General features: G+C 40.8%; 1 protein-coding gene across 1 annotated transcript; it reads left to right on the top strand.

Moving 5' to 3' along the window:
- The first annotated feature begins 24,669 nt into the window (after positions 1-24,669).
- On the top strand, positions 24,670-117,432 carry ADGRG4 (adhesion G protein-coupled receptor G4). Its single transcript, XM_004441654.2, is given in 25 exon segments — positions 24,670-24,739; positions 35,620-36,234; positions 50,797-56,847; positions 57,845-57,939; positions 59,557-59,629; positions 61,449-61,480; positions 62,955-63,034; positions 64,562-64,725; positions 66,135-66,267; positions 68,080-68,198; positions 76,765-76,981; positions 78,206-78,368; positions 87,541-87,675; positions 92,441-92,560; positions 93,669-93,714; positions 95,451-95,554; positions 97,950-98,071; positions 99,964-100,232; positions 103,577-103,655; positions 106,224-106,504; positions 111,795-111,896; positions 112,831-112,995; positions 115,327-115,388; positions 116,237-116,300; positions 117,392-117,432. Coding segments are annotated over 25 exon segments (9,402 nt in total).
- Positions 117,433-144,179: the final 26,747 nt, after the last annotated feature.

Raw genomic sequence — 144,179 nt, 5'->3', positions numbered from 1 at the left:
TTAGGTAGGTCAGCTATGTCTCCTGCTCTTGGATAGGTGACCTTATATAAGTGATGCCTTATGAAGGCCTGACAGTGTGCTTCCCTCAGTTCCGAATGTTCCAGGAGTGACCCCTACGTGGGCTACGTATGTCCTTCTGTTGTGGCTTGGTTGCTCTCCCTGTAGGTGCCCAGGGAGGCTGAGCTATGCCCCCGGCCAGCTGTTGTAATGCTCAGCTTCTTGTAGTTGTTGTGGGCCCCTCAGTCTCTTTATCGGGTGTGGGGACCCCCAGCACTGTTGACTGCAAGTTCTAATAGCACATTTGTGTTGCAGTATTTCTTTTAAGTAAGTAGGCCCCCAGTGTGGCAGGTTGTTAGGCTCAGGGGCTTACAATTGCTGTAAGCCTCCAGCTTTTAGGTCTCTTGTCAGCTCTCTGTTGATTACAGCTGGGTGGAGCTGGCCTCAGGCATGGGAGCACCGAATTGTTTCAGGCTTTGGAAGGTGGGGCAAACCCCCTATGTGGGTCTTTGAGAAGTACAAGTCTTCTGCAGCTGGCAAGCCCCACTGCCCACAGCGCCACACACACAGTCAAGACAGTCCCACCCTGTGCGCACACCCCGACCTCCTGAAGTGGACCCAGTCTTTCCAAGGCGGGAGCTCCACACACTCAACCACCACCCCACACTCTCCACCTGCTCCTTGTGCACACCCTGCCCCACAGAGAGTTGGACCCAGTCACCAGGCTGCAGAGAATCCATTCACCAATCTATGCAGGCCTTCAAGTTGCCTGAGGGCTTGTTGTTGGGTGGGGCCAGTCCCTAGGGTGGGCTGCTTACCCTGGCTGAGCTGGATTAAATTGGTGCTCTAGTGGATGGGGCAGACCCTGGGCTAGCAGGCCCCAGGGAGAACTCCAATGGCGTCTGCCAGCGTCTGTGTCAGCAAGCCCACACCAGGCCACAACAATGGCTGCCGCCAATGTCCCAGAACCTGGAGAGGTCTCACTTCTCACCCTTAAGCACTCAGAGCCTATCAGGTGAGTCTCTTTTCACCAAAGGGCTCTGCACCTTTCTTTCTGACGATTTTAGGTTGCTTTGTGCTATGGGTGAGTTTGTGCATGGGCCCTTTAAGAGCCAGTTTTAGTTTGTTTATGAACCAGCTTTTCGGGGGGTACTCCCCAATGTTTTAGTAGCAAGCAAATTCAGATATTATGCCACTCATCTCGATTGTGCTGGATCCAAAAAATGCCTACAGCGGGGGCACTCCCCGGCTCAGGGCCCCGCTCCTCCAGGGAGGGCTGCGTAACTTTGGGCTGCTCCTGGGTGGCTGTGAAGTGCTGCGGCTTGTGAAGGTGGCATTTTTTTCTCTCCAGAAGGGAGTTTCTGCCTCTTCCACCTCAATTAGGATTGTTGTTTGTTGCAGGGGTTCCACTTTTCCAGTTTTCTGTTCTGTCTCATGGGTAATTTTTCCAAGAGTAGTTGTAAATTGGCTGTGTCCGCAGGAGGAGGTGAGTTCAGAGTCTGCCTATGCTGCCATCTTGACTGCTCTCTCCGCAAATAGCATGCTTAGGCCAGCCTAGATTCGACTAGACTGACCTAGACTGGGAAGCCAGTGGTGTTAGTGAGTGGGGTTGGACCTGTCACATTTTAGTCCTTACCATTACCCCTATGAGCCTCAAGGTGGGTGTGCACACCAGCAAATAGAAGGGAAAAGGAGCAGGGAACCAGAAAGCAGTCAGTGAGCATCATTAGAATGAGTTAGTCATAATCATAATAACTGCTATTTACTGTTTCAGGCCCCATGCTTGATACTTTCCCATAAATTATCTCATGTCTTCCTCATAATGAGTCTGTGAGAGAGAGATTATCTCCATTTCATGCTGTGAAAACTAGGACTCAAGTTGGGCCAGAACTTGGCAGTGTTCCCACAGAAGTCCAGGGTACTCTAGCCCTGATCTTTCTGAGTTCAGAGCCAGAACTCCCTTTTAACCACTATGCTATTAGCTGAAAGAAGAGTCTAGAAACAAGCAGAGCCTCCTGTGAGTGGAGGTCAAAGTGGCTTCCAGTGTGCACTTCGGTCAGTTGCTAGACATCCAGACAGAAGAGATTTCTTGCCCATTGGGCAGGGGACGCACGGGAACAGGATTTGGCTTGAACCATGACTCGGGCTGGAAGCAGGGTGGGACCAGGGAAAGACAAGGCCAATCGTAATTAAAGGGAAATATCCAGCACCTAGGAGAGCTCCCGATTTGCTGCTCCTCAGTGTGGCAAAGCTGGACTTGGCAATGCTATTGGCCCTCTCATTTGCCCAAAGAGCTTCCCCATGTCAAGCCTATGTGACTGGGTGGCATGTGCTGCTGCTGTGGACAGCTCACAAGTGGGAGCTGTGTGTTAAGGAGATGAGATGTCTAAGTTAGACTTCTAAGTTGTAGCCCAGCTAAGCCCCTGAAGCTGGCTCCTTCCCTGAATTCATGCACAGTGGAAACAGCAGTGACAGCTGTGAAAACAAGCAGCCTTGCTCACCTTGGCATTGAGTTATACATCATCATTGTGGAGGGAATCAGTAACATCTGTCTTTCCTGGCCCTTATTTAACTTATGCTAGTTATGAAGCTTCTCCATGTTCCCACTCTGAACTACTGTAAATGATGCAAAAAAGGAGTGGGAGACAGAGGCAGAAATAGCGAAGGAGAATTAATTCACCACTGGGTGAAATGAAAATGTACCGAAGTGTAATGGAATTTCATTAACTTTGGAAATGGTGATGAATGCTGTCCAAATAATTCTTACTAATGCATAATTCACAGCTGAAAATAGAGCCAAACTCTCCTAAAAAGCACATCCATTTATGCCCCAAAATTAATTTGGTGTGTTATTCAGGATGGTTGACAGGATAAAAGATCTACTATGAAATGTAATCATCTATTAAGATTAGGAATCTATGAGTCTTTCTAGTTTAGTAGATGATGGTAGCTGATAACAAGTGGCATCTTGAGAAGCAGACACCCACAGTCCTCATTCTCATAATTTGAATCTCCCCAAAGACATTATTTCAGACATAACCACAGAGAAGTTAGGATGAGCTTTGAGATCTCCATAGCAACCATGGCCCAATTCATATATGTATATTCCAAAAGCAAACTAAAATCAGTTTCAGAAGATTCAAATGGGGTCAGGAAAAGGCCCATACCTTTTCTGACTGGCAATGTTTTTACATTATATGTTTATATAGTATATAAATTATATAGATCATATATTATATACATTTACATAGAATTACGCAGAAAGATTTAAAAATTCCTTTCCCACTTTGTGTAATACTGTCTATCTTATTCCACAAGCCCTCAGCGACATTTATCACTTAATGTCGCAAGACATAATAATCCCTTCATTAAAACTCGCTTATGCTTTTTGTATACTCAGGAGAGTGGTAATGGGGGAGAGACCTTTTCACCTTTAGATCTAACACTAACCTCCACCATGGTTGGCAGAGAGAGACTATTATTAAGTAGGAGGGTAGCTACTGGCTCAGCTTCCACCAATGGGAATATGTAGCTTCCGAGGCCTGTCAATACCTCACAATGGAGGCATCATGGCTCTTCCCTCCATGGGTCCCTTCAGCCAGTTAGAGAGAACCTTGGTCAGACATGTGAATAGTAATGTAAGGGATGACTTCTGGAACACTCTGAACTTCTTCCCAAGGGTGGATTGCACAGTGTGGAGGTGGAGGTGTCATGTGGGGTGCACTACCTTCTAAGGCACCCCTATTTGTCTTAATGGCCAGACCTTATGATTTGGGGTGCTGGGGTGGTAAACAAGAATGTTGGTTGCTTGGGCCAGCCCCGTGGCTTAGCGGTTAAGCGCGCACACTCCACTGCTGGCGGCCTGGGTTTGGATCCCAGGCGCGCAGTGATGCACCACTTCTCCAGCCATGCTGAGGCCGTGTCCCACATACAGCAACTAGAAGGATGTGCAGCTATGACATACAACTATCTACTGGGGCTTTGGGGGGAAAAATAAATAAATAAAATAAAAAAAAAAAGAATATTGGTTGCCAATACAAAGTATGTGATTAGGTAGCAGGAAGCCATTGGGCCAGCATCAACCAATGGGGAACCCTAGTTTGCAGGACCATTAACACCTCACAATGGAGGTATCATGGCTCCTCCCATGGGTCCCTCAGAGAGCACCCTGAGCTGACGTATGAACAGTGATGTCCTCTACTCCTTCACCTAGGACTGGGTGCGGTGTGTGAAGATGGAAGTGTTATGAGGGGAGCACTAACTTCTAGGGCCATCCCTATTTCTCCTAATGGCCCTCACCAATGATATGGGTCTGAGGTGGGAATAAGGCACACTGATTGCTGATATTGAGGATGTGATTAAGTAGGAGACAGACATTGGACCAGCTTCTACCAATGAGACACCTTAGTTTGAGAGACCATCAATGCCTCACAATGGAGGCATCATTCCTCCTCCCTCACATGGGTCCCTTAGCCAATCAGAGAGCACCTTGCACTGACATGTGAATAGAGATGTCAGGGGTGATTTCTGCCACCCTCTCAAGTCCTTTTCCTAGGAAGAGGTCTGGCAAGTGGAAGTAGATGTGTCATGGGGGACTACTACCTTCCAAGGCCACTCTATTGCTCCTAATGGCCTGACTATCATATGGGGTGCTGCAATTAGAATCAAGCACATTGGCTGCTGATATAGAGGCCTTGGTTAAGTAGGAGGCAGCAATTGGTCCAGCTTCCACCAATGGGAGACCTTAGCTCAAGAGGCCACCAACCCCCCACCCCCCCAGCCCCCTGTGGGTCCCTGATCCACTCAGAGTGTGCATGTGAATAGTGATGTCATGGATAACTTCTGCCACTCTCTATTCCTTCCCCTAGGGCAAGGTGCAATGTGTGAAGATGGAAGTGTTAGGGGGGAGCACTACCTTCCAGGGCTATCTCTGTTTCTCTTAACAACCCTACCTTATGATGGTCATTGAGGGGGGAATGAAGCAAATTGGGTGTTGATATAGAGGCTATGATTAAGTAGGAGGCAGCCATTGGCCAACTTCTACCAATAGGGACCCTAGTTTGGGAGGCCATCAACGCCTCACAATGGAGGCATCATGCCTCCTACCCCCCCAGCTTAGCCACTCAGAGTGTGCATATGAATAATGATGTCAAGGATGACTAATACTACCCTCTATTCCTTCCCCTAGGGCAGGGTGCAGTGTGTGAAGATGGAAGTGTTGGGGGGAGCACTATCTTCTATGGCTATCCCTATTCCTCTTAATGGCCCTACCCTATGATGTATGTGCTGAAGTGGCACATGGCCTGCTGATACTGAGGATGTGATTAAGTAGGAGACAGTCATTGGCCAGCTTCCACCAATGGGAATCCTTAGTTTGTAGGACCATCAGCCCCTCACAATGGAGGCATCATGGCTTCCTCCCCTATGGATCCCTCAGCCACTCAGAAAGCACCTTGTGCTGACATGTGAATAGTGATGTCAGGGATGACTAATGCTACCCTCTCAAGACCTTCTCCTAAACGAGTTCTAGTGAGTGGAGGTAGATGTGTCTTGGGGGACTACTACTTCCCAAGGCCACCCCTATTCCTCCTAATGGCCTGACTATCATATGGGGTGCTGTGACTGGAATAAAACATATTGGTTGCTGACACAGAGACCTTAAATATAAGGCAGCCATTGGGCCAGCTTGCACATATGGGAGACCTCGGCTCAAAAGGCCATCATTTCCTCACAATGGAGGCATCATGGCTCCACCCCTCCCTCCATCCTCACTGCACCCCCCCTCCTGTGGGTCCCTGATCTGCTCAGAGTGTGCATATGAATAGTGATGTCAGGGATGACTAATGCTACCCTCTATTCCTTCCCCTAGGGCAGGGTGCAGTGTGTAAAGATGGAAATATTATGGGGGAAGCACTACCTTCTAGGGCCATCTCTATTACTCTAAACATCCCTACCCTACGATGGGGGTATTGAGGTGGGAATCAAGCACATTGGCTGCTAATACAGAAGCTGTGATTAAGTAGGAGGCAACCACTGGCCAGCTTCCACCAATGGGACACCCTAGGTCAAGAAACCATCAACACCTCACAGTGGAGGCATCATGGCTCCTCCCCCACCATGGGTCCTTCAACCACTCAGAGAGCTCTTTGTGCTGACATGTGAATAGTGATGTCAGAGATGACTTCTGCCACCCTCTATTTTTTCCCCTAGGGCAGGGTGCAGTGTGTGAAGATGAAAGTGTTAGGGAGGAGCACTACCTTCTAGGGCCATCTCTATTTCTCTTAACAACCCTACCCTATTATATGGTTACTGAGGTGGGAATCAAGCACATTGGGTGTTGATATAGAGGCTATGATTAAGTAGGAGGCAGCCATTGGCCAGCTTCCACCAACGGGAGACCCTAGTTTAGGAGGCCATCAATGCCTCACAATGGAGGCATCATGGCTCCTCCCCCCACCCCTCATGAGTCCCTCAGCCACTCAGAGAGTACTTTGTGCTAACATGTGACTAGTGATGTCATGGATGACTTCTGCCACCCTCTATTCCTTCCTCTAGGGAATGGTGCAGTGTGTGAGGTGGAAATGTTACAGGGGGAGCACTATTTTCTAGGGCTATCCCTATTCATCTTAATGACTCTATCCTATGTTATGGGTGTTGAGGTGGGAATCAAGCTCATTGGCTGCTGATACTGAGGATGTGATTAAGTAGGAGGCAGCCATTGGCCAGCTTCCACCAATGGGAAACCTAGTTTTCAGGACCATCAATGCCTCACAATGGACGCATCATGGCTCCTCCCTGCCCACCCTCCATGGGTCCTTCAACCACTCAGAGAGCACCTTGAGCTGACGTGTGAATAGTGATGTCATGGATAACTTCTGCCACTCTCTATTCCTTCCCCTAGGGCAGGGTACAGTGTGTGAAGATGGAAGTATTATGGAGGAACCACTACCTTCTAGGGTCATCCCTATTTCTCTGAATAGCCCTACCCTATGATTGAGGTATTGAGTTGGGAATCAAGCACATTGGGTGCTGATACTAAGGATGTAATTAAGTAGGAGGCAGCCATTGGCCAGATTCCGCCAATGGGACACCTTAGCTTGAGAGACCATCAACACCTCACAATGGAGGCATCATGGCTCCTCCCGCCCATGGGTCCCCCAGCCACTCAGAGAGCACCTTGAGCTGACATGTGAATAGTGATGTCATGGATGACTTCTGCCACCCTCTATTTCTTCCCCAAGGGCCAGGTGCAGTGTGTGAAGATGGAAGTGTTAGGGAGGATCACAACCTTCTAGGGCTATCCTTATTCCTCTTAACAGCCCTACCATATGATAGGGGTGCTGAGGTGGTAATCAAGCACATTGGCTGATGATACTAAGGATGTGATTAAGTAGGAGGCAGCCATTGGCCAGCTTCCACCAATGGGAAACCTAGTTTTCAGGACCATCAATGTCTCACAATGGAGGCATCATGCCTCCTCCCCACACCACCCCCCGCCTATGGGTCCTCTGACCACTCAGAAAGCACCCTGCTGCTGACACACATGAAGGTTATGTCAGGAAATGTATCTCTCCCTCTAAGCAAAGCTGGGGGCAAAAGGGCAAATACAGAAGGCCAGCACTAACTAGGAGGTTCCTGAAGTCTCTCTATCCCATTTCCTCTCCCTGGTCCCCTGTATCCCCATCCAGTCTCCCTGCTGCTATTCTGTGTTGTCATAGACTCCTTACATCACAGTAACCAGGTGACTCTTGTTAAAGACACTTGTCCCTGTCCATTCCCATCCCTAAGGATTTACATGCAGTTACATTGAGACACATCACTTACCTTATCATCCAACAGATCTTCTAAGGCATATCTCTAAGTTTTCCACACTTCAGAACCTTTGAAAACTGCTGAGTAATTGCAGAGGAGCCCAGTCCTCCTCCTCAGCAGGCATTCGGGACCCTGTATGATTTGTTGCTTGTTCTGCCTCCAGCCCGGTTCATCTCCCAAGGCTTCTCCCCACCACCTCTGCCCTAGGACCCAGCTGTAGCGTAGGTATTAGTGCTTGCCCTCACCTAAAATGCTTTTTACTTCACCTCCACCCACACGAATGCCACTTATCTTTCAAAGTCTACGTCCATTATCTCCTTTGAAACCTTCTACCTCCAGTTTAAATGCTCCTCTTGGCTGCTAGTTTGATTTGAGACCTGGCATCAGAACTGGATCTTTACCTTGCTCCTGGCTTTATCTTTATTTCTTTCTCCTTTATTTCTTACTTTATTTAAAATTTGTTTAGATTTCTATATTGAATGAATCCTTGTAAGCAGTCTCCAATTATTTTTGGAGCAAATAGAATAAATAAATAAATAGTAAATAAATAGTCTCTCTTGGAGAGTTTCACCTCTAAACCTTAGCTTGGTGACCACTCTGCTACTTGTTCGATGTACCCATCCACCGCACCTCCCATTACCTTGCTCTTTTTCTCTTTTGGGCCAAGTCTGCTTCTTCTGATGGGACTTGATTGATGTCAAGTGTAGCTGCTCGCCCGGCGGGTGGGTGGGTGTTGGCAATTGTCTGGATGTGAGCCTTGCCACGAAGGTGGGTTTCTGATGTCTTCACCTAGGCTCTTCTCCAGTGTCTGAGCTGTCCCAGTGAGTGAGGCTGTATTTATACCCTGACCTCACCCAGGCTGCACTATTGTGTGTAATCAACCTACTATGACTTGGCCTGAACTCTGACATAAGTGGACCGGGACTAGGTTATACATGAATATATTTCAATCATTGAATACTTTTCAAGGTAGAAGAAACATCTATGTATAAGCACAAAGACTGATACAATAACTGTTTATCACAAAATGTTTGCAGAATTCTAGATTCACAAGCCCACTTCACCTTTTGTTCATAAATAGTCTGAAACAGGCACTAGCAATACTGCCTTAGTTACATGGGACTCATCAGAGGCCTGTTGCTTATTTCAGTCTTTCATTAGACCCAGTAGTCAAGGCACATTCCTCTTGTTTAAGAGCTATAACAGCAACAGCAAAACCTGTGAAAACTTCATTTAGAAGTACACTGCACTTCTAACTAAACTTAATGGTTCTCCATGCTGAAAACTTCTTCTATTAAAAAAACAGCGCTCACCGCTTTTTAGCTTGTTCCTGCCTCCTATAATGTGTTGCTTCTTTCTTCTTCAAACATGACTATCCATAGATGCAACACTATAAACTCAGCCTCTTTCCTTTGCCTGAAAAGGGAAACCCCCTAATTGCTTACCTCTGTTAAAAAAAATATCCATACACTGCACAGACCTTCTAGAGACTTCCTTGAGTAACACTAATTTGTGTTTGTTAATTGTTCACACATAAAAAGTAAAAACGAAAATTGAGAAACAGGGTATGCCATCACGGACTTAAATTGACTCAAACTATAAACTTCTCACAGAAATTAAATCAGTTCAGATGGCCTAATTGATTGCCCTCGCCTAGACTTACCAACTGACAAAAGATGAAAGAATGAATATTTATATTGATAGGAAGTATATGGCTTTAGGTTAATCTGACTTCAAAATGCTTTGAAACAAAGAAGTTTTCTTCTTTTTTTTTTTTTGTGAGGAAGATCAGCCCTGAGCTCACATCCATGCCAATCCTCCTCTTTTTGGAGAAGAAGACCGGCCATGGGCTAACATCTGTGCCCATCTTCCTCTACTTTATGTGGGACACCGCCACTGCATGGCCTGGCAAGCAGTGCATTGGTGCGCGCCCAGGATCCAAACCCGCGCCGCCAGCAGTGGAGCGCGTGCGCTTAACCGCTACACCACAGGGCCGGCCCCACGAGACAAAGAAGTTTTCTGACCTCAAGAGAAACATTCATAAAAATGGACAAGTTAAAGAACTTTTAGAAGCTATTAACTTAAGGAAATAGCTATAATAAAGGTGGAACATCATTCAAAGCCCAGGGATCCAGAATCTCATGATAAAACTTCAGCTGACCGCTATGCTAACAAGCAGCTTTCACCAAGATAACTGCTCCTGTAATCATTCAGAAAGGAGAGGCCTTAGAGGAATTAATAGATTCCTCTAAGACTGTTGTTAACTTTCAGAGATTGTTGTTAACTGCTGTTAATTGTCAGAGATAAGCCCCTAATTTGAAAAAAAGATACCTGGGAAAAATTTGAAGGCTCATTGCATAAAGATGATATTTGGCATTCTCAGGATGTCTAACTGGTAGCGCCAAATCGTTTCAAATGAATTTTAGCAAGAATTCTTCATATTATCCACAACAGCAGAGATAAATTGGCCATTATATTACACTAACATTGGTGGGGTAATTTTAGAGGGATTGTCAAAGATGTTTCCCAAACGTGTCCTACCTGCTAACAGCCCAACCCTGGTTAAACTGTAAGGGGGTGTCGTGGACAGGAGCCAAAGCCTGGAGGGCCCTTTGAACACCTCCAAATGGACTTTATACAACTGTCTCCTGAATAGGCTATAAGTATGTCTGGTTATTATTTATTTTCAGGATGGAAAAAGCTTTTCCTGTCAGAGGGCTACAGCCTTGTATTACTTTGCCAGGGCTCCTGTAATAACGTACCACAAACTGGTGGCTTAAACAACGGAAATTGATTGTCTCACGGTTCTGGAGGTTATTAGTCTGAAATCAACATGTGGGCAGGGTTGGTTTCTTCTGAGGGCTGTGAGGGAAGGATGTGTTCCAGGCCTCTCTCCTTGGCTTGTAGATGGCTGTCTTCTCCCTACGTTTCTTCACATCAATTTCCCTTTCTGTTTCCAAATTTCCAAGTTTCTCCTTTTTATAAGGACACGAGTCATATATATATATTTTAAAGATTTTATTTATTTATTTTTCCCCCCAAAGCCCCAGTAGATAGTTGTGTGTCATAGCTGCACATCCTTCTAGTTGCTGTATGTGGGACGCGGCCTCAGCATGGCTGGAGAAGCGGTGCGTCAGTGCGCGCCCGGGATCCGAACCCGGGTTGCCAGCAGTGGAGCGCGCACACTTAACCTCTAAGCCACGGGGCCGGCCCAACGAGTCATGTTGAATTAGGGCTTACCCTTATGATCTCATTTTAATTTGACTAATTACATCCGCAAAGACCCTATTTCCAAATAAGATCACATTCTGAGATACTGAGGTTTAGTACTTCAACATATGAATTTTTGAGGTACACAGTTCAACACATAATAGGCCCTAACTGTAGCAAAAATAAAATATTGATTTTTTTTCCCAACCTGAGGAGTTACAACTTAACTCTCTAGAGACAGAGGAACTCATTTTGCCAACACTGTTTTTAAGGAGATCTATAATATTCTCCCTTCTACCCAGAAACTCCACTGTCCTTATCATTCACAGTCCTCATAAAAATTAGAGAGAATTCATTAAATTCTAAAACTAGAAAAGCTCTCAGAAACCCAAAAACTTCCATGGCTTAAAGTATTGCCAATAGCTTTACTGTCTATAAGATCAACGGCTCTGGGACCCACGAGTTATCTTATGAATTAATAACAGGCCACCTGATGTGTTTGGGAATTTCACCCTCAGTTTTAGATTCTACCTTATTACAAGCAGGTGTGATTAGTTAATGCAAGGGACTCATACAATACCTCCAGCTTTATCACCAGCAGGTACGAGCTGCATTTCCAAAGCATTTACCTAAACAACCTCTGTACGCGTGGCAACATGGAGATTTCATCTTCTGGAAAAGACACTGGAGAAAAACTGCTCTTGAGCCTCAGTGGAAAGGGTCTCATGATGTGCTGTTAACAACTGTCACAGCAGTACAGCTCCAAGGTATCGATCCTTGGATTCATGGTTCCCAACTCAAAAGATATACATCACTTCATCCTGATTACCGGACACTCATTCCACTTGGAGACCTTAAATTTTGGATTCTTAGGAATCTTCTAGAGGCTGTTGACTTCAGAGGTAGACAGCTTTCACCTAAGATGACAGAACAAGCTGGTGACCTCAAAAGCGAACGGCTTCTGCCCAAGACAACAGAACAAGATCAATTTTCTGATTCTTCAACACCCTTTTCTCTTCCTTTACTCTTCTGCTAATCTTGCCTACTATTCCACTTTGTCGCCCTCTAGAACACTAATGTGACATCCCTTATTTCCATCCTATTATTTTTGCCTCCCTATATCTCCTTCTACCACTTAAGAAAAAACAAAGCTCTCCTATGTGTTTTTCCCATAACCACTGCTCTGAATTTAACTGAGTGCTGGATCTGTTACCCCTACCTAACCCTGCTGGCTAAAATTTAATAGCTGTTCCTTTAAACCCTCAGGAGATGGATTCTCTTTTTACAGGTCCCTTTTGATACTTGTTTCCCTCACAGCATTAACGCCAAACTTTAGTCTTGTAAAAATTGGACCTCGACCTCACATCAACAAAATGCTTCTGCTGAAGTCATTATAATCCAATCAGCAAGGCCTGATCAATCAGGAGTAGACACTAATATTGGGGATATCCTGGTTGCAATGGTCTATTTCTTCTCTTCAACCTGCTTTGCAGGAACTGTTTAACTCCACTAAAGGGATTTGTCCATCTTGAGAGACACAAATTGGTTCACTCCTATTGTGGTAAATGATAGTTACACTCCTAATATACTCCTAATCTATGCTCCACTAGGGTACTACTTCTTATGTGGATATCAGCCTTATACCTTGAGAAGGACACCCAGAGGCCTCCAAAATGAGGCAAACACAGGTTATTGAAGAGAACTTCCAATCGGGCCGGCCCTGTGGCTTGGTGGTTAAGTGCGCACGCTGCAATGCTGGTGGCCCGGGTTCGGATCCCGGGTGCTGGCATCGAGGCACCGCTTCTCCGTTCATCCTGAGGCCGAGTCCCACATACAGCAACTAGAAGGATGTGCAGCTACGACATACAACTATCCACTGGGGCTTTGGGGGGAAAAAATAAAATAAATAAAATCTTTAAAAAAAAAAAAGAGAACTTCCAAGAGGGATAATTGAGTCCCTCTTTATGCCTACACTATGCATTGCAATTCGCATAATGGGGATAATATAACTAGAAAAGTGGTCCGAAACTTGTCTCTGCCCCTAATAGAAGTCATAAATGACACACTTCTGCTCTGGAAGCCCAACAAACTTGTCTAAATTCATTAGCTAGAGTTGTCGTGGACAATAACATAGCCCTTGATTTCCTCTTAGCCAGCCAAGGGGGAGTTTGGGCTATAGCAAATATTGCTTATTACACTAATGTAAGTACTACAGGGCAAGCACAAGAGTTTGTGACTAGGCTAAAAGGAAAAGCCACCTGCTTGTCTAAAACAGACCTGATTGGAATCTGGGACATGTTTTTATTGCGTAGGTTTCATAATCTAGGCCCCTGACTTCAGGATCTGTTACTGAAGTATGTTTCTGATAATTGCTTGTGTTATAGTTGGCTGATGCAACCTTCCCAGAGTCTTTATATTGACTTCTTACTGTGCAGTCATTTTTACATCAGAGAATGCAACAACTCATCCTGCAGCAAGCAGGAGAGACTAACCCTAGTCCAAGTACAGACTACGTTTTCTAAACACACTCCTGATCAGCAATGAGGAAATCTGGATATTATGGAGTAATGTCCTGCAACCTGACTTCTTCTACCCTTGGCCAAAAGAGAAAGAAAAGAAGCAGCCTCTGACATCCAGGAAGTGGTCTGATGCTCACAGGTAGGCCTCAGTGTTGGTATAAGTTGGCCTGGTACTCACAGCTAGACAATGTTATTCTCCTGTTAGATGTAAACAATCTTACAGAACACCAGTGTCAGACATGGTTACTCTAAGACCATGATAAAGTAAGACAAAACTAGCTCACTTCATATTTTTGTCTAAGCACAGATAAAAACAAGGTCACTGTGCAGTCCGCAAAATGCCAAACATCCCCCTCTCCGGGCTAATATGAGTGATTTCTGCTTCTTTACCAATTATATCATATTTATATTTATCCTTGCTCTAACCTGCCTTCCCTATAGGTAAAATTTACTGAGATACCCAATGATAGCATTGTCCCTGCTTTCTGACAGCACCCAATTTAAAGCGAACCCTTACTTCCTTAAACCCTCCTCGAATTACACAACCAAAGTCCAAATACTATAATAAGTCTTTTTTAACTCCCTCTTACTGAAATGCCTCATGGTTCCCCTGTGGTGTGCATTCTCCCTTGTTGCCATAAATAATAAATCCAACTCGTTCAACTACAGATGTGTTGCTGATGGTCTTTGACTGGAGGGCGTTGACACTAGAGAACTTTGGTGGGACCCAAGAGCTGCTAATAAGACCCATCTCCAAGACTCTGAAGGAAATGCTTCAGAAAGCTAGACCTTTTCCAGAGGGCTAACTTAAGATATTTTACACAGTTTTCCGACTGGTTTAAAAGATGTCACCTACTTGGATGACCTTAGCTCACTGTCAGATAACAAGAGGAAGAAGGTTATTGTTGGGCTCTGATAAGATTTGAAGGGCACTAAGGGAAGGGACATGTTCTCATAGAAGGCTTAAAACTCAACCGAGGGGCCAGCCGGTGGTGTAGCGGTTAAGTTTGCACGCTCCTCTTCAGCAGCCTGGAGTTCACAGGTTCAGATCCCAGGCGCGGACCAACACACCGCTTGTCAAGGCATGCTGTGGCAGCGTCCCATATAAAGTAGAGGAAGATGGGCACAGATGTTAGCCCAGGGCCAATCTTCCTCAGCAAAAAGGGGAGGATTGGCAACAGATGTTAGCTCAGGGCTACTCTCCCTCAAAAAAAAAACTCAATTGAGTTATGTCTTCTACTTAGCCAAGCCTACTTCCCTCTTCCCTGTGCCCCAGGTTCCTTCGAATTCTGGCCTACCCATATCCCCAGAGTTGTCTGGGCAGGCTTCTGCTCTCCTGGAAGTCCTGCTCCCCCTGTTTAGTCTCAAGGAGTCTACCATTCAAGCCTTAGGACTTCACTTATATTATGGGGCCAGGCTCTAGTGAACCTTAGCTTCCTAGGGCCTCATACCAATAGAGTCGTCATTGTTGTTGATACATTAGGACAAAAGAAACCCAAAAAAGGTGATTTTTATCTCTCCTAGGAGTCCAGAAAGGTGACTGAAGGAGAGGCACTATGTTCCCACAATGGCCTGAATGGTAATTTATACCTCTGATGGGATGCAAGTGGAGGGAATTGCTCAGAGAAGGCTTCACAGAGGAAAAAAATAGCAGTGTTGAGTTTTGAAGGCTGAGTAGAAAATTGTCAGATGGTCAAGGTCAAGGGGCGCATGCTGGGGAAAGAATATTCTGTGCAAAGGGAAGAGCATTTGCAAAAGCACGGAAGAATGAAACAGAATGGTGCAGTTTGGGCACTCTAAATGGTTCACTATAGGCAAAGTATAGGATCTGAGGAAGGGGAGCAGTGGGGTATGAAGGGGGAGAGGTTTCTCTCTAGCCCCCTTAGAGTAAATTTTTAGCACAGCAGCCTGAGTGATCCTTTTACAACATGTCAGATCACGTTACTCTTCTGCTCAAAACTCTGTAATGACCCAGATCTTGGTTTCTAGACACAATTATCCACTAAATGGAACCAGAAAGTCCTAAGAGAAATGGTGGATTTTAGGTCTGAGGCAGGGAAAATGCAAGGTAAACCTGGAATATCTTGTGCAAGAAAGTAAGGTGGTGCTCAAAGAATCATGGGGCTATGTCAAAAGGACACACGATCCAGCTTGAAAGGGCTCCTGATGGACAATTTGTCCCATCTAGGACAATTTGAGCATCAAAATAATAATAGTAATAGATTGTAAACCACCAAATAAAATAATGGAATCCGTGAGTCCATATTGATAAAAATGAATGAATACGGGAGAAGGGAAAATTCTTCCTTTCTGTAGAAAGCTGACTAATAAATGTAGGAAAATGATGGAAATAGAAAATCACCATTTAGCAACTGTCATGCAAAAATTAGCAATGAATGCTAAAACTATTGGTTGAAGGTTTGAGGAGTGCTATAGGTTGAATGTTTGTGTCCTGCCAAAATTCATATGCTGAAACCTAACCCCTAACATGAGGGTATTAGGAGGTGGGTCTTTTGGGAGGTGATTAGATCATGAGGGCAGGGCCCTCATGAATGGGATTAGTGCCCTTGTAAAAGAGACCCTGGAGAGCTTGCCCCTTCTGCCATGTAAGGGCACAGCGAAAAGATGGCCATCTTTGAACCACGAGGTGGGCTCTCCCTAGACACTGATGTTGGACTTCCCAGCATCCTCTAGAACTGTGAGAAATAAATATCTGTTGTTTATAAGTCACCTGAATGAACTAAGACAAGGAGGAAGAGGATATTTACACAGACTCAAAGTATTTTACCAACAGACCACTTATGAATTACAAGTGGAAAAATTATAACTTTACAGTGGTTAAGGTGGACATCACCTTAGGACACATCACTTCTGTGCTATTCTTGCCAAAAATACATAACCTGAACTATGAGGAAAGGTTATAGAGACCCAAATTGAGGGACATTCTATGAAATAGCTGGCCTGTACACTTGAAAAATGTCAATGTCGTGAAAGTTGAAGAAAGGCTGCGGAATATTTCCAGATTAAAAGAGAGTAAAAAATAATGACAGCTAAAAGCAGTGTGTCGTCCTAGATTGGATCCTGGATCAGAGGGGAAAACTGTAATAAAGGCCATTAGTGAGAGAGTTGGCTAAATGTGAATATGGACTGTATAGGAGATAGTGTTACATCAAGGTAAGTTTCCTGATTTTGACGACTGTACTGTGGTTATGCAAGAAACTATTCTTGTTCTTAGGAAAATGCCAGCTGAGGTATTTGGGGTAAAGGGGCATAATATCTCCAATTTACTCTCAAATGCTTCAAAAATATAGGTAAAGAGAGATAAAGCAAATGTGGCAAAATGTTAACAATTGGCGAATCTGGATGAAGGATACATGAGAGTTCTTTGTACTTTTCTTCTGTAAGTTTGATGTTATTTCAGAATAAAACGTTTTGGAAAACCCTGCACTAGCTCCCCCATTTCTCCAGAGTAAACTAAAGTTCTTTTTTTTCCAATCTTCCTCTATGTTTTAGTATGTGGGCCGCCAGCACAGCATGGCTGCTAACAGAGCAGTGTAGGTCTGCACCTGGGAACTGAACCCAGGCCACCGAAGCAGAGTGCGCTGAACTGGGGCTGGCCCCAAAGTTCTCAAAATGGCCCAGCCAGAACCTGTGTGATTTGGCCCTCCATTACGTCTCTTACCTCTTCTCTCATTGTTTTCCCCTTACCTTGCTCTGCTCCAGCACACTGACCTCAGTGCCACTTCTAGAAAGGCTTCAAGTGCCCTGCAGTGTTTAGGGTATTTCCTTCTGTCCAGAACGCTCTTTCCTCGGGTGTCCCCGTGGCTCACTCCCTCATTTCCTTCAGGTCTCTGTTCAAGTATCATTTTATCAGTGAGGATATCCCTGATCACTTTATTTAAAATTGCATTCCCCACTCTTCCCCCAGAAATCCTTTCCCACTTTAGTTTTCTCTATAACATTTATCAACTTCTAATATATGTTTTACCTATTTTCCTTGCTTATTGTCTGTCTACTCCCACTAGAACATAAATTTCATGAGGAGAGAGAGAGTTACCTGTTTTGTTCACTGCTGAATCCCCAGCATCTTAGAATTATTAAATGTTCTTGACTAAATGAACACTGTTGAGCTTGAAAAATAAGTTGCAGAAGAATAGCTAATAATAGCTAATACTTATAAATTTATTATGTACCATGCAATGTTCTAAGTGCTTTATACATATTGTCTCATTTATACCATAAAAACACTAGAGGTGAATACCATCATCAATATCATCATCCCCATTTTGCAGATGAAGAAGCTGAGACAGTGAGACATGAGGGAACCCAAGAAGTCTGGGTTCAGAATCTGTTTTATTAACTATTGTGCTGTGCTGCCTCTCTTGTGGCCTGATACCTTTTATATCATGTTGAAAAGCATGCACATTTATGTGATGTTTACAAACATATGGTATTATTATACAAAATAATACTACATGTTGTTAAGGGATACCCACATATGTAGTAAAAGTATGAAGGTATGCATGGGAAGGACAACCAGTAGGGAATCAGTTGGATGGTGGTATTTAAGGTGGCAATCAAATATGATGAAAATTGTCTTTGAAAATCTCTTAGGAAGTCACCCACACAGATGAGTTTTCCTCGAGCATCAGGTCCTTTCACTGTTTTTATGGTTGAACCTTGAATTCAACAGCGGGCTCGTGGCTGGGGGCCATGTTGTATGGAAATTGCCAGACTCCCAGTTGGCCTAGTGGGATGCTCACACCAGGAAAGGGAAGAGGGAACAATGACGGCTTGGACCTTCACCAGATTAAGGGTCTCTTTTAGTGTCAGAAATGGGGACAGAGTCTCAACAAGATCAGCTCTCGTCTCTGTAGGAGGACATGTAAATCAGCAGAGCCATATGGCTATCTAGACCTTCGAGCTTCCAGGGATGGATAGCTCATAACATCCCGTGATAGCCTTTTTATCAACTCCTATCGTCAATAATGACTTATTTACGTTTAACTCACATCTCCCCCTGCAATTTCAGTCCATTTCCTATTACTCTGTAGATACAGAGACCAGATGGTCAGCATTCTCCTTATAATCTTCCAGAGAGTGGAGGATGCCCATTGAAGCCCTCCCTCGTCAGGTGACATTTTTTTTTTCCTGACCAAAAAGTTCTAACCTCTTGATTTTTATGCACAAATTTCATTTTCTAGTCAATTATTTCATTTGCACTACACTGGTTTTCTTAGAAAATAAACACAGTGTTTTTTTTTTTTAAAGTAACACATGAGGATGATCAAAATTCTTTTTTTTTTTTTTGAGGAAGATCAGCCCTGAGCTAACATCTATTGCCAATCCTCCTCCTTATTTTTTTTTCCCCAAAGCCCCAGTAGGTAGTTGTATGTCATAGATGCACACCCTTCTAGTTGCTGTATGTGGGACGCGGCCACTGCATGGCCGGAGAAGTGGTGCCACGCCCAGGATCCAAACTCGGGCCGCCAGTAGTGGAGTGCCAGGTAGTGGCGCACTTAACCACCAAGCCATGGTGCCGGCCCCATATGATCAAAATTCTAACAGTACAAAAGCATGTGTTGAGAAAAGTAAGTTTCCTTCCCATCCAAGACCTCTCAGTCTCCTTTTCTAGAATCAGCTATTCTCACCAAGGTCTCCTTCCTGAGAATTTTTTAAAACACATCCAGGTATATATGAATATAGTGTCCTCTAAATTCTTTTTCAATTTAACAAATATTCATTAAGCATCACCACATGCCAGATGCTGTGCTAACTCCTGGGACAGGGCACGAGGAGAACAGAGCTGTGTTTCCCTGTGCTCAGTAGGTGCGTGCTTTAGTAGGGGAGAAAGGCATAGTCATTCATTTATCAAATATTGATTGCGCGCTTTCTATGTGCCAGGCAGTGGGTGAACCACTGAATAGCATGGAGCTCCTGCCTTTCCAGAGCTCATAGTGTTATGGGGTGGGGGAAGGCAGGCCAATGAGCAGGCATGGTATGAAATATAAACCAACGCCAAGGAAAGGCCATGCTGATGATCCTTGGCAATTGCCCCATATCCCCTTGTAATCTGGGTGGCCCCACGTGGGGAGCAGGCCGCAAAAGCTGAACCTCGTGCCAAGTGGAAAGGGGAAGCAATGGAGTCCAAGGCAGGAGCAGTGGCACTGAAACCCTGTGCCAGGCCCTGGGCTAAGCCCTTTACACATACTGTCTCCTGTAATCTTCACAGCGATGTGAGGTGAGTGCCATTATCCAGGTTTTACAAATGAAGACACCGGGGGCTCCACAGATGTTAGGGAACTGGCCCTAAATCACACAACTGAGATTCAAATTCAAGTCTATCTTTCTGCAAAACCTGGGCTCTCATCCACCATACTGATCAGTTTCTGGGCTTGGGGGTGAGCGATGGGTGATTCTGATACATCCCCTCCTTCCTCCTTCCCCCCGTGGAGAACCACTGGCCTACAGATAACAGGTTGACTCAGCCTCTAATTAGACTATATTTTTCCATTTAGGATGTGAGACGGAGAGGAAAACACATTGGTCTGGGAGTCAGGAGCCCTAGCTCCTAGTTTGCCTCTCATAAGCTCTATGACCTTGAGCAAGTCATTCTACCCTCTGGACCTCAGGGTCTTGGAAATGTGGAGGCTGGCAGGGATCATCTCTGCTTGATGGGATTTGATATTTCCATCATCTCAAAAGGCTGTAATGACACCTTCTGGGGCAAAAACTACATCCTCCTCTTGAGAATGACACAAAACCAGTTTAGTAAGTCTGTTTATTTTCAAGGCAATTTGTAGAACAGATCTACAGTGAGGGTAAACAGCTGGCTTCACCTAACTGACAGTGTGAGCTGTGAACACATTAATACTTCTTTGGCCTCTGCTTTCTCCTCATAATTCTGAACACTACCCCCCTCCCTATTTTCTCAATAAAGTTAAATAATTCTTACTTAAGTGAGCAAGTACCCGTTTAATATATCCAATTTAATTAAAGTGATAATCAACTAGCAACTGAAGATAATCCTTAGTGAAAACTGGGCAAGAGCCCTCAAATTAATGGGTTATTGCAGGTATGTGATAACCTGAGAACTTTGCTCAAGCTGATTTCATGCTCGGGAGAGCAGCCCCATGACGTGCTGCAAGCCACAAAAAGAGGATCTGCTCTGGTCAATAAGCCCCATAAAGCTAAGAGCAGAGAGACTGGTTTGATCCAAAAAAGAAGGTGACCGAGGCATGGCCAGCAGATAATGAGCCTCCTGCTTTTTGCTCATTCCATTTCACATCAAACGTAGGGATTTAGAGACCAGATCTAGTCATTCATAAAGCAAACTCTTCTGGACCCCACGGTGACACGAGGGTGGGAAGTTAAAGGAGTCCAGTTCCCAGGTATGTGTCTTTCTTCCTCTTTCCTCCCTCCCTCCCTTCCTTCCTTCTTCCCTACCTCCCTCTTCCTTTCCTTCCTTCTTTTCTTCCTTCCTTTAATTTTTTTAATTATAAAAGTAACAGATATTCATCATAAAAGAACCAAATTGCATATAATTATATGGGGTATAAAATAAGAGTTCTTAATCTCTACCCTTTATTTCTCTTCTTTTCCTTCTTCCCTTCCTTTCATTTTTTTAAAAAAAATTATGTGATCTCAATAAAATAATTAAATAAAAAAATAAAAAATCATAAAAGTAATTCGTACTCATTGTAAAAGAATTAAACAGTACAGAATGGTATGAAATATAAAGGAAACCTATTTAATTCTTATTCTTACTTCCTGTCTTCCCTCCTTTCCTATCTCCCTCCCTTCCTTCCTTTCACCTTTCTTTCAATTTTTAAAATTACATAGGTGACGTATAATAATTATAAAAGAGTCAAGCAGTACAGAATTGTATGGTATATAAAGGAAAAGTCCTCAGTCCCCACCCCCCTCCTTCCCCAACTCACCTTTTCATGCGTGACAGATATATAGACTTACCTCATTCCTTTTAATGGCTGCATAGTATTCTGTAGTATGAATGTCCCATGATTTATTTATTGGGTGCCAGGTAAGTTTCTGAAACACACCTTGGAATTGTCATAAAAGTTTAGAGGAAATGCAAGAAAGATATAAATTGGATTGTTTGCTGCTGAAAATTCCATTTTGTTGATAGCCATCATATCCATTTCTATAGCACTTTATACTTTGAAAATTGCCTCCGAAATATCACCTCATTTGATCCTCTTCTATAGCAGCTCTGGGAAATAGGCAGATTATTATCTCCATTTTTACAGATAAAGAAACTGAGGCTCAGGGAAATGAAGAAACAGCAGTGCTGTCTCATAGCTAGTTACGATTCTCAGTCTGGTCATCTTACCACACTGTAAATTTAAGCTGCATTTCATCTTGCAAGTCATAAAATATTTAGGCAGCCCCTTACTTCTAAGCTTGTAGTTTAGGAAATCCATCCAAGTCATACAAATTCCCTTATTATTGTAATGAGAATGGCAGTAGAATACTTGGTAAATATGAGGAGCCTTATTAATGGCCGGCGCTCCTAGCAAGTCCAAGATTCATTTGGTTTCCTAATTGCCTTCTGTTACTTTAAATGTAAAGTGAGTCTCTTCACTCCAAATCCCACTTAGAAGTGGAAAGAAATACAATATGTTGCATTATCGTATAGGAAAAGAAATGTTTAAATCAGTAGTAAATCATTCTGAGATGTATTTTATTTAAAATCAGAAAATGCCATCAGCACCCTACTGCCAAGCTTCTGCAATATGTTTCCGTAGGATTTGTAGTTTTAACACCATTTGGTTGGAGAAAGGGGGATTTCTAGTGTGTTTTCCAAATAAGCAGCTTAAGGCACAATTCTTTAAGGAGAGAAGCTGGGTGAATGTAATGGAATGGTCAGGTTTCTCTAAACAGATCTGCTTTAAAAATGGAAATGATTTGATGAGTTACTTTTGCCGTTAAGATCTTCTTGCACAGAGCTTCCTTCAAAAAGTTTAGGATCATTAAAACTGCAAGTTGTTGGGCTGAAGTTGTGTACATTAAGGTTGAATGCAAGACATTTTATAATTATGCATTTAATGTCTGTCTTCCTCTCTGGGCTAACAGCCCCATGAGGACAGGTATCTCTGTCTTGTCTTCCCAACACTGTATTCCCAGTGTGTAACGTGGTATTGGCACATAGTAGGCACTTGATAAAATTTGTTGAACAGATATGCAAATAAATCAATCAGTGAGGTTTCAGCCAGGCTGCCTAACTCAGGCAAGCATCTATGTTGTGGCTGGCTGACATGGCTTTAAGCAATAGGACAAAGCCTTGCATGGGACACGAAGAAGTGTTGTCAAACATACCTAGAAATTGTTTGTTTTGAATCTAAGCTGAGCATATGTCTGACTTTTTAAAAAAAATTTTTTTATTGATGTCAATAGTTTATAACATTGTGAAATTTTGGTTGTACATTATTGTTTGTCAGTCACCATATAAATGCTTCCCTTCACCCCTTGTGCCCACCCCCCAACCCCCTTGCCCCTGGTAACCACCATACAGTTCTCTCTGTCCATGTGTTGGTTCATATTCCACATACGAGTGAAATCATGCAGTGTTTGTCTTTCTCTTTCTGGCTTATTTCACTTAACATAATACCCTCAAGGTCCATCCATGTTGTTGCAAATGGGAAGATTTTGTCTTTTTTTATGGCTGAGTAGTATTCCGTTGTATATATATACCTCATCTTCTTGATCCAATCATCAGTCGAGGGACACTTGGGTTGCTCCCACTTCTTAGCTATAGTGAATAATGCTGCAGTGAACATAGGGGTGCATAAGCTTCTTTGGATTGTTGATTTCAGGTTCGTTGGCTAGATACCCAGTAGTGGGATAGCTGACTCATAGAGTATCTCTATTTTTAGTTTTTTGAGGAATCTCCATACTGTTTTCCATAGAGGCTACACCAGTTTGCATTCCTACCAGCAGTGAATGAGGGTTCTCGTGTCTCCGCAACCTCTCCAACATTTGTTGTTTTTTTGTCTTGGTGATTATAACGATTCTAACAGGTGTAAGGTGATATCTTAGTGTACTTTTGATTTGCATTTCCCTGATGATTAGTGATGTTGAGATCTTTTCATGTGCCTATTGGCCATCTGTATATCTCCTTTGGAGAAGTGTCTGTTCATTTCCTCTGCCCATTTTTTTGATCAGGTTGTTTGTTTTTTTGGTGTTCAGTTGTGTGAGTTCTTTATATATTATGGAGATTAACCCCTTGTTGGATATATGATTTGCAAATATTTTCTCCCAGCTGGTGGGTTGCCTATTCATTTTGATCCTGGTTTCTTTTGCCTTGTAGAAGCTCTTTAATCTGATGAAGTCCCACTTGTTTATTTTTTCTTTAGTTTCCCTTATCCGAGTAGACATGCTATCTGAAAAGATTCCTTTATGACCACTGCCAAGTAGTGTATTGCCTATATTTTCTTCTAGGAGTTTTATAATTTCAGGTCTCACACTCAGGTCTTTGATCCACTTTGAGTTAATTTTTGTGAATGGCGATAGCAGATGGTCCACTTTCATTCTTTTGCATGTGGCTGTCCAGTTTTCCCAGCACCATTTATTGAAGAGACTTTCCTTTCTCCATTGTATGTTCTTAGCTCCTTTGTTGAAGATTAGCTGTCCATATATGTGTGGCTTTATTTCTGGGCTTTCAATTCTGTTCCATTGATCTGTATTTCTGTTTTTGTACCAGTACCATGTTGTTTTGATTACTATTGACTTGTAGTATGTTTTGAAGTCAGGGATTGTGATGCCTCCAGCTTTGTTCTTTTTTCTCAGGATTGCTTTAGATATTTGGGGTCTTTTGTTGCCCCACATGAATTTTAGTATTCTTTGTTCTATTTCCATGAAAAATGTCATTGGGATTGCATTGAATCTGTAGATTGCTTCAGGTAATATAGACATTTTAACTATGTTTATTCTTCCAATCCATGTGCATGGAATATCTTTCCATTTCTTTATGTCATCATCAATTTCTTTCAATAATGTCTTATAATTTTCATTGTATAGGTCTTTCACTTCCTTGGTTAGATTTATTCCTAGATATTTTATTCTTTTTGCTGCAATTGTAATATTTCTGACTTTTTGAACACAGGTTTAGACAATGAAAGAACACATCATATATCAGAGGCTTTATGGATTGATTCTCTTGTGGAGTTTTATCTTCCTCTCAGGTAAGAAAATGTATTCTTATTATCTTTTTCAATGTCTCATGTACAGTAGGTTACAGAAATAAACTATCTGAAAAATTTCTAGGCTGCCTCTCAATGGCTTCCTTTTGGTCAATATGGCTGTAGGACAAGCTGGAGCTTCAGTAAATGAATCCCTTTGGCCAGGATTATGCACGACTGATGAAGAACTGGCCTCAAGTAGACAGTAGCTTGGACTACTGTCCTTGACATTTCCTAATGCAACTCTGAAATGCCATTTGGTGGCAAATGCACACCTAACAGAAGCTTTGTGGTTTCTTTTGGCCATTGTCTCTCATGCATAATGCTTTATTTAAAGCTCTCTGGAGCATTATGATATCATCTTTCTGTCTCCATTATACATATATGGCAACAATCATAGAATATAGATGGGGAAATTGAGGTATGCCAAAGCTGGTCACTGATTCACAGTGACAAACAGGCCTCTGTTCTGAGGAGGCCTAGACCTTGCCTAGACTCTATCACAGGAATGGAGATAGATTCTGTCTTTGTTTCTGTTCTGCAGCAAATAGATGATTAAGACAGTTCAACTGAAGTAGCTGGTAATTTGAAGAATTAAGGAAAAATGTTGTCTTGGAAAACTGCAATCTCGTCCATATTAAGTAAATTCAGTTGATAATGTTGCTCATTTAGCACATCAGTCTTTAGCTAAAAGGTCATACATGACAGTGAGTGACAATTCCTGATGAAATAGGCCTGGGGTTTAATTTGAACAGCCCTCAGATTTGAGAGCTAATCTTCTGGAAAAATGGCAAATCATCATCACCATCAACAACAAATGCTGACTGACTTCCTGCTGTGTTCAGGGCCTGATGGGAAACCATGTTTCTTATAATAAAGCTTGAAATGGGACCTATGGGGCACACTGGCAACTCTGTCACCTGGCCTTGACTACCTGCTAAGATGTTGATTTATCTTTTCCTTGCCTGGTTCCTCAAAGGCAAGAAACTGTGTTTTCTCCATTTCTTTACCCAAAACATCCAGCACAGGTTTTGACACACAGGTTAAGCACTGAGTACGTATTTGCTGACTCAATAAATTAATGCAATTTGAAATTATGGAACTTTGAACACCTGTATGGTTGTAGTGTGTGTGACGCAAACTCAGTGGTTTTTTTTGGTAAGGGTTCACAGAGCATGGAATAGAGGGATCTGGGAGTCTTTAGTGTAGACATGGAAGAGAGTGTGGTACTGGAAAGTTAGAATGGGTTTTGTGAGGAATACCATTGGTCAATGGAAATTATAATAGATGTGCAGATTTTAAACCTGCAGAGGTCACTTTAAAGCAATCACAGGGTTTTCCAGACTAAGTCACAAATCCATGAATCAGTGCAATGATTCCTTTAGGTTATCAAACAATTAGGTCTAATTGCCCTTCAATTGGTGAGAAATTCATCATTTTCTTCCTGGAAAAAAAAATCCGTCTTTGAAACAATGGTATAGCTAAGGTTCAGTCCCTTTCAGGCTCCAGACGAGTCACCAGCCTCTCAACTGTGAGGGTCATTGTGGGTGAGAGGGCTGGGGTCAAGCCTAGATCAGGCAGAGGGTGACTCAGATGCTCTAACTGGATGAAGCCAGAGTGTGGAGCAAAATCATGTCCATGGAAGAACATCACGGATCAAGAAGAAGAAACCAAATCTGTCATAAGGTCTAAAGTTGAGAGCAGAGCCAGCAAGAAGGGATGAAGACTGAGGTCAGGAACTGAATAGTTGCAGAATGGGGCAAGAGGTAAGGAAGGAGGCGGAAATAGCTTCCTAACTGGTCTCCGTGCTTCCACTTTTGTTCTGCTGTAGCCTATTCTCAACACAGCAGCCAGAGCGATCCTTTAATGTATCAAGTCAGATCATGTCACTCTTTCACTCAAAACTTGTCAATACATTTCCCTCACAATTAGAATACAATCCAAACTCTTTAATCAGACCTAAAAAGCACTGCATGATCTGCTCTCCCACTGCCTCTTGGGCCTCATTTCCTACCATGCTTCCTTTCTCTCACTCCACTCCAGACAAACTGGGGCTCAAAGTTGAATGCTTCTATATATGGCAGATCTGGTTTATCTGAAGATTAGTTACTCACAAGACCAGGGGAAGTGTGGGCAGTGAGTGGCAGATAGTAACTCTGATTCTCTGTGGTTGTCCACATTATGGCCATGATGATGTGGGTAATGGAGCTCCCCAGTATTGAGCACCTATCTATTATATCTACTCAAACAGCCGGGGGTCTGCTAGACCAGAACCTGGTCTACAAAGTTTTTCAATGCTCCTGAACATTCATTTGCAAGGACATGTAATACTAAGAACCGGAAGACCCCTTACTCAGAAAAAGGTTTCATATACTATGGAAATGAATGTCTCCCCACTCCCCTTTTATGAGTGAGTAGTGACATTTCCCAGTTGAGGCAGGCAAGGTACACCCTTGGCAGAATGCTCACCCTCAGAGTGGCCAGATTCTCCACAGTATAAACACAGCCAATGCCTCTGGTGGGCCCCTGCCTCCAAATCTGCTCGGCCTCCTCTCCCTCCTCTGATAATAGGTATTGCCAGGTGGTTAGCTCCCTAAGCCTTACATAGTATTATGAGTTGAATTGTGTCCCCTTAAAATTCATATGTTGAAGTCCTAATCCTCGGCATCTCAGAATGAGATCATATTTGGAAATAGGTTCATTAGAAATGTAATTAGATAAGTAAAGATGAAGTCATACTGGAGGAGGGTGGGCCTCTAATCCAATATGACTGGTGTCCTTATAAAAAGGGGGAATTTGGACACAGACACACACACAGGGAGAAGGCCATGTGAATATAAAAGTGGAGATTGGGTTGATTCAGCCGAAGCCACGGAACACCAAATATTGCCAGTAAACCACCAGAAACTAGGAAAGAGGCATGGAATAGGTTTTCCCCTCACAGCCCTCGGAAGGAAATAACCCTGCTGACACTTTGATCTTGGACTTCTAGCCTCCAGAACTGTGAGACACTGAATTTCTGTTGTTTAAGCCACTCAATTTGTGGTACTTTGTTATAGCACCCTAGCAACTGATACACTCAGACACTGATGCTTGATCAGGCTCACTGGATCAGAAATTTTGGGTAAAGTAGAGGAAAGCAGGTCACCTCAGGGGGAAGAAACAGCGATCAAGTCATGCCCATAGTGTTTGACCATGGATGAACCTGATTTGTCCACTCTTCTTAAGGTGGTGCAGGGAAGTGCATGTAGAATCTCAGTCCGCCAACCTTTGAAACACTAACATTTCAAGGAGAAACTTTACCAAGAGAGAACAGAAAAACAAGTGCAGACTACATCTAATGATTATTTAATGGTGTCTTCAGAAAATAAAGAAACTTTGTTGAAAATAGTCATTCAGATTGTCTATCTCTTAGCATTCTAAACCTTTTACTCACTGACTTTTAGAATGAATGTATTTATTACTTTTGGGGTCTGATAGGGAGAGGGAACTCTCCCCTGATCTGTTGCCAGAAGTTCTCTTAAATAAAGGGCAGGGCACCAGTTCCGTTTGCGTTCAGAACTTCTCATTCTATACCAGATGCTTTTCCCACATCCCTGATACTTTTGCACAAGGGACAGCCCTCCATCTGCCCACCCGTCAGCCTCAACTCAGTGCCCTAATACAGGGCACAACCATTTATTCAGTAAATAGCTATAAAGGACCTACTATGTGCCAATCATGCTGGGCACTGGAAACTGGCAGTAGAGGCCAAGACTCTGGTTATGCCACTTCCCTGAAAAATCAGATAATACAAAAGTTGGAGCATTCTGGGAAAAAGTGGCATTGTTTAATGCTCAATGAATTCAATTCTGCTTAAAAATTGCTTAAACATGACATCACCAGACAAAGCAGCTTTGGAATTTTGCAAAAAGCAAAATAAAATTACATATTGAGTAACCATTTATGGCAAGAGTTTTATTTCCCCCCAGGCTCTGCCAGAGAATGACCTGGGGCACAATCTCTTGCTATATCAATCTGTTAGAGAGTTAAAAAACCGTAGCTGGCAGACAAAGACATCACGAGAAAAGAAAACTCCAGACCGATATTATCTTTTATGAATATAGATGCAAAAACTCTTAACAAAATACTAGTAGACTGAATCCAGCAGCATATTAAGAGGATTGGATACTGTGACCAAGTAGAATTTATCCCAGGAATGCAAAGGTGGTTCAACATATAAAAATTGGTCAATCAATGTAATATACCACATTAATAGATTGAAGGGAAATAAACACATGATCATCTCAAATGATGCAGAAAAAGCATTGATAAAATCCAACGACCTTTTCATGATAAAAACACTCAATATATTAGAAACAGAAGAGAACTTCCTCAAGCTGATAAACGGCATCTACAAAAAATACACAGTGACTGTCCCACATCCCACTGCGAAACACCCACAGTGAGTAATGGTGAAAAACTAAAAGCTTCCCTCTAAGATCAGGAAAAAGACCAGAATGCCCACTTTCACCACTTCTATTCAACATTATACTGGCAGTTCCAGGCAGAGCAACTGGTCAAGAAAAAGAAACAAAAGGCATCCAAACTGGAAAGAAAAAGTAAAACTATCTCTATTTGCAGATGATATGATCTTACATATAGAACATCCTAAAGAATCCCAAAAAAGATATTTAAGTTAATAAACAAATTCAGCAAAGTTGCAAGTTACAAGATTGACACACAAAAATTAGTGATATTTCTATGCACTAGCAATGAACAATCCTAAATGAAGTTAAGAAAACAATTTCATTTACAGTAGTATCTTAAAGAATAAAATACCTAGGAATAAATTTAACCAAGTTGGTGAAAAAGACTTCTACACTCAAACTACAAACATTGCTGAAAGAAATTAAAGAAGACCTAAATAAATGGAAAAGATCTCATGTTCGTGGATTTAATATTAAGATGGCAAGATTCCCCAAAGAGATCTACAGATTCGGTACAAACTGTATCAAAATCCCATTGGCTTTTCTTTTTTTTCCAAATATGAAAAAGCTGATCTTGCAATTCATATGGAATTGCAAGGAACCCTAAATAGCTAAAACAATCTTGAAAAACGACAAAGTTAGAGGTCTCACCCATCCCAATTTCAACACTTACTACAAAGCTACAGTAATCAAAACAGTGTGTTCTTGGCACAAAGATAGACATAGATTAATGGAACAAAATTGAGACTCCAGAAAGAAACCCATACACGTATGGCCAATTAATTTTCCACAAGGGTGTCAAGACCATTCAATGGGGAAAAATAATCTCTTCAACAACTGGTGCTGGGACAACTGGATATGTAAACACATATCCATATATACATGTATTCGTACATATGTATGTAAACGCATGCACAAGAATGAAGTTGGGCCCCCCACACTTCACACCATATACAAAAATTAATTCAAAATGGATGAAAGACATAAATGTAAGAACTACAATTATAAAACTCTTAAATCTTCAAGACTTTGGATTTGGAAATGGATTCTTAGAAAAGACACAAAAAGAACAAACAACAAAAGAAAAAACAGATAAACTGGACTTCATCAAAATTAAAAACTTTTGTGTATCAAAGGACACTGTCAAGAAAGTGAAAAGACAGCCCATAAAATGGGAGAAAATATTTGCAGGTCATATATCTCATAAGATCCTAATGTCCAGAATATATAAAGAGTGCTTACAACTCAACAGCAAAAAGACAAGCAAACCAATTAAAAAATGGGCAAAAGACTTGAACAGACATTTCTCCAAAGAAGATATGCAAATGGCCAACACTCACATGAAAAGATGCTTAGTGCCATTAGTCATTAGGGAAATGCAAATCAAAACCACAATCAGATACCACTCCACACCCTCTATGATGGTTATAATACTAATTTAGAAAAACCAGAAAACAACAAGTGTTGGCAAGGAGGTAGAGAAATTGGAGCCCTCATACATTGCTGGTGAAAATGTAAAATGGAGCAGCCACTGTGGAAAACAGTTTGGCCGTTACTCAATAAGTTAAGCATAGAATTACTATATGACCCACTCCCAGGTGTATACCCAAAAGAAAGGAAAACAAAACACATGGCATGAATGTTCATAGCAGCAGTGTTCATAATAGCCATAAGGTAGAAACAACTGAAATATCCATTATAACAGATGAATCAATAAAAAAAAATGTGATATATCCTTAGAATGGAGTATTATTCAACCATAGAAAGGAATGAATTTCTGATACATGCTGTAACTTGTATGAACCTTGAAAATATTATACTAAGTGAAAGAAGCCAGATACAAAAAGCCACATATTGTTGTATGAATTCATTTATCTGAAATGCTCAGAATAGGCAAATCCACAGAGACAAATCAGACTAGTGGTTGCCAGGGGCTGGGAGGAGGGGCAAATGGGGAACGACTGCTTAATGGGTACAGAGTTTTTCAGGGTGATGAAAACCTTCTGGAACTAGACAACGGTGATGGTTGTACACCATCGTGAATGTACTAAATGCCACTGAATTGTACACTTTAAAATGATTAAAATGGTGAATTTTATGTTATGTGAATTTTCTCAATACAAATAAAATGGTGCTTGGCACTCCTGGGGCTGTAGCATAGCCATTTAAATGAGGTTTATGATAAATTTTTCCTAACATGGAAAACACTTATGTCATAATGTTAAGTGAGAAAAGTAGGGTACCAAATTTTCCATATGATATGATCTCAGTCACATAGAAACAAGCAAAATCTATGCACACACACACACGAAAAGCCAAAGAAAATATACCAAAATGTAAATGATGGCTGTCTCTGGATGGTGGGACTCTGGCTGACTTTGTTCTCATCTTTTTACTTTCTAATACTTTCCATTTTTTTCTTTTAAAAAGCATGTACAGTATCACTTTTATAATGGAAAAAACATCTTTTATTTTTTTTAAAGTGGGGAAAACAGTAAATGTAATTTAAAATAAAAGAAAAAAGAGAATAGAGGCAAAGAGACATAGAGGAGCCAAATTGAGAAAGAACACGCTTCAGGGGAGTAATCATGCAATTTGGACTTGAAAATCGCCAGGGAACAGATGGCAGCGTCCAAGTAGACATCTGCAATGGATAGTTAAATCGTACGCAAAGACACCAGTGGCCTTTGAGGCAGGCCTCGGAAAGACCCGGCAGAGAATGCTGCTTGCCTGGCCAAACAGAAGGGCAAAGCTGGTGTCCTGCCTCGTCATTGTCCGGCCTCCTCCGAGCCCCGCGGGGGGCCTGCAGGCTGCAGCAATGCTCAGCGCGGGTGTGCTTCCATGTGTGAAGGTGCAAGAGAGGTCGTGAGAGAAGAAAGGCTTCTAATAATGACAATGGCAAACATGGCAGCTGACATTTACATGGGACTTCACAGTTTATAAACATTCTCGTACATAAGTTAAACGTTAGTATTGCCTCACCTTTCATAACGGCCCTTGGAGGTAGGTAATTATTATTCCCATCTTACCCTGGAGGAACGAGGCACAGGGAAGTGACGTGATTTTATTTATTTGACGTTCATGTGGTGCTCACTCTATGCCAGACGCCGTCCTAAAAGATTTCGCATGCATTAATTGCCCATGTTCATGGAACTAGTAAGGGGCAGAACTGATTCTCAAATCTGGCTTTTGGGACTCCATGACACCACACTTCTGTTCATGTCTAAGCAGAACTTACCTCTGCCTGCAGAATCTCAAGTATGGCCACAAGTGGTTCTGTCTGTCTAGCTATTATGTATCTATCATGTATCTATCTATCTATCTATCTATCTATCTATCTATCTATCTATCTATCTATCTATCTATCGTCTATTTATCTGTCTACCTATCCATCCACCCATCTATCTTTATTTTTATGATTATAAATGTAACACATGATTGTATAAAAATGCAAATATTACTGAGATAAGTAACATAGAAAGTAAAAATCCTCCTAAATCTCTCGCCTAAAGATACTCATTCTTAACTGTTTGATATGTGTTTGTCCAGATTTTTTCTATGTGTATGCAGACACACATATTTTTCTTTTATTTTTTTAATAGGATGATACTATACCTACACTTATGTAACTCCAATTTCATGTAATATTAATCCTTGGAATCTCTTCATGATTATATAGATCTACCTTGGTTTTTTTTTTTTTTTTATTTTTTTGGTGAGGAATATTCACCCTGAGCTAACAACCATGCCAATCTTCCTCTATTTTGTATGTGGGTCGCCACCACAGCATGGCTGACGAGTGGTGTATGTCTGCGCCAGGGAACCGAACCTGGGCGTCTGAAGCGGAGCACGCTGAACTTAACCAATAGGCCATGGGGTAGGCCCCTATATTGTTTGTTTTAATATTGCATTGTATAGAGGTAACGATTGCTTAACTAGTCACTCATAGACATACATATTTTCCTATTTTTTTCTCAAACAATGCTGCAATAAATATCTTGTACTTGCATCTTTGTATATATGTATATTTGTCTGGAATAAATTGATAGAAATGGAATTGTTGCGTCCAAAGTATATACACAGGGCCAGCCCTGTGGCTTGGTGGTTAAGTGCACGTGCTCTGTTGCCGGCGTCCCGGGTTCGGATCCCGGGCTCGCACCGACGCACCGCTTCTCTGGCCATGCTGAGGCCGTGCCCCACATACAGCAACTGGAAGGATGTGCAACTATGGCATACAACTATCTACTGGGGCTTTGGGGGAAAAATAAATTAATTAATTAATAAAAAAAAGTATATACACAATTAAAATCTTCATGGATATTGGCAAATTGCCCTTAAAAAAAAGAGATTGTACTAATTGGTACTCCCACCAGCAGTGTATAAAAGTGACTTGTTTCCCCACAGGTTCGTCAGTACTGGATATTCTCAGTCTAAAATGTTATCCTTCTTATAGGCAAAAATGGTATCTCATTGTTGTTCTAACTTGTGTTTTAAAAATAGTGAGAGGCCATCTTTTTATACTTCTGATTTTGTAAGTTGCTTGTTCATGTCCTTTGGCAACTGGTTTTATATTAGTATATTGCAGAGAGGAGAGGCCCTTGTAGACCATATGAGATTATGATACATTCTCTTTTAAAGGACAAGTAAGCCATGGAGATTTATGCTCACCATAAAACCCATTCTTAAATGTTATATTTAACATCATTTTGGAGGGTTGAACAGAAGAGCAATGTTAACCAATCATAATCGAGACTTGGGTTTCATAGCGATTATCACTTTGAGGGATTAATTCTTGATTTATTAGCAACATGAAAGATGATAAGATAATATAATCACATAAACCAGGGACAAAAATAAGCATTTGCTCATCCACCACGGACAGTTCAGAAATAGGTCCCTGGCAGGTGGATGGTATAAATTCTGGCACATAGGTCTACGTATGTATGCGTGTGTGTGCAGGTGAGTGCGTGTGTGCACTTGTGTGGACAGGCATGTAGTGGTTTGCTTTTGGAAGGTGTTCAGTGGAGGAATGGAGGGAGAGAATACTGTAGGGTTAGAGACAATCTGGAAGCCTTTATTTGGAGACATCTCCCAGGAGCAGGAAAGTGGTCATTTCCTGCCAGTCTCTGTAGTGTGCTGTTATGGCTGTCAGTTTTAGAGTGGCGGTCTCAACATTACACCCCTAATTCAGAGAGAGGTTGGAATTCCATTCTGCCATAAAGGTTTTTTTGGTTTGTCTTTGGCTGTGCTGGGAGTGGAATTAGGTTGTTGTTCGGCAATCCTCAGATATCTGCCTAGTGGCCTGGGGCATGAGGTTTGTAATGGTGACAGTATCATGCTTCACCAGTAGCTTCCTATGAAACAAAGGGCATGTTCAATTTAAATTTTCACAGATATTGCCAAATTTCCCGCCAAAAGACTATACCAATGGGCATGTCCTTCAGCAATGTTTGAAAGGGCTCTGCATACATCATCTCACTTATTCTTCAGACAATTTTATAAGGGCAGTAGGTAGGGGTATTATCTGGCATAGACTATAATGTGAATGATGGCCCCTAGAGATGTGCATACATACAATGCTGTGGCCCTGGATCCCCATTTTACTGAAGGAAATGTTGAGGTATTGGAAGGTTAAGTTCCTTGCTCAAAGCTACACAGCTGATGAGTGTCAGAGCTGGGATTCCAACCCAGGCTGTCTGACTTGAGAGCCAATAATAACTGCGTCCATAGCCATCCAGAGCCTCTTAAAGCTGCTGCAGCCCCCTCGGTGAGATGGAAGGAGGGAATCAGGATACCCTCAGGGCAGCGTCATTTCTCCCATTCCTCAGCGCAAACAGAAGCCTGGAGCTTCGGTATTGTCCAGCTTGTCATCCTTCAGGCCTCTGTCAGTGCCTTCAGTGAGAAGCAGTCTCCAGAGACAGAATAAATCAGGTAATTTGGCTCAGGAAAAGGCATTGGAGACATGAATTGCTGTTGCACCATGAATATAATAAGGCAGTTAGGTAGAAGGAAATAGTGATCTTTTGATTCTACGAGTGAGGATTATGTGCAACAAATTTTAACTCCAAGCTGCCTTTTCCTTGGCCTCCTCACCCCCACTAGCCACACACTTCTAACTGCCTCCCCAAACTGTCCAGTTGGTGTGTGCTCTGGGGACACTAATCTTACGTTTCATATTAGCCCAGACAAAATATAATTAGGAAGAAACTCTTCTGCTAGAAAACGTCACATGCCAATGTCAAATAGAGATGATTTTTGTATATCTACTATTTCGGCTTCTTTGCACCAGTATTGACTCATAATAGTACTGTATAATCTGGATTTGACTGTATGGCTAAAGAAAATGATAAAATTGATTTTTTTGTTACTGAAATTTCATTGGTTTTCTCTTTCCTTTTCCCAACATTTGGACAGATGAACTTTCACTAAAAGGAAAAAGGCTGGATTTTTATGGAAGAGCTGACACATATGCAAGCCTGACCAACACCATTCCTGAACTCAGTCGATTCACAGCATGCATTGACCTGGTGTTGGTGGATGACAAATCAAGTGATTGGATGGCCTTCTCTTATATTACTAACAACACTTTCCTGGGCAGAGAAGACATAGACCTTGGACTTGCAGGAGACCACCAGCAGCTAAAACTATACAACTTGGGCAAGACCTTTTATATCCGTTACCACCTGGCTCCATTTCAATGGCATACAATTTGCTTGATACGGGATGGTGTGAAGGGAAGATTAGAACTCTTTGTGAATAAAGAAAGGGTACTGGTAATGATGGATCAACCACAAAACCTGACACCTAATGGGACTCTGGTTCTAGGACATTTTCTCAAGAACGGAAACAGCCAGATTAAATGCACGCTGCCTAGCTTCACTGGCAGCTTGTATTACTTTCAACTCTGGGACCACATTCCGGAAAATGAGGAGTTTATGAAGTGTTTGAGTGGAAATGTAGTTAGTTGGGAAGAAGATGTTTGGCTTGTCAACCAGATCGTTCCAACTGTTGATAGGAGACTGCGCTGCTGTGAGTAACTTCTGAATGGTCCTCGTTAGCAAGGGTAGCGGGGATGTGGTGATCTTCTGCTTGCTACTCCAAATAGCCCACTCCTAGGCCAAGGCTCTGTCTTCCTGAGAGGGGCCCAAATTCGCCACAGTTTTGTCATCTACTTTTTAATGTAGAGTAAAGGCTGTCATCTTCTTTTGTCTTTTGTTTTGATATGATTTCAAACTTATGGGAAAATTGCAAGAATAGGACAAGTATTTCTATATACTTTTTACCCAAGTTCACTGACTGTTACGTTTTCCCCATGCATTTTTTTTTTTTTTTTTGGCTGGGAAAGATTTGCCCCAAGCTAACATCTGTTGCCAATCTTCTTTTGTTTTTTCCTCCCCAAAGCCGCAGTACATAGTTGTATATTCTAGTTCTAGGTCCTTCTAGTTCTTCTATGTGAGCTGTCACCACAGCATGGCCACTGAGTGGTGTGGTTCCACAACTGGGAACCAAACCCAGGCTGCCTAAGTGAGAGCACCGAACTTCAACCACTAGGCCATCCGGGCTGGCTCTTCCCCATGTATTTTATCATTCTCTCTCTCTCTCTTTCTCTTTCCCTCTCCCTCCTTACGTGCACACACACACACACACACACACACACACACACATTATTTGTTTCCTAATCATTTGGGGGTAAGTTTCAGATGTAGTGCCTCATTACCCCTAATTATCTCAGTGTGTATCTCCTAAGAATAAGGGCATTCTCTTACACAACCACGGTACAATTATCAAAATTTAACAATAATACAATACTAATATCTAATTTATAGTCCATATTCAAGTTTAGTAAATTGTCCTAATTTCCTTTATAGCTATTTTTTGCTTGGTCCAGGATCCAATTCAGGATCACACATTGCATTTAGTTATCATGTATCTTTAGATTTTAATCTGGAACAGATCCTTAGTTTTTCCTTGTCTTTCATGATGCCAATTTGTCCCATTACTGGTGATGATAACTTTGATCACTTGATTCTGATGGTGATTGCTAGATTTCTCCACTCTACGGTTGCTATTTTTTCCTTTGTAATTAATAAGTAATTTCTTGGGAGATATTTGGAGGCTATGTAAATATCCTGTTCTTATCAAACTTTCACCCAGTAGTTTTACATCTATTGGTGATTCTTGTCTTAATCACTTATTACTATGATGGTTGCAAAATGATGATTTTTAAAACTCCATCATTTTTCTACACTTATTAGTTGGCATTCTGTTGTAAGGAAGAGGGTTCTATTCTTCCACATTTACTTATTTATTCCTTCAGTTGTTTACGTGTTTAAATCTGCATGAACTCATGGATTCTTATTTTATTCAATGGTTTACAATCTGTTGCTATCATTTATTTTGATGCTCAAAGTGGCCTAGATTTGGCCAGTGGGAGTCCTTCAATCTGGCTCTTGTGTCCTTTTGACACATTCTCATCATTTTTTGAACACCTCCTTACCTTCTAGCACAGCAAGATGTTACAGGATCATCTTGTACTTTCCCCGCTCAGCCCAAGAATCAGCCATTTTACCAAAGAGCCCTGGTTCCTTTTAGTGGGGAATGGCACTTATAAACCAATTCATTTTTCTTTTGAGAGTAATGATGATGTTGGAGAACTGTTTGGAATGGAGTTATTGTAAGAAAACTGGCTGTTTGGAATTACACATGTATTTTGTCTCTTCTTTCCAGTTTTGAGGAGAAAATATAGGATTGTTTTTCTCTGTACAACCACACTCTCTCCTCAAATCAAATTTTCTCCACCATCAGCAGCAGCAGTGCTGAAGCCTGGGTAAAGTCAGTGATAACGGCATCAAGATAGGACTTTTTTCTCATTTCCTGAAATGCTCATGTGTTCTTAGAGGAGTATTATTTACTGTTGTTATGGATTTTAGGCGGAGGTTAGGGAGGGAATGGGGGCTGGATCCATGCCTAATAGGGCTCTCACAGACTATGGAGATATGTTTTCACCAATGGTCTGGATGCTGTTTGAGTGAATGGCATTTGTTTTTTCTCTTTTCTGTAGCCTTGAAAATAGAAGAGAATAGTCCTACCTGGCTCTGATTACAAAACTGAGCTAGGGACTAGTAGTTTAAGCCTGAACAGCTCCCCAAAGCAGTTTAAAATAACTTTATCTTTGATCTAAGGAACCCATATGCCTGGCAGTGGTCTTTGAAAACCTAATCTGGCCAGTGAATTGCCATGGCCTTTCCTGTCACTTTGCTGGGAAATCGCTAAATCTAACTGGTGTGTTAAAGTGCTAGACCATGCTCATTTATTTTGCTCTTTTGTACGCTTTTCAACGTACAATCTATCCTCTTGGTCTGAACAAGTCCTGGTTGGCATAATACACAAATAATCGAACACAACAAACAAGCAAAAGAAAACACAACCTAAAATGACAATCAGCAAAAAGGGTGGAAAATGTTAGTTGTACTAGTCAGGTTTTTTGAATGTTCTTTCCAAATCTTAGACCAGGGCTTCCTAGCCTGAGGTACAGAATGGTCTTGACGGGTGGACAAAGCCCTTGAAATTGTATGCAACATCCTAAAAACGCAAGGTGGATTTTTTTTTCTGAGGACAGAGTCTTTAGCTTCTGTCATATTCTAAAATAATATGATAACTGTTGTCTTTTACTAAGTTCTTGCCATGTGCCAGGCATTTTATAGATGAGGAAAGAGAGGTTCAGAGAGGTTAAGTAAATTGCTTAAGGTCACCCATCAAATGAGTAGTGGAGCTGGGATTTGAACAAAGATTTGCCCAGTTGCAAAGCCCATGTTCTTTTCACCCCCACACCATGCAGGACTACCTCAAGGGAGTCTGTGGCCCCCAAAAGGTTATGAATCACTGTCTTAGAAGCTTCCTTTGAAGGGAACTGCTGGTGCTGATAACCCACCTGGGAAATTAGGCTACCAGCTGCCGTCACTGTTTGCTTACCACTGAAGGAGCTGGAACACCACAGAATTTCTTCTACCTCCATCTCGGCCCTTTGACATCTGGGGAAAGGGGGCAATTATATAAATAAATAGGAGTGATTACAGCATGTCTAGCTTCAGCTTTGGCCTAATAAATTGGTATTTATGGTCCATAGAAGGATTATGACCTTTAAAAAATAAATTTTAATGAGCACATTGCTAGGTTACAAATCTTAATAAATCTATTTACACATAAATTATATATTTATATATTTATATATTCATGAGAAAAGGCTTTTGGGGAACATTTGCTGAAAACCATGAACACTACCTGGGTTTAATAAGTATTCACCATAGTTGGAGATGTCTCAGAAATATTTAAACAGCACAGTGGTAAATAATAATAATAGCTAAGTTGCCAGTCATTAGTAATTTAGTTTTTAAAGCATCTTTTCTTTATTTTTTAAAATTACAAATGCACTACATTATATCTGTGAATAAAATAAACTCAAACAATACAAAGGTAAATGAAGTATAAAGTAAAACCTACCTCACATCTTCTCCATAGAGGGGTCTATTTTTTTTACAGATTTTCTTCCTATGGCTTTAGGATGTGTGTGTATATGTGTGCATGGATGTGTATAGTTTAAAAAAGCAAAAATAATATATGCATATGTACATATTATTCTACAATTCGATGTATTTTAACTTAATATTATCATGGACACATTAGTACATTTAGATCCACCTCATCCATTTTTAGGGTTGCATATTGCCATTGTATAGATGCACTATAATTTATTTAACTAAGTCATAAGTCACCACTGATGGGCTTTTAAGTTGCTTCCAATTTTTTGCAGTTACAAATAATACTATAATAAATTTCCTTATACATACATCTTGGTATACATGGGCTTGTAATTTCGTAGGACACATTACTGAAAGTAGAATTTCCGGGGAAAACGATATAAGCTTTCACAATTTAAATTTACTTACCATTTTTACTAGTTATTTTATTAATTTAACTATTCATTAAAAATTTATTTTTTGAAGTAAAGTAATAGATATGCACGGTAAAAATGTCAACAATGTATAAAGATATAAATTAAAAGTAAAATTGTCCTTCTCTTCAATCCCTTACCCCAAGTTCCTCTCCCAAGAAGTAATGATTGTTAACAGTTTCTTGTGTATCCTTGCAGAAACAATTTAAAACTTGGGTTTACATGTAAATATTATTTGTTTTTCTTTTTCATAGTTGGGATCATCGATATACACATGGTCTTCTGTATCTTTTTTTTTACATTTAATAATATATTTTGGAGCTATTTCCATAGCACAACATATGGAGCTATCTGATTATTTGGGGGGGATGCTGATTAGTAGGATAGAATGGGGGTATGCTATAATTTATTCAATGAACTTCCTTTGAAGGACTTTTAAGTTCTTTCCAGTTTTTAGCTGTGACAAAAGTCTACAGTATTTTTTAAAGGAATAAATGGTGACAGAGTTTTCTTGGAGTGACCATTAGGGACTGATCACATGCTAAAATTCCTCTCGGGGCACGTTGAGCATCATTTCCTAATCTCAGCTCAGACACATGATCCAACAAAGGATTTGTTCTGACTTGTGAATATAGAAAGAAAAAGAGTCTTAAACTTATACAGATTAAATGCATATACAAATATGCATTTGAGAAATCCCCTCTTGAAAAGAACAAAATAACATGAATTGAGTCCATCCTGGGAAATCTACACTGTAAAACCTGGGAAATCTGTGCTGTAAAAAGCTAGGGTCCCTGTATCTGTGGAGCTATTGATTTTCTAAGATTTATTAATTGATCTAATGCTCCAGTTGCTTTGAATTACTTTATGAACTAATCATTCTTAAAATATGCAGAGATTGATTATATAGTTTATGTACTTTTGAAGGCCTTTGTTCGGTCCACTATTAAGCCCTCTAAACAATTATCAGCTCTGATAGGAAAGATTCCGTGGTGATGGGCTCTACTAGCTAAGAGGCAATTTGGTTTTGCCCTTGTATATCAATTCTCTGTGCCTCATTTTTTTTTTTTGTGAGGAAGACCAGTCCTGAGCTAACATCCAATGCCAATCCTCCTCTTTTTTGCTGAGGAAGACTGGCCCTGGGCTAACATCCGTGCCCATCTTCCTTCAGTTTAATAATTTTATTTATTTATTTTTTCCCCCAAAGCCCCAGTAGATAGTTGTATGTCATAGCTGCACATCTTTCCAGTTGCTGTATGTGGGACGCAGCCCCAGCACGGCTGGAGAAGCGGTATGTCGGTGTGCGCCCGGGATCCGAACCCGGGTCGCCAGCAGCGGAGCGCGAGCACCCAACCGCTAAGCCATGGGGCCGGCCCCTTCCTTCACTTTATATGGGACGCCGCCACAGCATGGCTTAACAAGTGGTGTGTCAGTGTGCGCCCGGGATCCGAACTGGTGAACCTGGGCCGCTGCAGCGGAACACACACACTTAACTGCTTGTGCCACTGGGCCAGACCCTCTGTGCCTCATTTTTCATCAGGAGAGATAAGCAGGAGCTGTTTGTAGTTCATTCAAACCCCCTATTTGTATTCTCCTGCACAGGGTGCTATTCTCCTATAGATTCAGAGATGGAAGCTCTAGCCCGTCTCTCTCACTATCACAGAATTCATTTTTCATGTCCTTGCCTGGAAACTGAATACAGACACCATTTTGAAAAATAATTTTTTTCTCATCATCTTAAAGATGCTCATTTCATATTTTTTCTACCCCACAGGCAGATCTGTCTGTGGCAGTTTCTGGTCACTATTATCTCTCACAAATCTAGTAAATACACTCTGAATTATATTTATAGAAGTTGTGATTGAAAGAAAAACCAGATGCAATATGTGGGCTAGAAAACCACAAAGATTTAATATGAGGTGAGATACCCAAATCACAAGCAGAATTTGGTACCTTAGCAAATGTTCTGCTTAATATTCTGTTGGCAGGTACATCTGCAACAAATGCCTCATAAATATTCAGCTACTCTATACCTCTGTTCTCCAGCTCCCAATGATTACAAGAATACAATTTTGTCTAGAGTGAAGGAGCAAATGGCAATTAAGCCCACAGGCCCCTGTGAATTAGCATGGATTATCCCCACTTTAAAATACAGAGACAGCAAAGCTCATGCAAATCATTTGTGCCAAGTGATCACTTGTTCCCAAATGGGAATGGAACGAATATGGCAAAACATGTTTGCAAGCCCTTCAAAGATGGAGGCCAGACTCCATGGCTTCTGTGGTCCCTCTAGTATGTAAGGACATTTGGTTATTGCTCAACTTCCTGCACAGTGTGGGCTTTTGTATTTGTTTTTTCTTAATTGAATTTTTATTGAGATAATTGTAGATTCACATGCAGGTGGAGATCCTTTGTACACTTTGCCCAGTTTCCCCCAATAGTAACATTTTGCAAAGCTATAGTATAACAACCAGAGTATTGACATTGATACGATCCACCAATCTTATTCAGATTTCTTTATTTTCACTTGTATTCATATGTGTGTGTGTGTATTAAGTTCTATACAATTTTATCATCTGTGTAGGTTTGTGTATCCACCACCACAGTCAAAATACTGAACGCTTTCAGCATCAAAAGGATCCTTCATGTTGACTTTTTATAAACACACCTGCCTCTCTCCTGCCCTTTCTCCCCAGCCCTCTCTGCTCCCTTCATCCCTAGCCCTTGACAACCACTAATCTGTCCTTCATTTCTACAATTTTTTCATTTCAAAAACGTTAATAAATGGAATCATACAGTATGTAACCTTCTTAGGATTGGCTTTTTTTCATTTAGCATAATTCTCTGGAGATCCATCCAGGTTGTTGCTTGAATCAAGAGTTCGTATCCTTTAGCGCTGAGTAGTATTCCATGATATGGATGTACCATAATTTGTTTAGCCATTCACCTGTTAAAAGCCATCTGAATTGATTCCAATGTTTGGCTCCTACCAAAAAAACCCTGCCATGAACATTTGTGTATGGGTTTTTGTGTGATGATGCTTTCATTTGTCTGAGATAAATGCCCAGGAGAACGATTGCTGGGCCCTAAGGCAGTTGCACATTTAGTTTTATATGAAACTGTCAGACTGTTTTTCCCAAGTGGCTATACCATTTTATATTCTTACCAGCAATGTATGAGTGATCCAGTTTCTCTGCATCCTTGCCAGCATTTGGTGTCACTATTTTTTATTTTAGCCATTCTGGCAAGTGTGTAGTGATGTTCCATTGTGGTTTTAATCTGCATTTCCCTGAGGCCTAATGATGTTGAACATCTTTTCTTATGATTATTTGCCATCCGTATATCCTCTTTAGTGAACTGTCTATTCATGTCTTTTGCCCATTTTTTTAAATTGGATTTTTTTTTTACTCGAGTCTTGAGAGTTCTGTATATATTCTAGTCCTTTGTTGGATATACATTTTACACATATTTTCTCCTAGCCTGTAGATTGCTTTTTCATCCTTTTTACATGGGCTTTCACAGAGAAAAAGCTTTTAGTTTTGACAAAGTCCAATTTATCAATTTTTCTTTTTGTGGATCATGCTTTTGGTATCAAGTCAAAGAACTCTTTGCTTAGTGTTAATTTTGCATCCTCCAACCTTACTGAACTCACTTTTAAGTTCCAGGAGGATTTTTTTTTAGATTGTTTTGGATTTTCTACATGGACAGTAACATAATCTGCATTGCCTTTTATTTCTTTTTTTTTTTTAATAATTTTATTTTATTTATTTTTTCCCCAAAGCCCCAGTAGATAGTTGTATGTCATAGTTGCACATCCTTCTAGCTGCCGTATGTGGGACGCTGCCTCAGCATGGCCGGAGAGGTGGTGGGTAGGTGCACGCCCGGGATCCGAACCCGGGCCTCCAGCAGCGGAGCGCGTGCACTTAACCGCTAAGCCACGGGCTGGCCCAAGCCTTTTATTTCTTTTTCTTTCCTTACTGGAGCGCCTCTAACTTCCAGTACTATGTTGAATAAGAGTGGTTAGAGTGGCCATCCTTGCCTAGTTCCCAGTCTTAGCAGGAAGACATTTAGTCTTTCAACATTATGGTTTGTTTTAGCTGTAGTTTCTTGCTGATTTTCTTTATCATTCTCTATTCCTTAGGGGCCGGCCCCGTGGCTTAGTGGTTAAGTGCACGTGCTCCGCTACTGGTGGCCCGGGTTTGGATCCCGGGTGCACACAGACGCACTGCTTCTCCGGCCATGCTGAGGCGGAGTCCCACATATAGCAACTAGAAGGATGTGCAGCTATGACATACAACTATCTACTGGGGCTTGGGGGTGGGGGGCGGAAATACTCTCTATTCCTAACTTGCCAAGAGATTTTATCATGAATGGATGTGGGATTTTGTCAAATGCTTCTTCTGTATCAACTGAACATGTTTGCTAACCCCTTGTAATTAATTAATCGCTAGACTTAGGGTTTGAAAGAATTTTTAATACCTACGGATCCTGTTTAAAAAGCTACCGACACTTGATTGGATTGCCTTTATTTGGGATATGAATGATTCTTCAAGGAAGATATTGTTTCAGGGAATGGCTGTGATTTGGGATCCCCATTGAGTTTTGATGGCTAGGCTTGCAAGGGCACCTTCATGTTTTGATTTAGCACTGTGATGCTCTCCTCTAAGGTTTATGTCTCACTGTTTTGGGTGATTGCTTTTCCTTGAGCTGTTCAGCACTTGCAGAACTTGGCTTTTATTATCTAAGTTTGTCTCTCTCTGATTCTTTTAGGTACAGTGCCTTCTTTCTCCTGAGTTTGTGGTGGTTCTGTGTAATTCGAGGGCAAGCACTTATGGGTATTAGATAATTGAAGTACTGGCACGTACTGTTTTATTTCTTCTCTACATATTTCATCTGTGGACATCTCATCTTCTCAACACTACACCTCTCTGGGCCTAATCTCTAAATGAAGGGATTGAACACAATCTCTAAGACTTAGTTCTAAAATTCTGTGATTTTAATTAATGAAGACTCGAGTCTTTATTAATAAAGAATTTAGAGGGAAAACTTGATACAGTAATCCCTCTGGAAAAAACCTTTCATCTGAAAGATTCAATGGGAAGTTTGCTGAAATATAGAAATCCAGGCTTTAGGTTAAAATGAAGCAATGTAAGTTGCATTATCTCCTAAGAGATATCTGGTACTTAAAATGTCACCTGCTTGACAATTTTGTTCAACTCATTTGTTTTTCTTTATCTAAATATTATACTTCTTTTTGAGATGCTTATTGGAAGTGTTAATAACAATTAACATCTATAGCTCAGCCCTCTCTAGATAAAAATATCATGCCTAACTCCTGTCCTCTGTGCTCTAAAAGAGTTTCCCATTACTCGTTAGGATTCCTCTAGCAGTGCTCTTTGAATGCTGTATCAAAGAAGATAACTTAAGCTTTTGTGGTATTTAGTGTTTTATTGTTTTCCTAAAAAGTGAATGCAGCTCTGTCATTAATCATTTGTAAAGGAGTGGGAATTGTGAACTCTTCTCTCAACGATTAGTACATTCATAGAGAGTGATTCAGGCTCTGGGATGCCACACTCCTCAAATGTGATATAAGTAACACTTTAACAGTTTGCTAAGCCAGTATGGTAAAGCCATCTGCATAAAATGGAAACCAAGATCCTGACAATTCTCCTTTTACTTGTAGTTGTGGACAGATTTGAAGGCAGAAAGCTTGAAATAAATATTGTGCTGCTGAAATATACCAGTTTCTTGATAAAACCTAACAGAATGTGAATCTCTGATAATTGAAACAATGTTGTAAAATTAAGTGAAAAAGTACTTATATAACTTTGACTTTTCTCCTTATAAATGTGTGTACTTTTGTGAACGCAGGCTTCTGTTGTCACTCATTCTACTTGCTAATGACCACAAAACCCTAAAGAACATCCTACACACATCTCAAAATTTCTATATATGCAAATTAAAAGTAATTTTAATGCTCAAAACAGTGAAACAAGTTAGTAGATTTTCTACCACTGTAATTATTCTTACATCGTACATAATATGCTTCCCAGGGGCATAAATTCAAAATGCTAATTTCCCAACAGTAAATATGCCTGATTTCATTTTGAGTGATTTTAACTGGGGAAAAATTATGACTCAGTCTTGAATTTTACTATGCACCGTTTTCACTGAGATATTCCACCATCTCCTCAAATTCCACTTATCCAGGTCTAAACTGGATGTTTTTCTTCTGAGTGAGGCTGCTTTCCCAATTTTCCTGTTTCTGTGAATATCGACACTATTCTTCAAGTTGCCCCAAAGCAAAATTTGAGTTCTCTGAGATTTCTCTGTCTTCTCCATCTCTTAAACCTCTTTGTTACTGTAACCTGTCAATTCTCCCTTTCCAATAGCTATAGGATTTGGAATCCTCACGCTAATCTCATTCCAAGCCCTTATCATCTCCACTTATTTAGTTAGCCTACAAATATTTATTGGACATCTACCATGTGCCAGGCCCTTTGCTAGGCACCAAGGATACAATGGTGAGCAAAGAAAGATGAGATCCCTGCCCACGGTGTAGTGAAGAAGACTGACATTAATAAGCACACGCAAATGTAAAACTGCAGCTGTGACAAGCACTATGAAGAAGGGGTAAGAGGTGTCATAAGATCCTAGAATAGATTGGTTTGACCTAGTCATGGAGGCCAAGGAAGGCAGGTATCCCTGAGGAAGTGACACATGAGCTGAGATCTGAAGGATGAGTGCAAGTTAATCAGAGGAAGAAGGGCGGAAAGAACATCCTAAGTAGAGGTAACAGCACATGCAGTGGTCTTGTGGTGGGAAAGAGAATGCCGAGTATTGGAGGACTGAAACCAGGCTGATGGGCTGAAGCCCAGAAAACAAGGGGGAAACCACACAAATTGAGGCTGGAGAGGTAGATAGGGACCAAATAGTGCATAGCTTTATAGACTCTATTAAGAAAACTGTGGGTTTTTTTAATCCTATGAGTAATGGAAGGCCACTAAAGGGAGCTGAGTGTGTGAATGTGTGTGTGAGACATTATAAAATTTGCATTTCAAAAAGATCATTCTGATTGCATTATGGAACAGATTGGAGGGGTCCCAAGAGTAGAGGCAGAGTCCAGTTGGGAGGCTACTGCAGTAGTCCAGGTGAGAGTTTGATGGTGGCTTGGTCAGGGTGATAGGTGATAGAGATGGAGAGAAACAGATAGAGTCACGAGATATTTAGGAGATAAGTTCCATAAGATAAGATTATGGGTTGGCTGTGGCAGGTGAGAGAGAAAATGATGGAGACAGAGGGAAAGGGTTTTGGCTTGCATAATTGAATGTATGATGGTGCCATTCACTGGGGGAATACTGAAAGAGGACCCAGTTTGGAGAGAAGATAATGAGTTCAAGTTGGGGCATATTGAGTTTGAGGTGTTAATAGGATATCCAAGAGATGATGTCAAGTAAGCAATCGGTTATATAAATGTGGAACTCAGAATAGAGAGCTGGTCTAGAGATGTAACTTTGAGAATCACCTGTGTATAGATGTAAATTGGAATCCTAGGTGTGAAGAAACATAGAGTGAGAACAGAAGAGGTGCTGGGACCAAGCATTGGGGAACTCTAATATTTAATGGCCAGGTAAAATAAGATGCGTCTGCAAAGGAGATAGAGAAGGAATGACCAGAAAAGTAAGAGAAAACCCAAGAGTGCATTATGTCATGGAAGTCAACGAAAAGAGTATTTTAAGAAGGAGAGAGTGGTCAACATTGTCAAAAGCTGTTGAGAGGTCAAGTAAGATGAGGATAGAAAAAGCATACATCGTATTTATCCATATGGAGGCCATTGGTGACCTTAGTGAGTGCTGTTCAGTTGAATGATGATGGCAGAAGCCTGATTAGTGTGGGCTAAAGAATGGGGCAGGGGAGCGTGGAGACAGCAGGTGTAGATAAACTTTCTTTAAAGGAGTTTGAGAATGATGGGGAGGAGAGAGATAGGCCAGTACCTATAGAGGGATGGGGAGTTTTTATATTTTATTGCAAGAGACTGGAACATGTTTTAAACCAATAGGGAAATGCTCCTTAAGGAAAGGAGGGATGACTGCTGGTGTAAGGTTTCTGGGACACCAGCACTGCTAAGTTTCTATCTGATGACTTCAGTTATTTTTTCCCTTGAAGTAAGAGGCACGGTTACTTGATAAACATGTGCTGGTAGAGTTTGAGAATGGGGAAGGTTTGAAATAGTTATTGCAGACAGTAGGAACATAAATTGACCAGAGAAAAGTAATAGGATGACTGGGCTGTGTGAAAGGCTTATTTGAGGTTGGTGATCATGAATTTATAGAAATACTAGTTCCTCCTCTTGTGTGACTGTGTCCAGCAGTGCTGAGCTGCTCAGGTGCAGGTATGGAGGCGAGGGATAGTTGGGTTGGCCTAGAGTTGGCAGGAGTGAGGTGGGGAGCAAGGCTCTACCAGTCTCCTAAAGAGTCTCCTTGCCTTCAGTTTCTTCCCATTCCTACCCATCCTGTACACTACCATGAAATTCATTTTCCTTAAAGACTACTTTTTATCAACTCATTCTCTTTGCTCAAGAATCTAAACTGTTCCAAATGGTGTGGTGGTTAAGAGCACAGATGATAGATCTAGGTTTGAACTCCGAGTGTGAAGTTGAGCAATTCATGTAAAGTTTCTGACACTCTAAAATGGGAGTAATTGTAGTATCTCCCTTATAAGTTTGTTAGGTGCATTAAATGAGATAGCATGTAGCACAGTGCTTGGCTTGTAGTAAGCGCATGGAAGCTGCTATATTATCTTCTCTCATCTGTCTTTCCACTCTCCCTTTCAGGTCCCATCCTAGTCTGACATTCTTTCTCACCCCTATCCAATATACTCGTTCCCAGCTAGACTGATCTTTTCACTGCCTCCATATTCATTGCCATGTGCCTTGCCTTCTCTACCCAAACCCCACCATTTCTCAAAGGCCTATATCTTCTAAGACAAAGCTTCCTCATTAGCTTGAAGCCAGTGTTGATCTTTCACTGCACTGATCTCCCATTGCACTTTAGAGACATTTGGAACCTGATTATATTCCATTGTTCACTTTATTATAAACTGTATTATTATTTTATTGCTTTGTTTTAAAAATACTATATTTTGTATAAAACTATTTCAGTAATATAAGACTTTTCCAATAAGACTGTGAGCTCTTTGAGGGAAGGAATTATGCCATAAACTCTATACAGTTAGCTCTTTGTATCCATGGGCTCCTCATCTGCGGATTCAACCAACCACAGATCAAACGGCCTATGATAGTTGCCTCTGTATTGAACATGTACAGAATTTTTTTCTTGTCACTATTCTGTAAACAATACAGTAAAACAACTATTTACATTGTATTAGGTATTATAAGTAATCTAGAGATAATTTAAAGTATATGGAAGGATGTGAGTAGGTTATCTGCAAATACCATGCCTTTTTATATAAGGCATTTGAACATCTACGGATTTTGGTATTCATGGAGGTCCCGGAACCAATCCCCTGCAGATACCAAGGGACGACTGTACATGTCTCACAGGACCTAGGATAGTATTCACAATACTTGTCAAATTTAATCGACTTGAATTGAGAAGTAAGCTAGGCTCCAGTGGTCTTCAAAGTGGGGTACATAATTCTAGAGGGTACACAGATAGTACATTAGAGTGCAGGAAGAAAATGTTGTAAAACTTCTATTTACATTTATTTTTATCATACCTTTTTGACATTTCTATTTTTGTGCATGTTTATAATTTTCATAATACAAATTTATTATACATATACATGTATACATTACTGATAAACAAATATATGTATATATATATATATACATAAGTGGTGCATGTTCAAGAAATTTTAATCTTGGGGTTACAGATCAAAACATTTTTAATCTATAGTGTTTAGATGAACAATACAAATTTGACCAAGTCTAAAATAGCAAGCCTTTATTAACAACAGTTTATTGTTTTCTGAGCACTTACTGTGTGCCAGGTGCTATGCTAAGTGTTTTATATGCATTAACTCAATTTTCAAAACAATTTTAAAAGGTAGGTGTTATTATCTCACATTACAGAGGAGGATATTGAGGCCCTGAGAGGTTAAGTAACTAGTCCAGGGTTACATAATGAGTGAGTGATGGAGCCAGGATTTAAAACTACATCTATTTGAATCCAAAGCTGGTCCTCTTTTTTGGGATTTTTAGCTACACAATCCAATTTCTTTAATATATACAGGACTATTCAAATTATCTATTTCTTCTTAAGTGAGTTTGGATAACTTGTGTTTTTCAAGAAATTGGTCCATTTCCCAAAGCTAGTCCTCTTAATCAGTGTACTACTCTAGCATGCATCCCTCTTTTAGGAGTGCCTATATGTTTTTATGGAGACCCTATGGAATGGATGTGCTCCTACTTGTTACTTAAACAGGGCGTTATGAGAACCATATAGAGATTTTAGAAAGTCAAAAATCATCTTAAGATAAACCAATTAATTGAGCAATTTGATGATATCTGATATCTACCTCCTCTTAAAAATAGAAAAAATTAGAGAGCTCTTTCTTAAAGAATTATCTCTGATTTCTAAAGCTGAATCCAAAGTAACACATGCTTTCTAATTTTTCAGTTGTTTCTGAAAATATAACAATTCAAGAAACAAGTACAACTCTTTCACAACAAATAGATTTGACAACTCCACCCCAAGTTACTGGACTAAAGCCGCAGAAGACTGTATATTCTTCTACAGTGATGAATAAAAGCATGCCTGTATTTGCAACTGATTATACGACCATAACATATTCCAATACAACATCTCCACCTCTGGAAACAATGACTGCACCAAAATTTTTAAAGACGTCCATAGCTGAGAAGGCTACATTTGCAGCAGGTGCTTTGTCTACTTCAGCAACCATTGCTCTGCCCACCAAGAGTATCTCCATAGGCACTGCTACCAATTCCATGAAAACAACTAGATCCCCATCTTCAGAGAGCACAAGGACAACAAAAATGGCCGAAGCCATTGCTACTGAGACCTTTCATCGAATTACGGCTACTAACTTCCTATACACATCTGGATTTACCAAGAATTCAACTGTATCCAAAACTTCAGCAACTGGCTCTCAGTTGGCCGTTATGAAGACAACATCTTTATTCTCATCTATTGAATCAACATCCATGTCTACAACATCTCGGCCCAAACACAGATCCACAGGTATTGGGGACCTCTCTATCTCCACAGCTAGCCAGGAGTTTCTCGCACCTCCAGTGGCTCAAACTGTACCTTGGTCCATGGTGGAACAGACTTCAGCTACAACTACTCACATTGGGACTGCATCAGCATTCCCACCTGAGTCTGTGCTCATCTCCACAGTTGCTCCAGTGGTTTCTGTATTTCCTAGAAATCAGACAGCACCTACACTGGCAACAACTGATACGGAAATAGCATTTACAGCTCATTCAATGACGCTCCCATCTGAGCCTATTGAGACAATGCCTGTCCTAAGAACAGCTGAAACAGAATCAACATCTAAAAATTTCCAGGATGTCTCTTTACCCAGAGTGGAGGATACAATTTCCACTTCCACGCCAAAAGAGGCCTCTTCTATGGTCGTTTCTTTCAGGACATCCTCTCCATTCACTGGAGCTCAGAGTGTACAGACAGTTATTGATGCTGAGACTACACATACAGCCTTGACTCCTGGAATCACAGTTGCACCTACAGTGGCTGAAACTATGCTTTCCCCTACAATCACTGGGCCAGTATATACCCAGAATACACCCACAGGTGGTGAAAACATGCTTCCTTTGATTTCCACTAGATCAGCTTCCAAATTCAAGGCATCTGAGTCTGCTCCCACATCAATAACAGATGAAGGTGCCCATCTATTCTCCACCAATGAGATCATTTGGACTTCCAGACCACATCAGACCCTGTTGACATCAGTGTTCCCTGGGAATACTTCTAATACAGAACATTCATCCATAACTACTAATATTATCATCCCACGAGAAGCATCCACAGAGAATGAGACTACCACTACCACTGATGCTATTACTACTGCTGATGCTACTACAGACAGATATACAACTCTATCCAAATTGACATCTCCGTGGTTTGCTAATTTCTCTACAGTTTCTGAAACCACATCTGTAACCAAACTGCCTGAATTTAGACTTACCACCTTACTACTAAAAATCACCCCTATGTCCACAGTAGCTGGAAATGAACTTCTTTCAACACCAAGAGAGACAGCTGTTCCACCAGTAGATATAATATCTACCCTTGCTGACACTGAACCAAATTTTTCTACTGAGAAGAGTGCTTCTGAGACCACACAAAAAGAGACAGATGGTACAACCGCATTTGGAGAGACAACAGCCGCTGTATCAGAGTCTGCAACAACACAAAGATTCAATGCTACTGTGACAAGGAAAGAAACGACTTCCCATTATCTTAAGGGAAAATCGACTGTAGCAGCAACAAGTGAGCTTTCTCCATTTGCAACCATGCTGGAAGCAACAGATGAATCTCCACAAATGATGACAGCTTCTGTCACCATTTCCCCTTTTCCTGATATAGAAAAGTTGACTATCCCATTGGATAATAAAACTGCAACTACTGAGGTGAGAGGAAGTTGGCTTTCTACGAAATTGGTGAAAACCACACCTGAGAGATCATACAATGGAACTACAGAAATCTTTAATTCCACTCACACCTACTCAGTATATTGGACTTCAGAGACTCCATCTGAGGGGAACCCAGCTGCATCTTCCACTTCTGGGAGCACACAGACATTCCCTGAACCCCTGGGTTCTTCCACTACAAGGATATTGGGGACCAGTTTTGACACTATCCCTACAAACAGGACAGCTATGTCCTTGACTGCTGGTATCTTGCCCCCACAGCCTACAGCTACCCATTCCTCAGCAACCCCTGTGCCTGTTACCCATATCTTTTCACTGCCAGTTAATGTCTCTGCTGTCACCTCTATGGTGGTGTCTGAGGAGACTAAGGTTACCATGCCTGAGCCTTCTACACTGGCAACGGCTTCCTTCACATCTATGTTTTCAGATGTCTCAACTCTGTCATCAGCTACAGTGACCACAGCATCAGTGCCACCATTGGATGAGACTGCTTCCACAACCGATGATACCGTGCCTACACACAGAGACTCGATTCACACCACTTCAGAGGCCACAGTAGTCTCCGTCAGGATGACATCCACGGCAGTTCCCTCTCTGACAGAAACTCCAGTTCCCTCGCTGAAACTTTCCACTCTTGTGGCAGCTGAGGCTGAGACCACCCTTCTCTCCACCTCAGCTGACACAGTAACCCCATCCACACCCACTCTTGCCTCCTCCAAATCTCTCCCTGACAACATTCCTGTTGTGTCCTCCACTCATGTGATCTCAACTACGTCTACACCAGTAGCAACCCAAACCATATCTCAAATGGAGAAGACTTCTACCCATTTTCTCAGCTTTCCGTATACTTTCAGTGGTAGTGGAGATGTTGTTAGCTTGGCTACTGAAACTTCTATTGTTGATGAGACCATGCCCTCACACACCTCTGCCAATAAGCTTACTTCTTCAGTAGATGGTCACATTTCTCAATCTTCCACACGTCTTGTAAACACACTGGTCCCCACCCTATTAGTGACTGACATTTCTACCTTATCTTCTGACCAAGAGCAGATGACCACCTCTCTGGAAAACACCCCTAGTACTATGGAGGTGACAAAAATGTCTCCATCAAAGAGTCCTTTTATTTCAGACTCCCAGAGTACTCCATCCTTTGAAATGACAGATACAGGGTTTGCTGAGACCACAAACATTTCCAGTCACCAAACACATTCACCTTCAGAGATTCCACATGCAACTCCACCTGATGGGATTTCAGCTTCATCTCCCACTTCTGGGAGTACACAGGCTACAGCCACCTCGACCTCAAGTAATACAGTAGACATACACATTTCAGAAATGTCTACCAGTCTTGGAAAAACAGCTCTCCCTTCACAAGCTCTGACAACTACCGCATTTTTGTCTCCTGAAAGAGAAGGCATGAGTGCCCTTTCAGTACATACTCCCAGGAGTGAGAAAACCATAGTAAGCTCCACCTCTGTGACTCATCCTTTCTCATACCACCAGGGTACTTCATTTGTAGATATCATAACTTCCAGGGCAACCAGAATGTCAAATCCTGTTAACACCAACACAACTCATTCACACTTGCTTTCACCTATGACTCAACCTGAGGTGACTTCAGTTGCCTCTCCCATTTTTGAAAGCATACAGACCTCCCCTAAGTCCCTGTCTCTTTCCACTGGACTGTCTAGTGCCTATTTTACAGTTATCTCTACTGATGGGATCACTACAGCCTTTTCTGCTCCAAATGTACCTACGGCACTTAGGAAAACCTCTATGGCAACATCTGTTCCTATCTCCCAGATGTCCTCACTTCCAATTAGTGTCACTGCCTTCACCTCCAAAAGAGTTTCTGACACTCCCACAATACTAGTGACTAAATCTTCTAAAACAGCACGCCCAGATTATTTGAAAAGTCTCTCTAAAGCCACTTCTGGGCCTGTGTCTGAGATATCCTCAATGTCAGTTAATGACTCTGCTTTCTCACCTCCAGCTGTTTCTTCTCACTCTTCCACAACAGTTGGATCATTCTCTACTTTATTGTCTTCAATTACCCCGAAGACTACTATGACCATACAACCATCTACATTGGATGCCACACCTGTGACATATGCTGGGCTTACTTCAAAAAGCACAGTGATTTCCTCTGCTTTCACTACTTCAGAAATGACAGAGGTGTCCTCCAGGATCACACCTATATCCCTTTCCTCTCCAACAGAGCCAACTTTTCCCTCTGTGAAAACCATTCCAGCCACTATTATGGCTGGGATAGTAACTCCGTTTGTAGGCACCACTGCCTCCTCTCTACTCGGTTCTAAGAACACTGAAGATGTTTTTTCCATTCCAAAGACCACATTTTCACCATCTCTATCAACAACGCAACAATCATCACAAGGAGATGAGGCTACAACTCTGGGCATATTATCTGGGATTACTAACAGTTCCCTGTCTACTGTAAGCAGTGGTAGAGTAATAGCTCTCACAAATACTTATTCCAGAACTGCTGCCCCTGAAAGTGTGCTTTCATCTACCGCTTCAGAGAATCTCCATACTTCTTTGAATATTCAGGTGTCCCCATCTTTGACTAGCTTTGAGAGCACTCCTGGACCCACAAAAAGTGTAAAAGCCACCACTTACCTTTCTTCAAATACAGAAAAGATGACTTCCTTGTCAGAAAATACTTCAACAACTGAACCAGCAAAAGGTGCCACATCTGTGAATACCCCTGTTTCATACCCTCCATGGACTTCAACCAGTGCAACCCCACCCTCTTTGACATCATTTCTTTTTTCACCTCATAGTAATGAAGCCAAGTTCTTTACTCCAAAGACTTCTCTTCCTCTTACAGCCCAAATGGTTGAACTTCCAGTTTCCACTTCTGGGAGCACACAGACATTCCCAAGAACCACAACTAGTAACACCCAGTCTCTGCTTATGACTTCCTGGAACACACCCACAGCTGAAGATTCTCAATTTCCAGTCTCTACCACTACTCATGTACCTGCACCCAACAAGATGGAAACAGAGACTCCATACCTTGCTCCTGGGTCTTTCTCAACATTCACAGCCTCTCAGATTGGTCTTGTATCTGGAGATGTTATGGCAATGTCATCAATTTCCACATCAGGAATTCTTCCTACCTTGGGGATGTCTGAGAGCCCTCCATTATCAGTATCTTCAAGATCTATCCCTACCACTTTGGCTGACATTAAGCACATATTTGAGAAGAAAAACACATCTGTAACTCCTGGAACCATACTTCCATTAAACCCTTCTGGTGTTGCCTCAGGATCTATAATTTCAAAGGCTACTACTTTACCTATGCTGACTTGGATCTTATCTAGTGTCCCTTCAGGTTCCTCTCTGGCAACGGTATCCAATACTCCTCACATTATAACTTCCTCTACAGCAGAGGGGTCAAAACCCACATTTCTGACTTCTACCATGACACCAACACACCCATTCACTAACTCTACAACACTACCCTTTGCTACTGTAAGCACCATACTCACCAACACCACTCCTATACCTACAGTGGGCAGTATCGCTACTGGCTTCCCAACTTCCCTCCCTATGTCTATAAAAATCACAGATGACAGTGTATACATTTCCAAATCCCCTGAAGCATCTTACAGAACCACCGTGACTGCCAACTCCAGGACTGTATCTCAACCTCCATCCTTTAGTAGGATGAGTAGGTCACCTCCTACAACTGACCACACCCTATCTATTGGCTCCGTGATTCTGTCTAGCCCTACAATAACATCTGCATGGAGCAGAATCCCAGCTGCATCAGCATCCCCTACTGTACTTTTTCCTAAGCCCACACTGGACTCCCTTCCAAATATAACCAACACTTCATCTGCTGCTACTGGAGCCTCATTTCCACTCATATCCACTGAAGTAACACATCCTTTTACAGCAACTGTGTCTTCAAGACTATCTTCCTCTTTTGAGACAGGATGGCTGCACTCCACACCTTCAGTTGTATTTACAGAAACATTGACTTCACCTATTGCTGCTGTGTCCATAGGTATGTTCCGCAATGTGTGAGTGTATCACTAATAGGATGCATGCACAATGGGCCATGTGTTCTCCAAGGTGGCCAGTTCTCTGAAGGCAGAAAAGGATAAAAAAAAGGGTACAGGTATTTCCTATCTCCTCAGATAGTGGGTACAAGTACCTTGTCCAAACACAGAATTTTCTAGCCATCTTGTTTATCTTTGCTTTATTGAAATATAATGCAAATGTATCTTTTCATTCAGTATGACATTTCTAAGCCTCCTTTCTACCCATTTGGTTCCTGATACTCTGATTTTGATTCTGCCAATGTGAACATGGATCAGGAACCTCGCCCTTTTCCCAGTAAGAGGATTATATGGCCTTAGGTCTGACATGTCGATCACATACCAGAAAACACTAGAAGATAGTCTAGCCTGCTTTTTTGAATTCCTCTTATTCAGGTCTCAGCCTTTTCCAGTCTCCACCTCCAGCTGGCTTGGAATGCTTATCCGTGGCCAGGGAGTATTTGGCTTCTGTATCATTCAAATTTTGGATGTTCCTTCAACTTTTAACATTCCAAAATTGAAATTTTATAGGACAGACAAGAGAAAGAGGGAAATGAAGAGAGAAAAACCTGAAGCAGAAAGAAAGGCACAGGGAAAAATAAATATTTTCTCAGTACAAATGATCTTGTCAGATAATGTTCAGCTTGGCCATTAATTGGACTGGAAATCTGTTGGTCAATGAAAATGGAAGATTTGGAGGATTTGCAGAACGTCCATCGACTGTGTAGAAATCAGGGAACTGCCCAAATAACTAAAGCAAACATGTGATGGTACATCCTATTTTGCTTTTGGATATGGAGCTGAAAGGGCTGGTTCTTGACCTTGGAGTTAAACTGAGCAAAGTTTAAGAATGAGATTTCATTGTTTGGTTTCTTTAAAATGAAGAGCTGTTTTAACTAAATTTATAGAAGTTAAATGTCTTGAACTAAATGAATGAAATTAATCTCCTTATTTTAATTACAGTGTCTTTCTACAATATTGAAATGAACTTCTCTGTCTTTGATGAAGAGCCAAGGATCCCTATTACCAGTGTTGTAAATGAAGTTGCAGAAAATTGGGTAAAATAACCTTTTGAATATTTATGGTACATATAAAATATGTGAATATATATATGACATATATATATGTATATGACAAAGACTGAGTAGATTAAAACGAGGCTTTACTTTTTTCTACCCATAATACATTTCATAGCTAATTGGTTTTGATTTTTTTGCTGCAAACTATCCACTCTGTAAGCAACACCATGAGGATGTATGCAGTCTCTCTTTCAGAGTGCCAATGCTAAACGCTTTTATGGAATGCTATATTTTACTTTGTTTAGAACTGTACATCTCCCTCCACTGATACAAATTCCGGGTCTTTGATGAATTTTCCTCTTTGGGGAAAGTAGGAGAGCAGTGATAACAAAGTCTATGCCACTGTATTTAAATAGTTTTGTTTTCTGCATTTTAATTTTTTTCCTCTCCTACACAATAAATGTTTTATTCATCCTTATATTTTTCTGATAATAAGAGTAATACACACTCTCTGCAAAAAATTCAGACACTGAAATCTAAACCCAGAAAGTAAATATCCTTTCTAATGATGTTCTTTGTGTTAACTCCTCTTAATAGTTTGAGGTATTTTCTTTCAGATTTTTTTCTGATGCACGTATGTTCTTTTACAAAAATAATTGGAATCTTACTAATTATGCTATTCTGCAACTTGCTTTTTTTTCACTTAACCGTGTACCTTTGAGCATATCCATGCCAGTAAGTATAGATGTACCTCATACACTTTAACAGGTGCATAGGATTCTACTAGATGGTTGTAATGTAGTATTTTTTTTTAATCCGGGTATCCATTGGTAGACATTTAGGTTGTTTCTATTTTTTTTTCTGTTTAGAAACAATGCTGACAATAATGCCCAGGCAATAGATTTGGGGGGCACTTGAGTATTTCTATAGGGCAAATTCCTACAACTGTAATTGCTGGATGAAAGGACATGAACATTTCACATTTTAATAGCTATCGCTAAGTGGCCTCCTGGATAGGTGATACCAACAGTAAATGATGATGTCTGTTTCCCCTTTCTCTCCATCGGCATTTCTTTTCAAATGTATATGACATGATTATAAGTGCTTGAAAATGGGTGGGTGTATTCGTCCATTAGGGCTGCCATAGCAAAATATGATGCGCTGAGTCTCTTAAACAGCAGACATTGGTTTGCTCATAGTTCTGGAGACTGGAAGCCCAAGATCAAGGTGCCAGCAAGGTTGGTTTCTGGTGAGGCCTGCCTTCCTGGCCTGCAGATGGCTGCCTTCTCGCTGCGTCCTCACCTGGCTTTTGTTTTCTGTGTATGTAGAGAGAGAGATCCAGTGTCCCTTCCTCTTTTTATAAGGACATTAGTCCTCTCAGAATAGGGCCACACCCTTATGGGCTCATTTAATTACCTTAATTACCTCCCTAATGTTCCCATCTCCAAATACAGTCACATTGGGAGTTAGGGCTTCAACGCGTGAATTTGGTGGGCGGACACAATTCACTCCATAACAGTAGGTAAAATGTAAATTGAAAAACTGAGTGGAGCATGTGGAAATGTTGAACCGACTGAAATAATGAATGCAGGTAACTTTGCTGGGTTAAGATAGAGGAGCGGGAATACTAAAACTGTTATGTTTTGTCTTTTACAGTTGAATTCTATATTTCAGGACAGTGAATTTGCTCTTGCTAATCTGGCTATTCAAATTAAAGGCAGGTATGTGAGTGTCATCTACTGTTGGTTGAAGTGCAGTTTGAGGGCATTCCGGGTCTGTTCCTATCCAGAGGGGATTTCCTTTGTTTTTGTCTGAGATTTAGGGGCTGCTGCATTTTGAGTGATATCTTCCCTTCTGAGTGTAGGTTCTTTTTGGAGTGAGGAAGAAATTTGTGTTATTACTGTAGGGTATAAAGTCAATAGGAGAATAAAACAGAAGAAAGTAAGCAGGGGAAACAGTGGAATTGGACTCAGTTACCTCTAATGCCCCTTTCAGCTTTAAAATGCCATGATTCTGTGACTTAGAAAAAAAAAATCACGCCTTAAAGGTATGAAAGGCTAGGGATGGCTAATACATGAGGATTTATAAGGTCTTTTATTTTTGGATAATGCATTTTCAGGAATTAGAAATTCCAAAGGGAACTTGAAATGTTTAAAGTGAGGAATGCTGACTAGTTCAAGACTTGCTTGGGGCACAAACTTGGAGAGGTGACTGCCGTGAAATTGGCAGGCACTGAGTAGTATCAAGGAGACCATGACAAAGGCAATTGGTCATCTGAGAAATATTTCCTCCACTCTTGCCCTGCATATATATTAGTTCCCTGTTAAAGAAACATCCAGAAGAAGCCCTTTGAAAAAATAGGCATGGCTCTGGTAAACCATGAGAAGCTATTTTTTAAAACATTAAATGTGACTGCCTGTCTTCCATACACTGGGATTTTAGTTTCTCTTGTATGTTCAAATATAAATAGGTTCAAGAAGGTTCATAGAAAGTAATGGAAGTAAATCCAAGGTAGCTTATTAAGAGAAAATTGGAGGGGGCCGGCCCTGTGGCTTAGCAGTTAAGTGCGCGCTCCGCTACTGGTGGCCTGGGTTCGGATCCCAGACGTGCACCGACACACTGCTTGTCCGGCCATGCTGAGGCGGCGTCCCACATACAGCAACTAGAAGGATGTGCAACTATGTCATACAACTATTTACTGGGGCTTTGGGGAGAATAAGGGACAAAAAAGGAGGAGGATTGGCAGTAGATGTTAGCTCAGAGCCTGTCTTCCTCAGCAAAAAGAGGAGGATTGGTATGGATGTTAGCTCAGGGCTGATCTTCCTCAAAAAATGAAAATTGGGGATGTCTGAAGTATACAACATTCTTTTAAAAAATTGTGTCTATTATTTTTCCTTATTACAAAAGTATAATGTGGCCATTGTAAAATCTTAGAGCTTTACAGAAATATATAACATGGATAGTGAAAATATCCAGAAACCCACCTTTCCCCACCCCTCTAAGAGCTCTAGTTAATAGCTTATTTCATATATTCCTCTAGATTTGTTGCCACGCATTTACTAAGAGAATGGAATCCTACTCTACATACTGTTTACAACTTTCTTTTCTTGCTTTAGAATACATCATGTACATTTTTTCAGGCCAATACGTACAGATTTAGTTTATTCATTTTAATGACTGCATAGGATTCTTTCATATGGGTGTGCCACAGTGTATTTATCCAATTACCTAGTGCTGGACATTTCAGTTATTTCCACCCTTGTACATATATTTTTATGCACCCTTGCCAGTACTATTATGGGATAGATTCCTGGAAGTGGGATTGCTGAGTCAAAGGCCTACCACCACTTTGGTGTGGAAATAATGACCAAGCTCTTTTGAAGTGTTTTCTTGGATCCATAGTACTAGTTGAATTTCAAGCCGGGAGATTCTACTGTTCTGCCTCAGAGTTTCCTTTCTCCTGAACTTGTGCCCTTGTGTACTTGGTACTGTATTTCATTTTTCTATAATTTTTTGATGCTTTTGATACAGAGACACTTCTGAGGAAGTGGAAGAAGAAATAATCATGGACCAAAGTTTTGTAAGTAATTTTTCAAAACGAATCTACTTGTAATCCATTTTATACCTGATTAGATGTAAGTAAATAGGTCTTCCATCCAAGTGTATATTATCAGGCAAGGCTCGATTGTGATAACTGAGGGTCAAATTACATCACTCTCCTTGGGATCTGCACAAGAACCCATTGAGAAAACCATCCTTCGCTTTTCTCAACGATCTATGTGGCAGTTTTTTGAGGCGCATTTTGTGGGCTATGAGAGTGTTAGAATGACTTTGGGATTGTAAATGGTAAATAGAATTTCTTGGTTGTAGACATCTTGCAAAAAAGCCTGGTTCTTCCAAGAGTGACACAATTGTTTGCAAAACTGACATTCACATAATAAATCTACCCTCTATTTTTATAGATGTGAAGTCAGAGTGTGACAAAACTATCTCCCATCATCCTTGCCCCAATTCTCAGTACTTATTCCAGGGTGTCAAAACTTTACAATGTTAGACGCTGAAAGGATAGTAAGCACACAGCTTTTAAGGTATTTAAATATGAGATATTTTGACCATACAAAATACAATCAAGCCTATAGTGCATTCCAATTTATCTGCCATCATTTAAAATACTTTCTATAGAGGCTGGCCCAGTGGTGTAGTGGTTAAGTTCACGCACTCTGCTTTGGCAGCTCGGGGTTCACCGGTTCGGATCCTGGGTGCAGATCTACACACTGCTCATCAAGCCATGCTGTGACAGCATCCCACATACAAAATAGAGGAAGACTGGCACAGATGTTAGCTCAGGGCTAATCTTCCTCAAGCAAAAAAAAAACAAACCAAAACCAAAACCAAAAAAAAATACTTTCTGTAAATAGCTGAGTTAGAATTTTTTTTATTGAATACATTATAGATAACATGACATAACTAAAATTCCTCTCAAATAATAGGTGTAAAAGCCTTTTGGTGATCATGTGGTCCCCAGAGTAAGGCTGCCTTGGTTAGAATCCCTGTTCTTCCACTTCCTGACTGTGAGACCTTGGGAAACTTGATTAACCTCTCTGTGCCTCAGTTTCCTCATTTGTAAAATGGGGATAACAATATTATCATTCCTCACAAGGCTGTTGGAAAGACGGACTGGAATAATTTATGTAAAGTGCTTAGCACAAGACATAGAGCATAGTAAATGCTTGGTAGTGTTTACTATTGTCATCACCATGTTAGGATCCAGATCCAGAAGGTTTAGATTCTGCTCCAAGTTCTGTGACTCATCAGCTGTGTGATACTGGACAGATCATTTAACTTCTCTGAGACTTAGCTTCCTTATCTGGAAAATGGGGTGACAATCCCTGCATTGCCCACCCTACAGGGTTAGTGTGAGGACTAAATGCATTGATGTTTTTGAGGGTGATTTGCAAATGGCAATGTGTTTCATAAATGCAAAATATAATTATGATCGTTGTTGTTGACAATAAGCCCTGTACTCAATTGTGACCTTTGTTTATAGATTTCAGTGACTATGTACTTTTCTTTTGCATTATTTGGAACAGAGAGAAGGGCAAGGAATGGCTACAATTTCCCATGTACCATACAGGTAGGAGCTGAGTTTATTCATAGCTGGTACATTTAGTTCTGATTTTCCTTCCATTTAATTCTGTATGTGCAGCCTGTTGGTCAGAGTTGTCAGATGGAGATCAAAGTACCCAGTGGTTATTTTACAGATGCTGTAATTGGGCTCTTACTTTCGTGAAATAAGTTGTTTCGGTTGGTCACAGCACAGCCTAGCAGCCTGCCAGCTGCCTCTTTGTAGCGAAGAGAAAATGGGGTCCAAAGTGGTCATAATTTGGGGATGGGGGAATAAAGTGTTTGTTGTTGTCAAAAAAGTCCAGGAAATACTGACCAGGGAAATTGAGAAAACAACACGGAAAGCAGCCTCAGTCCTGTAGACTCGTGATCCAGCTTCTCCTGGAAGACTGGCTATTGTTGGTCTGCTTGACGCCACTCAAGAAGGACATATTAGTGAAAGGAGGCTCATGGAAAGGTCACTGAAATGTTCAGGGTGCTAAAAGTAGAGGGTCTGTTGCAGCAAGAGGAGAGGTTTAAAAATGAGGACTCCTCTTCAGACTGGAAAGGTGAAAGCTGAGAAGAGATAGGCTCTAACTGGAATGGGTAGGATGAGCAGGGACTTCACCAGATATGATCAGTGGAGGGGGAGGCATGGCTTAGATCAGACATAGAGAGAAATTTTGAGTCAACACAGGCACATCTAACTTTCAACAGCAGGTAGGAAACATAATAAATGTATTCTTCAAGAAGATGTATCTACAAATGGAAATGGAGAAAAGGTATAAGTAAGTTTGTGAATCTGAAATGTGCTCTGTAATGGAATAGTAGAGGAATTTAGAGTGTTAGAGGACCTCGCTACAGAGGGTGAGGTCAAGGACAGCCCTATTCTTTCATAACATATCTTTTAGTGGACAGAATATTCAGAAATGAAATACTAAGTCTTTGTGACCTTGCTTAAGGCTCAGTTCCCTTATCCGTAGAATGGGAATAATAATAGCACCACCTCATAAGCTTGTTGTGAGCATAACATGAATCAAAACACACGAGGCAAGAGCTCTACAAATGTTAGCTACTATCATTATCACTACCATCATTATTATTCTGTTACAGAAATAGGCCTTCTACAGAACACATCTTTACAGACTAATTGAGCATGTCCCTATTTGCCTTATCGCAGTAATGATGGATAAATTGGAGACTAGGATAAAAGGTTTTCCCTGTAGTGATAAATCCTGAGTACTTCATCCTCTCTATTAATTATCACAAACTCCTAGAGAAATTGCATGGCTAGTCAGTTTCAACATAAGGCAAATGTTGCTGACCATTGTTTCGAAAATGGGGTTTTTGTTGTTTGTTTTGGATACAAGAATATTTATCAGAAGATTTCAATATGCTGTCTTCCATCTTTTCTTAAGATTTGCCACTTAATAGCTGTAAAATGTTTAATATTTATGGACTACCAGTTGAGTCATCTGTTCTGAATTTTAGCACCACAGGCCGAGTTGCACTCTGCTGACATAACTGCAACATCTTTCTTTTTTTCTCTGCTTTTTAGCTGTGTTTGTCAGGTCATCATAAAGGCCAACTCTTCTTTAGTATCCATTGAATTGATTAGAAGGATCAAAAGTAGAATACATGGCAACCTCACGCATGGAAACTTCACACAAGATCAATTGACGCTATTAGTAAAGTCTGAACACGTCGTAGTGACGAAACTAGGTAATTTTGGAGGGGGTATTTCCATATGAATTCACTCCTTTTATTATAAAGCTCATAATGCATACATAGTAAGAGATCCTGAGTTCAGAGGGGAGAGAAGTTGTCTTCAGGTTCCTTTCCACATCCTCAGTGCCCGCATGCCCTGACAACCTTTCTACCTTTAAGAGCTTATAAAAAAATAGAGTGCCAGAGGGGTTACCAGAGACGGTTAGTCAGCTCTGGATATCAGCAGTGGCCAGTCTATCAGTGGGGTGGGAGGATTGTCTTTCTTGCGTAAATTCCCAAAGCCCTGGAGAGCTTCCTCGTTACACACAATAGCTGCCTAATAGATACTTGCTAATTTATTGATTGATTTAGCCAGCATATTCATCTTGGAAAGTGATCTGGGAACAGTCCAGAATTTCTCTCATGGGCATTTTCTTTTTAGACTAGCAAGGCTTTAATGGTAAAAGAGAACGGTTACCAGGCCACTCTGCCTCCTTCCCATTGCTGCCCGCTTTCTTCCTTTTCCCCAATAGACTGAGGTAAAAACATTGAGCTAACCCAGATAACACACATAGGCATTAGAATGCATAATTCTTGGCAACAAACTAATTAAGTAGCAGAGGGCAGGCTGTGATTGTGAAAGGATGAGAGTGAGATGGAGGCAGAGAAGTGTGGAAGCCACGGGCAGAGCCCACCACGCAAATGACACTTATGAATGTGTCCTGAGAGCGAGAAAAAGGAACCTCTCATCCTCCCTCTGAGAGGAGAAGGGGATGGCTGGGCCAGGCTGGCTGGGCCACTTCTCTGGGCACTCTGTCAATACCTGGGAACTTATCGCATAAACTTAGCCAGGTCACATCTCCCTTAATGTGACAACACTTGGCAACAAAATCTTGCCCTCAGCACCAACATCAGAACAGAGCTTCCCTATCTATCCTGGTGATGGCAAGTACATTACGTTTACTAAAATCAAATCCGCTCCAGAGTCCATTGAGAAGGGAGGAGCCATCCAGAAAGAGAAGTCAGCCTTTAGACTCCTGTCATTGCACCTCAAACTATTAACAGTAGGTACCTCAGAAGGAGGGCAATTGGCAGGTGGGGACTTTTGATTTTTACTCTATACCCCTTTGTGTGGCTTGAATTTTTTTCAATGCATGTGTATCATTCTTAAAAAAAAAAAACTGTCTTGTGAGTTGGTAGTTTTAATGAAAAGGACTAAATGTGTACTGGGAGGCTTATTTTTTTAAAAAAGACGCTATTTAATGCTATTTTCAGTGAAGCCTGGTTTAAATGGCCTGGCAGAAAAAGTTTCGTCTTTTATTTGCTGATGTTTATGCACAGGGTAATAATGATGGGTCATAATGGATGTTCATGATATTTTAAGTGCCTTTTGCCCTTAAAATATGTGTCCATTTTCTCTGTAGAACCAGGAAAGTGCAAAGCCGATGAAACAGTCTCTAAATACAAAGGGACATATAAGTGGCCCTTAACCAATCCTACTGAGACAGCCCAAACTAGATGCATAAAAAATGAAGATGGAAATGCTACTAGAATCTGGTATGTACCGGCCAAACTCTAATTGCTAGTTCAAATACACAAGGATCCACTTAATTAGTGGCATGTTTCTATGTCATTTGTCTGAGCATGCTCCCCACCCCCCACTGCTTTTCTTTCTTTCTTTCACCTTTTGGACCTACTTAAGCATACACATGCAACATAATAACACTCCAGAAAAAAATTTCAAGAAGATAAAAGAGAAAAAGGTCATCCATAGTCCTACCACCTGAACACAGCTGTTTTTAGGTTGGTGTATTTTGTCATCTGGCCTTTCACTGTGTGCCTTTAAGTTTTATGTAGTGGTAATCACCGTCCTAGTATCATTAACGTCATTTACCCTTTCCCTCAATGGTTTATCCAACATTTTCCATTCATCTTTTTAATGACCATTTTGAAAAACTGCCTCGGAAGCTACCTCGTTGATGGGCCATAATAATTTACTAAATCACTCTTCTATTGTTGACTTTATCATTTTGCTTTTTAAAACCATCAGCCCCTCTTTTCTTACTCTCTGCTGTTAATGGTTTATGCCATTAACTTAAGTGGGCAGACCAGAGGGGCAGCAGGTTTTGACAGAGGGTTAAAAGCTCTCTTTTGGAAGCGACATCTTGGACTGTATCCTACCCCTTCCTTCCTACATCTAATCAGTCAGCAAATCCCGCGGCTTTTATGGTCACGATCAGAGCTCACATCTAGCCTCTCCTTTCCAACCCCAGCGCCACTACCCTGGTCCAGGCTCTTACTATCTCTCGCCTAATATCAGGGCAGTCTCCTTGCCTTCTAACTGTCCACTACCACCCAGCTATACTCCATACTGCTACCAGCGTGATTTTCCTCAAGTATAGCCGCCATCACGTCACTCTCTTGCTCTGGTTCCACATTGCCTCAAGAATGAACTCCAAACCCCTAAATACAGTACTCAAGACCCACAGGCTCCCTTCTTTATTGTGTGTTCTGGCCAAAAAGGGCCATTTGCCATTGTGGATTCAATGGGTGCTTCCTCATGTCTCAAATAGCTAGTGCTATTTGCTCTGCTTTGGGAGGGGTGGGGGGCTCCTTTCTCCATCTCTGTCCTTTCAGGGCCCAGCTCAGCTCAAAAGTTGCAAATAAAAGTTCTCCCTGCTTGGAGGCTTGATAGATTCAGTTTTGTTTATACAGCTTTTCATCTCATATCTTGCCTAACAAATGTAGTTTACATTTACAATCTCAAACCACCAAGTGACAAGCTCCTCGAGAGGTGAGATCCTGCTCTGTTTGTCTGTACTACCTGTTATCAGTCCTAGAATATAGTGGGTGCTCAATAAATGTGTTAGTGGACTTGAAATGAACTGGGTTGAATTGGATGAGGCATAGGTGAGGGTAGATCATGAAAGCCAATGAGCTACTGAGCGTGCTATACTAATTGCCTTGAGTAAATCAATATGCTGAGATAGAGACCACATTCTAACAGGAATTTCCTCTTAAAATGGGGTTAAGAAGGGAAAGTGAGGGTAAAGAGTCATGTCCAGAGGGCCAAAATCTCTGCCTTGACTCTTGGTCCACTGGACATTGCCGTGCCCTATCTTGGGCTCTCTTGTCTGTTTACACCTCCTGCATGGGGCACCCTAGATTTGGTTTCTCCCCAACAGCAAAGTTTTCTTCACTTGACAAACACTGGGCTCCCGCCTTTGCTATCTCAGCCAGGAGGCTGGGAGTGGGTGAAGGAGAAGCATATCAAAGATACACTGTGCTCCCTCACCATTTGCTTTAAGACTATTCTGGCCTCATCCTCCAATGAGAAACCTTTTTCTTCCTCTTTCCTCTCTTTTTCAGCTCAATCAGTATCGACACTGGCAAATCTCAGTGGGAAAAACCAAAGCTTACACAATGCAAATTGCTTCAAGAACTTCCTAATAAGATTGTGGATCTTGCTAATATTACCATAAGTGACGGTAAGAGTGTTCTGTGCACATTAGAGAAATAATGGAACCTCAGTTAGTTTGTCTACTTGACCCGAGACCAGAGAGTATGGTCAAACCTCATGTAGGAAACTCTATCTTACAGCAATCCAATTTCAGAGACTAGGTGGTTAATATTGGTGGAAGTGGGGGTGGGACATGATAAGTTAGGACTATCAGTGTTTTTTATTTGTTTTATAATGTTTTTTATTTTATAATTTTTGACTATTATTTTCCATTTAAAAAATTTTAAACAGTTCTAATAGATAATACTTCACATAGTTCAATTGAAAAAAAAAAAAGGATATACAGTGAAACATCTTCCCATCGCTGAACCCAGCCATTCAGTTACTATTACTGAATATGGCTGAACCCAGCCATTCAGTTACTCAGTTACACAGAGATATTTTATGCATTTGCGAGGAAACATATATATATTCCATACATACAAAATACATATATATAGTCTCCCTCCCTTTTTGTACGCAAAGTGAAGCATGCTATACATGCTGTTCTGCACATTGCTTTTTTCTCTTATCAATATATTGCAGAAACTATTATATTATTACGTAAAGAGCTTCCTCATTCTTTTTGCACTGCACTGTATTATACTGCATGGATATGTCACAGTTTATTTCTTTAACTTACTTTTTATGGATGGGACATTTAAGTTGTTGACAACGTTTTGGTTTTTAAAAACTGCTGTAATGGATATCGTATATATGTCATTTTGTGCAAGTGGGGTGTACTTGAAGCATAAACTCCTAAAAGTAGAATTGCTGAGTCAATCATACTTTTGATGGCGTCAAAGTGCTCTCTGTAATAGTCGCACCAATTTATACTGCTGCTTGCAAGGTATGAAAGTGCTTGTTTCAGAACACCTTCATCAACACAGCGTGTTATCAGGCTTTTGGATCTTTGGTGATTTGATAAGCAGAAATTGATATCTCAATGTAGTTTAAAACATTTTTTATGGAGATATTCACATATCATAAAATTCACCCATTTAATGTGTACAATTCCATGGTTTCCAGTATATTCACTAGATTATGCATCCATCACCACTAATTCCAGAACATTTTAATCACTCCAAAAAGAAACTCGGTACACATTAGAAGTCACTCTCCATTTCCCCCTACCCCCAGCCCCTGGAAACCTCTAATCTACTTTCTTTCTTTCTTCTTTTAATTTTATTATAGTAAGAACACTTAACATGAGATCTACCCTCTTGACAAATTTTTAAGTGTGCAATACATTCTTATTGACTATAGGTACGATGTTGTACAGCATATCTCTAGAACGTATTCATCTTGCTTAACTGAAACTTTATGCCTATTGATTAGCATCTCCCCATTTCCCCCTCTCCCAGCCCTTGGCAACCACCATTCTACTCTGTGCTTCTGTGAGTTTGACTATTTTAGATTCCACATATAAGTGAGATCATGCAGTATTTATCTTTCTCTGTCTGGTTTATTTCACTTAGCATAATGTTCTCAAGGTACATCCATGTTGTTGCAAATGGCAGGATTTCCTTCTTTTTAAAATCTGAATAATATTCCATTATATATATATCACATTTTCTTTATCTGTTGACAAACACTTAGGTTGTTTCCATATCTTGACTATTGTGAATAATGCTGCAATGAACATGGGAGTGCAGATATCTCTTCGAGATAGTGATTTTATTTCCTTTGGATATAGACACACAAGTGGGATTGCTGGATCATATGGTAGTTCTATTTTTAATTTTTGAGGAATCTCCATAATAGCTGTACCAATTTATATTTCCACCAACAGTGTTTGAGGGTTTCCTTTTCTCCACATCCTCGCCAACACTTGTTATTTCTTGATTTCTAATAATAATTGTCCTGTCAGTTATGAAATGATATCTCATTGTGGTTTTGATTTGCATTTCCTTGATGATTACTGATGTAGAGCACCTTTTCATATATCTATTGGCTTTTTGTATGTCTTCTTCTGAGAAATGTCTGCTCAAGTCCTTAGCCCATTTTTAATCAGGTTATTTGGTCTTTTTGCTATTGAGTTGTAGGAGTTCTTTGTTTATTTTGGCAATTAACCTCTTATCAGATATATGGTTTGCAAAAATTTGCTCCCATTCCATAGGTTGTCTTTTCACTCTGTTGACAGTTTCCTTTGCTGTGCAGAAGCTTTATTTCATGTAGTCCCACTTGTTTATCTTTGTTTTTGTTGCCTGTGATTTTGGTGTCAGATCCATGAAATCGTTGCCAAGATCAATGTCATGAAGCTTTTCCCTTATGTTTTCTTCTAGGAGTTTTAGTGTTTCAGGTCTTACCTTTAAGTCTTAAATCTATTTTGAATTGATTTTTGTATAGGGTGTAATGCAAGGGTACAATTTCATTCTTTTGCATGTGGATATCCAGTTTCCCCAACACCATTTGTTAAGGAGACTATTCTTTCTCCATTGTGTATTCTTGGCACCCTTGTTGAAGATCAGTTGATGGTATATGGGTGGATTTATTTCTGGGCTCTCTCTTCTGTTCCATTGGTCTATATGTCTGTCTTTGTACCAGTACCATACTGTTTTGATTATTGTAGCTTTGTGATATAGTTTGATATCAAGGAGTATGGTGCCTTTGTTCTACTTTTTCTAGGTTGATTTGGCTATTCGGGTTTTTTTGTGGTCCCATATGAATTTTAGAACTGCTTTTCATATTTCTGTAAAAAATGCCATTGGCTAGACTAGTTTAGTGAAATTTATTTCCCCTGAAGTGTACGTCCTCTGATGTTGCTCCTTAGAAGATGCAGCCTTGGGCGTGTACACAATTTCCCTGACCACCAAGGATGACTGTGGTTCAAACTGGGTTCTCTCTGACTGTCCCTTTCTCTGATCTCCCCACTGAGCTTCTGGCTGGTCTGCCTCTATTGGTATCACACCCAGCCGTTAGCCTCCTAGTTGCTAGTTGATTGCTCTGTTGTTTTTGACAAAACCCTGGGGCATAAATTGCTCCACAGTCTGATCCAATTAAAGTCTGTCCCCTTGGCAGGGGCAGAGTATTGCCAGTCTTTGAGGTTTTCTCCTACCCTCTTCTGGGCAAAATATCTGTCTTATGGGGCAAGAGCTTGAGGGGTGGTGGTAGTGGTGAATGCGCCCTTCACCAGGGTCTTCCCTATGGAGTGGGAACTATGTGTGTATTTCCAGGGAGGGAGAACTTATTGCTGGCACTCAGCTGCTGCCACTGCTCAGTATGGATCTTCCACAGCCCAGAGTTGGAAAGATGGGAACTGCCAATATTCACTGGTTGTCAAATCCACTCAGAATAGTTCTTCCACCCCAGGGACCTGGGGGAGATGGTAACTGCCACGTGGCTGTCTAATGCAATGGAACAATTCTTCCACAAGGCAGACCTGTGGGGAATGGGTGCAGTTCCTAGTTCAAATGCCATGGCCTCCCACTGTACTTACAAGTTTTTGTAGATTTTGTTGAATAAATGCATCTCGATTTGTTGTAAGCCCTCCCATCAATCTCCAGAGACTTTGAATGATTGTCTTTGTTAATTTTGCTAGCATAATAGATGTCTTTCTTGGAGAACTTGTTCCCAAACCCCTCTTTATAGCACCATTCTGAAAGTCCTGCCCCTCTTTATCAGTGTTTTTAAAGTACGCATAAAAGTCTTCCTCATAGAATTTCAGTTTATACACACTTTGTCAGGCATGACTTTCCTGCATAAAGTGGGTCCCTCCCATAAGGAATAGTTGGAAATTGAGGCACAGGCATTCCAGTGCCTCGCAGAAGAGCCAGGGAATTGCCTTGAGGCAGTGAACTTCTCAGACTTGTCTTCCTTGCAGAAGATGTAAATTTGAGATCCTTGCCAAGGAATATCTAGAAGAATTAGGAAAGCAAGCATAGCTCTGATGGTTTCTAGATCCGAAATCATGAGTCAGGGCAATAGGGAATGTTGCAGCTTGAAGTGAGTGGGCGACAAGATAGAGAGGTCTGTGTTTCATGCTGACCTCCCTCCTTCTGAGTGACACATTTTTCTTAGAAATGCCAATAGAATTTCCTCTGTGGAAGAAAACGTTAACAAACAACCATAACAACAACAAAAGCATTGCATTGGGTTGAGATTTTTAGAAAATTAACTGTCAGAAATCACTTTATAAAAAAAAATCTACTGCAGAGGAAGAGGACAGTTGGATGGTGGCTGTAATGTATATAACTCAAAAGTAAACTCGCGAGTTGATTAGCTTTGGAGGAATCCTTCTCCCTGTAAGTTAGGAGCTTAATGAAAAAGGAGTACAATGTAAAGGAAAGAAAAATGTATTTACGTTAAAATAGTTTATTTTCTTTAGTTTTCAATGTTGCTGACAAGCATTAGATACCTTGGTTGGAGAAAAACTTGTCAGTTCCCCTCTTAAATGCTCATTTTATGTAACTCCTTAATGTCACAGAGTTAGAAGTTACCCTTATTTCAAAGTTCTATAGGTTCTTTGCTGTGCTCAAATTTGTTACCTCTATGATATTGAAGATGCGTCACACTCTAATGAAGTTGGCTTGAACTTTTCACGAAAGTGTCTCCTGTCTGTGTCCATCCCACCATCAGGGCAGGATAGTGCATGATTGAGAGGGAACAATGTAACTCCCAGGATGTCAGGGGAAGGAATGCAAAGCACAGCCGTTCCAACCCCCAACACCATGGAGAAAAAGGACAAAGGCACAGATGCTGTAGTAGAAAGTGTTATTGAAGAACTCAAGCTTTGATGTTAGACAGGCCTGGGTTAGAACGTCTCTGTGCCTTAATTTCTTAGTCTGTATAAAGTGGATAATATTAGTACCTACCACATACGATGATTGTGATGATTAAACAAGAAAATGTATGTACAATGCCTTGCTGTGATATCTTGTCTCCAAAATGCCCACCATTGATTCATTCTCTCTTTGTCAATTGGGAGTTGAATCAGGGCTGGCTTGTGGCTTCTTAGCCCAATAGAACTTGGCAGTAGTGACACTGCCAATTATGGGACTAACTTTTAGGAGGACCAGAAGTTTCTTCTTCCTTTCTCTTGGTACACTCTCATTTGGAATTCTTCCTCTCAGAAACCTGACACTATACATACTCTAAGCAGCCCAAACAGTGGTGTGCTGGAAAATGTTTAACAACTAGCTCTACCAAAAAAGGTAATGATTTGTAGCATTTGCTCATTTCCTTAGTGTAATACTCCCACCGTGGCTGAATACAAAGAACAAAATGTAGTCACTGAAAATGAAGTTGATAAGAGATGCACAACCAGATACAGTAGATGTAAATAATCACAAGAGCACAGATTATTAAAATGCAGCAAAATAATTAGGAAGTGATGAGTTTTGAGTATCACCATTGTTTTTAATAAAATTTGTTTAATTGTGCATTTATATAATTTAATTTTTAATAATGGCTGTGTTTAACAACCAGCTCAAAAAATTCCTGAAAATTTAACAATTGGTTCTCACAAGTTGATAGAAGCTGGCTCCAGTACACCACAAGCTGGATCCAGCATACCACCGAGCCTAAGCCACCAGGAGAGGCCATGTGTAGGGAACAGCCTCAACTGACCCAACTGACCAGTCCATGGTAGCATCAACTGCCAGCCATGTGAGTGAGCCATCTTGGATTTGCAGCCCAGTCTAGCCTTCAGGTGACTCAAGTCCCAGCTGCCATCTGACTGCAACTACATGAGAGACCTCAAGTGAGAACTGCTCAGCTGAGCCCAGTCAGCACACAGAACCGTGAGGGATAATAATAAATTGTTGTTTTAAGCCATCAAGTTTTGGAGTAGTTTGTTATGCAGCAATAGATAACTAAAATATTGGCTCACAGAAATTGCTCAATAAATAACAGATATTATTATTGTTTTGATTGTTGCAATTACTGGCAGATTAATTATAACTATTTCAACTCATGGGGATCTATTTATTCTACAACTAATAAAGGAGGATTCCTCTTATTGCTTTTGCTTGGGGACATAGAATTTTCACATGAGCCTAATTTGTCCTAAATTTTGCTTGAAAACCATATAGCTCTAGATGAAAAATCTATAATTACTTTCCACAATATAGTTAGTCTCCCATTGTCCTGTTGTTTACTTTCATTCTGCCACAGCACGGACTGCATAAGGTAATGTCACACCACTGAAGCCCAAAGAATAATGACCCCAGGTTGGCAGCTCTGGCTATCGCATTTACAACAAAGCCTGAACAATTTAATAAGAGCCGTAGAAAGATCTGTGAATGAGCGTGCTATATTTTTCTTCCATCCCTAGCCTTATTGTTTTCTCAGGTTCTTTAACTGACCAGAAGATAGATGTAACAGGGACAGAATATTAATTTAGAAGTAATTGCAGCCTTGTTCGAGTAATTACAACCTTGTTCAACCCCCCCCCCCCACTTCCTTCCATCTCAGGGAGAACTCTCTTTGCCAGCTCAGTTCCTACGTAAGCCATTGTTGGGCAGATTGGGGTAATGGTTAAGGGGGAGAATTGAGAGGATCTTAGTTAAGATTGCTTAATTTACATTGACAAGGGCAGAGTCATTTGCAGAGAGAGAGAGAGAGAATAAAGCAAGAAAATGAGAGGGAAAGGGGAGAAAAAGAAAATAGCCCGCACAGGCTGTGTTGGGGGTAAAGTTGTGGGGAGCTTGGGGTAGGAGAGAGAGATTTGGGGAGATGCTGTCGATTGTGGAGGACATTGAAAGAGAGAGAGAAACAGAGAGAGAGAGAAACAGAGAAAGAGAGAGAGAGAGAGAAAATGAAGTTTATGCTACATTATTTTGTTTTCCCAAGCAAAGTTGGTTATTTGTAATGTAACCTGGGTTAAGTATGTTATGAGTGTAATCTTTCTCTGGAATTTTTCTCAATAGATTGTATTTTTCAATTATTTTCCATTATTATTTTGGTTACTGAACTTGAATGTGAGTGCTTTAAGCTAGGGGGGCACCACAAGGGAGCTCAGCTTGATGTGGGTTATATTGAACTAGCATCTAATTTGTATATTATTTGTTTAACAAAGCTCTTAACTTTAAAAATGAGTGATAATTCAAACAAAAAACTATTTTAAAGATTTTATTTATTTATTTATTTTTCCCCAAAGCCCCAGTAGATAGTTGCATGTCATAGTTGCACATCCTTCCAGTTGCTGTATGTGGGACACGGCCCCAGCATGGCCAGAGAAGCGGTGCGTCAGTGCGCACCCGGGATCCGAACCCGGGCCACCAGCAGCAGAGCGCACGCACCTAACCGCTAAGCCATGGGGCCGGCCCTAAAAAACTATTTTAAAAAAGCATTTGTGGGGCCGGCCCCATGGCCTAGTGGTGGAGTTCGGCGTGCTCCGCTTTGGCGGCCCGGGTTCAGTTCCCGGGGGCAGACCTACACCACTCGTCGGCAGCCATGCTGTGAGGGTGACCCACATACAAAATAGAGGAAGGCTGGCACAGGTGTTAGCTCAAGGCCAATCTTCCTAAAAAAAAAAAGCATTTATGAGACAATTAAGGACATTTGGGCGCTGACTGGATATTTGATGATTTTGAGTGTTATTGCTAACTTTTAAAAGATATGATACTGGTATTGTGGTTATGACAAACAAACATCCTTTGTTTTAGAGATGCATGCTGAAGTATTTATGGATGAAATGATATGATGTCTGGGATTTGCTTTAAAATAATCTGGGGTTTGGGGAAGGTGGATGGGAGTCTAGATAAAACAAGATTAGCTCTTCATTGATGCTTGTTGAAGCTAGGTGATTCATGAGGTACACGGGGATTTATTACACTATTCTTTCTACTTTTGTGCATGTTTGAAAATTTCCATAATAAAAAGTGAAGAAAAAAGTGGGCGAGTTAATATCTGTTGTTCTTACTCTCTGGAAAAATCTATATTAAGTTGCTTTTTATTGTTATGTGGTCCATATTTGCTTTTGTTCTGTGGGTTGCTTGTTCTTGACAGAAAAACATAATCACCATCCTTGATTATGAAAACAGAGAGTGAGTGTTTGCTGATATTTGAGTACAGGTGGGATCTACTTAACTCAATCTAATACTCAAAAGTCTTAATTAGAATCTAATTACAAGATAATTGTTCAGTGACAAAAATGTTTCCCTGTTATGTTTTTTTTTTAAGATTTTATTTGTTTATTTATTTCCCTCCCAAAGCCCCAGTAGATAGTTGTATGTCATAGCTGCACATCCTTCTAGTTTCTGTATATGGGACACGGCCTCAGCATGGCCGGAGAAGCAGTGTGTCGGTGCATGCCCGGGATCCGAACTCGGGCCGCCAGCAGCGGAGCGCACACGCTTAACCGCTAAGCCACAGGGCCGGCCCTCCCTGTTATGTTTACAAAAGGATTTAATGAATAAAAATTTGACTTATGTGCGATTTACTGAGACTCCATCTATTGTAGAACTTGAGGTCCTGCGTTTTCTTTCTGTAAACTTTGCTACCTTGGTATGTATTTCCATTTCACTGCCTTTACTTTTTAAAGGGAAGGAAGCAGCCCAGTATGGCCCCAAACTAAGTAATGCAGATTTTACGTTTCAATTTTGTCTCCCCAGAGAATGCAGATGAAGTTGCAGAACACATTTTAAATTTGATAAATGAATCCCCCACTCTGGATGAAGAAGAAACAAAGATTATTGTTTCTAAAGTACTCGATATTTCACAATGTGATGAGATAAGTATGAACCTAACCCAGATTATGTTACAAATAATCAATGCCGCTTTGGGAAAGCAAAACAATTCAGCATCTGATCTGCATGACGTAAGCAATGAGTAAGTACTAATAGTTGGCAAAATAAGTTATTTCATAAAATTTAAAATATTTGTTATTAATTCCTTTGCATTCAGTACTCACCAATTTTAAAGGTCAGGTAGCTATGCATTGAAGGCTCACTCAGTACAATGCAATGGGGTCATCCTACTCAAATCCCGGTTGTGAAAGAATGCATTCAAATTCTAACTGAACCTTAATGATAGTGACTTTCCAGATAAATATTTACCCCAAACCAAACCTCCCATCTATTTCCCCCAGCCCTGGTGCTCCCCCGATATTCCCCATTTCTAGAAAATGCATCCACCCAGTGCTCAAGCAAAAAACTTGAGAATAATACTAGTTACCTCCTTCTATCTCACAGCCAATCAATAACCAAGTCTTATCTGAGGCACTGTACGTAATTTTTTTAACCTCTTAAAGATTCCTGGAATCCACCTATGTCTCTCTGTCTTCACCACCACCAACACCCTGGTCCTAGCCCCATTTCTCTCAGCTGACCTTCTACAATAACCTCCTAACAGGCCTCCTTGCCTCTGCTCTTGCCTCTCTATGTTCTATCTTCTATATAGCAGCCAGAATGATCTTTTTTTTTTTTTGCTGAGGAAGATTCACCATGAGCTAACATCTGTTGCCAATCTTCCTCTTTTTGTATGCGAGCCACCACCACAGCATGGCCACTGACAGACGAGTGGTGTAGTTCCACACCTGGGAACTGAACCCTGGCCACTCAGGGCCACTGAAGTGGAGCATGCTGAACTTAACCACTAGGCCACCGGGGCTGGCCCCAGAATGATCTTTTAATGCATATATCAGATCATGTCATTCTCTTGCTTTTAAAATCACTCAGTGAACGTAAAATAAAATCTACATTTCTTGGCCTACGAGGCCCTGCAAGATCTGGCTTTACATACAAAAATTTCATTTAACCTTTAAGACCATCTTTTGAGACGAGTGTTACTGTTACCTCTGATTTTGCAGGTGAGGAAACTGAAGCTCACTGAGGTTATTTTATTTGCCCACGCAGTTAGAATTTAGAGGAGCTAAGATTTAGAACTCAGCCTGTCTGACTCTAAAGCCAGTGGTCTTATCTAATAATTCCTAAACAATATAAAGATAGTGATTAAAACTCAAAGAAAAGTCTTACAGTGAGGAAATCTGGTAGGGAGAATGGGTTTTACATTAAAAAAGTAGGAATGCTCTTCTCTACCTGCGGTTTTTTGCAGAATTCTGAGGATAATCGAGCGCGCTGGTCACAAGATGGAGTTTTTTGGGACGACAGCCAATTTGACGGTGGACAGGCTGGCTTTGGCTGTCCTGCGGGTGGACCACACGTTTGAAGGTACAGCCTTCAGCATTCGCTCCTACGAAGAAGGCACAGACCCTGAGGTGAGTGCAGCTCAGGAAACTGAGAGACAACCAGCCAAGCACTGTTCCAAGTCTTCATTCATTTACTTTTTGAAAGGGATGGGGGTACTTTTTTAAAGGTTTTAATCTTCAGGGGACCTTATGAAAATATAAATATCCCAGGGAAGATTTATATATAACCCTTAGTAGGCTAACACCTTGGTTGGAGTGGTGTCCATGAGATATACAGTAATACCACCTTTGGCTTTGTGACCCCAAGTTATCTCAAACGTCAGTTTATTATTAGCTACCATTTTTGGAGCACTTATTATATGTTGAGCATTGTGCTACTGTCTCCTTTGTACCCATAAGGAAACAGAGAAGTTAAGTAATTTGCCCAAGGACACACAGCCTACTGGCTGAGCCAGGATTCAAACTTATGTCTGGCTGGCTCTAATGTCTGGGCCCTTTCCACACCACACTACCTCAGCCTTTGGCAGGCCGTAGACCACCAACCCCTGCTGAAAACAATTTAGGAGAGCAGCATTTATTTTTACAGTTAAAAAAATTATGAAATTTACATATGGAATCATGAACAAATTCTAAGTATAAATTCTCTGAATTTTGACAAATATGTACATCTGTGTAACTCAAACTCCTATAAGATATAGAATATTACTATCACCCCAAAAGTTCCCTCATGCCTCTTCCCAGTCAATCCCTGCAACTACTACCTCCATTGGCAACCACTGTTTTGATATTTTTCCACTATAGTTTTGCCTATTCTAGAACTTGCTATAAATAGAATCACATAACATGTACTGTCTTGTAGAAGGCTTCTTTCATGTAGCATAACGGTGTGTTTTTTTTTTTTTGAGATTCATTCTTTTGTTTCTGGGGTTTATTCCTTTTATTGCTGAATAATATTCCATAGTATGGATATACTACAGACTGTCTATTCTCCTGCTGATAGACGTTTGGATTGTTTCCAGTTTGGTGCTATTGTGAATAATCCTGCTATGAACATTCATGTAAAAGTCTTTACGTGGGCATATGTTTTCATATATCTTGAGTAAATACCTAGGAATGGAATTGCTGGCTCATAAGATGTATGCTTAAATTTGTAAGAACCTATCATACTGTTTTCTGAAGCGGTTAATGATGTGGAGTGATTTTTCATTTTTGTATTGGCCACTTGTATATTTTCTTCCGTGAAATGCCTGTTAAAAACTTTTTCCCATTTTAATTGGGTTGTTTGTCTTACTGTTATTGAGTTGTAAGTATGTTTTTGCATATTCTGGATACAGCATCAGATATATGTTTTGAAAATATTTTCTCTGTGGTTTGCCTATTCATTTTCTCAACGATGTCTTTTGACGAGCATAAGTTTTAATTTTGATGAGGTCTAATTTATCAGTTTTTTTCTTTTATAAATAATCGTTTATGACTTGTCTAAGAAATCTTTGCCTACTGGCAGGTCATGAAAATATTCTCCTATACTTTCCTTTAAAAGCTCTATGGTTTTAGCTTTTACGTTTAGGACTATAATCTTAATTAATTGAATGAAATTTTGTGCATGGTATGAGGTATAGTATGGTGTATGGTTTGGAATTCATTTTGTTCTATATAGATATCCAGTTATTCCAGCACCATGTATTGAAGACTTTTCTTTCCCCATTGGCTTGCTTTGTCATCTTTGACAAAAAATCAAATACTCATGCAAGTCTATTTCTGAGCATTCTATTCTGTTCTATTTATTTTTTGGAGATTCTTGTGCCATTACCACACTGTCTTGATTCCTGTAGTCTTTAGGTCAGGTTGTGTGAGTTCTTCAACTTTGTTCTTTTTCAAGATTGCTTTGGTTATTCTGGGCCTTTGGTGTGTCTATATGAATTTTTTAATCTGCTTATTATCAATTTGCACAGAAAACTTGTTGGGTGATGACTGAGATTGAGTTGAAGCTATTGATCAATTTGGGGAGATTTGATTTCTTTTTTTTTTTTCTTTTTTGTGAGGAAGACCAGCCCTGAGCTAACATCCATGCCAATCTTCCTCTTTTTGCTGAGGAAGACCAGCCCTGAGCTAACATCTATTGGCAGTCCTCCTCCTTTTTCTCCCCAAAGCCCCAGTAGATAGTAGTATGTCATAGTTGCACATCCTTCTAGTTGCTGTATGTGGGACACCGCCTCAGCATGGCCGGAAAAGTGGTGCGTTTGTGCGCGCCCTGGATCTGAACCCGGGCTGCCAGCAGCAAAGGGTGCGCACTTAACCGGCAAGCCACGGGGCCGGCCCCTGGAGATTTGATTTCTTAGCAATACTGAGTCTTTTATTTTTATTTAAATTTTTTTCTAGTTTTATTCAGATAAAATTGATATTCAGCACTGTATAAGTTTCAGGTATACAGCATAATGATTTGAATAACACATATTGTGAAATGATTACCGCAATAGGTTTAGTTAACTTCCATCATCTCACAAAAAAGAAAAATATATTTTTTCCCTTGTGATGAGAACTCTTAGGATCTACTCTGTTAACAACTTTCAAATATACCATACAGCAGTGTAATACTGAGTCTTCTAATCCAGGAACATTTATTTAGGTCTATTTAAATTATTTAAATTTCTCTCAGCACTGTTTTGTAGGTTTTTTTTCTTCTTTTTTTTTGTGAGGAAGACTGGCCCTGGGCTAACATCCATGCCCATCTTCCTCCACTTTATATGGGACGCCGCCACAGCATGGCCTGATAGGCAGTGCGTCGGTGCACACCTGGGGAACCGAATAGGTGAACCCCTGGCTGCCATGGCGGAGCGCACGCACTTAACCGCTTGTGCCACCGGGCCAGCCCCTGTAGTTTTTTTTTTTTAATAGAATGTTTTGTAGTTTTAAGTGGAGAGATATTGCATGTCCTTGTTAAATTTATTCCTAAGTATTTTGTGTTTTTTGATGCTGTTGCAGGTGGAATTGTTTTTAAATTTCATTTTCCAATTATTTGCCGCAAGAATATAAAAATAGAATTGATTTTCTATGTCTATTGTCTATCTATCCATCTAAATTTTGTATCCTATGAACTTGCTAAACTCACCTATAGAAGTAATAGTTGTTTTAGAGATTCCTTAGGCCTTTCTACGTAAGCCAACGTCATCTGACAGTAGAGACAGATTTAGGTCTTCCTTATTGATCTTTATTCCTTTTCTTGCCTTATTTTAATGTTAGTATTTCCAATAAAATGTCGAATAGAAGTGGTTACAGTGGACATCTTTGTCTTGTTTTTGATATTAGGAGAAAAGTATTCACTATTTTACCGTTACTGTGATGTTAGCGATGTTTTTGTTCTGTTTTGTTTTTTTAGGTGCCCTTTATTTGATTGAGGAAGTTACCTTCTGTCCCTAGTTTGCTGAAAAATTTTATTGTGAATGATTGTTGAATTTTGTCAAATGCTTTTTCTGTATCTCTTGAAATAATCATTTGGCTTTTCTCCTTTATTGCTCTGATATGGTGAATTACATTGATTTTAGAATGTTAAACCAATCTTGCATTCCTGGAAGAAAACCTACTGGTCATGATGTATTATCATTTTTACATATTGCTATTTTCAACTTGCTTATATTTTGTTAAGTATTTTTGTACTTATATTCATGAAGGATGTTAGCCTGAATTTTCTTTTTTCTCTAATTTCATTATCAAGCTTTAGATTAGGCTTTTGCCAGCTTTATAAAGGTGAGTTGGGAAATGGTCCTTCTTCTACTCTCAGAAAGTGTTTGTATAACATTGGTGTTATTCCTTCAGCCCCTAGAGGTTACTAGGAAACTCTCTGGGGCTGGAATTTCTTTGTGGGAAGTATTTTGATAACAAATTCAGTTTATTTAATGGATTTAGAGCCATTCAGATTTTCTGATTCATCTTGTGTGTTTTGGTTAGTTGTGTTTTTCTAAGAATTTATTTCACCTAAGTTGTCAAGCTTGTTGGCAACAGTTGTTCATAATATTTCCTTATTATTTCATAATGTCTGTAGGATTTATAGGAGCAGTCAGCAAACTTTTTCTGTAAAAGGCAGATAGTAAATATTTTGGCTTTGTAAGCCACAGGTAGTCTCTGCTGCAAGTTTTTTATTTTCTTTCTCTCTCTGCTTTCTCTCTTTCTTTCTCTCCTTCTCTCCTTCCTTCCTTCCCTCCTTCTTTCCTTCTCTCTTTCTCTCCTTCTCTTTCTCTCTTTCCCTCTTTCTTTCTTTCTTTTTGTCACGTGGTCTCTCTCTCTCTTTCTTTTCATACTCTTTAAAAAACGAAACGTAAAAGCCATTCTTAGCTCAAGGCATAGAAAAACAGGCCCTGGGTAGGATTTGGCATGCTGACCAATTTGTCAATTTTTGATCTATAATAATAATCCCTCTTTCATTCTTGGTATTGATCATTTCTTTTCTTGCTCTTTTTTTCTTTTTCTTTCCTTTTTTTGTGTGAGGAAGATCAGCCCTGAGCTAACATCCATGCCAATCCTCTTTTTGCTGAGGAAGACCAGCCCTGAGCTAACATTTATTGCCAGTCCTCCTCCTTTATTCCCTCAAAGTCCCAGTAGATAGTTGTATGTCATAGTTGCACATCCTTCTAGTTGCTGTATGTGGGATGCGGCCTCAGCATAGCCAGACAAGCGGTGCATCGTTGTGCGCCCGGGATCCGAACCCGGGCCACCAGTAGAGGAGTGCGTGCACTTAACCACTAAGCCATGGGGCCGGCCCCTCTTTTTTTCTTGATCAGTATAGCTACCAATTTTTCAATTTTGTTGATCCTTTCCAAGAACCAACTTTTGGCTTTGTTAACTTTCCTTATTGTTTTCTATTTTGTTGGTCTGCTCTTATCTTTATTATTTTCTTCCTTGTACTTACTTTGGGTTTACTTTGCTCTTCTTTATCTAGCTTCTTAAGGACGATCCATAGGCCACTTATTTTAGACCTTTCTTCTTCTCTAATATTCATAAAAAGCTATAAATATCTCTCTAAGCACTGCTTTAGCTGCAGTCCACATATTTTGATGTGTTGTATTTTCATGATTAGTCAGTTCAAAATATTTTCTACTTTCTTCTTTGATCCATGGATTATTCAGGAGTGTTTTCTTTAAGTACCAAATATTTGGGGGATATCTAAGATACATTATTATTATTATTGATTTCTTGTTTATTTCATTTGTTCACAGAATATACTCAGTGTAATTCCAATCCATTTAAATTTATTGAGACTTGTTTTATGGCCCAGTGTATGACTTATTTTGGTGTTTCATACATTTGAAAAACTTGGTATTTCATGTGCACTTGGAAAAAAATGTTCATTCTTCAGTTGTTGGATATGTTATACTATAAATATCAATTAGGCCTCAAGGTGGCTTATAATGTTTGTTTAGATCCTGGCTTAGAGAGGTGGTAAAATTTCTAATTTTGATCATGAAATTGTCTATTTCTCTCCTTAGCCCTGTTGAATTTTGCCTTGTTTATTTTGGGTTCTGTTATTAAGTGAATACACATTTATGTTGTTATGTCTTTCTAGTACTAACTCTAATCCTAACCTATTTATCATTATGAAATAGCCCTCTTTGTTTCTGGTAATACAGAAACAAGTAAAACAAGACAAACCTCTTTGTCTTGCAGTCTATTTTATCTGATTTTAATATAGTCATCCCAGTCTACTTACACTTACTCTTCTTATTTTATATAGATTTTTCATCCAATTGCTTTCTATCTATCTGTGTCTTCATATTTGAAGTGCACTTCTTGTAGGTAGCATATCGTTTGTGTTTCATATTTTTATCCATCTTGAAAATATCTGCCTTTTAATTGGAGTGTGAGGTCCTTTAAAATGTAATGTAATTTTTGACATGGTTGGAGTTAGGACTACCATTTTATTTCATTTTTCTATGTGCCCCTCGATCTTTGTTCCTCTTTTTCTCTTGCCTCTTGGTTTATTTTAATATTTATTACAATTGAATTTTAATTTTTTCTGACTCTTTAGTTATATCTATTTGCATTATTTTCTTTTTTTTTTTTTGCAGGGAAAGATTCACCCTGAGCTAACATCTGTTGCTAATCTTCCTCTTTTTTTCCTCCTCAAAGCCCCAGTACATAGTTGTATATCCTAGTTGTAAGTCCTTCTAGTTCTTCTATGTGAGCCACTGCCACAGTATGGCAACTGACAGATGGGTGGTATGGTTCCGAGACTGGGAAATGGACCCAGGCCACCAAAGCGGTGAGAACACCGAACTTTAACCACTAAGCCATCAGGGCTGGCTCCTTGCATTATTTTCTTAATGGTTACTCTAGAGATTACAATATACATCCTTATATTTTTGTTGTCTACTTAGAGTTAATATTGTACCACTTCATGTAAAATGTAGAAACTTCAACCATACATATCCATTTACACTGTCTTTTGTTATAGTTGTCATGTATATTATATCTAAGAAGATCAGAAAACCCACAGGATGACGTTATAATCATTACTTTTAAAAGTTCTATGAAATTGAGAGAAAAAATAGTTTTTAATATTTACCTAGATATCTATCATTTTCAATGCTCTTCATTCCTTCCTGAAGGTCAGGGTCCCATCTGGTAGCATTTACCTTCAACTCGAAGAACGTCACTTAGCATTTCTTGTAGTACAAGTTCTGATGGTGATGAATTTTCCTAGTTTTCATTTATCTGAAAATGTCTTTATTCTTGAAGGATATTTTTGTTTACGATAGAATTCTGGATTGGCAGCATTGTAAAGATGTTGTTTTATTCTCTTCTGGCCTTCATGTTTTCTCATGAGAAATCAGTAATCATTTGCATTTTTGTTTCCTTGTATGTGATGTGTAATGTGTCACTTTTCTCTGATTGCTTTCCATATTTCCTTTGTTTTGTTTTTGCAGTCTGACTATTATGTGCCTAGGCATGTCTTTCTCTGTATTTATCCTGTTTGAGGTTTGCTAAGCATCTTGAATCTGTAAATGTTTTGTCTCTCACTAAATTTGGGGAAATTTCCACCATTATTTCTTCAAATCTTGCTTCTTCACCATTCTCTCTCTCCTCTCCTTTCGGGACGCTAATTACACGTAAGATTTTTTTGATGCTGTCACATAGGTCGCTGAGACTGTTCATGATTTTAATAATTTTACTCTCAATTCTTCTGATAGCATAATTTCTTATCTTCGAGTTCCCTGACCTCTGTCATCTTCATGTTATTATCGAAACCATCCAGTGCAATTTTTAAAATTTTCATAATCTATTTTTAGTTCTAGAATTTCCATATTATTCTTTTTTTGCTCCTGTTTCTCTGTTATTTCTTCCTTTTGCATTAATTGCAAGCATATTTTCTTTTAAATACTCAAGCATAGTTATAGGTAGCTGCTTTAAAAATCTTTGTCTGCTAGTTCTAACATCTGGACCATCTCAAAGTTAATCTCCATTGATTATCTTTCAACTTGAAAATGGGGCACATTTGTTTTTTCTTCACATATTGAGTAATTTTGGATTATGTTCTAGATATTGTGAATGTTATGTTGTGGAGACTCTGGATTCTACTATATTCCTCTGAAGGCTATTGATTTTTGTTATACCAGACAACTTGTTTGGAATCAAACTGTAGATTCTACCTCTCGGATGGCAGCTCAAATCTCAGCTAAGTTCCTTTATCTTTAGTTGGAGTCTGTCCTGTACATATGTGGTTCAGAGGTCAGGCAGAGTTTATACTCAGAATTTTGGCTCCCTTTCTTTAGCTCTTGCCTCTCCAGGATTCTCCCCTGACCTTCCAGTAGCTGTGGTTGCCCTGACCTTTTTTTTCTGGTTCTTCATGCCAGAAGGACTGCAGGTTTTCTATCAGAATTTTGAGCGTCCTTCACAGCATTAGTCTCAGCTTGCCGTCAGGCTAAAAAATGTAAAAACAAGTAACTCATCTTGTGATGTTACCTTTTTCCAAGTGTCTACTCTTCTCCAGAATCTGTCTGCTTCTGTTAATTTTCCAGTGCCTTTGAGTCATGGTTATTTTGTATAGTTGTTATATACAAGAGGGTTGAGTCCATTAGGAGCTACTGAACCATACTGAAAGCAGATGTTAACTTCCCATTGCATTTTGGTTACATATGGGGTTTTCTATAATAGGCTTGGGTGGAGAAACAAGCCAACCAACCCCAATCACATTCTTGGTACCAAACTGCATACATGTTGAATCTAAATCATAACCTCTCCATGCTACTTGATTGCCCTAGCAGAGTTCATTTGCACCAGGAGAAGAGCCATATGGCTTTTGGGCTCACAAGTCATTTTTAGAAATACTATGAACTTTCATCTCCCCATGATACACCCAGCTAGATAATATTTCCTTGAGAGGCAGTGTGGATAATGAGAAAAATGTGGGCCAAAATCACATATATCTTTATTCAATTACATTCCAGCTGTGTGACCCTAGACAAGTCACTTAATCTCTCTGAGCCTCCGTTTCCTGATAGCATAATACAACACACCTTTCAGAGCTGATAGACGGATTAAATGAGAGAATGCATGTAAGAGTGCCCATTTACCCTGTTTTTCCTGAGAGAGTCCAAGTTTACAACTGTGGTCCTAGTATAATTATTGGTAAAGCCCCCTTACACTTTCAGAAATGTTCCAGTACTTATTAAATACTATTACCAATCAAATCAGCAAAATCTTCTAATAATAACCCTCCAGAATTCCTAAGGCCTAACGCCTCACTTACCTTTCCCACTTTTTAACAAAAGCATTGCTCAATAAACTATGGGGTGAGTGTCTAATGTCATTATATTGTTTTTTTTTGTTGTTGTTCTGTGTTTTCCCTCTCAGAACTATATGGGAGAAGGTGGCCTGCTTTTGAATACTGGCCTTTATTTCTGAGAATCATGGCAAATTATTTAGTTTGTCATTCCCTTTTCCACCTCTATAAATACTCAGGTGGAAGCATATCAAAGGGAGAGAAACTCAAGGATAGGTTTAGAAAGGAAAAGGTGGTGTGTGTGTGCATCTATGTTTATGTGCACCTGGGTCACGTCTTGGCCTGTGATTTGAGAGAGCGTGTGTGTGTGTGTGTAAAAGATGTAGCATAGCTTGTGGAGCTAGTTGCCACCCTTCAGCCCTCCATGTGGTACTCTGGAGCTGAGGCTGGGGCTGGGGTGGGAGGTGGGGAGGACTTTAAGCTGGTGGCTGATGACTCCAGTTTTCATTTTCTGGCTTTTCTTGGCAGGTTTACCTAGGCAAAGTCCCTCTGGGGAGGGTTTTGGCTTCCATATATTTGCCTAAATCACTGAAGGAGAAAATTTCTCTTAGCAACTTACAGACCATCTTGTTCAATTTCTTTGGCCAAACTTCACTCTTTAAGGTAAGTTCTTGCTTCTGGTAACTGTCGTGGACTGACATCTGGTGACTCATTGTAATTATGAGCTATTTTCATGACGTTCTGTTTATTTTAGAATATGCTCTCTGATTTATTCCACAAGTCTTCCAGCACAACCTCTGGCCCTCAACATGAATCAACGTCTACTTTAATGATGTTCCACAGTTTTTAATTTTCACAGCTTCTCAGCTTTGGAAGGGACCTTAAAGATTATCTGGTGACCAAACAGAGGCCTCAAGATGTTTTAAAGCCGGAAAAGAACAGCAAGTTCTGATGAAATGCCCTTTCAGCTTGTCAGCAGTTTCCTCCCAAATCTCCCCCGGCTCCTCAAAGCCAACATGCCCACTCTCTTGGGCCAATTTATTTGAAGCCTAATGGTGTCCAGCAGGACACTTGCCTGCATGCATTTGTTGCTTCTCCCCACCGCCTCCACAGAACCTTCTCTGAGGGCTCCAGTCCTCACCCATTATTAAAACAGAGAGGCAGTATGATGTGGTGGTTAAGAGCACGGACTCTGGGGCCAGACTGGCTGAATTTAAAGCTGCTGTGCCATAGTCTGCCTGTGTAACCTTGGGCAAGTTACTGAACCTCCGTGTGCCTTAGTTTCCTCCTAAGTAAAACAGGATAATAGTAGCACGTCACTGGGCTGTTGAAGGATTAAAGGAGTGAATACATCTAAAGTGCTTAGAATATTGCCTGGCACATAATAAGCACCACTAAGTGTTTGCATCCAGCCGTTGGGAAGACAGCAGAGTTTGCATGAAGTTGATGATGATCGCTATTAATGGTTCATATCGACACTTATCATCTCACTTACTTCTCACAGGAAACTGAGACAGTACAGGCACCCTGATCTTGGACTTCCAGCCTCCAGAACTGTGAGAAATAAATTTATGTTGTTTATAAGCTATCCAGTCTGTGGTATTTTGTTTTGGCAGCCTGAACAGAATAAGAGAAAGAGGTTGAGTAATTTTGCCCAAGGTCACACAGCCAGGAAGCGGCATAGCTAGGAATCAAAAGCAGGCTGTTTGACTCCAAAGTTCAAGTATTTAAGAGGTCAATACATTAACTTACCCAGGTGTGTTTGCATTTTCTAAGAGACTACGCAAAGGAATGAATTTCTTCTTCTTCTTTTTTTTTTTTTTTTTTGTGAGGAAGATCAGCCCTGAGCTAACATCCCTGCTAATCCTCCTCTTTTAGCTGAGGAAGACCGGCTCTGAGCTAAAATCTGTTGCCAATCCTCTTCCTTTTTTTCCCCCCCAAAGCCCCAGTAGATAGTTGTATGTCATAGTTGCACATTCTTCTAGTTGCTGTATGTGGGATGCGGTCTCAACATGGCTGGAGAAGCGGTGAGTCGGTGCGCGCCCGGGATCCGAACCTAGGCCGCCAGTAGTGGAGCGCATGCACTTAACCGCTAAGCCACGGGGCCAGCCCAGGAATGAATTTCTAATGGTCAAATATTCACAGAATTATTTTGGGGGAGGTCGTACTGGGCCAACTTAAATATACCACGTACCCATACCACACACCAACTCAAACGTACCGCATTATCCTCAGCTGTGTCTGTAGGACATTCTGTTCTCCTTGTATTCTCTAGCCTCTCTCCTTTCTATCTATCTAAATTCTATTTATTCCTGTGGGCTTAGCTCAAATCCCACTCAGGAAGCCTGCCTGGAGTTTGTGAGTCCCTGCTATCCTCCCCAACCTCTGCTTGTATTCTTGTCTTATACTTCTGCCTAGTTTCTAGACTTGTTTCCCCAAGTAGTTTGTGACATATGTCATGGCTCAGACATGTTTTATTTTCATGGCACCCAGCCCAGGGCTAGGTACCCAACATGTTTTCAGTAGACATAAATTTATTAGACCTTTTTTTTAACAGCAAAAAATTAGGTTGGACCCAGGACAAGCCAGCCAATAAACAAAATTATAATAAAAATTAAGAATGTGATTCATAACACTCTGACCCTTTTGGTAGGCTTGTAATTTCTCTGTATCATCTGAGATGTCATTATTTTGGTCTTAATTTCTCTCCTTTCTTCAAAGGACTGTGCTTGTCTCATAGAATAAAAGATAAACTTGTTTTGCATAGATTTCGCACCTAATAAGTAATTTTTATTCACTAACACCTTCCACTGAAAGAGGTTAAAGATCTTTCCGAAAATTAGCCTACAGACGTCATAGTGCCAGATGAGGAAGGATTAGAATGAGCCTGCTATCAAATTCTGAGCTGCAAGGGCCCTTATAACACATAGTGTCCCATATCCTCATTTTACCAAGGAGGAAATCGAGACCGAGAAAGGGGAAGGGGCCTGCTGGAGGTGACACAGTTTATTCATTTATTCATGCAGTTACTTATTTATTTATTGAATTCCTAATATGTGTCTTGCATGGTGCTGGATGCTGGGGATACATAGGTGAGCAAGAGAAATGTGGTGCCTGCCCTCATGGACTTACAGTCTAATGGGGGAGAACAGAGATATAAAGGGTCTAACATTGAAGGGGGTGACCCAAGGCTGGTACCTGTGCCATTGGGTGTTGGGGAATGAGTACTCGCAAGAGATGCCACCTTTTAACTACCTTTCCCCCCGAGTCCTGAGTCTCACAGCCTTGCTTTCATACTGTTTCCTCTAACATCTTTTGATCAAAATTTTAACTGTCATTACAACATATTACTTTAAAAATCATTGATAAGACACCACTCTTGGAAAACAGGTACCTCCTGTCCCACTCCTCCACTAGTGCAGTTCTCAGGGAGAAGGACAAAGAACTAGGCAAGTACATTATGGCACAGGGACTCTGGGAGCAGAGACAGGAAAAGCCTAGTGTAAGACAGGTGTCAGCTGAGACCTGATGTTGAGCAGGAGCTAGAAAATGAAAGAGGGTGAAGAGAAGGAGGGAGGAGTGTTTCAGGAGAGAGAACAGCTTCTGTAGAGGTTCAGAAGTGAAATAGGTAAAACTTGGGCCTAGAGCACAAAGGGGGGAAGAGTGAGAAATGATTTAGCTCCTTTCCCTGCATGGCCGCCGTTTTGTAGGTAAGGGAAATAAAGCCAGAGAGCAGGTTAATTAAGTCCTGGGTCACTGTGTGCTTCTCCTCCTTTGGCCTTTCCACTACAGAAAACTACATCTCTTAGGCTAAGTTGGGAGGGTTGTTGGATATCATCTGGTTCACCTTCCATTGTGTTACCAATATCCCGGAAAGGGGAAGGGAATTTCAAGGAACAAGAAGGCTTGGGCTAACACTTGGTCTTTTGACTGTCAGCCAGAGCCCTTTCTACCATATCTTGCTGCAAACCTACCTCTATATCAGTCTACCCCAGGGAATTCCTCTGGGAAGGGAGCACTGAACCATCAGGCTGGCTTTGAATGAACAGAGCTGGTCAGGAAGAGGAAGTGAGTAGCTTCCTAGTGGAGCCCCAGGCTGCATTCACAATTACCCAGTTCTCAGTGGCTGCAGGGCAAAGAAATATGAGGACTTGGCATCTTCTAAAAGTGGCCTGGGAGGCTCCGCAAGGGACGTCATCTGGGCTCATCTCCTCTAGGCTTTCTTGGCAAGTCCTCAGAGGTTTTGCTTCCTCTCCCTCCTGTCTTGCATCTGCCCCACCCCTCATCTCTTCACAAGTGCCCCAGAAGAGGCAGTCTCCCAGCTGCCTTGCCTCCTGGAGCCTTGGCATGTGGCACTTTGGCCCTGTTAATTAGCAAGCTCCACATCTCAATGGCTACATTCTACTTTGTTTCCTTTAAAACAACATTTATTAAGCATCCCTATCATTCGCTAGCTGTGTGATCTTTGTCTAAGTTTTTGAGCCTCTCCAAGCTTCAGTTTATGTGAAAAATGCCTATATTGTTTCACTGAGGACCGAAGACACTGTGTGTGGAAAGCACTTAACAAAGTAACTGGCTCATCGTGAGTACAAGATAAAATACCTGCTATGTGCTAGGCCATGTGGGGGACATCAGGACACACAAGGTCTAGGCTCTGGCCTCAGAGTTCCTGGTCCCTTAGCGAGGAGATGACTGTCTTCAGAGACTTGTTCCAAGCTGGATGCTGATCAACCTGCTTCCATCTCCAGTAAGGATGGAACAGGAAATGGTTTATAACTAACCCGTGATGGATTTATGTTCCTTATAAGGAGGGGCTCCCAAAAAGTAAGTGAGGATGCTTGAGGGTTAGAACTGGGATTAATGGGCCGGCCCTGTGGCTTAGCGGTTAAGTGCGCGCCCTCCGATGCTGGCGGCCCGGGTTCGGATCCCGGGCGTGCACTGCTTCTCCGGCCATGCTGAGGCCGCGTCCCACATACAGCAACTAGAAGGATGTGCAGCTATGACATAAAACGATCTACTGAGGCTTTGGGGGGGGGAAATAAATAAATAAAATCTTAAAAAAAAAAAAAAAAAAGAACTGGGATTAGTTGTGAAATGTCAGGGTCCGGAGAGTTATCAAAGTAGGGAATAGTTTCACTTTGTCGCTAGTGCAGTACTGAGTAGCAGGTGCAAAACCAATGCTTGTTGGGTAGATATTTGGATGCATGGATGGATTAATGAATTGTTCTAGCTTGGCATAATCAAGACCTTATGCGAAGACAGGAGATGAGCTAAATGACCTGTAAAAATTCCTTCTAAGCTTGTGATTTTATTTTCCATGTTTCTGTACCTAATGTGTAATGCTTCAAAATTCTAGATTTATTATTAACATGCAAGAAATTAGAAATATAGAACTTAAACTCCTCTTCCTTATATGTTTCATCTACAGATCAAAAATGTCACTAAAGCATTAACCACATATGTTGTGAGTGCCAGCACTTCCGATACATCCATTCAAAACTTAGCTGACCCAGTGGTTATTACTCTGCAGCATATTGAAGGGAACCAGGTAACATATCCATTTTCATCTCAGAATAAAAAGGCATCAGAACTCCTCCATGATTTTCCTGTTAAAAATAATTGCCTAGTTAACAGATGTGATTCTAAGACTTAATGAAGATTGTCCCATTCCAGGTAGCAGAGATGTGTTATAACTGGGGCCTTCTAGAAATAACGCCTTAGCCTAAAGGGATAACTGATGGTAGGCTTCTAGCACTGTGACAGATTGGCTGAAGAGTGACTGGGGGCAGGTGGATCTTTTGGTTGTTCCATAACACTGAATGATATTTAATTCCATTTATTTTTGAGTGAGGTAAACAACATAATTCAAAATAATTGAACATTTTTATGCTTTGAATTTCCATGAAGAGCATTAAAATATGTATTATTTATCACCAAAGGATTAAAACCATAGTCATATGGCATAACATAAGGTGTATATTACTAACTGATCAGATTTAGCTGTAGTATAAGAATGAATGACTATTCCTTTCTTTGATGTTAGTGTATGTCCAGTGTGAAATCTTAATAGCTTCCTTCGTTCCCAATCTAAAAGACCATAAGGAACAGCATCTTTTCCACAGGTCTTAATTCTAGAATGGAAGAAGGAAGAATGGGAAAGGGAATTAAAAAAAAAAAAACAGATACCAAATGAAACATGGTAGATGGGTAAAATCTCTCAATTCCTGCTGGGGCCACAGCCCTCCAAGCACCTCCCAGTAACCAATTTCTCACCCCCTCCAGTTCCCTGAAGATTGCAGGAGCTGGTGAGGCCTCAGGAATGCTCACTAGGCTTAATGAGGAGACAGTTCAACCTTGTATCCATAAGGCTTGATCTCAGCTGTGAGCCTCAAATTCCAAAGTTCCACAAGGAACACCTACCACACATTTTAAAGGACACATATCAGACCACCATGCAGTAACATGTTATTTTCTCACTTGTAAATCCCAAGTTACTTGGGGTTAGTCTTAAAACCAACTCACAAATCGTCTGTGTGTATGTGTGTGTGTGTCTACTGTTTGAAAAACATTGAGGAAAAAACACTTGTGTGTAGTTGTCATTGTGTGGTAACTATCATAAGGAAAGGTGTTTTACCTCTGATTTTTCTTTTTTCTAGAATTATGATCAAGTTCTCTGTGCCTTTTGGGACTTTGGGAGTAACAGTAAGTTTTTTCTTAGCAAGCTTTGTCTTGGCTCTCAACAAGACTTTGCCCCTGACCATTTTCCTGTTTGGCAGTTGGATGAGAGGGGTTGTACTGAAGCTACTATCTTATCAGAGCCTACAGAGAACTCTGATTGACCAAGATACAAATATGAAACTTATGTCTAATTAGGGCATGAGAGTTTGAAAAAAACTCTCTTTTTGGTAAGAGACTTATTTGGGAGATCAGAAAAATCACACAACTCAGGGGTAAGCAAAGCTGGAAGAAAGAAAGTTGGAAGACCTAGTGCAGAGTAGCTTTGGGCTGTTTGAAGAAAGTTGAGGAGTGAACATCTGGCTCTTTATCTGTGCTTTCCCATGGAGATTTACAACGTCTATTATCTCCTTCCCTTTTTTCCCTCATTTCTTCTAGACTGACTGTGTGATCTTGGATAGTCCATTTACTCTCTTGGGTCACTAATCTTTTTATCTTTTCGTTGAGGGGATAAGACTTCCTGGTTGGTCTCTAAGGGCCCTTCCTGCTTGGCTGGGTAGGAGTCTTTGGGGACAAGAGGAGAAGGGATTGGGGTAGGGATTACTGAATGGATTCCTCTTAGGCTTGCCATATCCACTGGAATCTCCAGGGATATCACCAAATCTCAGAGAATTGTCACACAGAGTCAATTCTCCCTGGCATGCCAGGAGTGGCTATATGACCAGTCCTTCTACCTGTGGAAGCTCTGCCTGGGAACTTTTCCCTTTTCAGTATCCTTGGAATTCTTGGAGAAAGGGAAATTCCCTTCCCATTCGACTCCCTGGGATGTGGGAATACTATTCCTTTCCTACAACAGAGATAGCACTGTCCTTTCCTGGTCCCCTCCAAGTCTCCCAGGATAAAATGATGAGCTTTGTCCCTCACAGCCTCAATAAGTTGATCTGTGTGTTCATTGATGCCAGTTGCTGGGCTCCTGCCAGGTCACCTTTGCCCCCACCCCTCTGTCCATGAATCCAGAACCACTGGAATCTATAGAGTTATCCTAAATGGACAAATTTCAACCACATGCTATACTTAGCTGCATGCCCTAGTATAAGCCCTCTGGTCTAGTGCTCCCCTGGAGGTTCTACTCTAAATCTGACCTAGTATCCAAGATCTACAGGTTACACAAGTATGAGAATTGATTCTAGAACCCTGAATATGCTCAGGAGTGAGAAACTAGGTCGATGTCCAGTAGACCAGAGGCTTTAATTGGCCTTAAGGAGCTCCAGAACATGATCTCGCTTGAGTGCAAAGCATTTGAGACCATTTGAATTCTGGGTTGAATTGGTTGTTTCAGATGTTTATTCCAGTCCCACTGAGTGGGCTCAAGTGTCAGCCTATATTCCATAGCTCATGTCCTTCAAAAAGTTCTAGATCTAGCTATTTCCTGTTTGTGCTACTTTAAAAAACAGTCCTTACTCTGTCACTACAGTGTGGTGGCAGGGCTGTTGTTCATGACAAGAGTCTGTCCTAATCTGTAGAAGTATGGTACAAGAACGGGAAAAGTAAGAGCCAAAGAAGCTATGCCATTTACAAAGTTCCTAAAAAGTCAATTTAGCCTATTAGACTTCATTTAATGTCAGTGTTCAATTATACCTCTATCTTGCTGTCTTAACAAATAATACTAATTACAACACACTTTCAGAAGGTGCATATAATAAAAAGTTAAACATTTCTGAGAAAAACAAAATGGCTTTGAAATTCCCTTATGTCTCCTGCAGATGGGCGAGGTGGATGGAATTCATCAGGCTGTAAAGTCAAGGAAACAAACGTAAATTACACAATCTGTCAGTGTGACCACCTCACCCATTTCGGAGTCTTAATGGTAAGTTGTCTCTCAATCACTCCTTAATAGAATTTTGACAACTTTTATTAAATTACAGACCAAGAATATATGTGTGAACTAAGTTATGGAAAAGTGGCATGCAAATGGAAAAAAGCCCCTCCTTTGTTCGTCCAAAGTAGAGCAGATTGAAACAAATATTTATTTTTCTCCTTATAAAATTAATGCCTGCTGTTCAAAATTCAAACATTACAGAAAAGGTCCCTCTATTCCCCCTCCCAAGAAATTAACACCTTCATGTATATTCTTTCAGATTCTTTTCCTATGTGTGTATTAACGTATGTTTTTGTTTTATAAAAATGGGACCAAGTTATTTACACTGTTTTTACCACTTGTTTTTCACCTGGCAATATATATTGGGCACCTTTCAGGCAAATATATAACCATCTACTTAAATGTTTTAAATATCTTTATAGTATTCCATTGTGTGGATTTAACACAATGAATTCAACCAATCCACTATAAGTAGGCATGTTAGTTGTTACTGTTTTTCTCCATTATGAACAATGCTGTAATACACATTTTTATCCATTTATCTTCTAACACTGGTGTAAGTATTTCTGTAGGATACATTGACGGAAGTAGAATTGCTGGGTTAAAGGGTATGATCATTAAAATTTTTAATTTTAATAGTTATTGTTGGGCCGGCCCCGTGGCTTAGCGGTTAAGTGCGCGCGCTCCGCTACTGGCGGCCTGGGTTCGGATCCCGGGCGCGCACTGTCGCACTGCTGCTCCGGCCATGCTGAGGCCACGTCCCACATACAGCAACTAGAAGGATGTGCAACTATGACATACAACTCTCTACTGGGGCTTTGGGGGGGAAAAAAAAGGAGGAGGATTGGCAGTGGATGTTAGGTCAGAGCAGGTCTTCCTCAGCAAAAAGGGGAGGATTAGCATGGATGTTAGCTCAGGGCTGGTCTTCCTCACACACACACACACAAAAAGTTATTGTCAAATTGCAGTGTAGGAAAGAAGTATTTTTTTTTAATATTTGCAGTACTTAACCAAACAAGAGTTATCTGCTCAATTCGCATATCCAGGCTTAGAGCCTCAGAGTCATTGTTAACTGTTCCATCTTCTTTCTTCCCTATGGTCCTCCCTAACATCAGGACTTGCTGAATTTTCCTTCAAAATGGCTCTGAAATGTGTTCCTTCTTCTCCACCCACCCCTGAGTACTTCCTTAGTTCTCTTATTATTTTATTATATATATTATATACTGTTATCTGAATGTGTTGTGTATGAGTTGTTTCTCCTACCAGTGGTAAGCTCCTTGAAGGCTGGGAGTCTGTTCTATATTTCTTTTCTTTCTTTCTTTCTTTTTTTTTTTACCAAATCTATTCAACAAATAAGAGGTGCTCCACTGATACTTATTGAATTGTAATAATTTTACTTAGCTCTCTCCAAATTGGTTAGAACATTACAGTAGGAGTCAAAAGACCAGGGCTCACATTCCAGCTCTGTCAGTAACTACCTACGTGATCTTGGCCAGTTTGTTTCACTTGTTTAGACCTTAGAGTTGTCTTCTGAAATGTGAAAGATTGGAGTAGACCAAGATTTCTTAACCTTGACACTACTGATATTCTGGGACAAATAATTATTTGTTTTGCGGGGCTGTCCTGTGCATTGTAGGATGTTTAACAGCATCCCTGGCCTCTACCCACTAGATTCCAGTAGCACCCTCCCCAGCTTTGACAACCAAAAATGTCTCCAGATATTGTCAAATATCCATGGGGGAGAGGTAAAATTGCTCCCAGTTGAGAACTACCAGAGTAGACCAGTGCTTCTTAATCTTTTATGCGTCTTGAATCTCTATAATCATCTGATGAAAGCTATGGACCTTCTTCCCAGAACAATGCACACATATATTCAAATAATTTTGTATGCCATTTCAGGTCTTTTATGGTCCTCAGGCTAAGAAACTACTGGATTATGCTATCTCTCAGGTCCATTTTGTCTTTTAATTTTATGAAAGTTATGTAAGGTCCAAGGAAAAGGAACATTTTTTTTTTTTGATGTTCTGTGTAGTGTTTTGGGACACTCAGTTCAGATAATGATTCACTCTGCATCTCAAATTCACATCTATTAGTTTGGTTATATTTTAAGTGTGGAACATGTTAATGACAATAAAACCAAGGACTAAATGTTCTTCCAGTGCTGTTGATGGCTCTCCACGCCCTGTACACAGTAAGTTGCACTAGGCATACTCAAAAAACAATATACAGTCTTACCATATGTCTTTCCACATATTCTTGTTTTATAAGAGCTATAGCAGAGATGGTACACATCCTGGGAACCTCCTGTTAATGAGCACTGGAAGCATTTTACCATAAACTTGCTCTGGTGAATGTATAAAATACAACACATTGCATTCCCTAGGATTTATCCAGGTCTGCAGTGGATGCAGTGAATGAACGGATATTAGTGCTTATAACATACACTGGATGTGGAATCTCCTCCATTTTCCTGGGAGTTGTGATGGTGACATACATAGCTTTTCAGTAAGTTGATAGAGTCTTGCTCTGAGTAAGTTTAATTTGGTTTGATGGATGCTGTTGTCATTATAACCTTGTTAATTTCATGAAAATTTCCTATTCATCACAATAGGAAGAATTCAGATCCATTAGATTATGAATCGAACAGGTTAAAAAAAAAACAACCAAGGATCCTCTTAAAAAAATCATAATTGGATTTTTAAAAAATCAAAAGGGTTGGGATAGGAAAAGATTTCTCTAACAAGATATAAAAATACTAACCATAAAAGAAAAAGTTGATAAATTGGACTTCTTTAAAATTAAGAACTTCTTTCATCAAATGACATTAAGATAGTGAAAAGGCAAACCACAGGTTGGAAGAAGGTATTCACAATGTGTATATCTGACAAAAGACTTGTATGCAAAATATATAAAAAACTCTTACAAATCAAAAAGCAAAAGACAGACAATACAATTAAAAATGAGTAAAAGACTTGAACTGGTGCCTCACAAAAGAGGATATCCATGCCTAGCCCTAACTCTTACCCAGATGGCTAATAAACACATCACAAAGTTCTCAACATCATTACTTATCAGATAAATGCTAATTAAAACCACAATTATACTTCTGTGCACCTACCAGAATGACTAAAATTAAAAATACTGACAATAGCAAGTGTCAACAAGGATGTGGAACAACTGGAACTCTTATACATTGCTGGCGGGAATGCAAAATGGCACAGATACTTTGGAAAATTCTTCGACAATACCCACTAAATTTAAATATATATCTAACTGTTGACCCAAAAAATTCACTATAAGAGAGAAATTAGTGCATATATCCATTGAAAGATATATACAAGAATATTCACAGCAGCTTCATTCATAGTGGCCCAAAATTGGAAACAACTCCAATTACCTTAACAGTTGACTGGATGAATAAATTGCGGTATATTCATAAAATGATATCCTTCACAGTAGTAAAAAAGAATGAACTACTTCTATACAATGCAACATAATATCTAAATCTCATAGACATAGAGTTGAGCAAAGGAAGCTAGAAAAAGAAGAGAACATACTGTATGCTTCCATTTATATGAAGTTCCAAGTCCAGGCAAAACTAAATCTATGGGGATAGAAGTTAGAATATTGGTTACTCTAGTGGGGGGTACTGAATGGGAGAAGGAATGAAGGGGCCTTCTGTGATGTTGAAAATATTGTACCTCTTGATCCCAGTGGAGGTTCTTTAGGCATATTTGTATGTAAAGATTTATTGAGTTGCATTCTTAAGATTTGTGTACTTTACTATTTACCTCAATTAAAAAAAAAAACCTAAACACACACACAACATGAAAATTTCAAAATTTAAATCAAGAACTATTTAATAGAAAAGGAAATACATATTTTTTTGATTTGGAAAATACTGGGTCAGTTTCCGCAAAGAACAATTGTGATCACTTAGTGAAACTTAAGGTCGTAGCTCCATGATGCCAAATGTCTGGATCTTTGGAAATACTCAAGTAACTACTTGAAATGGTTTTCATAGTCATCCTGCTCTTCGGTCATATGTAGATTCAGCCTTGAGTCTGCTGAAGGAGTGAAGATAGAATTGTACTATCCAGGAAACTCCTTCCTTCCTTTTCTCCAAAAGAGAAAAAGAAAAAGAAAAAAAGGGGACTGCTTCATTGAGAGAGGCTATTATTATTCCTGTTAGTGAAGGTCGCTATATTTAGGATACTTTGACTCAACCTGGAAAGAGGGTGGGGGATTCTAAAATTCAGTACTTGTAAGGTAATATGAGTAATTTAATTTTAATAGGCAGTTCTTTTATTCTTTCACTTGTTATGCAGATAAGATGTGGCAATGCTTGATTAAAAACAGAGACCATACCTAACTAAATATTGTGCCTTTTCTTTTAGCAAACTTCGGAAAGATCATCCTTCCAAAATCCTGATCAACCTGTGCACAGCACTACTGATGCTAAACCTGGTATTTCTGGTCAATTCCTGGTCGTCATCGTTTCAGAAAGCGGGACTTTGTGTCACAGCCGCGGTGGCACTTCATTACTTCCTGCTTGTTTCTTTGTCTTGGATGGGCCTGGAGGCGGTCCACATGTATTTTGCTCTAGTCAAGGTCTTCAACATATACATTCCCAATTATATCCTTAAATTTTGTCTAGTTGGTTGGGGTAAGTATATCCGCCATTGTCCTTGATGGCTCTGTTTTAAGCTTGTGTATCTTTCTAATTCTAGCTCCATTAGACAAATTATTTGGGACCAAATTCTGTTATTATCATAGGTAAGGAATTAAGGATTGCCTCACTGATGTTTGGGTGTGCATCTCTTTTTCTGCCTATATTGCTCTATAAATTCAACTTTTAACCTTTTTGGTGAGGGATTGGTCCACAAATATTTACTGAACACCTGCTTCTGTACTGTGCTAAATGCTAGATCTATAGTACTAAAGCTGTCAGATTTTATCCTTCCCTCTGTAGAAATTACAGTAGCAACAAACACTGTCTGATATAACAGCCAACACTCAGGTAGCACTTACATGTGCCAGACAGTGTTCTAAGAGCTTTACGTAGTCATTTAATCTTCACAATATCTCTATGGAAAAGGCTTCATTGTTATTCTCATTTAATAGATGAGGACACTGAGGCACAGAGAGATTAGGTAATTTGCCAAAACTCACACAGCCTAGCAAGTGGCAGAACTGGGATTTGAACCAAGGAGTCTGTCTCCATAGTTTGGACTTTTAACCTGTATGATCTAACAACATTATTTAAGGGGCAGGAAAAGGATTTGCAATGTGTGAAAGGTGCTTGGTCAGACATGCCCTGATTCTCACCATACCTCGTGACTGTCACTCTCACTGCTGCCCTATGGAAGAAGCCAGGAATGAATCTCAGCGTGAATATTTCCTAATTTAAATGTCACTTCATTGGTTTGCTTTCCTGTATTTCTGAGACAGCTCAGCTCCTCCCCCACTCTTTGCCTTTTCAAAACAGATTTTGAATTCAGAAAATGCGTTGGACACATAGGAGATGCATGTTAAGTGGGATGCATAGGATACATAGGAAGATAGATTTGTCTTCCACTGCCTTTGTGAAGACAATAGCTTCCCAATTAGCTACTCATCCTTTTAATGAGTTCATTAACATAGTACATGCTTTCACTGGCCATGCAGTCAATGCTATTATCCATGCTAACGTAGGGAGCAAAGACAGGCAAATACTAAAGCATAATCTAAAATATTGTTTTAGTACACTTTGGAATCCATCAGAAACACAGCCCAAAGCAGTCAATACACTTCTCTTTATGCCTGGCAGCCCTCACCTTGAGTCAACCAGAAGATTGAAAAACGTTATGGAAGAGTCTTCATGAATAATCCAAAAAGCAGAGAACCCACATATGGCTAAGTGTGAAGGGGCTGTAAACAGCACTCAATCCTGGCTTTCGCTCTCCCTCCTTATCATTCATTCTCAGCTTCCTTTTCAGACCCTTCCTCCTTCACTTGCTCCTTAAACGTCGCTGTCCCCCAGAGCATGCTTCTTACCTCTGTGATCTTCTCATTCCACACACTTCCTGGGGTACAGGGAGAGGCAGCAAAGGCTAAGGCTTGGTACTTGGAGGCAGGAAAAATTTGGGGGGTGTCAAGTACATCCTCAAGCCAAAGCCAAGGGCTGACTGGCTCAACCAGTAAAGATACAACGAGCCACTTTCAGATTCAGTTGATTACTTACATAGACGGTGAAAGGAAGAGTAGCTGATGGTGCCAGCTCCCAAGTCCTTGTCCTACACACTATAAAGAATGACACCAAAACGAAAGGGAACAGATGGCTGCCACACAAGCTGTGGGATTCCCTGTTGCTGAGGAGCCGGTTCGAAACTGAAGCTATGTGGTTTTATATTCTGCAGCTCTGTTGTGAGGGGGGCAGGGTGCAAAGCCCCACGCCGCCTCAGAACCTGGGAGGTGATGAGAAACTGTCTTATGACAGCCTCCCAGAGGAGATAGGCGGGCGAGTAGGAGATAGCCTCAGAGCACCTCCTCATAGGCCTGTCGTCTTCTTGAATTCGTGGAAGATCATAAGGCATTCTGCCAAAATTCAAACCAGCTGCTGTTCAAGCCTTTGCCTGCTCAGCCTATATGGCTACCTGCAAGGTCACCAGGGAGCCACTGCAGAGGTGTCCCACTACAGGGAGTTTCAGAGCATTTAAATAATGTACAGCATAGGGAATGTAGTTAATAATATTGTAATAACTTTGTATGGTGACAGATGGTAACTAGACTTATCATGGTGATCATTTCATAATGTATATGAATATCAAATCACCATGATGTACACCTGAAACTAATAGGATATTGTATGTCAATTATACTTCAATTAAAAAATTAAATCAATAAATATTATGCAATGCAATCAACTGTAAGGAAAATAAATATTAGCATCTGTTTATGTTTGAAGTTCTATCTTCCTAATGCCAAAGCAACCTGTTGAAAAGGTTTTATTCCTTTATCTAAACCCCTGTCCAAGGCAATAGATTTGTCCACTTTTTTTTTTATAACCAGTAGGGATCTTTTTTGTTTTAATTATCAAAATGTAAACACAGCTTAGAGATTGCCTCACAACTTCCATCTTGAATATGAGGCCTCCCTCCATCCCTCCCTTCTGGCCTCAACAGGTATTTTTTAAACATCTACATCATGCTAGGAACTGTGTTAGGTATGTCATGTACACGTTAGAAGGGACTGTCCTGTTTGTCACAGAATAGGACACATATGTTTGGCACTCTTGGGGTCAGAACAGCTTTGGAAAATATCTTACAAAACCTCTAAAATGTGTGCGGGTTTAATACTCAGTTTAGGAGCAGTACATTGTTAGGAACAATGAAATCATTTAAGTTTTGCAAATGTATGTGAAATGGGATTTTTAAACCCTGTGTCTATACTCACATCACGTTTGACCACTTTGACTGAACGGATTGCTTTATTATAGTCTGGCTGAATTGGCTGGTTGTTAACTGGTCAATCTAGTCAAAATGTCAAACTAGTAATGAGTGGGGAAACAGCTCCCCTGTCAGAAAATCACTGAAGGTTGCAGCTGATTGCCTGTGCTCTTCCTCCAAGGTGACCTAGACAGAAAGATGCTGGGAACTAAGGGGCGGTATAGAAAGGGAGAAAAAATTGGCGGCCCATCATCTGAGAAGAAATGCTTGATGCAAACTTGTATTCCGATGAACTAGATACTTCTATTGCCAAGTTGATTTTTTGGCGCTTGAGCTATTTTTAATAACCAGTGGGCGTTATATTGGAGCCATTGGCATGCTGTTTAGTTTAGCAGATTGGAGAACTCCTAGAAATGTTTAACTTGGAAGAATTCACAAACATTTTGCAAACAATGGTATTCTGATGCCCGCACATCTGTGGCTCTTTTAAACAGTGTCTTAATGTATCAATGCCCACAGTCATTGATCAGGATTTCTCCCCCGCTTCCTAATGGGATGCCTTTGGCTTGCTTCCCCACTCTAGGAATCCCAGCGATCATGGTGGCAATTATACTCAGTGTGAAAAAAGATGTGTATGGAATTCTGAGCTCAAAGACTCCATTGTAAGTACCAGCATTTCTGCTTCTCAGACAGTGATGCCCTTGACCATCAGGGTATGGTGGGGTGTTCCAGGCCTACGGCTTGGTCTTGACGCTGGCTTTAGGGAGGACTCAGCCTCAGCCTTTCTAACCTAAACACAGTCATGGGCACACTCACATGATGGTTAGGTGCCTGGGCTCTGTATGACCTTGGGCAAGTTACCTTACCTCTTACTTCCATTTCCTCCTCTGGGAAATGGGGATAATAATGTTTGCTCTCAACGTTGTGTGCAAATTAAAATGACAAATCATGTATAGAAAGTGCTTAGCATGTGGCCGGTTCCACAGCAAGTGCTACATAACTGACAGCTATTGTGATTATGATTAGAAAGCTCACAGAAGTTGGAAAGAGTTGGAGTGGTCACTATAAAGACATACTGAGATGAGTTGGAAACATTTTCTACCGTCCAACAACAAAGTTCTCCCCTGAAGAAGACTCCACCACTTTCCTTTGCAAACTGGCTCGGCTTTGTTGTCCTGTTTATTCTTTTCTTTATTTCTTCTTTTCTTTATATGTGTAAGCCCATCTCTTTGGTTTTCTCATCCGCAGCCACAAGAGACTAGCCATTCACTTCGCTCTACCTCTCTAGAACCTTCTTTTACAGGTCTGGAGATAGTTACCATGTAGTTTTTTAGACTGCACAGTCTCATTTCACACTCTGATAGTTTTTTTTGTTGTTGTTGAGGTCATAATAGTTTATAACATTGTGAAATTTCAGTTGTACATTATTATGTGTCAGTCTCCATATATATGTGCCCCTTTGCCCCTTATGCCCACCCCCCAACCCTCTTCCCCTCTGTAACCACTAATCTGTTCTCTTTGTCCATGTGTTAGTTTATCTTCCACGTATGACACTCTGATTGTTTATTATGTACCCATATCCATTCTTTTTATCATTGCCTCTCAAGTTCTTTCTTGCTATAGATTTCCTCTCTCACTGGATTGGAATCAAATATAGGAGGTCTTGCCCCCCAGACTCCTCTGTCTTTCATATTCAGATGACAGTTTCCAGAAGGTCAAAATTTTATTGCCCTTTCCAGCAGATGCCTTCTGATTATAATTCCTTGTTACCCTTTCTTTCTCTCTCTTTTCTCTTCCCTTCCATCTCATCTCCTCCTCCATCCTCCCTCCTTGCCTGTTTTGTGACTTAAAGGGTCCCCAGTCTCTGTCTAAAGGTGGCTCTTCTTCAAAGATCAAAAGCAAAAGCAAAACCAGAACAAAACCAACTCCACTCCCCCTGACAAGAGTCCTTTCATGTGTGAATTGGTTAGTAAGAGGTAGACTGCACTAAGAGCTTTTTCAAAAATAATTATATTTTGAAGAAGTAATACATGCACATGGTACAAAATTCAAATGTACAAAAGGGTAGAGGATGAAAAGTAAGCCCCATTCCCAACCCCCAGCTACCCAGCTTCTTTCCCTTGATGCAACTCTTATTACCAATAATCAAATGTGTATGGATACTCTCTTGCACGCTTTGTTACCCAAAGTGTAGATAGACATTGTTTGGTACTTAACAATGTGTCTTGGAGATGATTCTCTATCCAAACATATAGCTCTGCCACTTTTTAAGAGTTTTCTATATCCTTCTTTAAGGCTAAAGATGATATTCAAGGAACCCTAAGTATTAGTCTCCATTAGGGAAATTAAAAGCTCCCCCCGCCACTGCCTCCAAGCACACACAAACTCACAAATACATGAAAGTATCCACACCAACATGAACAATATGACCACAAGGGATTTTCCCGGTTCTGGAAAAGAGGTCTCAGCTAAGTTGACACACATTTAAATTAGTGAAGCTTGTCTGTGTTCAAAAATCAGAGGTAACACCTCCAGTAATTGGAAATGATATTAGATAAAATATTTGTTCATATGAATCACCACATATGTCTTATTTAATAGAAACTGTAGAACCACTAATCAATCCAGTGGCCGGTGTTGCCTTTTGTAGTCCAAACCTGTAACTGTGGTGGGAGGTTTAAAATATACATCATATTGAAAGCAATACAACTAGAGCTGTCCTCTTTTTGTTGCATTTTCATTAACTCTGATTATCTCATCATTGTTTGATATAGCATTCAGAAAAGCCAGTCACTGCTCATGTCCTTTTATTGTGATATTTATCATGCAAAGCGGAATTCATCCTGCAAATAAAAGCTCAAGTGTAGGATGGAGGGTGGTGAGAGCCACTTTGGGGGGAAATACATAATTTGTTTTTCTGCTGTTGAGAAAGAGAGTAGCCTCCTAGGGAATTGGAATGAGACGTTTCTGCATATGTAGGACAGAAATATCCTCTAGGATTTCTAACTAGATGCTGGAAAGAACCCTGGACTGGGGCTCAGGAGATTAGGGTTCTAGTCCCAGCTCTGCCCCCAGTGAGTGTGAGTGAACTCTGTCAAGATTTTGTCTCTCTAGGTCTAGGTGTTCTCAGGAGAAATGAAACTGACTAGGTGATCTTCAGAGTCTCACTGAAAACTATGAGTTTGTGTTTTTCTACCTCACAATGGTCTTCTCTTCTTTGTCTCTTACAGTTGTTGGATTAAAGACGATTCTGTCTTTTACATCTCAGTTGTGGCTTATTTTTGCCTCGTATTTCTCATGAATCTCTCCATGTTCTGCACTGTTCTTGCTAAATTGAATTCCATGACACCCCAAAGCCAGAGGACTCAGCAGAAGATGATCCTGCATGACCTCAAAAGCACAACAAGCCTGACATTCTTACTTGGTCTCACCTGGGGGTTTGCCTTTTTTGCCTGGGGACCTGTGAGGATCTTTTTCTTGTATCTTTTTGCCATTTTTAACAGTTTGCAAGGTAACTGCTGTTCTTTGTACTTTCTGTGGCTAGCTAGACCTCCACCAAAGCTTTTGCTGCTTTGGAAAATAATCTCACCTTTCAGGGATCCAGAGGAGGAAAAGATACTCCAAGAGGCTTCTGCTGTCAATGAGTTGACAGGCAGACATTGGAAACATTAGCTAAATGTTAGGGCTTCATTAAATGAGCCCACTCTCTCTTACTCAGGGATGTAGAGAGAAGCCTAGAGTGCTAACTCAACTCTAGCTAATTGGCAATGTCTATATCAAGAACTGATTGTCAATACTTCTTACAATATTCATTGCATCAACACATTGTGCTCATAAGTGTACAGATTCACACTTATGTTGACATTTTGAAGGGCACCATCCAGTTGAACATAGCAATTACTGGACAGCAGAAACATTAAACTTTTGACCGCATAGATTCTGGCTGCATCAGATATCCTAATATTGTGGGAAGGAGCCAGGCTAGGAAATCATAGAGTCCTAGAGGAAAGAAGGTAAAGAGCAAAGAGCAGTGGGCCAAGGCAAGAGGCCAAGGTTCTAGTCCTGGTTTTGCTACAAATCAACCTTGAAAAAGTCACCACAACTGGTTGAATTAGATGAGCCTAAGTGAATGGCTCTATAGTTCTTTAATCTCCTCCCTATTTTCTGGTGAAAGGAGCAAATGATGATGAAATAATTAAATGGTAGGCCAAGATGACATGACAAGTAAAAGCTAGGGATCTGGTTAATACACCTCTGAGTAATTGTTGATGTTCATTTTAACCTGATTTTGCCTATTAAAAAATCTTGAGGGGAAGAGCCATGAGGAATGATTTCCTGGGAGTCTCAAACTCCACCCCATGCTCTTATCCTCGGGTTTGGCCCAGTTCTTTTGGGTTAATGGGACAGGCTGTGAGTCAACTTGGGCAGTCCATTGAGTTAGGATCTCCCTACTGCTCTGAACTATTTCTTCCCTCAATAAACCCTTTTACCAGGGTACGGTCCACTGGTGGTCCCATATGATGCTCCAGCAAGGAAAAGAGTTCTATGGTCAAAGAAGTTTGGGAAATGTGGCAAATTACATTCCCCCATTCTTGAAATGGCACAATATGTGTTAGCATGGTAAAAACTCAGTATTCCTATACTGCTGGGGGAAAATAAAAACCTTCAAAAATTTGTTTTAACCCAGCATTTAAAAAAACTTCAGAACACTTTGTCACTGTGGTTATTAGCCCCTGAGGAACCTTGGGAAATATGAATTGGTGTGCAGTTATATGCCAGCATTTGCAAGGTGCTGCAGAGAGATGGGGGAGGAATCTAGAATAAGACAGTTTTTGCCCTCATGTCTTATGATTCAAGGAACCATCTCATTTTAGAGCAATGAAGTGTATCAACTGAAACTTTCTGTCCCACCAGATTCTGCGAACCTTATATAGCCATATTCTGACTGGAATGTAAAAAGACACAAAATGTGTTGTTCTTCCTCCAAATGCCATCTTTATTCCTTCTGGTAGTAGGGATAAAATTTTTAGGAGCTCTCCACACCACTCTCACTTGGTTCACTTTTTGAGGCTACCAGCACTTGGTTGTATCCTACATTGCTGACTGAGGCCCTGGTGATGGTTGTATACTTTACCTCTTGACAGAACTACCTGGCCTACACTGAGATACCCTGGTCTCAGTAGCATGCTTTAAGTACCAACCAGCCTTGGTGTAGAATGTGTACAGAAGTGGATTAGGAACCAGGTGCCTGTGCAGATTTCTTCCTCAGCAATCACTCCAGGCTTCTTTCGGCTCACTAACTCTGAGGAGAAACGCACTTACCCTATGAAAAGAGGGGTTAAAGAGAAAGCTGACAAATGAAGAGGAAAGCAAAGCAGTTTAGAGCTTAAAAAGGAGAGAGAGGTGTTTTCAAAACAGCAAGCACTCCACTCCTATGGTGGAAGGGGAAAGCAGTATCTAAGCAGGAAGCCTACATGGGTAGGAGCAGAATCCAATGGGGATCTCCGAGGACTAAAACCAAAGTCTTATAGCCCCAGCATCAACAGAGCCAAGCTGTCTCTGTCAGATACGCTTTGTGTCAATCAAGCACCTAGGGTTGCTAGTTCTAGTCCCACCTACAAGATAGAATGTGCCATCTTGCAGAGAGGGTGTTTTCAGAGCCCTGAGTTTCAAACTCAAATTACACACACACAGACACACACACACACACACACACACACACACACACCCCAAATACTCAAAACAAGAAGGCAATGAAACAAGGGAACAAAATAGCCATTTAAAAGACAGATGGCAAGTTTGCAATTCTGGCCAAAGGAAGTTGCCCTGTGGTCAAGTGTGAAAAACTTATGCTCATGATGAGCCATTCTGAAGGAGGGATGCACAAATAAAAATGCAGGTGACAAAAACCTGACATCTTCCTTCATGCCTGTGTTCTAGTGCGTAAGCAGATCAATCTGTTATTGGAAAGAAAAAGGAAGGCTGTCAGGCAGAGAGGGAGAGCTGGCAGGCAGCTCATTAGAATTCACAGAATAACCTTTAAGTCTGAGAATGAATAAACTCCATGCAGGAAATCAGAGCCCCAATGGGTGCTTGTTGTCACTGTTGCCCCTTGTTTGTGCTGAAGCTGGAGGAGTTTTACCTGCTCTGAGACTGGGATTTGCTCTCATCAGGTTGCTGCACCACCTTTCAGGTGGCTGCTGCTCAGAAAACCAGTGAACGCTGCTGGATTCATCACCCCAGTTGTTTGGTTACAAATGGAGATCAAGACCTCAGGGGACATGGTGGGACATGTCATACTGTTTAGCCTCCAGATTGCTGTCTCCCATCCGGAATCAGAGAGTCTCAGGGCTGGGGCCTGGGAATCAAGATCTTCCCAATCCAGTTTCCCATGGAGTGACAGAAGTCACATGCCTCTACCTGAAACTCCGGAGACACAGAGCTCACCATTCCATAAAGCAGGGCATTGAACTTCTCTTTCTCTTTATTGAACTATATCTGACATATATCCTGTGTAATTTTAAGGCGAACAACATGTTGATTTGATAAATTTGTGTATTGTAATGTGATTGCCGTTGTAGCTTCTAATCAGCTCTGAATCTTACCTGGGTCATCCTTTCCTGAGGGTAGTATAGTGCAGTGGTTAAGACCTTGGGCTCTGCAGTCAGACTGCCTGTTTTCAGTCCTGACGCTGCCAGACCAATATTAGCTCTGTGACAGGGTCAAGTTTACTAGACTTCTTGGACTCTGAGGTCTCTCATCTGTAAAAACAAGACTAATAGCACAATGCCTATGATATAGTCATTGCTTAGTCAACACTAGCTGTGATTTGTTATTACATGGTTGTTCTGTAGCTTTCTCCCATTGCTCTGAGTTCTAACCTGGCAACTACACAGAACAAGCCTAGTTTCTCCTTTTCATGACAGCCCTTTCAGATCTGTGACTTTAGCTACCCTCTCTCCCCACCCTATATTCCTCGCTCCAAGTTTTCTCTCATCCAAATGACAACACCCCAGCTCTTTCAGCCTTTCTTCAAGTCCATCCCTATTCTTGTTCAGTCTATTCCTGAATCCTTCCATTTGCCATCATCTTCTTGAAACAAAGCCTCCCAAACTGAGTTTGGTGCTGGTAGGAGGAAGGGCCAAACCAGGGCAGAATGGCAGGAGACTCTCACTCGCCTCAATCAAGATTCCTTACTTCCACTAATGCCCTAGCTGAAATGAGCTTTGGGGGCATTTACTAGTGATTTGTGCTCATCCTGCAATGAGTTAAGACCACTCCAATCCATCACTCATCATTTACCTTCAGAACAACTGGCCAGTGAGGAGGCAAGCTGAACCTTATATAAAGAACAAAAGTTTCCAAACTGCACTTGGCCCAAAAGAAATATTTTGAGGCCCAAGAAGGTATCACTAAGGTTGCAGAAGGCTGTGAGAGTTTTTGTGTTAAGTGCCTTGGAGTTCAAGTCAACAAACATCTATTGAGCTGCCACACATAGTACTGGAGGCAAAGAGAGACGCGATACAAAGATGAAAGAGAAAGATACCTCAGCCCTCGAAGACTTGACAGCTAAGTGGAGAGATGGGCAATACGTGGAGAATAATATGGCTAAACATGGCAAATATTACAAGAAAAAAAGTGTTATGGGAGTTCAGAAGTGGGAAAGATGAGTTTCAGTTTGAGGCATCTGGGAAGGCTTTGTGAATAAAAAGACTTTTAGCATGGACCATAAATAAAATTCAGGCTGTTGACAAGAGTTATTTCTGCTAAGTCCACCCCCAAACTTTAGGAAATACAATTGGCTCTCCAGGGCATTTGCAATCAGGATCATCTTGAGTCCTACTTTCATCCCCTGAAGGAGATATTTTAGAGTGTGGGGATGAGAAATGGCCAGAATTGCTGGTGGATACCCTCAGCATCTCTTCCCCACTTGCAGGACAAACTCAGAGCTGGCAGTGGAAATTGAGGGCACCAAATTCATGGTTTCCACACAGTGCCAAAAAACATGTGTATCAGTTATTTATTGCTGTGTTATTACTCCCAAATTTTAGCAGCTTAAAACAACAAGCACTTATTATCTTACGTAGTTTCTGAGGGTCAGGAATTCAGGAGCAGCTTAGCTGGGTGGTTCTGGCTCAGGGACAAGAGTCCTTATGAAGTCGCAGTCAAGCTGTCAGCCAGGGCTGCAGGCATCCGAAGACCTGACTGGGGCTTGAGGATCTGCTTCCAGGAAGCCTCACTCACACGGCTGTGGACTGGAAGCTTCAGTTCCTCACCATGTGGTCCTCTCTACAGGGCTGTCAGAGTGTCCTCAAGACATAACACTTGGCTTCCTTCGGAGTAAGTGATAAGAGGGAGAGGGAGAGAGAGAGAGAGAGAGAGAGAGAGAGAGAGAGAAGCCACAATGTCTTTTATAAACTAATCTTGGAAGTGACATGCTATCATTTCTGCCATATTCTGTTGGTACAATATGAGAGGAGACTACAAAAGGATGTGTATGCCAGGATGTGGGGATCATTGAGAGCCATCTCAGAGGCTGGTTCCCATTGCAGGCCTCATCTCTCAAGCTCTAGGATGGACAGCAGCCCAGGGGAAAAACTGTGGTTGACATGAAGTCTTGAGATCTTCTTGCCATCACTGCCTTTGGGAGGGAGGCTGGAAAGATGAGCTCAGAAAGACAGTAATGACCCTGGGGTTCCTTAGAAGAAGTATCAATGATGACAAGAGTAAACCTGAGTGTGGGCATTGGTGACAGTGAGTGAAAGAAGCTTAAAAAGACTGACCTTCTTCTCCTGGCTTAGGATTCCTCATTTTTGTATTCCACTGTGCGATGAAGGAGAATGTCCGGGAGCAGTGGCAGATACACCTCTGTTGCAGGTGGTTGCAACTGAATAACTCTTCTGGTAAGATGTCAGTTTGGGTAAGGTTTTGAATTTACAGGTTTGACAAAATGCATCAGATTATCTTGTTTCCTGATTTGAGTTCATACAGCATCAACATCAAATGGAGGCTGTTTTCATGTCATGAAAAAGATTTGTACTTTTGGGCTGAGATGAATGAAGTCAGATGAAAGATGTGACTTGGGCCATATTTTAACTTAATAAAGCTTCTCTTTTGGCCCAGATTCCTTGGATTGCTTGTCCTTGCTGTCTACTGAGTCTCGATTCAATTAAAAGAACATTGATGGAGTGCCTACTGTGTTCTAGGCACTGGGTCACAGGGCCTTTCTGGCCTGTAACCAACAGTGGGCTGAGAAGATGTGGGAAGCAAGGAGTGATGGTGCAGGTGGAGAGAACTTGCAGCATCCCTAAGATGCCCAGCTGGTGGGCTGCCCAGATGGACCGATGGCCCTTCACGCACAGTGGGAAATGTAGTGGAGTCTGATGTTGCCTCTGAGAATATCTGCAGTCCAGGCAAACTGATTTTCTATGTATCCAAAGCCTCTTCTATCTAATTCAGGCAGCTTCACTCAGTCTCAATGCAAAGCTCAGTCTATTTCCTTTAGAGAAGGCAGTGCTTGAACTCAAAGATTCTATACGTAGCACAGAGATCCTGCTCCTTTATGCTGGGCATGTCAGTAACCTGCTGGTCCCTGTGCCAGGCTCTAGGGAAAGCAGGCATCCTTGGTAAGTGAGTTGGCTCTGCTGTACCACACATTACAGTTCAAACTTACTTCTTACAACTTCATAGAAAAGCTGACTCCTTGAGGTACCCACAATGAACACTCTGTACATTGGGCTTTGTATTTTTTAACAGGATTATTAAGATATAATTTGCCCATTTGAAGTGTAGAATTTAGTGAAGTTTATGTTTTTAACTTGTTTGGTGTCTTTTCAGATTGCAGCAGGTGTGAGCTAAATGTTGGGTATAAAAAGGAAAGACTGAAGAAAACCTTCAAGCAAAAATTGTTGACACCATCCCTTAAGTCAACTGTAACTAGTTCCACTTTCAAGCCTTTAGGCTTCGCACAAGGCACTCCTTCAGAAATAAGCTTCCCAAATGGTGAGAGAAAATGCTATGTTGTCTACACTTATATTTCAGAGATACTGAATTAATGTGAGGCCACATACACGGTCTTGGGAAATACTTCCTCCTCAAAACTAAATGCACATGTGCATGTATATACCTGGGTTCATTTTTGGCTGAGAAAGTGTGTTTAGAAGCACCTAGTGAACTTACTATGTACAGATCTGGTAGATTATTAATGGAGGAGAGAAGAGATTGAAGGTCAAAAAAATCATTGGTTATTAAAAACAATTGTCGTAGACTGTTAAAAGCAGGAAGAACCTTCGCCATTGTCCAGTGCAATCCCCTCATTTTACAGATGAGGAACCTTAAACAGGAAAAAAGAAAACACCTTATGGACAGTCACTCAGCCCATCAGCAGCAGAACTGGGGTCGGAACTCAGGTCTCCTGGCTCTCAGGCTAGTGTTCATCATACCCCACCAAGAATATCCACTGAGCTGCACATCACTCTTAGATGCTTACCTTCTTCCACAGGAAGCCAAATTTCTAGGTACAGAGACAGAAGTTGAGGTGGAGATGGGTGTTGGGAGGGAAAGTGTAGGGAAAGGATTGGTCTAAAGGTCTAAAGTAAAGAGAAAGGCAAAATGAGCAAGAACTCAAGAACTCAAGTTGATGTTGTGATGATTCTGTGTTCCGTGCTTCCATTTAAATGATGGTGCAGTGGCCTTTGGTTTCCTTTCTTAAGGACCAAAGTCAACTCCAGCTCACACACACAGAACACCTTTGGTGGCCTGGCTGTATTCATTCTCCCACCTTCTCGGAGCTGGTGGTAGAACTGCCTTATCCACTTGTAGTTTTCATTATGTCGGCTCCACACAACAGTTCTATTTCCAAGGGTTGCTGCCAATCTGGAAGCAGTGTGGTGGGTAAAAAAAAAAGCACCGAACTTGGAGTCAGAAGGCTTTGGCTCTAATCCCAGCTCTGTCACTAACTCTGTGACCTGGGCACATCACTTCCCTACTTGAAGCTACATTTTCTCTACCTTCAACATGAGGGGGCTAGGATGGATAATCTCCAAAGTGCCCACCAGCTTCAGGCCTGTGTGAAGCAACACTGTTTTCCAGTTTAGGCTGGTTGGCTAGTGTACAGAGTCTCAGTCTTCATTTCTGTATGAGAAAGTTGGTGCATATGAAAAAAATCTTTCCCTGGCCAAAGTGTCCATCAAACTCTTGCCAGCTAACTTGCAGATATGTTCTGGTGCTCATATGGAGGCACTGGGGAGCCATGGCAGATAGAGGGCATGAGTCGTGGAAGCTGTTTAGTAGATAATAGTTGGAGCAGATTGGGAAATATTTTTGCAGGGGGTTAGTTAGTATTGGCTTCCCTGCTATCCCCGGGGGATATTGTTTCATTAGCAAATATACAGCCCAAATGTACATATTTTTCTTTTCTTTTTTTTTTTTTTGTGAGGAAGATCAGCCCTGAGCTAACATCCATGCCAATCCTCCTCTTTTTCTGAGGAAGACTGGCCCTGGGCTAACATCCGTGCCCATCTTCCTCCACTTTATATGGGACGCTGCCACAGCATGGCCTGACAAGCGGTGTGTCAGTGCATGCCCGGGATCCAAACCCCGGGCCGCCAGCAGCGGAATGCGTGCACTTAACCACTACACCATGAGGCCAGCCCCCTGTACATATTTTTCTTCAGAGGAGCAGTAACCAATACCATGTCCAAGATTTTGATGTTGTTGTACCAAGCTATAGATCTGGAGAGCCTAGGGGCCTGCAGCCGGTATCAAAATGCACATCAGTTGTGGCAGTAACTCAGTCAATAGGGCAAGCAGTCCAGCATCTTGGGCCACAGGTTCTAAAACTGCAATCTGGATGCTGCCATCAGACTTGTGGCAGCCAGAAGCTTGATTCCATTAGCACAGAGTGAAAAATTATGCCCTCTGTACCACTGGGTACTCTCAGGCTTGAGAAACAGCTAAAGCTTCAGAGCAAGAATATCAAATTCATAGGGGATATAGCTCTGTGTGTGTTACCATTTTATGTTGTCTCTTCATGGAGGCCTCCAAGGTTTGTCCGTGAATATCTTCCCCTAGGTTACAGTTACTGTGATTAACACAGCCTATTATTCACAATGCAGGAAGAACACATGCACTTGTAATTGCCTAAACGGTGCTGTCAGGATGGATTAATTCATCCTGGATTTATGTTAAACTATCCAAGGAAAGCACCACAACTTTCAATTCCTTTCTAATTCTTCTATTCATTCCTTCATTTGATAAAAATTTCTTATGCTTCTACTATGTGCCAAGTCCCCAATGCCACGGCTGAAAATGTTCCTTTCTTCTTTAATGCAGATGGTTTTGATGAAGATCCCTACTGTTTCTCTTCCTTGAGTTGCGAAGTTGTGCCTACTTATGTGAGAAGAATATAACCTGATGAAATCAAAATGAATTTCATTCACATACAAAGATGTCTTCAATAATTCCCAGCAGAGATACTCGCCTCCCCCCACCCCCAGATTGGGAAAAATGTTGAATTTGCGAAGCCATCTGCTCCAACTTTATATTCTAAATATTATTTTGGAAGGGGAAGAATGAGATAGCATTTAGTGAATATTAAAGTCAGACTAATTCTATTCATTGTTATAGTTGTTTCTCCTTTTAGATAAGATTTGAGCCTAGAGTTATGATATATTAGGGGAGAAAGGTCTACAGCATTGGACATTTTGTTTCAAAAAGTCTAAGTGTCCACATTCTGAAAGAAAAAAAATGAAGATCAAGGCCCTTACTGCCCTGAGAGCCAAACGATTTCAGGTGGCCAAAGTTTCCAGCTGGCCAGTTGGCCTGACAGCCACAGGGGAAGCAAATAGAAAGAGCCAGAAAGTCGCACCTTTTGGAAAAAAACTCTATCCTGTTGGCCTGTGCAAAGCGCCTGAAATCCCCATTATTCAAGTCACTCTTTTGATTGAAGCCCCTTGTCAAAATGTAAACATGTTTTGTGAAAAGGGTGGCTCATCAATCCACAGACACTCATGAATTCCTCAGTGGGGAGGAATTTCTCAGCCAAGACATCCTCTGAGGGAACAGCAAGCAGGGTCCTGAGGAATGTCACAGAATCAGAGTTGTTTGAAGCTGGTGGTTGTCCCTAGAGAGGAAAGAACAGGTCAGGGTGAGCAGAACTGTAGGGGGATGGAGGCGAGAAGAGTCACCCAAAGGCAACAGAGTGAGCGCTGAAGATGAATTTTGCCTGCTTTGCACTCTGTAGCTAAGCACCATGGGTGGCCTTCTTAATCTCATCGCCAATACTGCCACTGAGGCTTCCCAGCCAGGTAGGCTGCTTGCATTTGGCCTTGGGTAGAAATGAGTAAAGAGAAGAAAATTCTGGAAGGATACACAATCAATTGGTATCAGTGGTTGCCTTCAGGAAGGGGAACTGGGTATCTGGGAGCAAGGGAGGAAGGGAGATGTACTTTTCACCCGATACCTCTTTATATTTTTTGAATCCTGTGCTGAGAGATTATATTATCTCTTCAAGCAATAAATAAATGAATACATAAATAAATAAAGAGGGTCAGACCCTTCTAATAAGAAAGAAAGATAAACTCCTGGGTTTCAATACCATAAATCAAGTCCCCAATTACTCTTGTGAATATGTATGGTGCAGTGGGCTGTGGAGACGGCAAAGCTGGGTTCAAATCCCAGCTCTTGCTGGAGATGTGACAGAGATTCATAGATGTGAGACTAGGGGTGGTAATAGTAATAGTATATTCATTATAGAGTTGAGGTGAGGCTTAAATGAGATGAGGTCTATAAATTTTCTGGCACAGTGAGACACAGTATGTCTTAACCCCTTTCTCCTTCTAACACCCACCCACTTACCTCTCACCCCCTCATGGCCCCACCCACCATGTCTGCTCCATTAAAGGTACCACACTGGATCCTCTAAGCAAGATTTACCACTGATTGCCAAACAGACGGGAGCAGTGGTGCCAATCACTGGTATAAAGCTCTTAGGCTCCTCTTTGGCCCCTCTACCATCCCATGCAACATTAAAAAAGTACGTAGGCCCTTAGGCCCCTGAATATCTGCCTCAGAGTCAATCCCTTTGCCTAGGAAATTTTGCCCTGAGGAAATCTCACAACCGTTGTTCCCTATAGGGCTTTACGGGTATATTTTTGTAGAGGAAGGTAAGGGAGCGAGTGAGTGTGTGTGTGTGAAAAGACTAACATAAATAATGAACAAAGTGTCTTGAATGTTAGAAAATGTCTTTGAACTGCAAATGTTGTCACCTTCATTCAAAAACAGATTTAGGGACAAGATTTGGGTGTAATTAGCAAGTTTACAAATATATACATTCTGCAAATGCTTTTGGGGGATCATTTTTGGCAGTGAAAATGCCCATGATTGTATTTTTTTTCAGCAAATAATAGGACCCTGATTGTTCTGCTGCTGCTGGAGTGATGAATGTACAGCCTGTCTCTAATGACCTGACATGCTGTCAAGAACAGAAATGTTATTTTATAGAAAAGTTCATGATTCCTGTCATGACTCCTCCTGCTAATTAGTAAAACATGAGTTTTTTGCAAATTAGACGACAGTTTGAAATGGTAGGGAAAACACTGATTAAACATCTTTCAGGCATCCTTTGGTTTGCTCTTCCTGGAACCAAAAAATGGCTAACACTTGTGTGAAGACAGACCCAAGTGATTATGGAAAAGAGACTCTAGAACCTTTGGTCTGCTATCAGTCAACAATCAACTCCCAAGCATTCATTGAGCCCTGACGTGGAGAGAAAGATTCAGACGTGTCACACTTAGACCAATACCTCCAGCAGCTTACTGTTTACTTGGGGAGACCAGATACAAACATTGGAATAGTGAATGATTACAGCAAGGATATGGCGGAAGAGAAGTCCTTCATGGGCAGTATTTAGTCCGGCTGAGAGTGGGGTATTCCAGGTTTGGAGGAGGGCAGCTTGGGTAAGGCAGGACTCCATTTTTCAATACCACAGGCAAATACTCTTTATTAAGTACTGGTCAACAAACTTACAAAGCCCCTTGGAGCTTCAGGGCACAGGCTCTGGTTTTTCATTCTCTGCTGTGCTCTGGGTACCCTGTGAGCAAGCTGGCAAACTGAATAGTACCGAACTCTCTCTGGGGAAAGTTTGAGGAAGCTCCTGCCCAGGACCTTAATCCTTACTGTTTTGTAAGAAGTCTCAAAGGAGACAGTGACCATCTGTGATGGCCCACCTCCTCTGCACCCAACGATATGGGAAGGTTAGGGGGTGGAAGTGTAAGAGGAGGTAAGGCTTGTATCAACAGCTCAGGCTTATGGTTAATTGGTGGGTTTCTGGTCTTGATCTTCAGACATTCAGGGGACACAAGGAGTTTGGAGTAATGGAGGAAGGACCTAGTTATACCTCTGTTGACTAGGCAAAACAAATGAAATGGATTAAATTCATACTTATAATGTCTGGCACCTTGTAGGCACTCCATATATATTTCTTGTGTGCATGAATGAATGAACGGTCTAAAGCACATGAGTATATGAAAGCAATGGCTGACATTTCCTAATCTAGGGTTTCTTATCTTAGTGCTGAGTAAACCTATGTTCTCCACTAATATGTAAACTTCATGAGAGTAGGAACCTCGTCTGTCTTGTTGACTGCTGTACTCTTAGTGCCTAGCACAATGTTTCAGTCAAGGTTCTTTGGTTGCCAGCAACAGGAACCAAATGTCTTTGAACTGACAATTGTCAGTTCAGGTTACCCAAGGAAAAGGGAATTGGTTGAAAGGGCTTTGGGAACTCAAATAATTTGGGAAGGTTAAAGAACAGGGCTTGAAAAATGACAGAGGTCTACAAATCAGGAACCACAGGGATAGTCTCCCAGCAGGGAAACTTCTTGTAAGGGCACCACTACTGGGAAAAATAAACTGTAATTTCTTCTAGCTTCATGTTATCAGCTTAAGATGCAGAGTCTCATAAGGCTGCTTCTGAAAGGCTGAGCTTAAATTTTGTGCTGTACTGAGCAGTGAGAGGAGGGATGTGGCAGAAGAAACCTTCAGGGAGCCCTTTGGTTTTGATATGGTAGGACAGGAGCTTGGATTTATCACCCCATCAAGAATACCCAGAGTAGGGGAGAAGTGATTCTACCAAAAGAAATTAGGGTGCTGTTAGGAATGGATAAGTAGGTAAGGAAAAACTCCACATATGCCCACTACATACAATATAGGGCTGAATGTATTTTGGTTGAATGAATGGCTAATTCAGTAACATCCTTCTTGGATGAGGGTGCAAACAGTGGTTAGAAGAGGAGGTCTCTCCCCCACCCCAATGCCTTATTCATGTATTCACTTATTTTTTAAAGGCAAAAATATATCAAGATGTGTTGAGAGAGCTGAAGAGTTCAAGATAAGCATCTCAGAATAATAGAGAAGAGTGCTGTTAGAAAAGGTGATATTTTGAGATCTTGAGTATAGAGGTTGACCTCACGCTAAGGAAAATCAATATATGAAAGTCAGCTTAATTGTTTGTCTATGGTGTTGCCACATCTCTCCAGAGGCATTCACAACTGATTACATTCTTTTGTGAAGGTGCTTCACCATACGGCTTTCTAAGAGTTCCCCCAAATATCTGAAAATATATTTTGATCCCAACTTCTAGGACTCTTCAGCTCTGATTAGGGAAGCCTCAGTTTTCTGAGAAGGAAAGTGAGGAGGAATGCTGCTTATATTCTCCATTCTACCACGCTAACGGCATGATATTAACAAAGTGAGATACATAGAAAAGGGGGAGGCATATGGCATTCAGGGCCCTGCATTTGAGGACTCTGGTGTGAGCGTAAAAAAAAAGACCCGAAAGAAATCAATAAGTGGTAACTTCAAATATTGAACAAAAAGTTCATCCCATCTAAATGCATAAGAAAACTACAGATGTTTCCTTAACATATGCAGTCCTATGCAAATGATTATGTAAATTAAACAAAAAGTTGGAACTGGCAAATTCCTAAGTTTCCAAGATTTACTTACGTTAACCTCGTATTTATCAGAGACACAAGGTTGAGGATTTTTGCTTACACCTGATAATCACTTGGATGGGAGGGGAGGCAAGACTGAAGGATATGCTACGTTAATAGGGTGAAGGCACTCAAATCAGGGGACATCCTAGATAGATGGTTAGATGGATAGATAGTTTTCACCTTCAAAATGTTAGCCAGCTCACCCATCATGCTTAGTTGGTTGTGGGCAGCAATGGGACTAGAAATGGAAATGAGTCTGAGTTGCAGTGAATTTTGATGAAGGCCTAGTTAATGTGGGGAAGATTTTTTTAAAAAATCCTCAGCCCACAAATTCCTAGAGGAATGGAAAACTTTAGAGGCAGTTATGGAGGAAGAATAAAGAACCTGTGTAACAGATTCCATAAATCTTCAGACGCTGGCCCTTTCAGGGGTTGAGACATAGGGGTATACTTTATAGTGGATCAGACTTCCCCAGGCCAGCATCACCTGGGTCTTTAGTGGACCTAAGAAATCCAGTTGTGCAGGCTGACAATGAGCTGGATTAGACTCTAGCTGTCTTCCATCCAGAAAATAATCTTCCCAGTCCCTTTCGCCCTCCTTTATTAACCTCAAATGGTAGTTATAATATACATACTCTTCTGCATCTCGACTTTTTTTGTTATTGTTGTTGTTGTTTTACATTTAGCGGTAGATCAGGACATAAAGAGCTTCTTTTTTTAAGGCTGAATTGTTTTCCATTGTATGGCTATACCATAACTTTTTAAACAGGTCCCTTAATGATGGTTTCCGAACTGTTGCTATTTCAAAAAAAATGCTGTAATAAACAGTCTTGTACACGTCAAAATAAAAAAAGAGGACCAGCCCCAGTGACCTAGTGGTTAAGTTCGGCATGCTCCACTTTGGCCCAAGTTCGGTTCCCTGGCGTGGACCTATACCACTCGTCTGTCAGTGGCCATGCTATAGTGGTGGCTCACATACAAAAAGAGGAAGATTGGCAACAGATGTTAGCTCAAGGCCAATCTTCCTCAGAAAAAAAAAAAAAGAAACAGAAAAAGAAAAAAGAAATCAGGTTGTGGACTGGAAATTGGGGGAATATTTCCTAGTATTGGGGCCAGTGGCTGTGCATCCAGTGAGTAGTAGAAGAGGATCCCTCTCTGCTTCCTTTCAACCTGAGTCCAGAAATATGAGCAAGTAAAGGTTTCAGGAAGGTTTGACATTCTTTTAATCCGTCATTTAACCAAGTACAGCATGCTGGTCATTACAGGCACTTCTTCTGTGCTCAGTTCTATGCCATAGATGATACAACAATGAATAAGTCACAGTTCTACCTGTAACAAGCTGGGACTGCCCTTGGGTAATAAAACATCCACACCTATAACAATTTGTCCACAGTAACACAGGTTAACTCTTCAAAATGTGTGGTAGAGATCTTTAGGCATAATAAACTCTAGCCACTTAATTATGAATCTAATTCCACAAATACTTCTTGAGTATCTACTATGTTTGAGGAAGTGAACAAGACAGACACAGTTCCTACGATTGTCTAGGGAGACAGAAAATTAAATGTGCATTACCAATACAGTATGTGATACTCTCATACGCTATTATTGGAGGTTCCAATTTACACAACTGGTGGGAGGACAAACAGGTATAGCCTCTTTGGAAAACTGTTTTGTAGTTTCTAGTTAAAAAATTAAACATTCTCTATGATCCAGCAATTCCATTCCTAGGTATATACACTAGAAAAATGCAAATGTGTCCACAAGAAGACTTGTATACAAATGTTCATAGCCACTTTATTCATAACAGCCAAAAAAAGTGGAAACAACACAAATACTAATCAACGTGATGGATAAACAAATTGTGGGATGCTCATACAATGGAATACTACATAACAGTAAAAAAAGAATGAACTATGGATATACACAATAATATGAATAAATATAAAATATATGTTGAGTCAAAGATCCAGACACACGAGAGTATATGCTGTATGACTTCATTTATATGAACCAGCAAAAATAATTGATGATTATAGAAGTCAGAATAGTGTTTATCTCTGGGGAAGGGGTATATACTGGGAAGGTGCAAGAGGTAACCCTCTGGAATGTTGGAAATGGTATATATCATGATCTGGATGGTGGTTACACTGGTATATACACATATAAAAGTTCAACCAGCTGCATACTTAAAATAGCACACTTTATGCACTTTACCGTATGTATACTGTCTCTCAATTGAGATGTAGAAGGAAAAAAGCCATGCAACTTTTTTTGAGGGCACTTTAGCAGTATCCATCCAAACTTAAATATATGTACCCCAGAAATCCCATTTCTAGCATGTTATCTTAGCACAGGAATACAAAGATTTACGGGTAAGTTATTTACTGCAACACTGGAAAAGTGAAAACTGGAAATACAGTCAAGTCCAACAATATCGTAATGGTTAAATAAATGTGGGCTTTATATAATATGGGATAATATCCAGCTAATAAAAAGAATAAGTTATATCAATATGATTAATAAAGATATCCACAATATATTTTTACACTAAGAAGCAAGTTGCGAAACAGTACATATAGTATGATAAAGTATGTGCAAAAACAAAACTTTGTGTGTGCATGTATATTCACACATATGTACCAAAAAAACCTGTAAGGATACATACCTCTTTGTTAATAGTGGTTTACCTCTGGGAAGAGTGATTGGTGGGGGCTTTCACTTTCTATTTTATATACTAATGTATTGTTTCAATTTTTATAACAAGCATGTATAATTTTTGTAATTTAAAATTTTGGTAATGATAAGAATATATAGTGTGCAATGAGTTCCTGTGGCTTGGGAAATCAAAAGGCCAGTGATGCCGTTTACTCACTGACATAGTAACAGTGGAGGTGATCAAAGGGGGGTTGTTGTGAAAAATAATATTCAGTCTTGGACATCTGATTTTGAGATGTCTGTGGGATATTCAGGTGGAAATATCTAGAAGGAAGTTGGATATGTAGGTCTGGAGCAGAGGGGAGTGGTTAGGGATGCAGATAGAGATTTTGGCACATGGATGGAGATCAAAACCACCATAGGAATGAATGAGATTACCGAGGAGGAGTATGTGGGGAATAATGGAAGCAAGTAAGCTCAGAAATGAGGAACACCAAGGAGCAGACAGAAGTGGATCAGCCTGCAAAGGACATCTTGAAGGAATGGCTAGAGAGGTAGGAAGAACATCAGGAGTATGAGGTGTGCAAGCCAAGGAAAGAGAGGTTCACAATGGACAAAGTACTCAATAGTGACAAATGCTGGTGAGAATGGAAGTACAAGGAGAGAAATGTGTCTTCTGGATTTCATGACAAGGAAACTTTGGTGAGATCCAGGATGTTGGGGATGGGGGGCAAAGGTAGCCCTTTCAATAAATTTAGTTGCTAAGTTGCAGGACTTGGTGGTGGAGATGGGGGTCACTGGAGCGGACAGAGGTTGAGAGTGATTTTTAAAAAATACAGTGTTAAGATCAGAAATACTTGAACACATTTACATGGTGACTGGAAGAAGCTAGTAGAAGTATAGAGACTGAAATATTGAGGGGGAGGGGGTATAATTTAGCCAATGGAGCCGGGAAGGAGAGGATAGGATCCACAGCACAAATGGAAGGATTTCTCTTAGACAGAATGTGGGACGCTCCATTGTAACAGGAAGGAAAGAGGAAAGGGTGGGTGTGGATGCAGGCAAACTTATAGATTTGGTAATAGGAATATAACAGAGCTCTCATCTGATAGCTTCTATTTTCTCTATGAAGTAGGAGGTGAGGTAACCTGCTGAGAGAGAGGGGAGAAGTGATAAGATGGAGGAGGTTTTAAATAGCTGCTATGGAGAACGGGAGGAAGAGCTAAATAGGGAAACAGAAGAATTTGTAGGCCTCCTTAAAGTTCCACTTGAGGTCAAAGACCATGGTCGGCATCACTTGAGGGGATTGTGTGAGGTCAGCTCTTGCGAGAGAGGGTAGACGTGGAGGGTCTGCACAGTGTCAAAATCTGTGGCCAGCTGGGTTAATTGATTCAAACAACTATCAATGCAGTGCAAAAAAATCTGCGAACATAATTACTTGGCACCACAAGAGCCCAAATCTTGATTACTGCTCCAGCTGAAGCATTTGGATTTAATTCCATCACCCGAGGCTCTACAGCATGTTGGAGAGAAGGATAACCTGACTAACAGTAGCACTTCATCATTCTAGTCACAGCTCAGAAGCAGCTCCCTTTCCTATTTGTTCCCTCACCTACAATTCTTTTCTAAATTGGAATGCTTCTTACTGCAGCATTATTTATGGTGACAGGGAGTTGGAGGCAATTTGGCATCCATCACTGACAGAGTGGAGAGGCAAAACGTGGTGGACACACATTCTGGAGTAGTTTTCAGCAATTAGAAGCAAGGGATTAGAGGTATATAGAGCAACATTTATAGATTTTTAAGACAGTGCTGGGTAAGAAATAGCATGAAAGAATAAAATATATAGCAATACTATTTACAGAAATTAAAAAGACATTCACTGAAAATGATAATACACATTTTATAAGAACACATACAAACAAAAATATAGTAATTAAACAGAAGAGAATGGTTGCCAATGAGGGAGGGAGGAAAATGTGAGTGAGGTGTGGGGATAGCAGGGAATAAATAAATAAGAAAACCAACTATGATAAATGCGTCATGAGTTGAGTTTGATTAACTCAACCCTCTGCACCTAAGGCACTAACTAAATACGTACCTAGATAAATGAATTGAAACACTTTCCAACCTCTTGAAGACTTTGTTTCAAGCAATACCTTTATCTCCAACCCAGAATAATGGGCTCACACAGGATCGGAGCTGGAGGAGAGCACGCAGGTCATGTAGGACTGCCTCTCACCTCACCACTTATTTTATGGATGAGGCAACTGAGGCCCTGAGAAGGGAAATGACTTGGCCAAAGTCACACACTTAGTTGCAAAGCTTAGACTAGACCCAAGTCTCCTGAGTACAGTACCCCTTCCCCTGTACCATACATATCCACTCAGGAGAATTCTCACTTGTTTTGTTGTTGTTTGCTTCTTAAATAAATTCAACTCCATTCTGTGGTTTCTGCTTCCTTCATAATTTTTTTTCAGTTTAAAAATAAAAGCATGAAAAAGATGTACTGCCCTGCCTTGCCTACATAGAGGAAGAGTGGTTAAAGTCAGTGAAACTTATCTGATTACAAGGGTTCTCAACTTTTTTTTTAATCTATGGCACACTTTTGAACACTAGAATTTTTGGCAGGATGCTTGAAAGGATTTCAAAAGTTTACAAAACACATCAGTAATGATAATAATGCAGTGCTTCCTGCACTGTAACAATGCCTCACGGGGCCTGGGGCAGCATAGCGACGTTTATCAATGTATTTATCAACACGTGTCAGACCTGTGTCACGGTTTGAGGAGAACAGTTCCTGCCTTGACCACCCTCACTTATATACCCATGAGGCAAGTGAACATGCAATCTTTCTGGACACCTAGGTGATATTGTTCTGCAACATCTGTTTGATATTTCCCTTTGCCTCTTCCCCCTTACAACAAGTTGGACTCCAGTCTATTCGATATTGCATGGCCTGCTCAACTCAATATTCTTTATGACAGTCATCATCAGAACATCTTGTATGCTTGGTTGTAGCAAAAATACATTGCTTTCTTGGCTCACAAGAAGGGTTCAGGGCACATCTGCTGACAACCACTGCTCCATGCTGCAATGGAAGGCAGTAGAATGGAGTCTTCGAGGGCATAGACTTGAGTATTAGAGAGGCCAGAGTTTGAATGCTAGACCTGTCACTGTGTAACCAACCTTTCGCAAGATATTTAAGCTTTTTAATTCAATCCGACAAACATTTATGGGCCTGCTATATGCAAGGTATTGTTCTAGGTGCTTGAGGGTACAACAGTGAATAAAACAGATGAAAATCCCTGCCCTCATGGAACTGACATTCTAATAGGGGGAGATAGACAACAATTAAATATAAATAAGTAAATTACGTGATGTGTTAGAAGGTGGTAAGTGTTATGGACTAAAGAAAAAGTTGAGAAGAGCACTTGGGCATTGGGTTGCTGGGCAGAGGGTGCAGTTTGCAGTATTAAACAGGGTGGTCAGAGTATGTCTTATTAAGAAGGTGACATTTGAGCAGAGGAAAGGGAATTAGCCCCATGGCTACCCGTGGTAGGCAGAGGTATCCTTGGTGAGATCAAACGACAGGGAGCTAGCGGTGAAAGCTGTGAGGAATGGTTAAATCCTGGCTATATTTTGAAAGTGGATCCATCATGATTTCATGACAGATTGGGTATGGTGACTGAGAGAAAGAAACATGTCAAGAATGACTCCAAGGTTTTTATCCTGAACAACCAGGAGAATGGAGATACTGCCTACATCTGATGAAGAGTGTAGTTTGGAGTAGGTTTTCCTTCTTTCTTACTTTTTTATTGTGGGGAAAGATCAGGAGCAGTGTTTTGGACATGTCAAGATGTCTATTAGAAATCCTAGTGGAGAGGATGTTGAGTAGGAAGTTGGAGACACAAGTCTGAAGTTCAAGGGAGAAGTCTGGGCTGGAGGTATAAATTTGGGAGTCATAGGTATAGAGATGGCCTACAAAGCCATGAGACTAGATGAGACCACCTGAGGAGTGAGTAGAGATAGAGAAGAGCTCCAAGGACTGAGTCCTGAGGCCCCACAGCATTAACAAGTCGGAGAAGGGGACAACCAGCAAAGGAGACTAAGGAGTGATCAGTGAAGTTGGAGGAAAAGCAAGAGAGTGTGGTGTCCTGAAAGCTAAGGGAAGGAAGTGCATCAAGAAGGAGGGAGTGATCTACTGTCTTAAATGCTGCTGACAGGTCAAGGAAGATTATGATGGAGAATTGACCCATGGATTGGAAATGTGGAGGTTATTGGTACCTTAATCGGAACAGGTTTTATGGAGTGGTGGAGGCAAGAGACTGACTGGAGTGGCTCTAAGGAGAAATTGGAGACAGGGAGTAGAGACAACTCTTTAATGAAGTTTGCTGTGAATAGGATCAAAGAAAGGGGTGGTAGCTGGCAGATGAAGCCTTAGCTCCCTCCTCTGTAAAAGGGGATCAATAGTATTGCCTATCTCTCAGCGTTATTGGAAAAATTGAGATTCAATAAAAATTTCTGAATACTGAGACAGTACAGTCTCAGTACAGTACATATGTACAGACATATGATATGTCTATCACATAGTAGGCACTCAATAAATGGTAGTTATTATTTTTATAAATGTTAACACTAGAATTAAAAGCATATTCTGATAACTTTTTAAATAATAGAAATTTTAATGTCTTAGACCAACAGATGAGTCATTGTGTGGGGGAACAAAAAAATCTCAGAATAAGTTTTGATGTAGTGCACAACAAACCGCATCTCACAAGATGACCTCCAAAGAACACATCTGCTGAGTTTTCACCGCATTTATGTTCCCGGGGATATAGTAATTATATATAACTACCAGAGGCCTAGGAAAAAAGCTTCTTTCAAAAACACAATCTTCTCTCAAAATAGAACAAGCATCTCCATTAGCGAGAGTATCTCTTGAGTGTGACAAGGCCGTAAAGTTGCCCTTCTTTTTTTCCTGTACAGTCACACATGGCTTAACAAGGGGATATGTTCTGAGAAATGCGTCGTTAGGTGATGTCATTGTTGTGTGAACATCATAGAGTGTACTTACAGAAACCTAGATGGTATAGCCTGCTACACACCTAGGCTATATGGTACTCATCTTATGGAACCACTGTCATATATGCTGTCCGTCATTGACCGAAACAGTTATGCAGCGCATGACTGTATATACATTATTTTTTCCTCTCTCATCTCCTAATTGCCAGGTTAAATACCACAGAAGTAAACTCACATCTGAGAATTTTCTCCTGTCCAAGGCAATGCTCCTTCTAAAGTCTTTTTAAGATGGTGGACATACAATATTACGTAAGCTACAGGTTATGAAGATTGAGCAGATCTGAAGAGAGTTTAGCTGTGAAATAAAATAAAATTTAGAACTAAGTTAACCTGACAAGTATGTATCAATATACACAATAGTTAGGGTGCCATATGTTAATTAGGCGTAAGTGGTGAGCTGTTGGCATGAGTGATTTGAATTAGCTATTCTTTTACACAGCCAAGCCTGATTGCATCTTTCTTCTTTGTTAATTTTCCAGACACTAATATTTCTATTAATGATGAAGATGTTTTCCAAAAACACCACATTCTATTGTTTATTTATTTGTTAATTTCTCCCTGTTTCAAAGGAAAGGTGTCCTTCCTTTCTAAGACACATCCTTCCATCACCTCCTCAGGAACCTACCTCGATCAATGCCCTTTCTCCCATTACCCAAATCTGTTCCTTTCTGCTCACAATGCCGAAATCTCTGGCATACTAAAATTCCTTCCCCAGAACCTGTCTCCTCCAAAAGCCATTCTTCTTTCTTCTAACGCCAAACCCCTCATAGCCCCCAGTTTCTCATTTTGCAGTCATTCTTCCTCCCCCTGCAACCTAGCTCCTCCCTCCCCTGCACCACTGACACTGCTCTGGCAAAGATCACCAAGGAACTACTAACTGACCAGTCTGGTGATTTCCTCCTAGCCCTTATCCTCTGCAACCTCTCGTAGCATTCCAAACTATTGATGACCCCTCCATGCTGATACTTTGTCCTCCCTCAGCTTCCTTGACACCATTCTCTCCTGGCTCTTGTTGGCTTTTCCCAGTGTTCTCTCCTCAGTCTTCTCTTCTTCTCGCTTTGTGTATTCTCCCTGGGAGAGAGAATTCACTTCTATGGCTTTTGTTATTAATACTATACTTATAACCTTCATGTCTGTATCTCCAGACCAAACCTCTCTACTGAACTCCAGCCTTGTATTTCCAACTCTTATTGGACATCTGCACCTAAACGACTCAGAGACACCTCAAACTCAATGTGTTCATGCCCAAACTCATTATCTTTATCCCCTCTTCCACGGCCTATGCCATTGCCCAAAGTAGAAATCTGGAAGTCATTGTCAATTCTCTCCAATGTCTGGCCACCCATATGCAATTTGTTCCCCAGTTCTGAAATGCCTCTCATCCTTACTCCCCTTTTTTGGTCCAGGTACCACGGGCTTGCTTCAGGGTCTCTGCATATTTTACATGAAGTCTCTCCTCCCTCTCCTGACCCCTACCAACTCTACTAACTTCAACCACACTGAACTACATAGCCTTCCCCGAATGTCCGATAATCTTTTGTGCTAAGAAGCAGAGTCTAACTTACTTACTGAAATGTACTTCTTATATTGTAGAAAATGCCATCTGTGTTCAACCTACAGTATATGCAGACTCCAAGCCAATTATGCTACATAACTGAATATTCAGCTTGAGGAGGATCTGGGGCTGATGGGCTGCAATGTGCTTTGTTGCACTAACAGGACCCAGCTGAGCCCCTTTGGATCCCTGGCTTGCCGGCCTGTGACCCCCTCCCTCTGCCCCTCCCTGGAAGTATTATGCAGATCATAAAAGATAGACTAATGTCTGGATTTCATTTGGGGGACTCCTGCCTTGTTCTGTGCAATGGAGACCTATAAAAGGAAAATGCCCATTCTCTCACCCAAAGCAAAATGGAACCCCACGGTGAGCTGGAAAAAACAGGCCTAATTCCTGGCGCAGCCTTTCCCAGGGCCCTCCACTCAACCCATTTGGGGAGAATGGATCTGATTGCAGTTCGCTCAGCTCATTATTAAGGAGTATTCAGATTTAACACAAGTGTATTTTCAAAATGTGTCTGTCTCATTGTTATATTTTTCTTTCAGACAAGAAATCCTAGCATAGTACAGTATTTCTTAGATCTTTCCCTTCTTTCTCCAGCCATAGCCTCAATGCAGATATTAACCCCATCATTTCTGAGCTCTTATAAGGTCTCTCCACCTCCCATGTTAGTCTGCATGACTCTTCTTTCCGAAGCCGTTCACTTATTTATTCAGTCAGCCTGTCAGTAGGTTAACAAGCATTAATGAACAGTTGTGCATTGGCTACTGTGCTAGACCCTGAAATAGGGGAAGGGCAGGGAGATATAAACTAAACCAGACCCCCACAAAAGGTCCACAATTCAGTGGGGGAGATAGACATCTCAGCGTGGAGAGACACCCTTCTCTGTGTGAGCAATTCCTCATGTTTCAACACCCAACTCAAATATCACAGGCAGAGGTGTTTGCTGCTCCTCTGCGCTCCCCCAGTGATTTGTTTATGTCTTAACTGGGGTGCCTGTTGCATTGGATTGAATATTCTCTCTTATCTTGAGACAGTGACCTCCTTGAGAAGAGAACTATGAGTTTTAGACATGTAGGGCTTAGTGCATCAGAGATGGCTCAAACAACGTCGAATGAAGTAACACAAGAAGAATAAAGTTAATGCTAAACTGAGTTCCAAGCGGAGTGCCATTTGTTGGAGGGCAGGGGCTCTTGTTTATTCTGAGCGCCTTCTTCTGCAGCCGGACAAACCTGCTCGCCATTCCATGAACAATAATTGATTCGCCTGTCTCCAACTCCAAGAAATGCTGTTCTGGCCTACCTCCTATTTGTGGCCCAGTGCTCCTCGAACTTGAATGTGCACGCGAATCAGCTGGGGATCTTACTACAATGCAGATTCTCAGTCAGTAGGTGTGGAAGTGGCACCTGAGGTTCTGCTTATCTAATAAACTCCCAGGTGAAACCCATGCTGCTAGTCCAAGGACCACACTTTGAGTAGCAAAGACTGTAGCTAGCTCTCCCGATTTTCAGGCTTTCTAGTTACTTAAGTCAGGACCACCATGAATAACCATGCCCAGTACCAAGATACCCAGCTGAGGAGGATAAGGAGGGTTGAAATCTATACCATGGCTCACCAAGCCCTGCACCCTGGTACTGGCCACATCTGCTGGGAGGAAGGGGCATCTTTTCCCCTTTTTTCTACTTCCCACAAAGGCTCTGTAAGCTATGTTGACCCTCCAGGACTGCATCCATCAGAAGCGAGCACCTTTTTTCTAATTCACGCAAAGGTGCCACGTGGTCTAGCAGCCTTGGCCACGAGTGACACCCCAGCCTACCCCACTCCTGTATCTTTTGCCCCTCTGTGACTGATGGTTCCGGTTGATGATTCTGTAAACAATTTGATTTTTGCTCTGCCGCTTTCGTGTGCGCCCCTGCGTTTGTTGCTATGTGAGAAGCAACAGGATGTAAAAGAGCACTGCACTCTTCATCACAGGACTTGGACTGAGCTCCGGCTCCTGTCTTACTCACTTCATGAAGTCAGGCAATGCGCCTAAACCCTCTGAGCCTTGGTTTCCTCATTTATCAAATGAGGATTGGTAAAGCCTGCCATACTGGCTTCTCTGAGTTATTGAGGATCAAAAATGATAACCCAGGGGAAAGCCCTTTGTAAATTGTTGGGTTCTGTACAAATGTTAAGGATTATTAGGGAAGGGTTAGGTGGCATATCTTTAAATCCCTTTGTAATTCTCCCCAGCTCAGAAGCAGAGTTCCCTGTGCGTGGTGGCTTCAGAGCCTACTACTGGTTGACCGACTGCAGGAGAGAGCACTCTCCAAATTCTTTCTAACAAAGCCCAGCTTACCTTGCGGAATAGCACTGTGTGCCAGCTTTTGAAGGAACTGTAACCCAACTCCATCAGCTTGCAGAGTCGGCAAGAAGATAACATCTGTAACGCAATCACAATGGTTTAATGGGAATTAGGCAGTATAGAAACACCAAAGTAAAGACACCAAATGCCAATAGATGGTTTCAAGGGTAATCTTTCACTGATAATTTTTTTCAGAGCTGGAGGGTTGACTCACCTGTTTATATGCTAAAAAAGATCCCCCTTATTTTGATTTCTGAATACTTTCTCTCCTAGTAGTCAAACTTATTATGGAATAAAACATTTTGATAATTGCTTTTTAATACGATGAAAGGTTGGAACCTTTTCCAATGACAAGGAAATGAGAGAATATAATGGAATGATGTCTTGTAATTTTTATAACTTCCAAATAGCAAATGAGAGAGTCGTTCACTTATTCACTGAAGTTTCCTTCCAGAACCACAGAATTACTCCTACACAGCAATTAGAAGGGGGAGATGAATGCTTAAGCATTAGCTGTAACTTGTCTTTCTGGGGAGGAGGGGACTAGGTTTAAGCTGTTGGCAATGGGAAAAGTTAATTAACAAATAGAAAATTTTAGTTATTACTTCCTTGTATTCTGAAAAGATTTTCTAAATTGAGAAGTTAAATGAACCATCACTGTAATTTTCAAGAGTTTTCTTTTAAAAAGGAACTCAAGGTAAATAATCTAAATGTTTGTATTTTAAGCGTTAATCTTTACTTTAAAAATATGGTTCTTTGGGGGAAGGTTTCTTATCTATTACTTGTCAAAGTCCATGCTGGGCAGCTTAGCCAGTGGGTAGGAGCATAGACCTACCAATTCCACATGTTCAGTCCCTTGTAGGCCTCTCAGCTTCCCTCCATCCCAAAGTCACAGGTAACCTGGCCAGAGTGTGTCACAGCTCACAAAGGGCCAAGAGAGTGGGGAGGGTTTCAAACGGAGCCATGCTCATTCTTGGAAAATTAGCTCAGAGTTGATGACTTACTCTCAGTGCCACGTTTTCTTTAGACAAGGAGAGATTTGTAGCCCATCATGAATTATTTTCTTGATTGCCAGAAAGGCCAGAACAATTTCAGCATTCGGTTGCAGTAACTTCTCTATCTTCTGTTCCTAGTCCATTACTGTTTCTCCTTTCCTGATGGAGTTGCTGATTTTTTTATCTTTCCTTTAACTGACCTAAGTTCTCTCTGTCTCTGTCTCTCTCTCTGTGTCTGTCTGTCTGTCTCTTTTATAGTAAGCCCTTTCAAATCTTCTTTAGAAGTTGGTGGCTGTTAGATTTAAGGACAGCTGACTCACTTAAGAGCATATCCCAGTGGGCAAAAGTTACTTCATCTTTTACCTTGAATCTTTATTTCTTTTTGACACTTTTCTTTTTCGTCTCTACTTGAAATTTGTTTTCTTATGTATGTACTTTACCAGTTAGCTCTGAGAGAGGAATAACAAAAAGTTAATGATAAAGGACAACATGTGTGGTACTATCCTGTGTACTCGAGCTCTTCCAAGAGCATTATTGTTTTGCTGAGAGTTGTGCACTTCTGCCAGGAGTGAAAAAGCAGAAAATGGTATTTTTTTGTTGTTGTTGAGGAAGACTCGCCCTGAGCTAACATCTGTGCCAATCTTTCTCTATTTTGTATGTAGGTCACCACCACAGCATGGCTCACAACAAGTGGTGTAGGTCCGCATCTGGAAACCACGTCTGGGAACTGAACCTGGGTCGCCGAAGTGGAGGATGCCAAACTTCACCACTAGGCCATGGGGCCAGCCCCAGAAAATGGAATTTTGAAGACGTATTTTTATTTCTTACTGCTTTAAACCAAGAGATTAGTTATTACAACAGAATCACTCACTTGCTGTCCTCTTCAGCAATGTCCTAATTTTATATTTGTCATAATCTAAATATACATGACTTTCAAGCCATGTCAAATTTTGGAGGGAGAAAGATGATGTGTAAATAAAGCCCGTGTTTTGTGGGGTTTTTTGGCCTTGTCTGATGTTTTAGTGTTTTACCTGCCATGGTTTTCCTCCATCATTCATTCATTAACTCATCATTCAACCATCATTCGTTCATTCAATAAACGTTTAGCAAGAGCCTCACTTTGTGCCAGGTCCTTTGCCAGGCCCTGGGGACACAAAGGTAAACAGGACAAAGATAAAAAGACCCTGTCATCAAGGAACTGGGTATAAGGGAGGAACAAAACTGCCCTCATTGAGCTTACACATTAGTAACAGACACAGACATGTTCACAAATAACTGCAATATGACATATAATTTATGTGCTATTAAAGATACAAATAAAGTTGATGACAACACAGAAGACGCAGTAATTCTAAGTTGGGGAGGATAAGGAAGTTTCACAGAGGAGGTGGCTTTTAAGTATATCCTTGAAAGATGAGGTGGTTTCTCTGACCAAGGTGGGGAAGAAAGGCATTCCAGGCTGAGGGAACAGCACATGGAAAGCCTCAGAGGTGTGGAAGTGCTTCCTGTGTCCATGTGGTTAGGTGAGGGGAGGATGGCGAGAGAGGAAGCTGGAAAGGAAATTGGAACACTCAGAATGCCAAGCTAAGGTGTTTGTAAGGACCACTCAGCATTCGGGGACCTTCTTAATTGGCTTCCAACCTTCTTTCGGTTCTGTTTCTAGAACAGAACTTCTTGTTGTCTATCATTTTCCACCCCACTTCTGCTGATAGGGTATAGTGACTGTACTGGTTTTCCTAGCTTGATTCTCAGTACTTATTAAGGACTTGTACTGGTATTTTTGCCTCTTTCTTCTCCTGGCTGCCTTGGGTCCTTCCCCATCTTAGCCTCCAGCCCCTTGGTATCCAAATTCAACCACCTTTAGCCTGTATTCTGGTTAATTCTCTGCCCCAAGGCCCAATTTCCCTACACTCCCAAAGAGGGATAGGGAGCAATGTGTTGAGACCAGAACTCTATTAGTATCAAGGTGCTGTGGGACTATTAATAGTTTCCTGCTCAGTCTAACTTGCTTTAGCTAGGGGCTGGGAGGGTTCTGGTACCAAAGATCACTCCAAGAGGCAGAATAAGAATGCAATTAATTTGATATTTTAGGAAACTGAGGTCTTAAACTTCAAGATTCTAATCATAAGGACAAATATCACAACAGCATGGCACCAGTGGCTTCTTGGGAAAGCAGAAAGGAAAACGTGAATGATTAGGGGGCAGTAAAGATGGCCTGATTTCCATCTGAAATATATTTATTTTTCCTGAGATTTTTAGTTATATTGGGGGTGGGAGAAAGTTTGGTGGCACATCATTGATATCTTCAGGCATTTCTGTATAACAGTTTATATTTTATCCGTTGTCATTTTTTCTTCACTTTCTTTTCCTTTCTTCCAGGTTAGCATAGTAAACAACCCATAGTGTGGGTTTGGGTAAGCCAGATCCAGATTCGAATTCAGGTTCTGCCACATATTAGTTGTGTGACCTCAAGTAAGTCATTTAATCTCTTGGAGCCTTAATTTCTTCTTCTGTAATATGGAGATAATAAGTAGCACCTACCTTATAGGGATGTTGTGAAGATTAAATAAGATAATGCATATAGGCATTCAGCACAGTGCCTGATACATAGTAAGTATTTATTATTGCTGCTGTTATTATTATTATTATCATTTCATTATGCCTCTTCTGATATCTTCATTCCCAATTCTATTCTTAAAATGTTATCCCCAAGGTGACCAATATTAGGGAGGCTGAGGACAAAGTGGTTCAGAGATCTCACAGATTGAAGTAAGTATAAAGGTCATTGGTCATCTCTACTTAGAAGTTCAGTACTGTAGCTAACATCAGTTAGACAACAGCCATTGACCATCAAGTTCCCATTAATTTCTTTGATATTATTCCCAAGAGATGATTCAGGAGGGATAGATATCCAAAGATACCAATGATGTGTCCCCAAACTTTTCCCCACCCCCTGCATGCATAAAAAGCTCAGGAAAAAATATATTCTAGACTTAAACAGGAAACACATTTCATTGGCCAGAGTTACTTAAATAATCTTTTAAGGCCTTGTAGTTTCAAGGGAGCTGTCACTATACCCTTGGATTCCTGCACAAAGAGTTGGTACCCTAACTATTGTGCTTTCATCTAAGAGCACTGAAACTGATTTGTGTCAGACACTATTGCTCCTTTGTCCCAGGGAAGACAGTTTGTCTGGCCCAAGTAATTGGTCCTTTGATAAAATTATAGAACCGTGTCATACTAGAAAATATCCATTTTTAAAATCCCAAGCCACTAATAATGGAGCGAATTAGAGAGCCACACTTATATAGCACGGTAATTTAGTTATATCTGGGTTATTTAGAAAACCTTACAAACTAATGGGCTAAACGTACCGACCCATAACTATTTTTTACCAACTGACAATCCCTCTTTAAATTTTCCCAACTAAATTATTATTGTAAAGCAATTGGCATTCTCTTCTATTTATTAGTAGTGTTGGGTGAGTAGTGAGTGGTGCTTTTGCAAGAGAGTCAGACACAGATTTTTCCACCACCACTCATATCAATATCCTGAAAAGCACTAGATATAAAATATGATGACTTGTACCATATCCTGTGTTTCTCCCGCCTTACCGGTGTGAATGGACTCACTCATATTGCCAATAATAAACTACATTTATCTAGCTCCCACAGGACTTTAAACTCCTCAGGGGGTGCCTCACATATACTCACAAATAATTTCATTTCCTCTCTGGGTATATGCTGGGTATCTCTATATCTGCTGGGCATCCAGTAGTCATGGCTATCTCCCACTACATCTGGCATACCAAAGCTATGCAGTACCCTGCTTCCCAGTGGGAAAAGAGGTCTCTCTTCTCTTTTGGTTTTGTTGTTACACCCTATCAGAGGGGACCGTATGTAGAAATTTTGGGCCCCAATGCCTTCCAAAGGATTTCATTGATATATCGATGGTACTTAAAGCCATGGGACCAGATAATATCACCTAGTAAGAGAGGGGAGATGGAGAAAGAGAGCCTAGGTCCAAACTCTAAGGAATCACAACATTTAGAGGCCAGGTAGAAAAGAAGGAGTCTACAAAGGACTCTGAGAAGGAATGACCCATGAGCTAGGAGGAAAACCAGAAAGTATGATATCACAGAGTCCAAGAAGGGAGAGTTTCAAGAAGTGAGTAGTCAATGGTCTCTAATACTGCTGGCAGGTCAAGTAATTTGAGGACTTTAAAGTGTCCATTGGATCTGGCAACGCAAAGATCATTGGCGAAATTATTCATAGCTGCCTCTATGGAGTGATGAGTAAAGAAGCCAGATCTCAGAGAGCTGAGGAATGAACTAGGTAAGGAAGTGGAGATAGCACAACATTTGAAGACAACTATAAAGAAGTTTTGCTGTGAAGGAGAGCAGGGGAATCTTGGAGGGGATGTGGAGTTATAGGATTTTTTTAAGAAAGGGGATAATAGAGTATGTTCAAATGCTGATGGAAATATTCTAGTAGAGACGGAGTGATTGAAGATGTAGGAAAGAGGGGAATAAGCAAAGGAGTCAAAGCCTTGAGTGGGTGAAAAGAGTTGGGATACAGGTCACAAGTGGTGAGTTTGGTCATTGTTGGAAGAGGGAGATATCCTTCATTATATCAAGAGAGAGGAGAGGGCAGGTGCAAATTAAGGTAGAATTGTGAATTTGGTGACGAGATGATTCATTCATTCAATGAACATATACGAAGCACTGTTCTAGGCTATATCTGAGATTATTGTGAAATAGACTAAGTCCCTACTCTCATGTTATGAAGTTTTCATTCTAGGGGAGAAGACATATAATGAAGAATTAAAAACCCAGAATATATAATAGAATTTCATAGAGAGATAAGTGTTATGAAGAAGCACAAAATAGGCTAAGAGGTTAGTGGGTGGTTGTGTGTATGAGGGAGTTGAAGTGGTTATTTTTTTTTATTGATGTTTTAATAGTTTTTAACATTGTGAAATTTTGGGTTGTAAATTTTTGTTTGTCCATCACCATATGTATGTCTCCCTTCACCCTTTGTGCCCACGCCCCACACCCATTGCCCCTGGTAACCACAATACAGTTTTCTCTGTCCATGTGTTGGTTCATATTCCACATATGAGTGAAATCATGCAGTGTTTGTCTTTCTCTTTCTGGCTTACTTCACTTAACATAACACCCACCAGGCCCATCCATGTTGTTGCAAATGGGACGATTTTGTCTTTTTTCATGGCTGAGTAGTATTCCATTGTATATATATACCACATTTTCTTGATCCAATCGTCAGTCGAGGGACACTTAGGTTGCTTCCACTTTTTGGCTATGGTGAATAATACTGCAGTGAACATAGGGGTGCATAAGTCTCTTTGGATTGTTGATTTCAGGTTCATTGGATAGATTCCCAGTAGTGGGATGGCTGAATCATAGGGCATCTCTATTTTTAATTCTTTGAGGAATCCCCATACCGTTTTCGATAGAGGCTGCATCAGTTTGCATTCCCACCAGCTGTGCAGGAGGGTTCCTATTTCTCCACATCCTCTCCAACATTTGTTGTTTTTTGTCTTGGTGATTATAGCCATTCTAACGGGCGTGAGGTGATATCTTAGTGTTGTTTTGATTTGCATTTCCCTGATGATTAATGATGTTGAACATCTTTTCATGTGCCTATTGGCCATCTGTATATCTTCTTTGGAGAAGTGTCTGTTCATTTCCTCTGCCCATTTTTTGATCAGGTTGTTTGTTTTTTTGTTGTTCAGTTGTGTGAGTTCTTTATATATTATGGAGATCAACCCCTTGTAAGCCGTATGTTTTGCAAATATTCTCTCCCAGCTGGTGGGTTGTCTGTTCACCTTGATTCTGGTTTCGTTTGTCTTGCAGAAGCTCTTTAATCTGGTAAAGTCCCTGAAGTGGTTATTTTTAAAAGGGTAACCAAAGAAGGCCTCTCTAAGGAGCAGAGATCTAAAAGAATATGGGGAAAGAATGTTTCAGAGAGCAAAAAAACTCCAGGGGAGAAACATACCACAAGCACTTGTGGAAGAAAGCAAGTGTTACTGGAACCTAGAGAAGAAAAGTAGGAGTGAGAGCTGGAGAGGTAGGTATGGGAAGTTTATGATCATCTTTGCAGGCCTTGGTAAAAACTTTGTATTACATTCCAACAGCAATGGGAAGCCATTGAGAATTTTAAGGAGAGGAGTGACATGATCTGATTTACTTTTTAAAATGATCACTCTGGCTACTCTGTAGGGAATGGATTGTAGAAAAGCAGGAGGAGAAGCAGAGGAAGTAGGTAGGAGGCTATTACAGTAGGCCATATGAGAGAGCATTGTACCTTGAACTGGTGTGGTACTGTGGAAGGTGAGAAGTAGATTGATTGACCGAGATTTTGAAGGTAGAGTTGAATGGCCTTGCTGATGAATTGGTGTGAAAGCAAGAGAGTAACCCAGGATGACTCCCAAGCTTTTGGACTAAGCAAATGGGTAAATGGTGGTGCTATTGACTGAGACGGGGATGTCTAGGAGAAGAATAGGTTTCAGTGGGAAAATCCTGAGTTTTGTTTTGAACATGTTAAATGGAAGCTCTTTTTTAGACAAGCAAGTGGAGACGGAGAGTCAGTAGTTGAATAGATGAGTCTGGAGCCTAGGGGATAAGTCACAACTGGAGACATAAATTTGGGAGTCATCAACTTACTGCTGGCAATTAAATCAAGGATAGAACTACCATATGATCCAGCTATTCCACTGCTGGGTATTTATCCAAAGAACTTGAAAACACCAATGCGTATAGATACATGCACCCCTGTGTTCATTGCAGCGTTATTCACAATAGCCAAGACTTTGAAGCAACCTAAGTGCCCATCAAGGGACGAATGGATGAAGAAGATGTGGTATATACACAATGGAATACTACTCAGCCATAAGAAGCGATGAAATCCAGCCATTTGTGACAACATGGATGGACATTGAGGGTATTATGCAAAGTGAAATAAGTCAGAGGGAGAAGGTCAAATACCGTATGATTTCCTTCATTAAGTAGTAGATAATAACAACAACAAACAAACACAAAGAGACAGAGATTGGATTGGGGATTACCAGAGGGGAAGGGGGGAGGGAGGAGGGCGAAAGGGATAATTCGGCACATGTGTGTGGTGATGGGTTGTAATTAGTATTTGGGTGGTGAACATGATGTAATCTATGCAGAAATAGAAGTATAATGATGTACACCTGAAATTTATACAATGTTATAAACCAATGTTACTGCAATAAACAAAAAATTAAAAAATAAATAAATAACGTGATGGGCACTGATACAATGATCATAGATAGAGGAGAAAAGTAGTCTGAGGAATGAACTCCGGAGCACTCCAACGTTTAGAAGTTGGAAAAAGGTAGAGGAGCTAGCAAGCAAGGCTGAGATGGAGTGGTCAGCAAAGTAGGAAAAAAAACAGAAGAGTATGGTTTCCTGAAAGCCAAGTGTTTTCAGAAGGAGGGAGGGAGTGAGCAACTGTGTCAAATGCTTCTGTGAAGTTGGGTAAGATGAGTGCTAAGAAGTGAGCTTTGGATTTGACACATGGAGGTTATTAGTGAGATTATTAAGAGAAATTTTGGTGGACTCATGGCAGTGAAATCCTGATTTAAGTAGATTCAAGAGAGAGTGAGAGGAAAGTAACTGAAGGCAGTGAAAATATATAATTCTTGAGGAGTTTTGCTGTGAAGGGGAGAAGAGAAAAGGGGTGGCAGCTTGTGAAGAGGTGGCATCATAGAAAAGCCACCTATGGCTTCTATGATGAAGTGATAGAACGCGTTATTGTATGCTGATGATAATAATCCAGTAGAAGAGGAATCCTGAAGCTGCAGGAACAAGGGGGCATATATGTTGGGGTTGTATTCTACAGTAGACAAGAGAGGATGGGATCCAGTGTACAGGCAGAGAGGCTGGCCTCCAGTTTGTGTGACCAAATTATATAGGTAGAGAGGCAGGTAAGTTGGTAGATTTGGTGGTAGAGGCATATGGAATTTTCTTTTGATTATATCTGTTTTCTCAATAAAATAAGAAGAAAAATCATCTTTTGAGAGACAGAGAAGTGGAGAGAGTTTTGGAGGTTTGAAAGGAAATGGTGTGAAATAACCGTCTGGAAGAGTAGAGAGTGACTTGACTAGGAAAATATATAGAGTAGGCTAGCCAGCCAGTACTGAGGGCCCAAAATATTAAGTGAGACCAGTCAGCATGGTTTTGTGTTTCCTGCAGACAGGTTTAGCTGTGTAGGAGCTGGCACAGAGTAGGTGGAAAGTCGGGTTTAACCACCATCGAGGTTTTGCCAGGCAAGAATGATAGAGGGAGAGATGGGTTAGTCACTTGAGAATATATGCAAGGGAGTGATCATAAAATTGGATCGTGTAGTCTAAGCTGGTTAAGGAAGGAAGTGAAGACATGAGGTTTTCAATTGGTCGGTGAAAAAGTGGTAGGGTTAATGGATTGGAGGTCAAGGTAAGAGTCAAAGAGTGGTTGGAGTGGGGGAACTAGAAGAAGTGAGCTGGAAGGGTTGGAGGTGGTAGTCAGAGAGTGGGATGCTCGAAGTCAAAACTTTGCAGGTGGTGCATTTTTTGATATTGACAAGATGTAACCTATGACTATGGGAGTAAGTGGCTGAAGTAGGATGGAGGAAAAGATCACTGAAAGAGAGAAAGAAAGTCACGGATCTGAGCAGCCAGAGTGTTGGATGGATTCTACACTTAGATGTTGAAGCCACCAAGAATATCAAGAGTTTAGACTGAGAAGATGGTAATTCAGGTACTGAAATCTTCAATGAAAGACTAGGAACGACTGGGGGGATGATGGATAACAGCAGTAAGGAGAGGATTCCTGGTTGATGGCTTCTATTATCTCAATGAAATATAAAGTGAGGTCATCAGCTGAGAATGAGGAGTGTAGGAGGTTTGAGGAGAGAGAGGAGAAGATATGAAATAATTATTTTGTAGAGTGAGAAAATGAATTTACCAGGGAAATGTACTAGGATTGCCCGGCAGTATTAAGTGCCGTTTGACATTTGTGATCATGAATTTAAAGTAAAGGTAGGCATTCCAGTTCTGTGATTACGTCCAGAGATATTTAGTGACACAGATGCTGGGTTCAATCAGAGTTGGGCTTTTGCCAACAGAGAGAAAGAGAGAGAGAGAGACAGAGAAAGAGAGAGAGAGAAACCAGGGAGTTGCAAAGAAGCGATTATAAGTTGATGGAACCTAAGCTGGACAAGGAAGGGAGGATGGGAGGAAGCTGAAGAATTGAGCAAAAGTGATGAATCAGTGGACTGGAGGTCTTAATGAGGTCAAAGAATTTAGACATGTCTGAATACTAGCTTAGATTGAAACTTGAATGACTCTCTCCCACACATACCCCACTGACAGAGCCAAATCCTAGCATCTACCCAGCCAATTGGATCCATTGAGCAGCAATTGATTAAGACTTTTGTACAATGGAATATTCTAAATTCATCAGATAGTTATACAGCCTTTGGCTTTACTTTAGCTATGGAAACACAAGTACTAAAGACTTAAAGACCTCCTAAAGTCTACTGAGAGTGGACTTAGGGACAGTCGAATCCATTCAGGTTTTGTAAGCATTGTTTCCTAAGGTCCCACCAAACTTTAGGACATTCACGAAATTTGGCTCTGAATATTGCACAGTTTTGCTACCCAAACCGCAAGATTCCCAATTCCCTGCTTTGCAGTACACTCTGTGGAGGAACAAGTTCTTCCAGGATCTGGGCTAGAAACCATTTGACTGAGACTCCTCTGGGTCACAAATGCACTCTTTGATGACTTTGAACTCAAGACCCAAGACACAAGTATGTTTTCTTTTTTTTGCTTTCTTATTCCTGAGAGTGAGTCCTGTGTCATCCTGGGGCATGCCCTCACTCCCCAGCCAGACGTTAGGACACTCTTTTCCTTCCTACTTTATCCCAGAATTTTAATTCCAGTACAGGAGACTGTCACTCTCTAAATCCTTTTTGCGACTCCTCTCAAGAGGCCCAGAGGTCATCAAATAGTCAGGAATCATTCTGGCCCCTCAGCTCAGTTTCTGATGTGACTTTGCAGATTAGATTCCTACCATTCTTGCTTCCCTTTAAAAAATTATCAAAAGACCAAGAGATTCTTTTTAAGCCAGTTCACTATAACTGTATGTCAGCCAGTTAATCGGTTACAAAGTCCTTATAAGGAAAGTAATGTAACATGAGTTAGCACATGGACTCTGAAAGGAGACAGATCTGGGTTCTACCACTTACTAGCTGTGACCTTTGGTAAGTATCTAATCTCTCCAAGTCTCAGTTTTCTCATCTGTACAATAGGACTCATGACTTCTGTGAAAATTAAAAGAGACAACCCACATAAACTGCAGAGCACGATGTCATGCACACTGTAATTGCTCTACAGATGTTTGCCATTGTTATTATTGCAGTCCACCGGAATGCACGCACTATGATGGCAGGGGTTTTTGTCTGTTTTGTTCACTGCTATATCTCCAGTGCCTGGAACACAGTTTGGTACATAGTAGACACTCATTAATTATTTGTTGAATGAATAATATGTGTCTTATATTGTCTTTTGGAATTCCCACAGTGTTAGGTACCTGTAAATGTCTAATAAAACCAAGAAGCCTGGAATATTATAGCTACAAGAACCCGGGAGATCAAGATCAACATTTTCATTTTACGGATGAGGAAACTGAGGTTTAGGGAGATTGAGTGAGTTGTCCAAAGTCATAGAATCAGTTGAAGGCAATATGGATGGTTAAGAGCCCAGACTCCAAAGCCAAACTATATAGGTTCTAATCCCTACTCCCACTTACTATGTCTGTGATTTTGGAATTGATTCCACGTTACTTCACCCCTCTGTACCTCAGTTTTATCGTGTGTAAAGTGGGGATAATGAACAAAAGCCCCTAACTCACAGAGTTTTTAAGAGCATTAGATAAGTTAATCTATGTGCCTGGCATATAATAAATGCTGTACGTATTAGCTATTATTATTATTAGTCATAGAGTTAGGAGTCTTCCTACTTTCATTCCAATGTGCTTCCCAGTACATTGGTTGGTTGAGTTGGGTATTTCTAAGCTGGAACGAATGACATTTTCCAGGTTTCTAGAAAGTATGTAATTGCTTCTGTGAGAAGCAGAGTAGATTAGTCCACCTCAGATCTCCATCCTGGTGGCTTTTCACTGTAACATTTAGATTTCAAATGTGGCATTGTTTACTTTGTCATCTGGAATGAGAATATGTACTTTTCTTGGTGCTTAAATTATGTCCTGTGAAAACACGATTCAAGGTCTTCATCATCTTAATTCCTAGTGCCTGGCACATATTAGAGTTCAATTCAATATTAGTTATTTGTTGAGTGAATGTACCCTCCTTTAGATCTTTGATTATATGATCATGTGGAAATAGTAGGAGTCAGTGAACTTTTTCTGTAAAGGGCCAGATAGTAAATATTTTAGGCTTGTGGGTCACATGGTCTCAGTCACAGCTACTCAACTCTGCTGTGAAAGCAGCCACAGACAATA

This window comes from Ceratotherium simum, chromosome X (assembly GCF_057802395.1).
Source record: "Ceratotherium simum simum isolate JZ-2026a chromosome X, ASM5780239v1, whole genome shotgun sequence".
Lineage (NCBI taxonomy): Eukaryota > Metazoa > Chordata > Mammalia > Perissodactyla > Rhinocerotidae > Ceratotherium > Ceratotherium simum.
Note: the sequence above shows the minus strand (reverse complement) of the source record. Positions and strands in the feature narration are given on the sequence as shown.